A 144,179-nucleotide genomic window follows, 5' to 3' on the forward strand; every position below is an offset into this window, starting at 1 on the left:
CATCATTTCAACCAGAGCTCCGTGTTCTGAAGTTTTCGCGCGCTCCCCTCTCCTACGTTCTTTTAGTTTTTTTACCCGTATGCGAGGGTAAGTTCGTCCGATCGGACGAACTTGCACTCCGTATTGCTAGACCTCGGAAAACACGTAGCGAGTTCAAAGAACGCAAATTGCCGTTACGGCGCGCTAAGGCGATACCACCTAGAAGAAAACACTTGCGGCCCCCTTCCCTTCCCGTCGTCCCTAGTGGACAGAAGCAGCGCCACCTAGACAGCGTCACCATCTCCGCCAGCGTTAATGCCTCGACTTTAATGTTTGTCTTTTCAACACTCACTAAGGCGCAAGGAGTGTTGAAATACGGCCGCTGCTGACTGTCTACGCTTTTGATTTCCGCAGTCATGGGTATTGTTGGGTATCATTTGAACAGATTGCCTCATTAGTAAGTGAAAGGTTAGTTTTGATATCATAAACAAATTCTTTATATTTATGGTGTCACGTATGGTTACAGATGACTGTCGCCATTTGTCACATCCTTCCGTAGATACAGGGGGAGGGGGGTGATCGATGGCCGAGTGCGCTAGCCCACACCAGGGGCCATAAGCTGGACTTTTGCCGAAAACGTCGGCAAGAAATCTCGCAGCCGCGATTGGCCAACTCCACACTTGACCTTGGCGCCGGCCAATCAGAGCCGCTAGATTTCTCGCCGACTTTTTCGCCAATGTCCAGATTAGGGCCCCAGCACGGAGCACGTGGAGCGAAAGCTCACGACAGAACCCAGGAATCTTGGGCTCAATCCCTGCCCGTTTCAATCTAGATGAGCATTGTACCGGCGTGCGGTCGTGTATCACTAATGCGTGGTGTACGTTAAAGACCCAAGGCTAGCGGTTGTACCGCACTGCACTCTCAGAAAAAAAGGTGTATTATTACACCCCATGTCCCATATAATACACCCCAAAACTTCAACTCGACGTACAGCGCCCCATAATCGAACAGGCGTCCCGAAAGTTTACGATGGGCTTGATAGCCGTGTAGTACAACTTATTAAGATAGCTGATGTACGTATTATTGACTACAAAAAAGATTATCGGAGTTTTCTTGGCCGTACCGCAAAAGCTTTGTGTTTTCTTTCTTTGGTCTTTGATATGTACTTTAGCTAATTAATAAGTTATATCGCACCGTTATCAAGCCCCTGGTAAAATTTCGTGCCGTCTGTTCGACTATAGGGCGCTGTACGTCGAAATGAAGTTTTGGGGTCTATTATATGGGACGAAAGGGTGTATGGTGATACCCTTTTTTTTTAGAGTGTGGCTAAATTGCTCATCTACAGCAGAGAAAGAAGTACCCACTAACTTCCGGCTGTATAAACATACAGACAACAATTTGCTATTTGCTTTACGTAGATACACGCGACAAATTTCGTCATGTCCAGCCAAGTGCCACCTAGTTTTATTTGTTGTTTCTGAAAGCAACACTACCTCCCTTGTGAGTTTAGTTGAGGGGCCTTTTAGAGCACAGCTCTTAGGCGCCCGCTTCCGGCTTGAGCGAAGTCAGCGTCGCCGTTGCAGTCGCCGTCGGAGTAACCGCGCGGTGCATTATGAGTAAATTTCCCCGCTAAATTTAGCGAAAAATGTGCCCCGTTAAATTTAGCGGGAAAAATTTTCCCGCGAAATTTGGCGGAGAAATTTCTCCTATATTTAACGGAAAATTTTCCTCGGCAAATTTAGCAAAAAAAATTCCCTCTAAGTTTAGCGGAAAAATATCCTCGCTAAAGTAAGCGAAAAACCTTTCCCGCTAAATTTGGCGAAAACAATTTCCGGCTAAATTTAGCGGAAAATTTTTCCGCTAAAATTAGTGGGAAATTTTGCCCGCTAAATTTAACGAAAAAATGTTCCCGCTAAATATAGCGGAAAAATTACGTGCTAAATTTAGCGAGAGAAACTCTCCGCCAAATTTAGCAGAAAATTTCCCGTAAATGGGAGGCGAGCAGGAGAGGAGGAGGGGCATAGCCTCCTCTCCTTTCCTTCCCCTCCTCCTCCTCAAGAGCTGCGCTCTAATTTGGCGCTACAGGGGATTGTAAACATCCTTCATTTTTCTAACTGTTAATGCAGCATTATATAGTTTTAGTATAGCGGCCAACGCATTTCGCTGCATACGGGAGCATCTACCTTCCCTTCAAAACAAAGTTCTGCACGCAGCCGCAGGGCCCGCTATCCGCATCGTACGCTATACGAATACTCACCATTGCAAAGTTGATGGAACGATTTAAATTCGATATGGTACAAGGAAGAAATACAATTTAGTAGTAATTATATTTGTGGAGAAGAAGCAATATATTTGGGTCTTAATCGTGGAAAATGTATAAAACATTTTCAAAATTACTTAGAAACAAATTTTGTGTTTTTTCTTGGCAAAAGTGGGAGTAGTTTTCGCATTCCACAGGAATTCCCGAGTTCGCTGTTTACGTGGTTTATATGAGAACGGCCAGAACGGCAGTCTATGAATAAAAATTCTTTATTGTTCCCTCTCAGCCCTCAGGGTTCTTGACCATGTCGTTAGCAAAAATATGTTCGCTCGAGTACTTCTACCGTTTTGATGTCTTATTCGTTCCGAAAAGGTCCGCCTCAGCCTGGCAGTCAGAGTATGAGTGAACCGCACAGTCGAAGCAGCAAACTTTCTTCACTAAATGTGCGCACAAGAAAGAGGAAAACAAGTAAGGTAGAGAAAGAGAGAGTGGTTCCAGGTCGTGAGTTTAATATTCAAGCATTTGTTTTCTGTTTATCAGAAAGCCCCATGCAGAAATGACTGAACAAATATACGTACGCCTTTGTGAACCCTGCCCAGACTCGTGAGTTGTCAGGGGCAGCGGCTGAAGTTTCGCAAACGAACTATCGAACGCAGGCCGTGACGTTCTTTTTTTTGTTTGTTTTCTCCTGGAGCCCGCCAACAAATATAAAACCTGCCAAGAGGTTCATGAAAGAGGCGTTGTTTTCGTTGAAAGGTCCTCCGGGACCAGTTCAATATCCCGGTCGGGACGGTGCGTTGGCTCTTCGCTGCTCTTCGTTTTATGAGCCTCAAGCGTGCGCTAAGGGATTTCGAGTGAGGAAGCAGTCTCTGCGGACGCGCAAGCCTGACGCTAGATTCTGAATCGCCTGTTATTTATTGTTGGCGTAGCTATAGGCATGGTACGATTTTTGAGAGCACCCTTCAAAGAATACGTTAAGGATCAACACGTGACTGGGTAGCTGTAGTCCCGTCAGTATCAACGATCATACGTGAGAGCTGTTAAGTGCTAAGCAGTGAGAACGCGAGAAAATCAGCTTTGAGCCCATGAAAGGATTGAACCGTTTTAAGACTGCGTGGACGCTACGTTACGTGTCGACCAACTTTTGCCCGAAATTTGGAAGAGGAACTTGATTGAAAAAAAGAAAGCGTTTGCTAGACTATAATTTGCTTGAGTCTTGATGTTTCTTGGAAAATAACGGAGAAAGCGATTGTATTCTTTTTAATGCATGTAATGACAGGATTACGAAGTGGTGCTTCAGGTAGGTGGCTTTCGTATTTTGTGTGAGAGCTACTCCAGTACAATAAGAAAAAAAAAGGAATTAAATTGTTATGTTAACAACTGCTGACTGGTGCTAACACAACGTTTGTATTTAAAAAAAGAAAAAAAAACTAGACATGTGTTAAGGTTGTAGAAATTAAGTTTACTTTCTCATCTCATGCGAGGTTTGGGAGCCCGATATTCACCTTGTAGAGCACTTTGGGAAGCGTGCTGGTCCAGTTTGGCTTGCGAGGGAACGGCCGCCGTTTTCTCTGTTTAAGTGCAATATCCTCAGGCGCCTATATAATGTTTAACTCAGTAATAAATTATGAGTTCGCCACATTGTCGGAACGTTTTGCTTGGGTTGCCTTCTTTTTGTCGCTCGTTGTAAATGAAGCATTTTCTGCCTCACACGAGAAAACGAGCCCGAGTCGCTAAAACTATACGTGTCACTAGATATACACACCACTGAAGCTTGCAGTTTCCTTGTTCCGAGTTTTTCGAGCGTAGCGATGCATCTATCCATAAAAGCTGTGGCAGGAAGCGGTTGACTGCACTTTCGTACTGCGTCAAAGTTGGAGGATGCAAACATCTATACATGCCAGCAAAAAAAGCAAAGGGTATATATGTTTGCCAAGTCTGCCAACATAAGAGAGAAGACACAATTTGGATCTGATCGAAACAAAATACGCCGAGCTGTGACAGAATTGTGTAACGTTCTTGGAGCGTGGTCGTTCATAGAGGCGTATCTTCGTTGAAATAAAAGTGGAAACACAAATTTCTCAATTGTATCAAAAACAATCATGTGAACACAAGGGCATTGCCATGTGAATGGGATAGCAGTGCAAACAATGGATGATTCAAGACAGGAATGAATTCGAATATTTTGCGTTGGTTATGATAATGACATTAAAACAAGAGGGAAAATATGTCATGCGTGTCTTCAATTTTCACTGTGTGATGCCTCAGTCATTTTGGGAAGTGGAACCGACTCCTAGAAGGAATTTAGTAACGCGTTTTGGTCACACGCCTATGGTACTCAGTAAAAAAAAGAAAAGAAAAGAGATTGTTTTTAAGCTTTACTGATTTTTTTAAGTGGATGATTGTTACTCAGGGTTACCGTTTAACTGATGCAAATAAAATTTACGATAAGTTAACTAGCTAGCAAAGATTTGGTAATTAACTTTTACATAATGGTCTTGATGAAATGGCAGTGTGGGAGCCAATCACTATTAGAGGCCAGACAAATATGTAATGTTTGCACAAAGGGAACGTGCTCTGAGATATCTATCACTCATATTGCGGATTTTTTTCACCCAATTTTTAAATCGGATTCAGAGAGAGAGCGGGCAGTCCTGTTCACATTGATGTTTAGAAATGTGACGTAGTACTTACTCATCAATGGTAAGTCGTCGTTATACCGGCAAACTGTCTTTAGCGTTCCCACCGAGGACACGCTACCGAGATAAGAGAGAGTTTTAGAATTGCGAATGCAAGCGAACGCAAGAACTGCGCGCTTGAGCTATCGTTAGATATATCAAGGTGGGGTGGAGCGATGGCGTTATATAATGACTGAATCCGAGAGAGAGGTGAGGCGTTGCACAGTGAGTGGCCATAGGAGCAAACAAAATGTCTGGTTAGACGTGAAGGAACATGAAATTTCACCCTTTCAAGCAGTTGCGGAGAATCAAATGCACCATTAGCAACCTTGTGCAGAAAGACAACGTCTCGAACAGACCTCCTTGTAGACGGAAGTGAAAGTCAAAACATTTGAAGTGTATATTCATAATCAAAGTAAAAGCGCCTCTCAAATTATCTTTCGTAAACAATTCGGATAACCTTTTTCTGAACATTTTCGATTGTTAAAATCTGTGTCTTCTATATTGAGTTCCATATGACTGAAGCAAACTTGAGTCGTGACCTCACTAGGGAACTAAGGAGGTAGATCAATGAAAGGGGTTGTTTAAAATTACGCGTCAAGTGTGATATTGTTCCTAAAACTTTATAAGCATTTCCGACGAGTAAAGACATGATTTTTGAAAGTTAAAGCACAGTCAACACACACGCCAAGGTCCTTTACGGGAGGTACACGTTGTATTGGCGATCCCTCAAGATAATAAGTAAAGTCATCAACAGCATGCCGCCCGAACAAGGAAAGCACTTTTGATTTTGCGGGTTTAAGCGACAATTGCTTTTTTTACACCATTAAAGAATGTTTGACACGTCATTTTGTAAGTTGTCGCAATCTTGAAGTGTATGAAGGCTTTGAACAACTTAATGTCATCAGCGAAAAGTAATAGCTGAAACATATCTACGCAAGAGACAATATTATTCATAAAAAACAGGAACAACAAAGGGCCCAGGACTGATCTCTGAGGAACACCGGAAGCTGTAAAAAAGAGTTCGGAGAAACGGTCATCAACGTGAACAGTGTTAGAGCGCACCGAAAGATAGCTGTCAAACCATTCACACAGCTCATTACACACTTCATATGAAAGCAGCTTGTGTAATAGTAACGGATGACTGATTTTGTCAAACGCTTTAGTCATATTGTTGTATATTGAATCAACTTGTCCTCTGTTTTTAACAATCCACGCAGAAAATTCTAAAAACGAACACAAATTAGTCTCGACAGACCGACCACTCATGAAACCTTGCTACAAAGGGGTTATTTTCTGGTGAAAATAAAAAAGTATTCGCGTACGAATGACTAGCTCGAAAAGCTTTGAAAAACCACAAAGCAAGAAAATTTGGCGGTAATTTGAGGAAAGAGATGCATCACCGCCTTTTAAAATAGAAACAATCACTGATTTCTTCCAAAATGTCGGAAAGGTACTAGAACTGAGTGAAATATTAAATATATGTTTCAGAATCGGACTGAAGAGTTCACTGCAACCTTTGAAAATAAAACTGGGTATGTCATCGGCACCACTCGAAAACTTAGGTTTCATATTTCTAATCGCTTCAGCGATTTCACCGAAATCAACACGCACGGAACATAAGTAGTCATGACGGTATCTCAGTTCGTTGCCACGTTGAAAAGATTGCTGGCCGACAGTAAAACATTTGCTAAAATAATCAGCGAAAATATTTGCAACATCAGCAAGTGAAGACTGATAAGTAGGATCATTATCTGTCCCAACACGCAAACAGATGCTACGTTAATTCGGTCTCATGCGTGGGCTGTTTCACGAAGTTCCAAAATATTTTTCGGTCGACGGTTCAAGCTGTTTTCTATACTCTCCTTGTGGAGAGTCTTATCACGCTTAAACAGTTTCTGTTTACTAGGGAACGGAATATGTTGAATTTTGCATATAAAAGAAAACAACCGGACTTCTTAAAAAGTCGGTGAAATATTTTTTTTTATGTAGGCTGAGTCGTAACTCCTTGAAAAACCAAGTAGGAAATATCGACGACTTATTGCAGCATTTAAGAACACATCTTTCAATAGCACTTTTTACAACTTTTACGATAGGTCGCTCCTGAAATATCCGGCTCTCGCATTGTCTTCTCGGTGCGTTACGGCAATCCGTCGTGCACGTGTTGTAAAGTATCTCGCAGAAATACAAAAAGTTCATGTTCATCCATATAGCGTCGGATTTCAAGCGAATGAGTGACTTGAACACTCTACCCATAAAATTATTATTTAAATGAATGGGAACGTTTCTTAGGCAGTATACATGTATATATATACCGCGTGTTTTTTTTAAGCTTAACAGATTTGTTTAAAAAATTCCTTGAAAGTTACATTTATGCCGCTTGTGGAGGTGAGTTATACGGCCAGGAAGACATATTGCAGGGGGCTAATCCTAACGATCAGTCGTCTAATTAATTAAAATTCGTTAATTAACTTTTTAATTAATAAAAATAGACATATGGTTCCAATTAGAAACTTGCTGAGCGTCATCGAGAACCACTAAATCAGTCATTTTCAGAAAGACCTTTGGCGCGTGAGAAGCGTAGTATTGTAAGAAAGTTATTACTCGTGGAGCAGGTACAAGGCTGGGGCAAGATAAGAGACAAAAAAATCGTGCGGGCGCCTTATCGCAACCGCTAGCTTTGTACCTGCTCCACGAGTGGGAACTTTAGTGCACTACTACGCTTCTCACGCGCTCAATGTCTTTCTGAAAATTACTGATTTATTATTATTTGTTTTTATTTATTTTACAAACACCCTTAGACGCCTTTGATTTGTACATTTTCCGTCATACACTAGAAGATATTTCCGGCGGACAAACTGCACCACCACCACCAGACTCCAGTGGTTCAACCGTACTGATACATCCATTGGGTAAACCGATCCGTTCCGTTCAGAAGCCTACTATGTTCTGTTTTAGTATATTTTGGCAAAGGGCGAATGAGTGGTCCGACAAAAAAACCTTTTTAATAGGCTCTGTCATCAAATATTTCTTTGGGCGGAACGAATATGCGTTGCACGCAAAGGAATGCTCACACACACACACACACACACAAAACAAAAGAAGAACGTGGACAATCTCTTAAATCACGTATTCGAAACCATCCAGCTATCTAGATAAAGTACGAACTACTTCGTAAAAATCAAAATTGTGTATTTGTTTGGTTGTTGTAGTACACGAGTACAACTAAAACTTCTGCATTTTCTTAGAAGGCTCCGATTTTCGTCCGTAAGTGTTTTGGTACTAACGGCTCTAAAATATAAACTTGAAAGAGAACCACAATGTTGACAATAGTTACCACCCGGTAGTAACCTACACCAAACAAATCGAGTCGTGAAAAAACTCTTCTAGGTTCTTCTGCTTGTGCCTATTTTGCACCCTAAAAAGTTAATATTTTATGCACCCCTCAAAGGGTACTTTGTGAAGTACCTAAAATGGGCACTTGTCAGCTCCTTTTTTGATGCAAAAAACTTCTTCATCGCCCAGTTGCCTTTCTAGTGCGCCAGGTGGCGATAGCGCCTGGGGCCAAACCCTGTTTCTCAGGCTGAAAGAGTTCTTGGTATACAATTTTTTTTGTTTTTGTGTACTCTAAAAAAAATTGTGTTTTAAAGGTTCTTCGACGCTCCAAGAACTCTTTCAGCTCGTGAAAAACGGTTTCGTTTCAAGCACTATTGCCTTCTGGCGCACTAGAAAGGCAACTGGTCGATGAAACGTCTTTCGCATAAAAGAGGAGCATTAAAGAAGCCATTATTTCGTTTTCACGATGACCCTCTTTTAGGGGTGCTTAAAATAACTTTTTAGGGTGCCAAATATGAACAAGCAGAAGAACCATTAATGGTTCTTCTACGACCAGATATCTTTATAGTATACGCTAGGGTTTATTCAGTTAGGACACTTTGCTTAATATGAAAACGAGCACGAAGCAATAAAGATGATTTTAGTACACAGCTTACGTGGACAACAAATTAAAAATTGAGTTTCTCGTTGTGCTGCGAGCAATGTTTTTATATCTCTTGCGTTGACATAGAAATGAAAGAAGATGTTGTTGACTTATACCCCAGCGATAGCCTGAGGAATAGCTTAGACAACCTAGAGTTCTCTGATAATTCACTGAAGACTTCACCACTGGAAAATTATTAGATAGCGGGCACCCCCAGTGATTTGAGCACGCTGCCAAAGTGGCGGATTATTTTTTTATTAAAAATTGCTGAGATGGTCACAAGGGCTTTGGATACGTTTTCATTATCGTTTTATGAAAGCCCTCGTTCATAACCCATCTGTTTTTCGCAGTGACTTTGTCGGTAAGATCAGCTACGCTGTGTTCTTCATTTAGGTAATTATTTCAGGATTCTCAGTGAGGCACGGTCAATGTTGAAAGGTCTTCCACTGGATATCATTCATTTCTTAAGTAGGCTATACGTTGCTCGTACAATGTAACCCGTGTACCTTTTTTTTTAAATGTGATGTAGCGACCAATTTACGAGAACCAGTATTTTAGAACTTACCACAGCAGGCATTTCGGTTGTTTCTTGATTTCGATGATGGTAGTTGAGCACCACCACTGTCATGACCAGAGAGAACGCTACCATGATCATCATGCAGGCGAAATGCGGAGGGCAAGTTCGTCTGCTTTTTGCGCAGGGGGTAGCGGTGACGTCAGAACGCCGAGGCCTGATTGGCTGATCGCGCCCCCCTATCTGAGCGTTGTCTGCTCCTTTGCAACGTCGTCTGCTCGCAACGTCGTCTGCGTCTGTCTTACCTTTCCTGTGACTTTCGAAAGTGCAGAGGCTAGATTCACAAAACGATCTTACGCCAAAAATGGGCGTACGGCAAAACTTAAGTACAAATTCGTATTCACGAAACAAAATGTTCGTAAGTTTTCCGCAGGTTACGACGAAATCCTGCGACAGCTCCGAAGCTGTCTTACGCACCTCTTACGATCAAATCATCATGGCCGACACCGTCGCGGTCGCGACGACCCACGGACGTTTATTTTTCTAGGTGCGCTTCTCACGCGTCCCGACTCCAAGCAGCAAGAAAAAAGTAAAAAGTACTTGAAACAGATCAGGACGAACAAGAACGCTGGATCCCTAAACACCCCGGAAAAGCTCCAACGTCCATGATTCCACCGGACGCGACGTAGCGAGCTTTGCAGTTAGGCCTAGTAGGCACTCCGCGACTCGGCGACCGTCTGCCCACGACCGGCTGGCGTGCTGAATGGAATATGCCCGCGCAACCCTTGTGAACCCTTCCCGTATTATACTTTGATCGCTGACCTCAGTTTTAGATTAAGAGGTCAATTTCTTCCTCTTGTTATCTCCTTGTTTTCCGAGGCAACGGTGACTCTCGCCGGTGAAGAAGCAGTGAATCTCCGGCAGACGCAGGAAAGGTAAAGCAGCCATCGCTTTGACTAGCAGACGTAAAGCAGACGACGTTAACTGCGCCAACCCGCCGACGCCGTTAAAGAATGAGAGGTCCCGCCGCACAGGAAAGGAGGGAAAAAGTATTTGGGAGGGAACCTACGGACACTAACACGCTCACCTCTCGGTTCTTAGCAAACAAACCTCGGCGCCTCGGGATACCTCGCCAGTGAGTCCTTTGACTTCCCTCCTTGATGCGCGTCTGCTAGTTGCTAGACAAAAACAACGTACCGCTCGAGTTATTTCGTCTGCCCCCTCTGAAAGGCGAAGTCGAGCTCGCTCGTAACGACCTGCACTTCCGAAAGTCGCAGGAAAGGTAAGGCAGACGCAGACGATGCTGCGAGCAGACGACGTTGCAAAGGAGCACACGACGCTGAGATAGGGGGTCGCGATCAACCAATCAGGGCTCGGCGTTCTGACGTCACCGTTACTTCATTTTCCATGCGCAAAAGACGAAAATGAGCCCACTTGCGAGGCGTATAAGTTCCTGTAAGCAAGCGAATAAAACCCACTGTAAGGTTATCTTTTGCACTTATCCGCACAAAACGCCTACAGTCATATACGCCCATACTCCGTAGTATATGCTTACAGGTCCCTCGGACACATCGCGAACTTTATGGTGACAACAGAGTTGGAACCGCACTTCGCCCAAGACAACTGCACTGCCGTATGGTTACAATCGTTGTCCAGTTTTAGCGAAATTGTTGAGTACGTAAGTTGCCTTATATTGTCCCACGAGACGTAACGTTTGCGCCTTAAAACGAGGCTTCTTCCTCCTAGCGGTATCAGAGATGAAAATTCTAGCTGTACGGTTTTCTCAGCGACAACTCTAGCCACAGATTGTGGTTAACTGTGACGCAGCGTAATGTTTTTTTTGCGAATGTCGCCTCGGCGTTCATATTAGTGTACGAGAGTGGGTTTAATCCCATGTGTTAAGACGGAAGGAACGCTGCTCTTATATATGCATATAAAATTTAAAAGAAATTAAGGACGCTGTTACTTTTCGGCAATATTTTTTACCGACCCACACGTTTGTTGTGTGCCAGCGACACTGGAATGTTCTAGAATGTGTGAATCAGCTGATCATAAAACACAGATGTAAAGTAGGCTACCCTTCACTCTATGAACTCGGGTGACTCTACTCCCCCTTCAAGCACTGGGAGAGCCAATCGCTGGTAATCTACGGAGGGAACTCGGAAAATGACAGGGCTAAAAACATGTTTAACCCCCTTTCTCCACCCCCCCTCAAAAAAATAAAAAAAAACTCTGCACATTCAGCATTACGTACTCAAGTGAAACTCGGTGTCTCATAGTAGACCGCTTTTCTTCTTTTTTTTTTTTTTTAGATCTAGACACAATTTATTTTCGTAATTCGGCGCGCCCCCTGCGTGAATTGCGCCAATGTGCTCTTCGAAGTGCTTTGCTGGTGAGCAGACCCTCCAGAGTTCTCAGAGTGCTCTACAAGGAGTACCTGACTTTTGACAACTTGGTTCCAGTTTGCGGGCAATAGTTCAACGGAATTTAGTATTAATCAAATGTTAGGATGCAGCCATATACCACAAAGCTGTTGCCACTTGATGGGGATGAATTTGAAGTGCCAACCACTAATTAAGCATTATTGTATGTACATTGTACGGTACAAAGATACTTAATTAATGGCTGGCATTTCAAAGTCATTCAGAGTAAAAGAAACCTAAAATGAAACCAAAAACAACATCTTGAGCGTTTTATAACATATCTGCACACACTATGCACCCTATTTGTTTTGTATTTTATTACAGTTTTTTTTGTGTTCATTACAATCCTCAATTTTTCCATGCAGACGAAAAAAAAAAACACTAGCCGTTTGAAACCGAACTTTGCATTGAATGGTAATTGCGATGTGGACAGCATATTATAGCTGGCCGCCAGTATACGGCTATGCTTTTTACATCCTTCAAATTTCCCGTGCGTCTATTTTCTCGCATATACACTCGAAAATGTCCGCTGTCGTCTATTCTTTTTACGTTTTTATCTAGAGTGACAGTGAGTAAGTGACTATCGCCTTCTACCGAGAAGTTGGGCAAATAACAAGGACATATATATATATATATATATATATATATATATATATATGTATATGTTGAGACCGAAACATTAAGTCTGCGTAAGCATAGCGCGTCGGCGTTTCACGCCCATACGGCATACTTAGCGTCAGCACGCAAAGTTCATTTCTAGGTCTGAACATGTTTCTTGCCATTTCATTGACAAAGCTCTTTCTTTTCAGTCTCGTAATTTGCTGAACTGTATTATTGAAAAGTAGTGGACAAAAACACCGCTGTAATAATGCAGACGTTTACATTCGTTTCTTATCCAAATTCAGCTATCGGCATTAACAAGCATGAACCAACGAGCTCTACAAAAGCACGTAGCGCAGATGTATTAGTAACTCGCAGCGATTCGCTTATCGAATGATATGAGGGAAAATTGGCGCACGGGACGTTTATCGATATGCTACCATTTATGCACGGGACAAATATAATTATGCACTTCATTGCAGATCTATATAAAACTTGTATACTTCGTCTCACCCTACGATGGACTAAAGGCAAAAGCTAAGGACCGCCAGATCCAATCACAAGCCACTTAGAAATTGTGCGGTATTTAGCCTCGATGCACGTATCGGTGCCCGAGTCTCGGATCACTGATGAGGGGACGGGTGGACAGTGGTTCGAATCAAAGAGCACTGAGTGACTCAACAGTTTTACATCGCAAAGAAAGTCACGAGATGTAGGCTCTTTGCAGCGTCGAGCAATAGAAATGATGCGGCGCTTTTGGATATGAGCACCATTCGTCCACCCCTAATCAATGTAAAGCGCGTCATAGTATAGCGTGGAACATGATTGGACCTGGAGGACCGTGGCTTTGGCGTTTAGTCCATCGTAGGATGAGACAGAGTATAGTGCACTTGCCGGCCCGTAATAAATTAAGTCATCATCAAATATTGTCAAAGCCGGTCATAGACATGCAGTACAAATGTATAATCAAACGATGTCTATAAGTGAGGCGTATACAGTGATTTTTTTTTTTTAAATTTTACACACTTGTGTACCTCAAACAAAAAACTACACGAAACTGCATTATTGCGGTTTGCGCAGGTGAGTTATAGGGCCTGGTAGACAATATATATGGGAATATTCGCCACGTTAAGTCGTTTATTTAATTAATTTTCGTTAATTAACCTCCGAATTAATTGAGACAAATATATGATTCTGATTAAATCTTTCTAAGCGTCATCGAACACGACTAGAGTATATTTTAGCAAGATTTGGAGCAGGTGGGAAGCGTGTTGGTGCCCCGAAAGTCACCACACGTGCAACAGGTGCAACGCTAGTGGTGCGAAAGGGCGCCGGCACGGTTTACCCGTTTCTCGATCATCTTCCACGTTTACTCACCACAAGCATCGCGACAGTTACCCGAATGGTAACGTTGGCGCACCGCTGAACCTCCCACGCACCTTGCATTTTTCTCAAGTTTACCGATTTAGTGATTTTCGATGATACTCAGGGAGTTTTTATTCGGAATCGTACATTTATTTGCCTTGATAGAATTTTTTTTAAGTATATATAATTTACCTATCTTAAGTATTCTCTCTCTATATTATGTCTCCTTAGTCGTATAACGCCCCTGCGCAAATCACATTACTGCATCTTTCACAGCTCTTTTAAAACAGTTTTGTAAAGTAAAGGAAAACACCCTATATACACTTTAAAAACACGGGGCCGGTAACTGTGAAACTCTAGCAACTATAACCCCGTAACTCTGTAAATTGAGGTCGTTACTCACGTTAACATCGAACACTTCTTATACACTTTTGGCAGCACAAGGACAGAACAAACACAAGGAAACACACGCATGCCATAATGGAGAGGGAAACAGAGGGAAAAGCGCATTACAGCAACAGTAGGCGTGCAACAAAAGCACATGCAGAAACGCCAGCGAACCTTCTGCGGCGGGAGAGCAGTGCGTAGCGTTTTCTTTAGGTACACTATTTAGAGCTTCGTTTAGATGACCAAAAGTCGATACTTATATGCAAAGTTACAAAAAGCGAGTCACATCAAGCTCCTACACTGAGTTTAGTGAGCGGTACGCTTATGTACTTTTGCATCCGGGAAAAATAGCGACTACAAGGGTCAAATTGACCCGACTTCGCAGGATTTGACGAGATGATCATGATAACATTATTAAACACGCGAGCTGGTTTAAGCTAAAACGAGTTAAAAATAAGAACCATTTGAGTCATTTCCTCTTTTATCTATTTATGAGAAAGTAATTGTGGCTAATTCCCAGCGTTGCTTAGCTTGCCAGCAATGGCTCTTGCTTTTTAATATTTTGTATTGCGATTCTTTCATGTTATGAGCAGGGATTCATAATATGAATGGCAAGTGGGACGGAAGTTGCACTAACGAGCAGGAGTTTGAATGGAGCTTAAGAAAGCAAAACAAAAACCATTTCTTTCATTTGTTGATTGTCTTCGTGCTATATGGTTTGGAAAAAGGAGGACCCTTTATGGTTATTTGTGACAAATAGTATTCGATTAGTATTTTTATCGTTTGTATCAAAGTACCAGTAGAGTGTCGCCAAACTCGAAATCGCAAGACAAATAGATACCTTGAACACAATACGTGAATTGTAATAAAACAAAAATAACGAATTTGGCTTTAAAACAAACGAAAACAAATGCGTATTTTTAAGGTTGCTCCGAGTGAATTATCTATTGAAAATCATTACTGTTTGGAAGTCATAACACGTGCTTATAGAACAAATGTTTTAAATGGGGGCTGATCCAGCCATGAAATATGTTTTAAACTCTTCGTTTTTGTCTTTCACTCTAACAAATTTAAATTATATTAATGTTTTCCAATATAAGTGTGCATTTTTAGATTCGCTGAGTAATGTAATACGAATACCTTTATATTGCATAACTTCTTCTTCGAGAGGCTACGTTAATTTTGAGTATACACCGACTTCGTACCTAAGTTTATATACATATCTCCGGGAAAGAAAAATATTTACATGATAAATTTGATAAATTCCATAAGCATGAACTTTATCCCGAGTGTAAAGTTTAAGAAACCGGAAGGGGCTTAAAAATGTTAAAACTCTTGACGCAACGCAAGAACTTGAAGTAACCTATATTGATAGTTCTCGTGCCAAAAAACAAACAAACAGTGCAGATAAAAAAAAGCGTTACCGATCGTTGTTTAATTACGCACTTTGGTGGAACTCAAGTTTTATGGATCATATTTCCTTGTTTACAGCGGAAGTTTGGGCACGGAAGCAAGCGCAAGAGTTACTAGAGGCGTACATGTAGCAAATATCGACTCTAAGGCCTTTTGGGTGCCTAACACTTCGACCGATTCAGCTGAAGAATAAGAAAAAAATTCTCAAAGAAGTTTTGTTGGATTAGGTCGTCGAAGTTTAGACAGGTTTAAAGCAGGAACTTACAAGTGAGCGAAACACGTCACAAAAGTGTGGTTTACATTAAATGAACCTCTCCATGCGTGAATTCTTAAAACCAAGGGCTTTAACTCGATAGGTTGGTAGTTTTTCTCATTAAGTCAGTCAAATATATTATATTTACGTAACCATGTTCATTTAATGCTAACGCCTCGGTTATATTAAATAATGGAGAACATTTATTAGTCGGCCTCAATCGTCAATTTCAGTGCAGTGGATGGGGATTGGTCAAAGAGCGACATGGAGCCACGTGTTTTAAAGTATTGAGCTTATGCTCTGTGCACATTTTGAGACTTGCATATTATTTTCTTAAATTCTTCCAATGCAGAGTGATATACCAAAAATTGCGTGGTAGGCAACAATAGATATTTAACCTCGCGCTTTACCTTTTGCTATGAATACCCGTGGTCTTTTTTCTACCGTGTAAAGTGGCATAGTTTTCATTATTAAATATGAAACAAATTGTTGCACTTTTCAACCGAGCGCCAAATTAATTGAATGAAAATAACATAAGGTAATTAAATCGAACTGGTACGTACTTAGGAGCTCTTGGCATTAATTCATATGTTCTATCTTATCCCCTCAAAAATGGCATGAATGGCTTGGTGTATGGCGTTCTAATAAAAACCAGTAAGCAAAAAGAAATTCTTTAGAAAACTGTTTTTCATTTTAGGTAACTAGCCGAATATGGCTATTTACTGCCATTGTTTGTATACCCTTTCTTTGGAAACTACGGGAAAGATTTCATGTTACGGTTAGGAGCACGCACTTTAGCAAACGTTTACGTCTATACAGAAGATGAAAGGACGGGCCCGAAAAGCACACTACGTGTCACCGCAAACTATGTACGACTGCGAGCGTAAATAAATATCTGCACTAAAAATAACCGGCCCATTAAATTTTTTTTAACTCATAGATTAGGAGCAAAAAGAGATCAAGTAAATAGGGGCTATTACAACACAGTCATGAACGCTACCTCGGCACATAAACAGTAATTGCATAAACAGTGTTAAAATTTAAATTATAAGCACAACTCTTCAAAATTAGTCATAATTGAAAGTACAAATGTTTAAGTTTTTGGAGCTCGTACTATTTAGAATTATAGTTTATAATAGTTAGTACACACGCGAATTTATCGTAATTAAGCTTTAAAGTGCACGTAGGGAAAGGAAGGACGCAGGCAGGAGTATCACAAGCAAAAAATATCTCAAGAAAATAAAAATAATACAGCGAGCGAACACTCGGCTCGAAATACGTGATACGATCTGCACAGTGCATACACTCAAAACTTCGCTTCAGAACAAAAAAAAAAAAGAGAGAAAAAGTTAAACGCGTAAGCTCACAGGACGACACTGACTCGCACCTAAGAGCGCCAGGACGTCTGATGTGACTGGCGTTTTGTCGCGTATGATCAGCACGAAGACCATCAACGACAGAAGAATGGTGACCCCTGCAAAAGCGGGTAACGGCTTTCCGTCAAATCACATGACTGCTCGTGCAACTTCGGAAAAAAAAAAGCGCTCGTCGTCTTTGTGGTTTGCTATGACGGGTCAAACGAGTCACGAACAGTGAACGCGCCGTGGTCCTTAGCTTTCTTTTGACTAGTTTAGCCGGTCGCAAGCACTAATTCCTGATTAGTTTAGCCGGTCGCAATCACTAATTTCTGGTTGGTTCAGCCGGTCGCAAGCACTAATTCGTGATTGGCTTAGCAGGTCGCAAATACTAATTCCTGCTTGGTTTAGCTGGTCGCAGGCACACAAAAATGACAAGCGCCGTGACGGAGCATTTTCGACTCTGCTCGATCGGTTGCATCTGTTCGTATACCTTCGGCTGCTCTCGATTAGCTTGAAACGGAGTATAGACAGTAATTACTGTGGCAGTACATAATGTAGTAGAACATTCTGCAGGATTAGAGGGACTGTCTCAATCGGCTGCAGTCAAGTTAACTTCGTGTACGAAGTGTGCATGTTTAAAACAAGTTTCCTAACCCACTTTGCAAATTTAGGAACGGTCAAGTGTCTAGAAAACCGCACCGTGGCACAAAAGTATTCCTAAAGCGGAATTTCATTTCCCTTTGAGCCTAACCATAAACGGAACGTTTCCGCGGGAATTTTCTGGAGGTAGAATAGTCGTTCGCGTTGCACCTGCGCAACCTCTCACGGGAATCGAAGGGCCTCTCGGTGCCCCGCACGAAAGGGTTGCTTCGTCTGAATTCGGCGTTTGCTTGCGTGTGTGTGGTACTGAACGAGATTTTGACATTGAACGATCTCCGTGGGAATGCTCTGACCTCAGAACAGCTATTTCTTGTTTCGCAATAGTTCACCGTGTCAGGAACGTTATGATTATTTGTGTTGCAGCGTGGCATTTTGTAAATTTCTCGGCGTTCGAAACTCTCTCTCTCTCCATAAATATATATATATATATATATATATATATATATATATATATATATATTGGAGTTCAAAATACGACGTGTCTAATGTAATATTCGCATTTTTCCGCTGTGCCTATTGAGCTGCGCGATACCTTGAACATGTTTCAAGAGGAAACGAGTTGAAGTCTCGAGCGACGTATTTTTAAATCGCCCAAAGTAAACCTTGACCTTTTAATACTGCTGAACGAGAAATCAAGACTAGAGTGTTTCCCCCGAAAAACCTGCCTTTCTTATACTTTTCATTAACATACTATCTAAATAAATTCTACGTCTATTTGTATGGGATTTCCAAATTCCAGATCCGTTGGGTTCCTGTCGATCACAAAGAAGGCTTGAGACGGACAATTAGCATATACCACTTGAAATGACTCTTCTATCGTTTTGTCCTGCTCATGATTATATATGTACCCTTTATCTCAAATAGAGCTGAATTTCGCATCGGAAGTATCGCTTGTTCATTGCCTCTGTTTACTCTAAGGAAGTTAGGTTTTTGACACCCGTGTACTCTTCAGTGAAGTGCGCACTCGGGAACCTTTAAAAAACTTACTGAATACAGCCAACTCAGTATTCTAGGCGTTTGACAAAGATAAAAATAAGAACACAATGCATTTCTAGGGGCAGAGCATACACAGCTACGCAGACATAAAATGGGCTTGTACAACGAAACGCTTCAAACATGAAGAACAAACACACACCGCCAACATCAAAACTCAAATGAGCCATGAAACAATCATGTCAAAAGTGAAGGCAGCCGGGTAGCATGGTGAGAGGACGAGCAGCGAACCCCGAGGAATGGTGGACGAGTCAGTCGGCGCACCTATAATGAACACGGCGTCCGATGTGGGAGGCATGGTCTCGGCAAGCTGCAGCGTGAACACCGTCAAGGACAGCAGGATGGTTACACCTGTGCGCGGGTTTGCGGGAGGACACCTCGGGTGAGGACCGATGTCTATGATACGTACCTCACTATCATCACCACAGAAAGTAATGTCGTGTTAGCACGCACAAAAAGCATAAACCTCACAGTTCACGACTGAGGAAAGAGTAGTGGAACCACTACCGTAAAATCCCGAATAAGCGCCCACCCATGGTGAAAAAAAAAAGGGAAAAAGTGTGAGGCAGGGAAGATTTCAGAAATGGGCGTTCGTTTGGGACCTTAAGCTACTTCAACGATAACTATACGTTGAAATGCCATCTTTTCTCCCATCTGCATTTTAATTGCTTATTGTATAGACCAGGGGGTGGCCAAACCGCGGCTTGCGAGCCGCATGCGGCTCTTCGCTGGTCCAAGTGCGGCTCGCAGATCCCTCGTAAGGGGACCCCTCCCCCCACCCCTTTCGCCCTTTCCTCGTTTCCCAAGGATTTCAGAATAAAGAACAGCTTGCGGTTTGGACGCCTTGCGCCGCGTTACGTACAGTCGAACCGCTTTTCACTCGTATGTTTCCACAGATCCTGTTTCTTTCATTGTACGAGGGAGTTGGCCGGACCCTAGAGGGAAAGGCACAAAGGACAGGGACTGTCAAACCATGCATGCACTTTGGCTTGAGGACGAGGAAATGTTCAGTCTCGCTGCCTTTGTCACTCGCCGGTGATACTTGTTCCCTTTAGATAATGGATGCTTCCTATCGTTTCTTGTTGAAGGTCGTGGAAGCCCGAGTTGACATCATTCATAGCCTTAACCCCTTCCCCCGCGGCTCTTACAAGTTTCTTGGTTTTGTTTACGGCTCATAAGCCGGGTCAGCCTGGCCACCCCTGTTATAGACGGAAGTTAGTACCTTCAGCAAGGAGCTTTACCGTAAGTTTGCAAATCAGCGAAAAAAACTATATATGTCGTAAATGCGAATCATGTAGCCTTTAAATTAGTTTGGGGCAAACGGAAGCCTACCAATATTTTTGTTCCATACAATGTAAGCCTCTTTTGAGCACCTTTTTGCCAGAGGCCATGGCACTCAGATGTTATACCGGGTGTTTAACCGAACATCGGTCAAATTATTGTTTGGGTGAAAACTACACATTGCACAGGAATAAGATACGTGCCGTGAGGGTCAATGTCAATAGGGCTGTTTATTGAGGTGCAAAGTGCTTACGATAACTAAGGTTGTAATCATATTTGAATGATTACCGTATTTTTGTTACCGAAAATTAACATATTGGTTGAATTAGAAACTTAGAAGAATCGTCGAAAGCTAAGAAATCGGTCAATTTAGCAAGATTTGTAGCACCTGCCCTGTGTTTCTAGTTCTTGAAAATGCATTCAATTTCGACGCCTTAACATGAATTTTTTGTTTCTCATCACCGGCAAGTTCGCTTCGCCACCCTTGATCCTGCAGCACACACTGCAATTTTCGCTCACCATCACACCTTTCTCGCGCCTCAAGTATTTTTTAAATTGACAGATTAAGTCGTTACCAGTGACACTAAGCAAGTTTTTAATTCGAGCCATAGGTTGATACTTACTAACAACAAAAATAAGGATAAGTATACAGTGATAATTAAAAATTTCATTTGTCTGAAACTCTATGCACCAAACTAAACACTGACTAATAAAGCACCAATCGTTTTTCTCTTCTCAGGGTAGTTTTCGCAGGAAAAGTATGACCGATGGTCGCTGAAACATACGGCAAAAAAAAGGTGAAAAAAATACAATGTAACTTTTCTCAGAACTATTTTTCCTTCTCAGCGTGCCATTAAATATATTTACATGGAAAGTGTTAAACCCTAAGGTTTATCTCTAACAAGCTCCCACTGATGATGTCAAAGTGCTCTTCGGTGTCTCCGTGCGCCGCTGTTAATTTCTCTGGGGAAGCTTTTCAAATTTCGATGGTATGTTATACACTTGATTAAAAAAAGTTATCACATAATTTTTTTATTTTTTTTTTAATTTTAATCTAGCGTGAGTTGACTGTAATGGTTATTACGGCATTTAGACATCGCTCGTGCCAACCCTGTCAATATTTTTCTTGGGGATCTTGAGATTTTGAGGAAGTAGAACTAAAAAATCCGTACAGCTAGTGCTTTTTGGGGCTACTTTTTTTTCAAATAAACATGGGCGTTCTGCGGTTTGACGCCTATAATACGCGGTGTTTGAGACTATCGCGACAATGGCATCACCACGGGAACGCCGAAATTTTGTTTTCACCCGCTTTTAATTTCGTCTATTCCGAATATTACTCATTAAAATTTTAGCTCATCACGGATTTTATATCTTGCAGACCAGGGAACGAAAGTTAGTAATAGGAGCGGCGTGAAAATATGCGACGACATACGAGATTTAAGTTAGGGATTAAAGGTCCCCGAAACGCAATACGTGCGCCTGAAGGCCATTAAATTAACAAAAGCTGCGCTTTACGACCGCGCCCATTACCCGATTTTTTTAAAAATCATGTATCAATGGCTTTCCTTAGCCTCCTTTGTAAAAAAAAAAAAAAAAACCTTATGACGCAACCGAATCTTGGATATCCGCCCTCAATGATTGCTTTTTAAACGGCTCATCAGTATATTTATAGATTTGATGCACGAAAAAAAAAAAAAAAACAGAATAGAACATGACATTTTCATGGAAGAGACAGAACGCGTCGATATTATAGCCCGTAGTACATCTCGTCCACACACTCTAAAAAAAAGTCTGTGCGTCTACTTTCACGCACAACACTCGGAGAGCCAATCAGCGGAACTTACGGCGGCAGCTCAGCGAATGACAATGCCGAAACATATTTTTGGACCAAAAAACGCAGTCTGAGTTGTGACATTAAGCAATGCAAAACGTCACGCTGGCATTGCTTAATGTCACAACTCAGTCTCTGACAGCTTATAAAAAAAGGAGGGAGCGGCTTCTTATGTTAATCACGCTTCTTGCTTTGTGATTAGTCCGTCGGCGTTCGTATTGGGTATAATGCTGCAATCCCATTGGCTGCGAGGTGATAATGAGATGCATGTGGCTCGTTACTCTTTGTTTTTGTGAGTTTGCTATCCCAGATCAAATCAATCACGTGCAGTAAAAACCGCATGACCCCACAAGTTTCTTTCTTTGAGCGTGATTGGTAGGCCGACGTCGCCGAATAGCGCACTTTTGGCGCTACTTGATTAGCTCTATCGGATGCTACACTCTAAAGAAACGTCTGTGCGTCTACTTTCACGCACAACACTTGGAGAGCCAATCAACTCAACTTACGAAGGCAGCTCAGCGAATGACGATGCCGAAACATATGTTTAGACCAAAAAAAGCAGTCTCAGTTGTTACATTAAGCAATGCAAGCGTGACGTTTTGCATTGCTTAATGTGACAACTCGGACTGCTTTTTTTGGTCTAAACAGATGTTTCAGCATTGTCATTCGCTGAGCTGCCTCCGTCAATGGAGCTGATTGGCTCTCCGAATGTTGTGCGTGAAAGTAGACGCACAGACTTTTTTTAGAGTGTAGCATTTGGCTGGCGGCCGGTCTCTTAGTTGAAACGGAATATAAAAACTATAGATATACCTTCGCAAGCATCTTGATCTAGAATCCTACTCTGTTCTTTTTGTTCGGACCCTCATTGTTGGCAGTTTAGCTGCGTGACTTCCGACTCGTTGGTCAGTTTACACGAAATTGCGGAGGAACTCTCTTTTTTTTTTTTTGTGGCAGCAAGAAAACGCTTTGGGCAGTTTATACTCGCCCCCCGAAATCCACGAGTCAGGTGAACGAGAGAGTGGTCGATAAACGGAGCTCTGCCAGATCACCTCTCTGCCTTCTTTGTGTGATCCTGGGTTCATTTAGCTTTATAGAGGAAGCCAGGTCTTTTTGTTGCCTCCTCCACTCCTTTTTTACGACTTCTCCCAGTTCGGACCGACCAGCTGTTGCTACGCTTTTGGGATCGGCCGACAGATTTGGAGACTTGGTCAAGACTTGATGGCCTTTCGATGTTTGCCGTCAAGCCTTTGTCCGTTTCTGTATTCTTCTAAGTTTTGTTTTTATTGTTTAGTTTCGGACCTAGGCTTTGTTAGGGTGACTTTGCGATTGCTCAGGCGTGCTGTTGCCCAGATAGATGAATGTTTGGAGTCATCGACATTGGTATTGAAGTCTGATAAAAAGAAAGAAAAGGTTTTAAGGTATTTCGTGGGTTATAATCTCACGCTTGAAATTTAATACTGGCTCGTTTGAGTTGTAGCTTGTGGCTGACAGACTTCTCCACGTTACATTTAATATGTTAATTAAAAATAATAATAAACTAATAGAAATCATTGTTGGTCAACCGCAATCGCAGAACACACAGTGTGCTGTTTGACAACAAAGTGGCGAAATGAAAGCGTTGTTTATTTGGAGAACCCGAGGTCGGTCTGCGCATGTGTGACGACAATGGTCCACGCTGCAGGAGATACAATTAGCCAGTGCAGTACGACTCCTAGTCTGGCGTCTTGGGCGTGTACTCATGCATTAGTGATCGGAGGACCGCACGCCGGAACGATTCTCATTAAGATTTAAACGGACAGGGCTGGTGATTGAGCTCAAGAAGCCTTGGTCCTGCAGCGTGGGTTTTCGCTCCAAGTACAGCAATCTGCGGTGCGAATACGTTCAGGAACTAAGCTCCCAGATACTATTTTTTTACGGTGCTCAAATATTTTATTAGGCGAAAATACAACAATTGCGCACAAGAGAATTGCACAACACTACAATCTAAAGAAAAAAAAGAGTACATGTAACAAAAAGCTTCAAATTGTTAAGTCGCCAAAGTCACAACGCCAAGGTGCTGTTAAGAATGGAACCTTCGGCGACCTTCTTCCGAGTTTCAACGCTGCCGAAACGAGTCAAGACGAGTCCGGGACCGTCACCCGCTTGTCGGGACCGTCGCCCGCTTGTCGGGGCCTGTGCGAAACGAGTCCCGACGAGTCCGGGACCGTCGCCTGCGTGACGGGGCCTGCGGCAACAAGTCTCAACGCGCCCGTGACGTTAGCGGGACGTGTGTGTGTGCGTGGTGGTTGGTGCGCTCGGGAAAGGGAGAGAGGCATGGCCTAACTGCGGAGAACTTTGGCTACGTCGCACTTGACGGCGGGTTGCTGCATCGCACTGGCTGCCCTGGCGGGGAGTGAGGGAGAAACGGACCCTATATAAGGCGGAGCGCGAGGCTGCTCCGGTGTTCTCTCGAATTTGACGACTGTATCGCTACCATGTAATTAAACCGTTCGTTACGTTACCAAGTCTCCCCCCTCCACTGAACCCCTGGGTTCTTCACTTCGGGGATTGGACGTCGTCACGAGACAGGAAGCCTCCGGACGTGCGGCCTAAACCCCGCCTCGAACAGTGGCTGTAGATACTTGTTCCTCTGACCGTACCGTTCTGTCGTGTACCGTGACGTCGCGTTATCAATTATATCATTATCTCTTTATAATTTGTTTCGTATTCGCAGTCCTTCGAGTACCACATTTTAACGTAATAATCTAGGTCTTTGGATGTTCCCCTGGGAAGGCTTGGAATCCGGATAGAGCTACGGTTCTCTTCTAGACTAAGTTGCAAGCCTCGTCTTTTATTGTAATCATTTGTTTTCCTGCGTTCAGGTGTATCGAACTGCCTCGAGATTTCTATGTTTTTTGTGGGCTGAGGTTTCGACGTTATTTTCTTTGCACATCGCGAAACACTAAAGTCGCAAAGTCAGGACACGAAAAATTAATAAAAAAACACCCCTTTTGAAAAAAAAGGTGAATACGCAACGCGCGTTGTTTCTACACCAGTTCAAGTCAACTCTAAGCACAAGATATCGAACGCGTTGGTGAGGATCCCCCGAGCGCGGAATGTATTCAGGAAATTGAAAATGCATCTTTACTCGCCCGGCGCTTTTTCGCTTAACTTCGTTACACTTCACGTCTCGTTCGAGCGTTCGTATTGAAGATTTGGAAGTTACGCGCTTGTCTTTACTTTTATGCTGCACATTGTGACCTAAAGGGGGCGCTGACGGGGGCTGGGGTGGAGCGCTTGGTTTTAACGGATCCTGACTTGCTTTGTATGCACGCGGAACTGTGTTGTTTTAAGCTATATGTATTTGCTGCGCTCGTTGACTATCGATGCTTTAAAAGGTTCAGCTTTGGTCGTGGATTGGCGAGAGGCTTTCTGGAGCAAGAAAGTTTTTTGAGCGCGCGTGGTTTTGATGTGAGCACAAAAGCGCCTTCTCTTTCTTTTACTTAAAAGTCCCCTCCTCGTTTGTTTTTTTTTGTGTTTTTTTCTCAGCCCGAGGTTTCGCGGTTTTATTTTCTCCTTACTAAGAAAGAAACATTTGCTCTTTTTTATTTTTTATGTGGGATATTGTTTTTATTTAAAACACGTTGAAATCACAAACGGTTCTTGAGGAAAAAAAGTCATAATAATGTGGCCTGAAAGTATTGCAGTCCTGTAGCTTCATTTGGTCGCTCGTTTCTCTAAGCATATCTGATTTTATTAGGCACGTAGGATTCATACGTTTTCAATTTGAGTTCCTTCAATCGCTGGCTGAACTTCGTTTTAAAAAGCAGTAAAAGACATATGAAGAGCAGTTAAATTTACTCGAAAGACATATACTCCCAAGGCATATTGCTTGGCAGAAAAATGTGAAATTTTATGTGAGCAGTATGAGCCTAATTTACATTTTCATATCTTACATTGGGAGGTTGTAACAAAAGGCCCAGACCGATGGCCGTTCTGGAAATAATCAATTTTTCTGATGAAATGTGGTCATTATTGTTAGTTGATCATATGTAAGTGCCAGTCCATACACACACATCAAGGATGACTTCACATTAGCAATTTCGTATAAAAGAGAGCTTCGGCCCAGGAAACGAAAGCCTTCAAAATGATTGCGCTCCTTTGATCTCCCAGATAAGAGCTCCGGTATGCACAATGCATTGCCGATATACTATACGCAAATCTGTGCAGTATGGCAACCTAACATCACTGTGTGAAGTGGTGGCGTCACGTGAAGTTACGTTACGTAACCTGACGTAACGCACCCTTGTAGCGTGACGTGACGTCACTCCATGGCTTCGCAGCCCACGGTTATTGCATGTAATAACCCCGTTGACAATGCGACCTCTTGTGATATTCCTTGGAGGGTGCAGATTAGCCGCTGCTGTTTCTCTAAGGAATCTAGAGCTAGAGAAACGTTGACTGCCAGAACCAGATATCCGAATGCTTTTTTTTACCAACCCTTTTACACTAATTAACTGAAATCCTTTTTTTACAAGGTTTTTATTATTGCGTTTTTGTCAAGGAGGCATTAATCCAGTACCCATTTATATTTTACCTTCCGTATATTTTGTTGTTTATGATTATAAGCACAGTTGCCTTTGCGAGAATCTGGGGAGCTTAAGCGTCAGTGAACCGGGAAACCAGTCGACAACGACGAATTTCCGCTCCCACCAAAAGTAGGGGAGCAAGGCAAAGTGGGATCTTACCCAGGGTGAGCCTCTCTCCAGTGTCGGGAGGCAGGGTGAACCCGAGGAGGGTCATGGAGGAGATGAGCACGCAGGGGATGATGAGATTGAAGCCGTAGTACAGAGTCCGCCTCCGGATGTGTATCGTGTACGTGATGTCGATGTACGGCTCCGGACAGCAGGCATAATCTTTCTCACTACGGATACCCGGCACGGCTGCGGCGTCAAGCCGAGGGCCCCCAGGGTGCAGTCGCCAGGGGAGGGGAAGAAAGGGAAGAGGCGAAGAGTAGGGAAAAAAAAGGAAGAGAAACGCAATCAGGAACACGAGCCCAGAGGCTCTTCAAAGGGGAGCGCAATTGGCAGGATGTTCTCATTGACTCAAGTCGCAGTTCGTTAGTGCCGGAACAGAGTGAGATGGGGGCACCTCTTTATGCTTCTTCTTTATAGCTCGGGTTGAGAAATGGTATGCTCGTCAGCAGGTGTTCGGTTAGGTAGGAAATACATGGGCACCCCTTCCTTTTTGCTCAATAAAAAATGCAGAAACTTTTATCAGGTTGTAATCAACGGTGTCGTACACAGTAACAAGAACACTTTGGGTCAGTAATATTAATTTGGGTGTGATTGTGACTTTGCCCTTATGTTTTTGTATCCAGCCCTTTGGGGGGGGGGGGGGGGGGGGGGCGGGGGGGGGGTGCAGAGTCTCGTCAAAAAGTATATAGCTTAAATGCAAAACCTCTAATATCTTAAAACGCCTTCCAGTCGCTGACTGTGATAAGCCTATTCAGACTTTTAGCCAATGTTGGGAAGTACGTGAAGTACGTTGCACTTAAAGTAATATTTTAAGTACGCTTAGAAAAAGAAAACTTGTACTTTCCTTAAAGTCCAACTTCCGAGTATGCGCTTGTACTTCAATTTAAATATGTTTACGGTGCTTTTTTTAGGAAAATACAGCTACCCGCTTGAAAGTATGTTCCCAAACTTTTGTATTGTTTTTGAATCACAATAGGATGCTTTGTGAGCAGGTAAGGACCTTACAAGTTTATTGAGTCCAACTGTTCGTCAACGAGAGTAAAACATCTACACTGTGGCAACTGGATATTATCTAATATTCGCCATTTCCGAAAATAACTGGTGCACCCCCGATTAACAGACGTAGCAATGCATACCCGTTTAAAAACAATGCACAATAAAATGAACGGGCACCATAAAATAATAGTGATAACGAGCTTAATGTTTTAAGTATTCATTTAGTGGGAAAAAATAGGAAGAGAACTAAACGCAGATTGTGACAAATATACTTGTAGTTTGCTTTGAAAACACATTGCATATATAGTACTTCACCTAAAGTACATTGTGCCCGGTGTACTTACTACCATTACTTGATATACAAAACTTCACATTAACTTTGTACTTTAATTCAAGTACTTTTTAGGTACTTTTCCGAACACTAATTTTAGCGAAACGTCGGATGCTTATATGGTGCTTAGAGGAGATATTGTTTGAATAGAGTGAGCTGAGATATAACTAGATGTACATGTTTTGGGACAAATCTGAAAAAAAAAATGAAAAACTTTGGCCGGTAACTTTTCTGTCAGGTCGAATTTACCCAAAACGCTCCGAATTTTGAGGTCACAAGAATAAAAAAGCAAAAACAAAAAGACAATATTTTATAAACACACTTCATAAGAGCACCGGGTCACAGGTCCTGAGGTCATGCCACTTAAGTTTTCTTTGAAATCTATAACTATTAGCAAAAGGGCTTTGCCTGCTAGCACGTCAGGACAACGGGTCATGGTACCCGGATTTTATTTTTTTATTTTAAATATAACAACACAGTAAAATAAACTACTAATTTTAAATAATCGGAAGTCTAGCGAAAATCAGCTTACACCTTTCAAATTTCACGACAAATGAAGTCCGAAAACACGGAATCCTAAATTCACCCCCCTTATGTTGGCTCATCGTCAAATACGATGGAAAAAGTATCTGAACGCTTTCAATTATACAGGGAGATAAAAGAAAATGAAAGAAAGCTTTCTTTCACAACTTGTCTGGGGGTTTTTTTTTTCGGATATTCTAGTATTTGTTAGACTGATATTTTTTTGTAATTTGTCACACTACATGTAACAAACTTCGGGTAGCTGCCACCTTGCGCGAAGTGCTTCTCTTAGCTCGCGTCGTCCTGCTCTTTCCCAGGCAAAATTTAGCATGAGATAAAACCTATAAATAATGTCAACATTTGAAGCGCCCAGTGTTCTTCTTTTAATTCTTAGACGTATTTTGTTAGTGGCAGGAGCGCACGAGCTTCAGCCGCATCACCAGGGCCAGCTTGCTAGAACAGCGTCTCAGCTAAGACTGGGTGAAAAATGCACTGCAAAGGATGGGGTGCGCCAGCGTCTTGAGACGCGTTTTGAGTCCCGCTCAACCCTTGCGCTGGCTTTGGCAGTGCTTTCTTTCCCCGCGTCTCAGCTGAGACGCTGTTTCTAGCAAACTGGCACAGGTAAAACAAAACATTTTTTTTAAATCTATGTTTGTAGTTTTCATTTAAACACGTTTCTGCATTTCCCCTCGAATTTTTTCAGTTAAGACTTGCTAACTAAAAATGGCAATATATGTTTCCCGCCTGTCAGTAAAATTCGCGTGGAACCTTTATTTAATGATATTAGTGACATTACTCACTAGAACCAACCATATTCGCACACTTATTCTAAAAGAAATTCGGCTTGTCCGTTATCTTGCAACGTAATGACCCAGGAGCACACCGTGGCCAGGAGATATGTCGATGTCATCATTCGTCAAATGTGTTGTTAACAATTGTTACAATCAGATAATGACGTGGCCCTGTCGGATGGCAGGCTTTTTACATTGATGTGCCTAGTCGTGCATGCATTCTAATAAAAACTAATGAAACAATATCAAAACCGGTGTGTTAAACGGCCTGACTCCCTAAAGGTATTGTTAGTGTTTTTTCTTTTTTATTTGCTACGGCGATACTCGGTATCACAAAATTGGTTAAAAAGAAAAAAAAAAAAAAACTAGCACAGGAGGAGAGCGCGTTAGAAACATGTTTCTTGCTCTAAAATTTCGTCAACAATGGCGGATGATTGGCTCACGATGACTGCATCTAATTGTCCCGAGAACCAATACTGAAACAATTTCTTGCACAAAATGTCGAAATACGCTTCCCTAATTTTGGGCCTTCCGAGGCAAGGCAATTTTAAACGGTCCAAAACGTCGTCCTAAATGGCCTAATCTGGTCACAATTACGATTTGGAAAGTAATACGGCGAGCAAGTTTCACTCCCTCTTGCTCAGGGTTAAGCGGAGAAAAAGTTCTTCTGCTTCTTTTGCAGGGGTTGTGGTGACGTCAGAACACCAAGCTCTTTTTGGCTCTGATTGAAGGATAGTGGGTAGACCTCAAAGCAAGGTGCCTTGAAGTTTACCCACTATCCTTCAATCGTCGACGTACTGACGTCACCACAAACCCTTCAAAAAAGCAGACGAACGTGCGCTCCGCATAGTAATGTCATGGCACCGAGCTTCAATTGGAGAAAATCGGTGGGTCGATAGAAAGGCTTTCTCCTGTGTCCACGCATTGTATCCTCTAATCTGAGCGCAAAAAAAGTATTTTCTCCTTGTGCAGAGAGTACAGTGGCGAGTTCCGTAGTCAACTGCTGAATCACTGCCAGTTAAAAAAAAAACAAAAAAAAACGCATGGGATACCGAGTTTTTTGCCTTTTATAATCGCTCCAAATTCAGTAAGCTCGCTAGCTTATAAAAATCGCGAACATAACAAGTCCCTCCTTGAGTTTCTTAAGTTCTCAGTGACTATAGTTGTATAAATGGCTTTTTTGACTTTTTTGTGGCTTTCAGAAACCCGCCGTATTTTTTTTCGTTTTTTTGTGTTTTTTTTTTACTGACCAGGACTTGACTTTTGAGAGAGGGGAGTTGAAGATAGTTCAAAGCGTACATTGTTATTGCCAACTAACAAGTAACATAGGCGCTGCGACGAGGGAAAGAAAAACCTCGGCCGCAGCGTTATTGAGTATCATTCAATAAAAAAGATTATGTCTTTCCAGGTGGAACTTCGTCGTCGCCCACGTGATCCGTCCTTCTCATCTTTTAGCGACGCAATATCTTTGGTGTGCGGACAGACACCTGGCATTTTTCTACTCCCATTGTCCTGCGCAAAGGAACACGTCTTAATTGACCTTCTCGATTATTCATGAAATCGGAAATAGGAGGCTCTTAAGCAAACCTTCAAACATTTAAAAAGAAGGAAAGCAACCTTAATAATCTTTTTGGTTGCGTGAATCCTCTGAATTGACTTAAGCTTTTCTACTTGCCACGAGTGGCGAATCATGACTGTAAAGAAAATATTTCACAACCTCAATACCAAGGGTACATAATTATCGTACAAATAAAAAAAGCGATACGACAGAGTTGATGGGATGAGTTTTATAATTCGCCAAATTAGAAAATAAACAACCCTACTGAAAAAAAAAACATTTGGCGCCTATATGAAAGTAAACGGGTCCACACCGGTGACAGTTTAGCCATACCGGTCACCAGTTTGTCAAAAGGGTCGCCCGTGTGGCTCAAGGGGGTCCCCCGTATGAGCCATAACGTTCACTTATTTGGACAAACAGGTCACTCCATTGGCAAGCGGTCGCTCGTCTGGGCCAATGGGCTACTTGTTTAGGTAAAGCTGTCGCACGTTTGCTCAAACCGGTGAACATGCATGTTGCACAGACGGGTGACCGGTGACCGGCAAACTGTACCGGTTTAATCAAATGGCTCTCCGGAGCCCGTTTGATATTGAACATAAGATCGGCGGCATGGGCACGCCTGTTTCAGCCGTGGCAGCCAATGTTTCTGGAAGGCTGGGAGCGCCGGTTCATCAATTTCAGATCGTCCGTGTGATGCAAGTAATTATATTTATATTAATTGCGCTGATGTTCGCTTATACTGCAACGAAAACTGACACATTTTTTTTTTGCGTAAGCGCAGTTGGTGAGCCGATATTTTTGTCAGAACTTGAAAACTTTGTCGTCTTTTGTTGCCTCAGTTTACTTACTCAGCTCGAATTTCTCCCGCAGAAGACGCGACCGCGTGAATGAATGTACGTCTAGACTCCGTTTCACTTCAACTCAAGACGTAGCGAAGGTAGCGCACGAACACGCGGCTGCAAAAACATCGAGCCTTGCGAAAGCACGCCCGCCGTTCCAGCAGTCAGACTACGAGCTCGCGCTGAGTACTTTCTTCGCTCGGGCGCAAGTCAAGCTCCTGGCCGGCGCCATTTCCAGCGTTCGAGCGTGCTGATATGAGCGCGCCTGCTTTCCGAGGCTAGAAAGATGTCTTACTGGAATGACTGGGGAGAGGGTACGAAGCAGTCCCGGTATCCTGCGCCTTCACCGCGCCTTCTCCCTCCTCTCTTGTCACCTCTGTCACGTTACCCGCAGCAGCGCGCGAGCTACACGCTGATAAACATCGAGATCCAGAAGGGCGCGCCTGGCAGCCATTTTTTTTCTTTGTGTGCTTGTTTTCAGTTGCACCTTGAACTTCGCTTGTCCTACCTTCTTCGATCTGTCGCCTAACCCTGCGGTCTCATTAGGATGTCTCTTGACAACGTATTCGATGTGCACCACAGCTATCAGTGTTCGAAAAGTCCTACACCTTTATCGGCAACAAGCAATTCTTCAAAGAAGTCAGGAATTCTTGCAGTTTGGTTGGGTTCGGCAAATCACAGCTTGTGCGCCGCATCGTTTTTAAACTTCCAAGGAGCCGTTCCCTCTCGTTTTGGTGATTGTGTTGTTGTCCTGCTTTGACCATGTCAACATATATCACGGATTATATCCTTCAAGTCCGCTATTATTATGGTAAGTGCACTGCAACCTACTTGTTGGCAACGATGGACCGTTCTCCTACGCGTACTCTTCCAGATTATGTATAGAATTATGCAGCGCCTTTTTCTCGCGGAAGCCGGGAGAATAATTTCCCCAAAAGTCTACCTTTATAGTCTACAATTACCTCGGTTCTTGTTTGCTTTGAAATCTTCTCAGTTGTATAAAACCTTAGAGTGCCTCTCACATTTCACAGATCGCTTGCACGCTTGTACTTGTCTACAGAAGAGGTTGTAATAAACTTCGAGGAGAATTGAAAACAATCTTATGTGTCTGTGTTCCTGTCCATTTGCAAGCACCTACGCGAGCACATTTGTTCTACGTGTTTCCTCTATGTTATAAATAAGTTTATGAGTTTCTGGACGTCTTAAATAAGTTTAAGATAACCAACCTTCCAGACGATACCCATTTAGGGCTAGCGCATAATTTGCCCATCCGAATGGCGCGTTCAAACGTGCGGTCACCTGCCAGGTCGAACGGGCACCTGTATCAAACGGTTACCGTTTGAAACGGGTACCGTGTCAAACGGGTACTGTTTCAAAAGGGTACCCGTATCCCATAATCACGTTTGATCCAAACGGATCGAAAAGTTTGCCACCTATTTGATTCAAACGGATCGACCAGTTTGCCACCCATTTGAATCTCAAACGTTTTTTTTATTAGGGAATAACTTGTTTTTGGGGTACGCCAATTATATCATATCAATTTCATTTCGCGCTATATAAATGCATACCCAAGTGACACACTAATTGCGCGGTCTAACGTATAATGAAGAAGACACGCTGCAAGCGTCCATTCTTTTTTCATATAAATGTACACATGCCCTGCTCCCTAAGAAATACCTTTATTATTTACATATAGATGTAACCGCAAACAAAATGTTGAAAACTATTTAGTAATACATGACCCAAAGGCATGGTGACCTGATATGCACTTCCCATAAATAAAGCACGAGATTCAGGTTAATTAAGATGTGAACAAAGAGACGAAAATGCAGGAAAACATGCTCAAAGCAGAATCTCGATGGCGATCCTCCTAAGTATATAGAGATCGGATTATATATATTTATATACATATACCCATCTTAGCTAACCAAGGTCTTAGTTTTGGTTTTTTTTATGGTGGTCATGGCAATTATGTGCTGGAACTTTTCAGAGTTACTAAATTATAAGCAGTGTTGTGCTGTCTAACGGGAGCTGTTCGAAATTCAAACTTCAAAGTCATCAATCACGCTTTTTGTTCCTCATCGAGTGATTGTAAATTTCTAGATTCGGCGAGCACTTGAAGGAGATGTGGCATTAAAAGGGGTGCAAAAACAGTGATAAATAATTGCCGTGCTGTCGTATGCGAATAAAAACTTTTCTTACGAATGCACGACGGCGCATTAGCGATCGATCTTGAGACGGCTGGTCACAGCATGCATGGAAGGAAACTCCAATGAGATAACCCACACGCTCAAAGAAAATGTCAAATCCATTTTTTTTAAGTTTAACCCTACGACCAGGCCATGCATAATTTCTGAAAGGTCTCTATGTAAAAGTTCCTTTGTTATACTCACCTTTTGGCGACGCTTTTTCTATACTAACCACAGGTGTAGCTTCATGTGTTTTGTTATTATTTTAACGAGAACTCTGCATAAAAATGACCCACTACACGCCTACTTTACCGCGAATTTTAAAGATATCCAATTTCTGTAACCTACAAAAAACGTCTTGCAAAAAAAAAAAAAGGAAAAAAAAAAGCTTAAGATGTAGTGTGTTTATACGGGTAATCGGAGTCAGATTCTGGGCACGTGAAACTTCGGAATTAGTCTCATAGCGCAGTAAGCTCATCTTTGGAAAAGAAATTGTTACCGCCACTTCGTAATTAAAGGTGCAGCACAAATATTTTCAGAATTTGACCCATTTTTTTTTGTAGGAAGCCTTATAGTATCATTGTAAAATAAAGAAGTGCAGTCTTCTGAACATCGGACATATATCAAAGGGTAATTCCTTATCGGTCACGAGAATTCTCACTTTTGTAATACAAATATTTGAAGTTTACTTTAATTTTTTTTAACGTGACTAAATTTTTTGTTGAGCCGTGATGTAGTAGCTGCCTTCTTATTAAAAAGATATGCGTCATTGGAAGCTGAGTCTTCGTGAGTACTCAGCTCCTCTAAAACATTTTATGTCTACAAATTAAAGATAAAATTTTTCTTGCCGCGGCTCAGAGTAATGTGTCATAAACTGAATATAAACATATTTTATTTCTCACTTCAATATTTTATACATCCTTTTTAACGGATGATGTTTGAACTCTGGACGGGCTGGTGTAAACAAATCAAATGTTTAATCCTCACCATTCGCAGTTTTCTCAATTTCGCACCGACGAAAATCCTTGTTCCTCCTCCGCTGCGAAAAGAACACCTATGTAGCTAATCTTTTTTCTTGCACTCGAAACTGCAGGACCGCTTTCTTACGCCGAAAAAAATACTCACAACCATAAGTGTTAGGAAAAACAAGTCTAGAAGAAACGTGAAAACCCTGTAATCTTGGAGTAAGAGAAAACGGTGGGTGAACTGGGAAGCGCAGATTGGGTTTCTAGCGGACTGACAGCTGTATTTGTAATTGCATCGATGAATACCACGCGCTGAGCTGGGGGGCAAATAAAGGAGCACCTATACAATTGTTGGATAGGAAACGAGGAACAGTTCAAACGACCTGCGGCCCTTTTCTTCGGCTTTCACCGCAGCTGGAGCCTCTTTGCTATCACAAGCTCGGTGTGCGATCTTCTCTCTTCGCGCCTCGGAGCGCATTCCTGGTACGGCAGGATTTGGGGCCCTATCCTGGTTCAAATCTTGCATATTGAAATGATCAACGAGGAGGGGCACGAATTTCATTCAGCGTTTGATAAGCCACTCGAATGTTAACGTGTTGTAGTGAGATTGTCGCCAACTGCAAGGTTATCGCTACTTCCCATCAGTTTCTGTGAAATTGTTGCACACCAACCGAATACATTTGTGCTTAAAAATTTAGACTGGTTATATTTGGACGCGTCTGTCAGCCCCAATTTAAAAAAAAGAAAAAAAAAACTGAATACGGGAGTTTGTAGGGGTATGTTTTTTATGTCCTCATTCGTGCTTCTGTGTGTGCGCGCGCGTGTTTTTGTGAAGTTTTGTTGGAGTCTTATTTTACGTAATCGCGTGTTTGTGCGTAACATTTTAAGCAATAATATGCGCCAGAATTGTATATCTGCATATGTTTGCTTAAGATAGAAGACAAATACTTTTTTCCTAACTGTATTAACGTGTTTATACAGAATGCGACTTTTTACATTCTGTTCCAAATAAGATTGCATTACACTCAACCTACGTAGCCGGATTTGATCTCAGTGTATAAACTGATGTGGGGCTTAAATAAAAATTGACATAATCCGGGCTATCCTGAAAAATTAAATTATTTGCTCTTTATCAACATCACCTGCCCGCTTTTTACGAGAACTTTTTTTGAATATAAAAAAGGTAATTTAGAGGCGTGATTTAAAAAAAAAACAATACCATCCGACTTACAGGGATTCGCTTATTTATATTAAGAATGGCTTCAAGAGGCCAGGTTTCTTGCTTTTTAATTATAATATTGGAGCATTTGTTAATTTAATGTCTGTTTTAGATGTTAAACAATTACGTTATCATTTCCCATAAGTCCTCCTAAAATGCGTTATCGTAACGTTATCTCCTACAATTCAGACACTACGCATTTAGCGTAACAATATGTTGATGGTATCTGACAGTACCATTGTGATACATGTCGATCTTGCTCCAATAGTTCAGCTATTAACTGCATCGCTGCCTCCTTTCAACTATACCTTCTTGTATTCAATCGTCAAGGTCTTTATCTTCAAACAGAATATAATCAAAGCAGACTTTTAGCGCCAGAAATGTTATATCCGCTGTTTGATGTAAATTTGCAGCCAAGGCTTATTACACCTTACGATAGTAAAATAGAAGGTACCTGTCTGAGTTGTTTGTTTGTTTCATTACATTTTCAAAAGAAAAATATTGTTTTCAATGTGAAAATATAGTTGCTCTTTTACTATCCTATTTATTGGCAATGCCTCTGCTAGATTAATATTAAGCACTTGTGAAATTGAATTAGTAATTACTCTGAAAATACTAGGTGTGGTATTCTACGAGCACATGTTATGGGACGCTAATATTCAAAACCTTACTATGTCACTTTCGATAATCGTAGGTGTTCTTTTCAAATAGCGGTATAGGTTGGCCACCCAATGTAAAACTCTGAATTTTATATCATTATTCAATATTCATTTATCTTATAGTCACATAGTCTGGAGAGCTACAACTTTTACAAACATAAATAAATAGCTTTTCTGGCATGCAATATGCGACCGGTGTAGTTCGACCCCTACATCGCCACCTTAAGCCAGTGAAACCGTCGAGCTAATCCCCGATACTTCCATTAACACCCAGTCCTCAGCGCATCTCGCGACCCTGCGCAACCTGCTCTGGGAGTGCCCGGCAAGGCGAAAGGAGAGGGACATAGCACTCGCGCAGCTCGGTCCACCACCACAAGTGACGTTCGAGGCCTGGACGGCACCGACAGGCCCCACAGACGTCAAGAGGCGGGTCTTCAACTCACTCTTGGCTTACGTGAGGACGACCGGTCTGGCCGGCCTTCTGTAAGCCCTCTCCCTCTCCCGCCCCCCCCTCGCACCCCCTCTCCCATTCCTGCATCCTCATACCCTTCCCCTTCACGACAAGGCATAAAACCGGTCGCGTCGTACCCCTTCTAAATATGAATAAAACGTATCCAACAACAACTTTTCTGGCAAAAAAGGCCATTCGCGGCGCAGAAAATGCGTCACGTTACTCGCGCATTGAACCATTTTTACATACAAATGCAGTAATAAAAATTGAAAAAAAAATCTTCTATTATAAAGTGGCTACAACGTATGCGGAAGTTCTTGAAATTACAAATTATGAGCAGCAAAAATCAGCAAATTTTACTTTAAATTAAATATTGCATACGGAGTGCGCAGCGCTGGGTCCTGGAGAGTGGTACGTCCTTGAACAAGCTACGGCCTACAGATGCTTCAGTACGCACTACCCACTTTATCAAACGATTTAGGCGAGCGAGGCGTTCTCATTGAATTCGCTAACTGAATGGCATTGTGCAAATGCTTTTCCCTATGACTCTGTATTATTTTTGCCTATATTTGTTAATTCCTGTTTAAATATTTTGTTTGTCATGTTTTCTGCCTACCAACCTGACAAGTGAAGAAGGTAATGACCTATCAAGCTGCATTATTGCAGCGTTTTCCCCTGTCGCCTCCCCCCGCCTTCTTTCTGCACTTAGTGTAAAACAACTTGAATTGAATTGCTTATGTGTACGCTGTAAAAAACTTGAGGCTTATGCCGCAGTCTCTATTCCGCTAAGGGGAACTTCTAAGGCTTCAGACTTCTTGTAGAATATTTCGTGGAGTAGCAAACATAGGTTAAATACCCGTGTTTTTAAGAGTAAAACGCCCGTAATAACGACTAGCCGCTCCGCAGCACTGTTTCAGTATTAAATGGGAGATGTAATACAATTTGTATTTTCAGTAAATATCGCTTAAAAATATTCCTAAACGTTCATACATAAAAAACACGACTTGAATGTAATCTACACGCAATACAAGTCCCAGAAAAATCTACGGAAGGACAAACAACGTTCGCACTCTCAGTTTGTCACCATAACAATCTGCCACGTGATCAGGCGCCTATTATATGAAATCAATGTTCAGCATAGCCACGCGCTGAGGATGGAAAAGCACAAGGCACGTATCGAGTTCCAGAGGTTCCTGACATAGCAGGGATTGAACACGATCCACCAATACCCGAATGCGCATCGAGGCGTTGATTGTCACACGCCCAAATGGAGTGCTCGCACAGTGCTCCTGTCCCGTCTATAAGCCGCATTTGAATATCGTCACTATGAAATGACTTTCGTGACTGTGTGAACACTGTAGTCCATGTGACTATGCCATCATGTTTTGCAAGGGAGAGAACGAAAAAAAGAAAAGTCCTTGAATTTACACCGCGAGAACTGAATTTTTGGTCACGGGCGTTGCCTACTAGTATACCTTGGTTGCTCTAGTGGTTGTAAGCGCGAGTAAAGCGCGAAACATTACAATCCAATAGATTTGCGTGCCCCTTTATGGTTTACAAGTACTGTAAAAAAATATGACGTATATAAAAACTGTACATCCCTGCTTTTACATTTTGATTTTATAAATACAAGCCCATCAATACTGCATGTCAAGATTAGTATAATACCCTGTACGCATAGTCACATTTATTTCTTTGTAAACAAAAGTTATTGAGGTATTTTATATAGCGATCGATTTTCGTGTTAAAATAGGCTGTTTTTATTCTAGGCTCGACAATAATAAATAAATAAATATATATATATATATATATATATATATATATATATATATATATATATATATATATGGGTGGTTTCATCTCAAATCGTGCAGGCAAAAAGGGTCGAATTTTTAATTTCGATGAAAAAAATATATGTTATGCCGCCGTTTCTAAAACCGCAGTCGACACAAACCGCAAGTTCGTCAGATTTTTTCTTCTCGACTTATGCATTTTTAAAGAGGCCGCGACGAAAACCAGTGTTTTTCACACCCGTCGTGGGTCGGATGTTTCGCTTGATCTCCCGTCATGGATTTTCAGTCCACATTATATTATCTTTTTCGAAGCACTCTGTGGACACATTTAAAAGGCTCCAATACCATGAAATAATTTTAGGCCTTTTGCTTTTTTTCTGTAAAAATGTCAAAAGCGCCTCCTCAGTCAATTGTTGACGAACTTTGACAATTAATTACTAGCGATCTACTTGGGTTACACCGATATTTTTATGTCCACGGAGAGCCCAAAACACGCTCTTTTTATTTATTATAAAATGACTTGGCTGTATAAAATATCCTCTGCGGTACGTTTACGTTAATATTATGCAAAAACCAAAAAGTACCATTTTTGAAATTGATTTTCTCAAAAAACCCATTTTTTATTTTTTTTATTTTTTGTTCAAATGTAGATATGATAGTTCTCTACACGAAAATCAAGCCTAGAAAGTGTATATTTTGTTTGGATGTTCTACATTTAAGCATCAATATCGTACAAAAACGTGTTTTTACGGCTCGAAATGGACTTGCGAATTGCGCGTCTTCACAAGCTTGGAAATAGTTTTTTTTCTTTTTTTCAACGTTCCCACATAAAACTGAAATACAATATTTCCCCCCTGATATATTTATTGATTATTTAAATTTTATTATAGGCGGCAAGCTACATCGGAGGAGTTCCAAAAAGAGAAAGCAACACTTCTTAACAGACCAGCAGGTGTCGTAAATTTTTAACGTGTAGGAGTCGGTAGACGTCTTATTGATTCGGGGCCCTCATTGGCCTGCATGAACGTCCCGCCCTTTCGGAGCCAGCAGATGACCACGACCTTTCGCTCTCGTTGTGTTAGATGGGACGGCCCGTGACAGTAAAGCGAGCAGCGCACCCTGTGTCACGAGGAGTGAAATGGTAGGATTGTTTCGTTGACGCGGCGAACAGTGACAGCCACCCAGGAGGAGTCTGTCAGAGTATTGCACAAGGGAAAGCAAAGGAATCGTTGCCTGAAAGGATGAGGACACCACGGCCTTACAATGTCGACGGTCAACAACTGTTGTGCCAGCCAAAACAACGCCGCGTGCGCGCTAAAACCGGCGGCGCGGGACAGAAATCCCGCAGACGCACACACGAAGATGGGCCGGTTTCTTTAGGGATGTGGGGAAATTTGAAACCAGCCATCCGTGCATGCGTGAAACGATACCGCCTGTTTGCCCTTGCTTCGAGCGCCCTATCCTTACCTTGAAACGGCCGTGGTCTCTCTCTCTCTCCGGGGAGATCCGATAGCACCGAAGGGTTATCTATTAAACTTGAGGAAGAAAACGAGAAGGGAGTGTTTAAGTTTAATTATCTCCACCAACCCGCTCGTTCTGTCCTTATAAAGGGTTATCTCTTTTGGAAACAGCAAAGCCCGGAGACTGATATTAAAACGAGCGTGTTGGTAAATATGCTTGTGTTTGTATTCTGCCCGGAGACTAGTTGGGTCGAAGTCAGCCTCCTTGTCAAGTATAACCGTTTGTGAAGAGGCTTCTCCCGAGATGAAACGTTAGCGCCGGCTGACGTGTTCTTTTGAAAAAGGGAAGGGGAAAGAGAAAGTTTGAGTAACTGCAGAAACTACCTCGAAAGCTCCTCTCCCGATGTGAAGCTTGAAGCATAGTCTCGGTTACCTTCTCGCGCATCGCCTGCTGGAATCTATTCTTCACTTTCTTTCGTACAGCCACTGTTCCGCACAGCCGTCGTGGATGTGCGTAATAGAGGGAGGAACAGATTCGAGCATCATGTGGACGCCGTCATCCTGTCAGACTGCAATGTCGTGGGACCGACTCGTGTGTGTTTCTTCACCCCGCTGAACTTTGTTTCTCGGGTGCGATTTTTTCTGAACGTTTTTTTTTTTTCAATGTTTTCTTACTAACTGTTTGTTAGCACTGTTCAGTTGTTGGGTTTATTTCATCATGGCGTAGCGGCCTGGCGGTGATGTAGAGAGCGTGTTCGCACACATTTGGTTGCGTCCCGTTTAGGGAATGCCCGGAGGAGCTGGCTTTTGTTCTTGCCATGTGCGGCTGAGTCTTTATTAAATTATTGATTTTTTTTTTGTTTTACCTTTACGTGCCGTCGACGTCTTTGTCTGGCTCTCCACCAGGCGTGGACCTATCGCCTTGCCACCGCTCGAACCTAAATACTTTATTTTTTTTTTAACGCAATTTTCGTTAAGATCGGAGTTGGGCAATTTAATTCCTATTTATTTATTTTTATTTCCTACCCCTCTCCATGGCACACTCTCTGTGTGTTTCGGACCGTTTCTGTGTCACCACTTTTGTGTATTACGGAAGTGAAAGGACATTCCCTGGTGACCTGTGCGATGTGCGGTGAACAAGCCCCAGTGTTTGGTTTCGTAAAGAATTGTATATAATATATCGACGATGTGGTGACTTTCTTTGTCTTAGTAATATGACAGCTAATAGCTAGTCGTGCTAGTTTACTTTGAAAGGTTTATAAATCGAAACAATACAACGTCTGTGCCTTTTGGTTATTCAGAGTCTACCAGGCCTGCTGATTTGGTTAGATATGTATCTCATGGTTCCCGCTCTTATCAAAACATAAATAAATATTCAATATCACAAAATCCGTTTATAATTGATTACAAAATGTAGAAGAAAATTCAAGAAAACTTTTTCACAATTCATAGAGACGCATGGGTCGCTAAGTCTGATTTAGGTCTTGCAAAACAAAGACGTCTTTTTCCGATATTGAGGCCTAAATATAAAACATGCAAACAAAATATACACTTTCTAGGCTTGATTTTCGTGTAGAGAACTATCATATCTACATTTGAACAAAAAATAAAAAAAATAAAAATGGGTTTTTTGAGAAAATCAATTTCAAAAATGGTACTTTTTGGTTTTTGCATAATATTAACGTAAACGTACCGCAAAAGATATTTTATACAGCCAAGGCATTTTATAATAAATAGAAAGAGCGTGTTTTGGGCTCTCCGTGGACATAAAAAATATCGGTGTAACCCAAGTAGATCGCCAGTAATTAATTGTCAAAGTTCGTCAACAATTGACCGAGGAGGCGTTTTTGACATTTTTACAGAAAAAAAGCAAAAGGCCTAAAATTATTTCATGGTATTGGAGCCTTTTAAATGTGTCCACAGAGTGCTTCAAAGAAGATAATATAATGTGGACTGAAAATCCATGGCGGGAGATCAAGCGAAACATCCGACCCACGACGGGTGTGAAAAACACTGCTTTTCGCCGCGGCCTCTTTAAAAATTCATAAGTCGAAAAGAAAAAATCCGAGGAACTTGCGGTTTGTGTCGACTGCGGTTTTAGAAACGGCGGCATAACATATATTTTTTTCATCGAAATTAAAAATTCGACCCTTTTTGCCTGCACGATTTGAGATGAAACCACCCATATATATATATATATATATATATATATATATATATATATATATATATATATATATATATATATATATATATATATGTCGCGATGCAAGCCCAGCGTTTGCCTTCCGAGAAGCATTTTCGAAGAAAAAATGCGTAGATGGTTTCAGCAAAATTATTTGGAGCTGGCTCCTACTCATTCGTTAAAATAAACAAAAAGGTATATATTATATCTCTGAATATATAAATATATCCGAATAATACTCATTTGAAATGCCCTCCTATGAAGAGAAAAAAATGTTCCCTTTGTTTGTGTTGCATATAGAGGTGAATTGGGCCTAAAAGAACTCCAAAAATTTGCGTGGTAGTCCGAAAAAGTAAAAAAGACAAAATATTTCATTAGTTTCAGCCCGTAAAGTATATAATGCAAATACTTATTTATTTTTTTTAGGGGAGGGGGGATATGCTTGGCTTAGTCGAAAAAGCTTTTTATATCGCTCTGCAACAGTGGTGGGCCCATACAACATCATAAGCAAGTAAACACAACCACCATATCAACCCGCTTCCACGGTTTCTCATTACTGCGGTCCAGTCATCCGAAAGATTTTGTTCTAAAAGCAAATATGTTTTTCGAGCGCAAACATTTGAAACCTGCAGCAATATGAGAAATTGAATGAAAAAAATAACTCTGAATGCAGGGTGAATATCCATAACAATGTGATTGACGACCAAATTCTCCCTTAAATCTGAAATCATCTCAGGAATGTTTATAAATGCGCCGCCAAGATTTCATTCATGTGTAATAAGAATTGTGTGTTTGTGGATAAAATAAAAGAGGCAATGATAGGAGATACGATGCAATTTGCAAGGGGGATCAAAAACGTGGATAGGGCGTATAGCATCTCTGAATAATGTATTTTCTTTGATCGTCGCTCTTCATGGTGGTCTTTGTAATACTAGAGCAAATTGATTTATCTTTTATTATAAGCATGATATAATCTTGGCTCGGAGAAGGGCAGGTTGACACATAGCGCATAAAAAATAACAGAGCCCTCAATATTCATGTTCACTCAATCCTAAAAATAATGTAAGAGACAAATTACAAGGTCTATTTACTGCAGAAATAAATTACGCATCGTTGAATTGCTCATTTTACGCCCAAATGTAGCGCTAGCGGTTCAAAATAGGTGCCAAAGTGTCAGAACGAACCGTCATCTTGTTAAAAAATGACGAGACATTTTCTGCATTTTTCAGTGGGGAAATGTTGATCGCCAGTGCCCTCAAACACATTGACCTGAATTGCCCCAGTTACAGAAAACGGACGAAAACTGGCCCAATTTTCTCATTGAAACTTTCAAAAATTTCACTTCTAACTTCTTAGTGAAATAACGGCTTTTCATAACATTTTTGGCATCTGGACCAGATCTTTAGCGCTACATGTGGGTGGAAAATGAGCGTTTGGCAATGCATGGTTCATTTTTACGGAGAAATAATCTGTGTACTTTTTGTTTTAAGCCACCCGGTACATTCATCTTTGTTTTGCACCTCGCATTGGAGGTGGAGGATCAATAGATACCATAATCACTGAAAGCATAAGAAATGCGGTGCGTGGTGAGTCCCGCGACTCTTAATTATTATCGCTTCAAATTTAATGAGATTGCTCGCCTAATCAGCTGATAAAAGCTTCAAAAGACGAATCAGCACGAACGTAAAAAGCCATGCCTCGCGTTTCTTAAGTCGTCATGACTATAGAACAATCTGCCTACCTCATCACTTGCTTAGAAAACAATATTATGGAGATTACCCACCACATTTTTAATGTTCCTCTATCTACTGAAATAGCTCCGCGCTGGATCACACAAGGTGCGATGTTAGTTTTTGAGTTAATCCTCTTGTTTTTTTCTCTCCAGCTATATTTACTTATCAAATGTAGTTCTGCAGTGTAAGTTTGGTATTTCAGCGTATGAGAAATTCATTTGATTTTAGACGAAAGTTTGTAGACGTTACAGCCAATGATATTTTTCTAACACAGCGACAAAAACAACAACTATGTTTTGGTAAGTCGCGGATACGCAGCGATATTTTTGGATTCTTAAAATAATTTTTATGAAAAGATTGCACTTTCACATTCCTGGTTTGTGGCATCTAAAGTCATCATTAAAAAAAAAAATACATATCGATATTGCGTTCCTCAGTGGTATAAAAAACCCGAGAAGCTTGTGCTCAGTAGCAAGTGTATGCGCAAGCAAAAACAATTAAAAATGGTTCGCTTTTTTATTTATTGTTAAGTCACGGTGTTTGAAAAGTGAAGTCGAAGTCCCTTTCAGACTAGAGTTTCAAGCTTTTTCTTTAGATATAAAACAGCGTTATGTTGACAACTTGAATGCCATGAACATGCGTAAGAATCTACTGTCCTGTAAAGTACCCGGGAAGCGTTGAGTTTATGCTTTCCGTTCGCTGCACGAAGCACCCTAAAATCCGAACAAAACCGCACAAGATAGCTTCAACTCAGGGAATGGTATGCACGATTCCATAGCGACGCTACATTTGTAACTCGATTTTTTGCCTTTAATAATCGTACTGTGGCAAACACTGTAGTGCACATCCACACACCTGCACGCATGTGTTACGGATAGCCGAATGATATTCGCAATATACTCACTAGATATATATATATATATATATATATATATATATATATATCAGGGGTGGCCAAGCTGCGGCTCTTCGCGTGTTAAAGTGCGGCTCGTGGCTCCCTCCCCTCCACCCCCGCTCCCACTTTTCCGCCTCCCTCCCTGTCACACGAGCCCTTCCCCAAAGAGAGAAATGGTACGCGTTTTAATTCGAAAGACAGGTTGCGGGTCGGTAGTCTTGTGCCACTACTACCTTACGTACAGATTGACTGCTTTTGGCTCGGATAGATTGAAAGTAGTTCGAGTGTCGTTTAGTGGTCTGGACAAAAGTTTGCCCCCCTTCCCCCCCCCCCCCCCCGGCTCTTGGAAGTTTCGTGCTTTCGTTTGTGGCTCTTAGGAGGGGTCAGCCTGGCCACCACTGATATATATATATATATATATATATATATATATATATATATATATATATATATATATATATATCGCTTTCCGACAAAAATGTATTTATTTTGTGTCAAGCAGTTGTCTAATAAATCCATCAGACAGGATTAACGCGATAACTTCGTTATGTGTCAGCCCGTATGTGACCGACGAGGGGCAGCAAGGCTCAACTATTTTGAACGAGTGCATTTTTTGCCTGCCATTGAAGGTTTTATGTCTAAAATTGTCATTCAGTCTGCAAAATTGTTGGGCCATTCTGTTGCAATCCAAAAAAGATAGATTGAAACCGTTTTGAACGTGCTAAGTTGTGAAATTCCGAGGGGCTATCATCGCCTGTCAAAGCAAAACTCTCGTGCATTGTGGAATGAACGTCATGCGCTCGGATTTAGCCTATCTTTGAAATGTCACTGAATGCCTCCCTGTAAAATTTTAATTTAACACTCTACCTCGCCCACCCTGCCTTTCACTTGATTGCGTTAGCGCTTAAACATTTTAGGGATAGTGTCGAGCTAAATATCTAATTTATCTTTCGGAAAGATTAACCAAGCTAGACAGGTTCTTCCGCTCGAGGTATGTTATGAAGTGACAGTCACATTCAACCCCAAAGAACAAGCTAGCAACACATAAATTAGATTTAGTACATACACTACACAAGGTTTTTTTCTAGATCCGAGCTGACTATACTCCTAGAATTAAAAAAAATATTAATTTAGAGGGTTTCTATGCTTGATTGAAGAACAGCATCTGGCTCGCCCGATTGAAAGACGGAGAATTAATGTTGATAACCCGGAGAGATGCATCACTCTATAGAATGTGCTTGTGTTAATTTATTTTATATATGGTGTTTTCTGCATTCTATAAGCACTTGCTTAACCTAAAAATTTGTTGATTTTTCTCTTTTTTAATTGTTTTAAATAATAGTGACTGTCTGATTAATATTTTATTAAAATGAGCCCAGACTAGCCAAACGACTATGAGCCCAGACGGTTGCCATTAATTTGTAGCATGCATTTATTTAAATAGAACCATCGATTGATCGATTAATCTTTTGACGTGCAATCAAAACTTTCAGTTATATGGTGATCCCGCCCGAATCACCCTTCCATCAAATGGTTGTGGCCTCGAGCGAGATTCGAATTCGTCGACTGGAACCCGTTGATCAACACTTGTGGAAGTCGGGCATAATAACTAAACTAAGCGGTGTCCAAAACGGGTAAGAAAGACAAAGGAAAAGCTCGTCTAAAATAACTAAAAGATTATGCACGTTTTGAGGCAAGTGTTTATCAAATTGTCTGAAATCATTCTTAAAGACATTGTTTGTTTTGTCTCTTTTAAGAAATGGAATCGTGTAGGCAGTTTTTATGGAGTAAACCGAATATTGCATTTGTCTGCCATTCTTACAATTTGAAACACACATTTTTTTTGAAAAATGAGGTATTTTTGAAAAAGCTTCAATTTAGATAAGATGAGGACACATTTTAGGCCTGTCAGCTGAAAGTCTTCTTATTGGTGTAAGCTTTGTGTGTCCCGTTACCTCTTCATGCTTTACTCGATAAAAAAATTTGAGATATTTTTTTAGCTAAAAAAATTGGCTATTTGGAGTACCTCTAAAGGGGGCGCGCAGTGACAGCGTCCACGTTACACCGCATAGAGAAGCACTGCCTGCTTCGTCCTCTTCTAATACGCGCAACGTCTTCTCCCCCCCCCCCCCCCTCCCGGCCCCCCCCCCCCCCCCCCGCGCCCCCCCCCCCCCCCGGCCATTTTTCTCCATATCGCTACGGAGTAAAAACTGTTAACACCTTGACGTTCAAAACCTATACCCACGTCCAGCGTTGCTCTTGGTATGTTTTTTGTCATTCGACCGGCAGGAGTTGCTCCTAGCTCGGGTTTGATCGTGTGTCCTGCAGTGGTGAGCGGCAACATACACCGCCACGGTGTTTTCGTTTATCTTCCCTGGAAGGTGCTCCTACGAAGCGTTTGTTCGCTTGACGGCTCTGAAATCACTCTACGGGGACAACACTCACCATTGCCGGTAATTGATAAAATAAACATGACACGTACTTTTCGTTCCTCTTATTAAGGGATTGCTCTTCGCTCGCTGGCGGATCGAGTAGACGTGTACTGGGATTGAGACGATTGTGGCGCTTTTTACCGGCGCATAAAGGGTATCTGTGTTCTCAATCTACAGGCCTCGCGTAAAAAAAAAAAAATAGTGCTAACTGTGTTTTTGAACGTTTGTATGGCGCTGTGCTAAGGCAAAAGTTCAAATTGACTAGAAACTGAGGCTGGCTGCTACACATGATATCCTTGCCAGTCCAGCCGTGGTCTATACGAAGTGATTCTGCTAGGAGCCGCCCTGTGACGCCACTGATTTGTCGCATGCTTCCAGTCCAAAGCGCAGGTTTGTCTGCTTCTGGTACAGGGGTTCCGATAATGTCAGAACGCCAAGCTCTTATTGACTGATTGAAATAAATAGTTGGTAGACCTCAAGGCGTTTTGCATTTAGGTATATTCACTATCCTTCCAATCAGAGCCAATCAGAACTTGACGTTGTTCTGACGTCACCGCAACCCCTGCGCAAGTCGCCTTGAGCAGGGGTTGCGACTATGCGGTGAGGTTCTGACCTCACCGCATAGTCGCCATTAGCTTATGAAACGCAGAGCACGGCCAGTTCCGAGCGTCTAATTATAGCCGAGCAATCAACAAGATTATGGCTTCGCCGATAAGAACACAGGATGATGAATCATAAAGTAATACGCGCGAACGTAATAACCTGCGCCAACCGAAATGCGCCTGGCCGTGTTTTAAAATTTACTCGAGCTTACTCCAGGGTGAGGGTTTGGTACCTTTGCGTTCGAAAACCTACCCGCGTCCAGCGTTGTTCTTTCTGTGATATCGCGTGACATGACACACCGGAGTAACTCGGATCTATTCGGGTAAGATTCGGAACACAGTCTCTTTTGGCGGATGGGAGAGGGAGTGATGATGTGTGCGGTGAACGCAACCAATCGCCGCCCCCGTAGCTGTTCGGTCTTTGGTAGTGATGGCGGTTGAGAGCAGACGACATCTATAGTCCTTGATTTCCTCGTTCGCTGGAGCGCGTCTTATAGTCATTCTTGAACAAAACACAACAAAACACTCGAGGTATTTCCACTCCCTTGCTCGAAGGCTAAGTCCTAATTCATGAAAACCAATGGATTTCCGAAAGCCGTATAGGAAAGGTAAACAGCCCTTGCTACGACTAGCAGACGAGCGGTGGCCCTGACGCCACTGCTGCCTTTGAGCGAGGAGCACACGACACCATTCCCCGCTCTTGCCGGAGGAATATTGTGGGTAGAAACAAAAATAGCTAGTCTTTCTGTCTAACCATCATCCTTCTAATAGCAATTGGGAGATCTGACGTCACTGCACTCGCTTCGCAGAAAGCAGGTGGACTTTGCACACCGCATAGGTCACCGTTACTAGATCAACTCAGTTATGAAACTTCCCATAGACGCTGTACATTGAACGGGGTCCGAAACCGTGTCCGATTTTTTTTGCAGCTAGGTGGCGCTGCCAGCGCATTAATTCGCGCATTTTCGTCTGCTACGGCTCCGGGGCTGCCAACCGCTGCAACTGTTTGCGAGTCCCGACCCGGCTCCTCGGCGACCAGCATGGTTTACGATTTGTTTTCGCCCTATCGCGAGTAAAAATACAACTTCAGCATGATAAGCGGTAGAACCATGATGGCATACGCTTTGTATTATTTCAAAACGCCGCCGCCTTAGCTGTGCTGACAGCGCGAAGCGTTTCGAACAACCCAAATTCGTTGGCGCCACAATCCGGTGGCTACAATCAGGGCAAGTTTGTACAAACAAGTATCGGAATTTCTCATATGTGACTACCAGCTGCAGCAGAAACAGTTTGAAAGTCATTTGCTACTGTCAGAAAAAACGCCACGAACATCCGTAAGCTCAGTAGGCAAGATGCAACGGCCACAAGCGCGCCGTCAATGATGATGATAGCGAGTATTAATGCGGAGCGCGCGCCTTCTAACAGGCGCCACGCAAAGGGACCCCCCTCCGGAGCGGAGTTCCAGAACTGAGTTGGTTCTAATAACGTTGGCATGTGTATCTTAAAGCGCATGAATAGACCCTTTTCAAAATTCATCAAGCAACATTGGTAATAGCCATTTTTTGGGCACGAAGCGTGTGATTGGATCCGAGTCTTCGGCGAATGATGAAGCAGCGCTCGCGTCCAATGCACGCGCAGAGTACGTGCCCAAACAATGGCGGACAGGCGATGGCGCCCACTTTGGAAAGAGAGTGTATTGCGGATTCTGAGTGGACGCAGCAGAGGCAGAGTGACTCACCAATGAGGTCCCATTCGCCGTTGGAGATGTAGGAGGATAGGTCTCCTCCCTCGTTGCTTTTGACTCGCAGGTCCAACTGGTAGCCGTTGTATGTCCACGAACCGAATTTGAGGTCGCACTTCTGGTCGTCAAAGGGGAACCAAGTGATGTCGATCTTGCACGTGCTTTTAAATATACCCGGCGGGATGTAGTTACAGCTGCCGTTGTGGCGGACAACAACGTTTGTCGGATCCGTCCCGTCGAATTTTTCGTCCGCGCTGTGCGAAGAAGAATCAAAAATGAGCGGGAGAACAAAAATAGACACAATCAAAAAGACACACACAGAGGGTGTAAGAAAGTGCTACACACGACGTTTAAAAGTATAAGCTCGCAACATGTTTTTTTTTCCTTTTATCGCAGCTATAATTTGTTTAAATTTTGGTTTCTCTCTTATCTTGTGGCGGTCGTGTCAGAAACAGATCGGTCATTTAGTCTGCAATTCCCTAATTACCTCCTTTGATCCTTGGTTTATAATCCAAAGTATACGAAGTTTTACAACAAAATAATATTCAGTAGGCAAGCACACAAACTGTCTTGAAGCTTTTTGTTTTATATCTTAGGTCGAATTGTCACGCGAGGCTCATAATGCCACCTTCAAAAAGGGGGGAATGAACAAACTTAAAACGACGACCGACGTTTCTCATCTACGTAATAGAGATAACTCTCTATACTAGTTGAGCCGCCCAGCGAAATCTCGTTTCTAAGCTTAGGTTAAAGGGACCCTGAAACGATTTTGAAATCCAATTTCATCCACCGCACGTCGTAAAAGGTCTGAAAAGACAGCCAAAGCACAAAAATCGAGAATAAAAAAAAAGTTTTTCTATAGAACTTCCAAAAGAAAAACGGGTACCCTTTTTCCTTCGAAAGCTCTCTGCCTTTTCACTGCGATGCGTCCGCGGTGCCACGGCGCATCAGTTAAATCCACATCGCCTATTGGATCAGAGCCTACCTCACCAGCACCGTGATCATAAACAATAAACCGCCGGAGAATGTTTCTTGAGAGGGGTGTTAAAAATTGTTCTAGTCCCCATTCTGTTGAAAAATCAGCGATGTGACGGAAATTGCCGAATTTTTTAATACTCGGGCTATACGCCATCTATCGTGTGGTAAATGAAGCAAGAGAAATATCAGACTGCGCCTGCGCATAGTCGCTTGCTGCTGAAAAACATGGCGTCGGTGGTGATGATAGACGTGGTCGGCTTGGTGGAAGCTCATCGTTCCGCGTAGATGCTATCCTTGCCTGAATTCTCGTCGCGAGTCTCGGTGATAACCCAGCACGTCCTAAAAGGAACGACCATCTACTCCTGCAGTGATGTTGTGGCGGCACCTTCCAGACAGCACAAACGCTCGTGCCGTCGTCTTTGTTTACTTCGTGTATACAGTGGTGCTTTCTTAGCTTTTGTGTCCACGATCATCGCCCGGCTTTCTTATTTTGCGCATTCGATGCGTGTGATCAGGTTCGAGATATTAACCGTGCGTACTGTATTTAAAGACGTGTATGAAGGATGCGAATTTCGACGCGTTTTCATCACCTGAGAAAAGTGATTAGTGTTAATATTCCTAAACGATCGCAACGTCTATGTGATCACGAAATCACATTTCTACATGGCTATATTTTTGCTAAGCTTACATTGTTTTTTGCACTCGTAGAAGAGGCGTGTGACGTTATTTGTACTATGAGTAAAGTTGTGCTATAAGTCGTGATCGTCCAAGACGGCATACTGCATTCTTTTCTTTTCTTTTTTTAACCACTCTCTCCTGCGAGCTTATCCAGACAGAATAAAAGTTAATTAAGCTTGAGCCCATAGAAGACTCTGTGCATTTTCTGCTACGCCAGTGAGTGACAGCGCGTCCCCTACTTTTTAGAGACATAGAGGAAATGGCTGACGGCGGCGGAAAAGCGGCTGTCGAGCTGACGACCTCCTGCGCTTCGTATGGCGTATGGGACCAATCCCATTCTGTCGCTGTAGCGCAACATATCTAATTGAATTTCGCTCAGCTGCGATGTGTCCACGGCTATCGCGGTGAGGAGAGGCGCCGATTCAGAAATTATGTCGGTGGCATCGTTGCCACAGTGCAGTAAAACCTACCGGCACGCCGCTAGCTCACAGCTAACGCTCCCATTCTCCTACTGCCGAGAGAATTTCCGTTTCCGGTGACAGGGCACGTCATGACCGTCAAAATTACGCTGCGACTTGTTTTGCGGTGAGTAGGAGAAGAAGAAAAACTCAATATTTCAATAATTGTTCGTGTACAAGTTAATAACTCGAAACCAAAACGGATCCCTGTGCGACATTTTGTGAACATTGAAGGTTTAATGTCAAAGTTGTTTGTCAAATGTAAAATGGTCACTTCATGGTCCCTTTAATTCCAGATTTATTGCTTCTACTAGCAAAAACTACTAATCCGAAGACAAATTTAGTGGCTTAGTTATCTCTCTCTCTCTATATATATATACATATATATCAGGGATGGGCGGTATTTCAAATACAAGTATTTGAAATACGTATTACAAATACTTTCTGTTTTTTGCATTTGTATTTAATTACAAATTGGGTAATGTATTTGACGTGGGTATTTCAAATACAATTGTAATTCAATACAATTTTCTGGGCGAAAATTCATCCCTAAAATTTATTGTCACGACTCATTTTGCTCATCCTAAGACGTGTCCAGAGCAGGAAGACAACTACGTTCTGTACCGAATGCAGTGTCTCTATATCAAGCACACGCGTTTAGTGACTTTGTGATTACGGTGCTTGTCCAGGGCAAGAAGAGTGACGAAATCGACGTTCACAAGCAGACTGGCTAAATAAGTGCCTGCGACAACTTGTGATACTTTCCAGCCTGATTTCTATCCACATTTTTGCCTGGAACATTCTAAATGTGCCGGTCGTCCAGATGTTCGTAACTGGCGCGAGTTGCAACAATAAAAAAAATCTCTAGCTAGTGCAGCGCGTCTTGGTCGTCTCGGTTCTTTGTTGGTCTATACCAAAATGTAATCGACAAAAAAGCTGCTTGAAGCTCTGTACTTTTTTCACCTATTACGTCCAAGCTGATTACATTTTTTTGTGATTATATTTCTATTACGTTACTAGAGCCTCGCACACTAACTGCCCAGTGTGCGATGCAAAATTAAAATGAGATACCCAGAAACCCGTTGCAGGTGCCCTGAAGTCGCTGACGCCAATTTTGAGGAATGTATTTGGAAAAGTATTTGGAGGAGACCAAATACATTTGGTTGTATTTGTATCTTGTACTTAAATGCTTTTTTTGGAAATGTAGTTAGATTTGTAATTAAATACAGTTTTGACGAAGTATTTTGTATTTGTATTTCGATACATATTGGCAAGTATTTTGCCCATCCCTGATATATAAATTGTTTTTTTCCTTTAATTTGCCCTTTCTACAAGTGCCGTTACAGATACGAGTGTGTTATACCAAAACAAGCTTTAAAAAAAACGCATAGCAGCGATACTTATGGTAAAAGAAAAAAAAAAGGTACAATTAAAGCAATACAGTTAATTCGCGTCATTTCTGAAATGATCGCAAAACAATTGGTTGCATGTCCGGGAAGATGATTGCAACTCAAAGGGGACAAAATACTGGCAATGTGCCTATGATCAATGGCCGTCGAAATGAATCGAGGTCTGTACTCATCGACAACTTCAGAAGCACAGGGCGCATCGCAGACGATTACACTGTTGCATTAGCCTATAAGAACGCAGCAGAACGAATCACAAAGAGCGAGCTTAATAAACCGTCAGCTGCATTTCTTAAGCTGTGACTAACTATGGTAATAACTAACTGATTGGAATACGAGTTACATTGCTATGCGGAGCGCAAGTTTGTCTGCTTGTTGCGCAGGGGTTGCAGTGACGTAAAAACGCCGAGCGCTGATTGGCTCTAATCGAAAGGGTAGCGGCTAGACTTCAGTGCTAGCTGCCTTGAGATCTACCCACTATCCTGCCAATCGTAGCCAATCAGAGCTTGGCGTTCTTCTGACGTCACCGCAACCTCTCCGCACGAATCAGTCGAACTTGTCAACAGCATAGGTTTTTGGAAAGGCGCAACCAAAGATTAGTAAAGGGTAAGTTGGTTTTTATTCCCATAACGCTGAAGGTGCGGTGGCAGATGGTATGAAGCCTGAATAACAATTAGAAACAGCTTTGGATTTTGAAATGGACAGGTCAAGACCAGCGTTTCGGGTAGGTCGTGTGTATGCTCTAGAATTCCGACATCATTAATACGTTTTTTTTTTTCTGTAACGATGCGTATGCCCGGGTGTTGGTGCTTCTGACAGCTCTGTTCCATAGCCTTATATTTGGATGTATGTGCCTTCGCGAAATATTTTTTATCTCACTCTTAATTACTTTTGAAATCCGATGAATGTTTCATGCCTTTAAACGTTGACAGGTGTCGCAAAAGTCAAATCAGATCTTTAATTTAGTTTTCTTCTTATAACCTTCGCTGAATAGCAAAATAGTCATTTTAACTGCGCTCGAGATATAAAGTTTACGAAAAATATATACACAGTCAAAAAAGTAAAAAACCTAATACAAACAAATTATCCTCTTTTTTTTCTTTTTAAACGCCAGTTTTCGTCAGATATTTTGGTTATTATTAATTACAGATTTGAAATAGGGACGTCGACAACTTGTCAAATGTGTGGCACAGCCTGCTTTTGAACGCCGCCAATAACTGTTGCTCAGTAATTATAATTATTTTCACCTTTCTTTCTTTTTAATTATAGCGGAGACAAAGTACGCTTTCTCACTTTAAAGATTATGAGTTTGCAATTATACGCTTGGAAATCGGGCTCAATAAGTGTCCGCCAATCAAAGTGTGCAAAAAATTGTCATTAAGTTTCTGAAGACTCATTTTGCTAGAACTCTGTTTTTTTTTTTTTTTTGTTTTCTGACGAACACTCGAATTCGAATCAATAACATTTATTAACTTTTTTTTTTTAACTTCGAAAAAGCGTAGTGAAGCGTTATTGGAACAAATGCAAAATGTTAGGGGAGCAGACAAACGATGCCTTTCAAATACGTGGCCAGAAGTTAGCGAACAACGCTTGAAAGAATGAATCTGCTTTAAACTATGCTTCAAATTTTTAAACGATAAAAATGCATGTATCCTTAAGCTTCTACAGATTTTGAGCCGTCTTTTTGCGAGTTTCTGAGATTGCGTTATCCATTCGTTATAACTTCCTAAATCTTTCCCCAATATGTGGACTTCCGAAAATATGGTCGCTCAGCAAAACCCTCGCAAAGATTGCATCAATATTAAAGCTAACTCTAAACCAACATGTGTATCGTCTTCTTCCCTTTGTTCTGAAAAATGCACGAAAACATGCTACGGAAACGTCTTTACATTTCGTAATATGACCGACAAAGTGTTAGCAGAGTTTCCGACTTAAAGAGGTCTCCTTTTACGGCAACTGCTTAAGAATGCGTTGTACGCTAGGATCAGTGAGTTAGCAATACAAAACAGCTTACACTTTTGTGTTGTAATAATACGAACGTGTGGCGCGATGGCTATACGGGTTCTTTACGTTTCTATATCAAAATAGGCGAAATATGCAGATGAATGACCGTACAATTGATTTTGAATAAAAGTTACAAAGCTGCCGAAGGGCAAAGTTCGGTGCAGCCTAGATCTGAACTCCCGATCAGCGTGATTACTTGCGAGGTATACTACATATATCCACACGCGTCGTGTGGATATATGTGGTATATATCCTTCGCGTGATGTACGAACCATTTAGGTTGCCTCTGTTCACACACAAACACCCGGACAGCGGCTACAGAAATATGGGAAAAAGGGTGTTGTGGATGATATGAATCAAAAGTTGACCACAACTTTGGCAGATGGTAGTTGAAATCTCGGGGTGGCGTGTGGTACTAAATAGCACCTTTTCTTTCATCATGTTCTTTGCCGCGGTATAACCATTTACATACACTTTTTTTCTATAAGACAATACAGTAAAGACAGATCCGTCTTCGTAGAGCAAACGTTATGGCACCACGGATTGCACACATTTCTATTTACTCGGAAGTGACGTGAATAAAGTTGGTGCATCTCACCTGTTGTACATCAGCACGTCGGGTTTCCAAATTTTGCTCAACGGGATCCGCACTTCCTGCACTCCGCCGTAGAGCTTTGGATCCTAGCGGAGGTTCACGTCAATCCAATCCTTTCGTCGACGAACAGTCGAGGAACACATTTTCAGTGAATAAGGGCGCCCGGGGAAGTGAAGGGAAAGAAAGAAAGAAGAGGAAAAAACGAAGAGTGGAAGAGAGAAAACAGGTATGAGGGAAGAGAGATAATGAGAGAAAGAGAAAGAAAGATAGAGACAATATAAAAAAGAAACAAAAAAGATGAAAAAAAAAGAGAGAACGAAATAAAGGAAAAATAGAAATAAGGAAGAAAGCAAGAAGGAAAGGGGGAAAGGAAGAAAAAGGAGAAAGAGCGAGGCTATGAAAAAATGTCAGGGAAGAGAGTGCCGCCACCACGCGAGGATTATAGAACGTTCAGAAAGTAACGAGAAAGGGAGACAGAAAGCGAAGTAAGGAGGAATTGAGAGAGGGAAGATAAAATCATTGACAAAAGATAAACAAACAAAAAAGTGAAATTCGGTATTAATTACAGTCAACTGTCCGAGCGATTCTGCTGAAACAATGAATGGGATACCGAGAAACACCGACATGCACGCCAGTTCTGAGAGTGTAATGAAGGAAGCGAAATGTGGCAGCCAATTTGACGAGAGTATGGATTAATGACAATGAAGGAAAAGGTGCGAGCCGGAACGGAGGGAATCTGAACAACAGCAAACAAATAAGAAACAACGGCAAACAAATAAGTGTTGGTATCAAAGGAGATTCAGAAGAAAACAAACAAAAGAAGTTTTCGCCTTCCATTTGATTGCGCTAAATCTCAGTGTGAAGCATTCATTACTCTTGCTTTACAGAGAGTCTGTTCTGCTTATAAGGAGGGCCGCTTTCAGCAAGCCACTTCACAGGGGCGATGCTTGAACCAGATGCTAATAGTTTTTTTTTTTTAATTTTAAATGCACCAGTAAAACTGCGGCCCTGTGATGAAGAAATTTTGTTGTTAATTGTGATTCTGCCGCTCTGAACTAATAAACTAAAAACAAAGGGGGTGGAAGTTTCAAGTTCCCTTCCAGCAAGCAAGCTGTCTTCTCTAATGGTCCAACAGTGCTATCCCGTTTCAGTCTTGCGTAAAGTTAAGTCGCCGTCTCGGCACTGCAGAAGCTAGTGACCTCGTACTCTGTGGTCAGGACGGCCAAAAACGCCTCCCAGGCGTTCTTTCCAGTTAATGACTATAGATAGCTAATTATGAATTCTTTAAATAAAGCAGTAATTGTCGGTAATCGCTTAAGACTGAGCTTTTCTTTTATAAAAACTAAAACAAAAATTGGTATTTTAATTTATTTTCAGAAATTGGAGCTAGCGGAAAGAATTGCTAAAATCTCGTTCTATTTTTTTATGTTCGTTGTCTAAATTACTTAAGAAATCCTTTAAATGGTCGACACCTGCGCATTGGTATATATTGTACGATTTGGTTTAAATTTACCTTTAATCACGGAGTGTTTATGTAAAGAAATAATGTCCTTAAAACAAATATGTTCTTTTAAAAACACTGTGCTTCTCCCATTTTACATTATTGCTAACTTGCAAATTCAACGCCGACGACTTGTTAGTTTGAGAAACAATGAAAATAAAACTTTAATTTTTGTACCTTAAAGAAAAGCTTCAGTTTCCTTAAGAAAAACTTTTCTCGCCAGGCCTGTTTCAATAGTCGTCAAATTATTTGTACGTGAAGGTGTAAAATTAATTTTTAAGATAGATCGTCCACAAACAGAGGCAAAGACGACACGTTTGTTAGCAGCGCTCAATGACGCTTTCAGAATTGTGTTTGAGGCCCACGACACTCAAATGGAAGGCGCTACTCCAGATACGACTCTTGGAGCTGCCTCAGAATATGTATGCCAGTATATTATCATATTTTGTGAGCTGCATTGTGCGGTGAATGAATATGCAACAGGAAATTTCTTAACGCTTCGACCCGGCTGTATATGCACAGGATTTTAAATATCCTAAACCTAACCAAAAACACCTCAATCTTTTTCAATGCGCCATAATGTTCGCTGATAAAAACATAAATATCGAATTATTTTCGACCGTCTAAAGGCTGTCTAGGAAAGTAACTACAATGAACATAAAAATGTGGGGCATTGACTGCCTCGCTCAAGCTTTCTACCCGCGGAACTTGGTGCTTTATTAATTGCGCCGTTATCTGCAGACATAGATGGATGGATGGAAATAACTTTACTTATTTATAGAGGTGAAGGCGGTTATGTCCGCCCTCATTCGGCAGTTAGTTACACTTGGTGGCCGGGAGCCCCTGTGCCTCGGCGGCCTCGGCATCCCTACGGACCACATGTAATTCGGTGGTCAGGTCTGAGCCGCGTAGCGCAGCGTCCCACCGCTCCTTTGATGGGAAGGGAGAGGGAGGGACAGGAATAAATTGGGAGTTAATTGCTCACGGAGACTTATTTTAGGAAAGTCTTGCTTGTAGGAACCTCAGTTTGCTATGTAAGACTGCAAAACCGAACTCGAATTTTTTTTTAATGTAATCTACGTAAAGCTACGTTATCGTGCCACTCTTGTACAATATACCGATATTCTTTTACACCTAGAACTTTGCTGGAGACAAATTATACTAAAAGGAAACCTAACTTATACAGATATAAATAGATTTTCCATGAGACGCCAAAGCAAAGCTAAATTCAATCTAAGCAAAACAAATATTATATATATATATATTTATATATATTTTTTTTTGCAATGAAAGAACATCCGTTACGTGTGAAAGCAGAAGTGAGTTTCCATCGCCTGTGATTAGAATACACTAAATAGTTTATCGCAATGCAATGGCTACGGCGCAATCACAGATGCTGAATGGCTGCTTACAGAAACAAAACGGCTGCCTCGCTCTCTGAAAGTATTTGATATTTTTATTTTTGTTTTTACTTTCCCTCTTTGAGTACGAAATAGCAGGCTGAACACAAAGTAAAGATCGAATGACCCTTTGGTAACAGATAAAATCTAACGCCATTCTCCCCAGAAGTTTGCCTCTTACCATCGGAGGATTGAGGGGAACAATAACCTGCCCCTAAACTTTCCTTGTGGTGCTTTCTCCGGTCGCTTTCATTATGTTCTTTGCTTTATACACGGCATTGTGGGCCTTTTAAGTTTAGTAATGATGGCAGCCTCATGGGGCTGTAGCGCGTGTGATATAATGCCGAATAGACCGCGGTTCCCAGTGCCAATTAATCCATGCTAATGAGACTGGCACGTGGTCCTAGCTTCTTTTTGAAATAAGAATGCCAAGATCCAGGTAATTCGTAATTGCTGTCGTGTTTTTCGATGTGCGATAATGTGTTCCTCTGCACAGAAGAGATAAGTAAAACATTCTTCTGACATACGTGGCCTGCCTTTTTCGGCACAATTTGCCTTTATTTTGTTTAAGATGCATTGTATCCTAGGAGACCGACTGCGGGGATACCGTACTCCAACGTTTTATTTTTGTTTTTTTAAAGGTTATTTAAGAAGTAAGGAAAGTTTAGTACCTTAATACCTTCTTATTTTACACGAGTTAGGCGATTAATATCAGCTGAAAATTGCAAAATATGTTTGAAGAACACAAGTTGATTTTAGAGGCCATACAGTAGAGCGCACATATTGCTACAAATGCAAGTGTTTTTTGCGCAGCGATTGAGTCGCCCACTCTTGATTTCGACTGAAGACCATGTGTGACGTCCACTGGGATTGTTTTTAATTTTCTAGGGTCCTGGCACGAGCCAAATGTCGAACAAGACATTGTTCCCGCGTCAGTTTTTATGGGGAACGCTACTAGACCTCGTTCATTGCTCCAGAAAATTACACTTTCTTCGCGTGTTTCTCTCTCTTGCGTAGTGTGCGCCGTGGCACCATGCCTGCGCCCTATGCGGTGAACCTGCGGAACAGATCAAGAACAAAATGCCCTCTCGCTTTACAGTTTGTTCGCGCAGAAGTTTATGTTAATTTGCGCAAACTCGCTAACCCATCTTTAAATTACTTTTGACCTGAACCATCGTAATTAATCAATTTCAAACTTTTGGAAAATTGACGAGGAAAGCTCTGTCAAAGGGTGGTCAGTCGCTTAATGTTTTTTGTCACTCTTAATGATATATTAGAAAACATGTTTTATGGCGGCGTAGATTTTATTGGTGTCAAAGTGTGCGGTATATATTTTTTTAGTTTAGAATACGGGCACTGAAAATAAAAGGCATTGGAATGCCGAGATTCACAAAAAAAAAATACGGGGTTTGGGAAGATTGAAGTTGAAGGCATCCACTGCTGAACGCTCACAACGAAACTACGAATAGAGTTCAAGTTCGGCGTGAACTAACGCGCTTTGATGACTTGACAATCCGGGACACCGATGGGTAGATTGGTCAGCGAAGGTTGGTCATTAGCATGAAGCACAAAGAGCGCATACGAAGGAACATCGTGAAGGAGGAATTGGTCTTCTAATTTGATGGGGCTTCGGCAGAAGTAGCTGCCACTTCAGTCACTCCAGAAACAATCATCTCACTGCGGCAGGCGCCGTCGCTGACGTTGACACGAAGAAGCTCACTCCTGATAAGATGCTTCTAAGTTAACATTAGGTGAAATGCCAGGAAGGTCCTTCAAACACCATTTCTACAAATCCTCCTTCTTTATACGGTTTACTTGACGTCCCGGTCAGATTACACCTGCAAGTCCGGCGTCATCTGGTTGCGTGTTGTCGCCGTCTTCCTTAATTCCCTGCGCGTACCTCTTGCCCGCCGTTATAGTTTCATAAACGACGAAGTTTCTATTCGGAAATTGTAATCTTGATAAGAGCTTAGATGAAGTCGGCGACGGGCTGTACAATATTATCCTCTTATGAACAATGGGACGAAAATTCCGCATGGCACTCTAATATATCTCAAGAAATCGAACAGCAGCTGTCATCCTATTATTTGAAGCATACTAGCAATAGCTCTACAATAGGATGGCAACGGTCTATTATATTTGAAAGTACTTTGTAATATTGTTTATTTTCACGTACACAGTTGAATACGCGATGTCCCAGCCCATTTACACCGACTAATTAAAATGCGTTTAGAATAGTCCAGGAATCCAGTGACTACTATCGCGAGCAACATGAGAACCAATAAAGCAACAGTAATTTGGGTGCTTCACTGAATAGCCAGCATCTTTTGTAAGAATATTGACACGTTATTGTCGATACATGATCCTAACAAGGCTTGGCTTCATGCTGAGTGGCTGCTACAGATTTCTTCGCCTTATCGAGGCTTTGAAGTTGTATGAATATATTGCTGAATGTGGCACGGTTATTAAGTTCAGTCTTTTATAGGAAAATATGAAAATATTCTATCTGACAATGACAACAATTAAAATATTCTATCTTGCTCGGAATGTGGCGATTCTTTTCACTTGGGCGACTGTTCTGGTGTAGCTGAAACGACCTTTAAGTCAAAAGGCGAGAGTTACAAAAAGGCCTGGCGGTGCCCTGCCTGCAAACCGGGGAGGTCAGAGGGGAGCCAGCCAGTCAAACTTGACGTAGCAAGCTTGCTTGCGGATATCAACCGCAAACTAGACAGCCTAATACCCCTAAAGGCGACCGTAGACAGCATTGAAAAAAAAATTCAAGAAGTCTCTGACAAGTACGATGACGTACTAAAAAACCAGGCTCAGCATGATCAAGAATTCATAGAACTGAGTAAGCGTCTGGAAGCTGTGGAAAAAGTGAGTGAGGCTAACGAAATCGACCGATTGAGGCAAGAAATGAACAATCTTGAGCGGCAAAGCAGGAAGTTAAATCTGGAGGTTCACGGCATCGCTACAGCGGAGAACGAGAACTTGCTTGACAAGATAAATCAGGTAGCCTCCAGGCTGCAACTTCCACCACTATCGGAGAGTGATATCGTTGCCCTTCACAGATTACCCGCGAAGCCCGAAAATGTGCCTGGTGTAATTGTCCGGTTCACCAGGCAAGCCACGAGGGAGCAGTGGTTGAATAACAGGAAAAAATTGTTGGGAACAGAGCCTAAAGTTTTTATCGTGGAAAACATGACGAAGCAAAACAGAGCGCTCTTTTTGGCGGCAAAATAGTGGGCCAAAAGGACTGGTTTTCGTTATGTCTGGCATCGAAACGGAAGCGTTCTAGTACGAAAACAAGATCGCGAACGTGGTGTTGTCGTAAGAAGCGAAGACGATCTGTTGAGGCTAGAATAAGTAGTGCTGTCTTTCTTTTCCAATTGTTTGTAAACTTGTTTCCTTTTTGTTTTTATGAAAACTGCAACTCCATTACTTCCGAATGAACTAAAACGCAAACTTGACCTAGAATGCAATTCTCATTTAAAGTGCTTCTATTTAAATACGCAGTCAGCAGTGAATAAAACGACTGACCTTGAATTACTTTTCGATCAGTTCGGTGCTCTTTTTGATATAGTCAAGTTTACTGAGGCCTGGTATACTGATAGTTCAGATGTTTTCCGCTTACCGTCATATGACACGTATGTTTTAAATCGCACTTCAAAACGCGGGGGAGGATTGGCTGTACTGGTTAAAGACTATCGATTGTAATCTTTTGAGTGACTATTAATTTATCACGAAAGATGTCGAGGTATTGTGCCTACGAAATAATCGGAATATTTTTGCTCTTTTCTACCGCCCAACAGATGGTAATGTTTCTGCCTTTTTTGAATTTTAGAGCGCAGCTCTTAGGGGCCCGTTCCCGGCTTGAGCGGCGTCGCCGTCGGCGTCGGCGTCGGCGTCGGCGTCGGCGTAACCGCAACCCTCGTAACCCTCGTGAGGGTTACGAGGGTTACGAGGGTTAATCTCATGAGGGTTACCCTCACGAGGATCACGAGGGCCACGAGGGTTACTTACCCTCGTAACCCTCACGAGGGTTACGAGGGTTAGTTACCCTCAAAAGGGTTACCTTCACGAGGGTTACCCTCACGAGGGTTACTTACCCTTGTAACCCTCACGAGGGTTACGAGGGTTAGTAACCCTCGTGAGGGTAACCCTCGTGAAGGTAACCCTTTTGAGGGTTACGAGGGTTAGTAACCCTCGTGAGGGTAACCTTCACGAGGGTTACCCTCACGAGGGTCACGAGGGTTATGAGAGTTACCCTCACGAGGGCTACTCACCCTCGTAACCCTCACGAGGGTTACGAGGGTTAGTTACCCTCACGAGGGTCACGAGGGTTATGAGAGTTACCCTTACGAGGGTCACGAGAGTTACCCTCACGAGGGTCACGAGTGTTGCCCTCACAAGGGTTACTAGGGTTACCCTCACGAGGGTCACGATGGTTACCCAGGTCGTGACCCCCCTGGGGTCACGTGACCTGGGGATACCCCCCGAGGTCACGTGACCCCCCGTTGACGTCATAGGCACTGATGACGTCGTCAGTGACGTCACTGATGACGTCACCGGCATCCGCATCGTCATCGTCATCATCACTGATGACGTCATTAGTGACGTCACTGATGACGTCACCGGCATCCGCATCGTCATCATCATCACTGATGGCGTCATCAGTGACGCTACTGATGACGTCATCGGTATCGTCACGTGGCCCCAGGTCACGTGACCCCCCGACGTCACGTGACGCCCCAAGGTCACGTGACTCCCACAAGGTCACGTGACCCACAAGGTCACGTGACCCACAAGGTCACGTGACCCCCAAGGTCACGTGACCCCCCGCCCCCCGAGGTCACTTGACCCACCCCCCAGTACCCTTCCCTCCTCCTCCTCAAGAGCTGCGCTCTAATTCGGCGTTACAGGGAGTTGTAAACGGCTTTCATTTTTTTGAAATATTTTTAGAGTTTGTAAATGAAAATCAATATAACGTTAATTGCGGCGGTGATTTCAATATCGACATGTTTTCGGATAGTGTCTCGCAGAGAGAAATGGAGAGTCTTATTAGTATGAGTGCATGTGTCATTACAATTACAAACCCCACAAGAGTCACTTTACACTCCACAACTGTTTTAGACTTGTTTATTATAAACTTTCCTATAGATCAAATTAAGAGCGGAATACTTAGCTGTAGACTGAGTGACCATCTTCCAATATTTTTATGTGTTAAAGTTAATGTGTCTCGAAATACGGTATAAAATAAACCAATTGTTTTCCAAAATATAGACATAAACAGCCTCGAGGCCTTTATACGGGATATCGCGTGTACCATTTGGAATACAATCCTTTTCGAAGATACTGCCGATGGTGCTTATAACGTATTTTTTGAGCAAATTCTTAAGCTATATAAGCATCACTTCACATATAAAATTAAGAATATATCAAAAAAGATCCGTAAACCGTGGGTCACCTTCGATTTAGTTCGTAAAATTCATAAGAAAGACTCACCTTATAAACGCTTCTTTAAAACACGTGACCCCGATGCACTTAAAACATACAAAACCTATCGAAACTGCTTAACTAAAGAGCTAAGAAATGCAAAAAAAGGTTACTACTGCTCTCTTTTTTCTTCCGCGAATGGACGCACTGATGTAATGTGGAAACACATAGGTTCTTTGGTGAAAGGTGCTCCTTCGTCAACTGCCATTGAAAGGCTAGTGGATAACGGAGTTACATTAACCGGTGAACAGCCTTCCAATCTGTTTAACGACCATTTTGTAAATATAGCCGTCCATACCGATGGTACCGACGCTTGCAGATACATGTGCCGTAAAAACTGTAGCACAATTTTTTTAGAACCAACTACTGCCTCAGAAATAGTTAACGTGATTATGCACTTAAAAAAATAGTGGTAGCTGCTACGCTGATGGTATGCAGATACGTCAAATTAAGTATGTTGTTAATATAATTGCTCCCGTTTTAGATCATATTTTTAATCTCTCCTTAGCGTCTGGCGTATTGCCAAGAAGGATGCAAGTAGCGAAAGTAACCGTTCTGTACAAACATGTGATAAGAATGTGTTGGGGAACTACAGGCCCATTTCTATACTGCCCGTTTTTTCTAAAGCGTTAGAAAAAATAATTCATCGCCGTTTGGTAGACTTTTCAAATAAAAATGACCTTGTTACTTCCTCGCAGTTTGGTTTTATAAGTAATTGCTCAACTGAAACAGCCTTAATTAGTCAAAAAGAATTTATATTAACAAACTTTGAAAATAAAAACTTGGTTCTCGGGGTGTTTTTAGACTTTACCAAGGCGTTCGATTGTATTAGTCATAAGGTCCTATTTAAAAAAGCTTGAAGTTTACGGTATCCGTGGGCAGGCGCTATTACTTCTGCAATCTTATCTAGAGCATCGACAGCAATATGTATCCATCAATGGTAATTCCTCCACTATTAAGCCTATTACGCCTGGCGTTCCACAGGGTAGTGTACAAGGGCCATTCCTTTTCAACATGTACATAAATGATATAATTAACGTCAATAAGGAGGCAAAAGTTTTAATGTATGCTGATGATACAAGCATATTTTTTCCTCCGAAACCGCTGATGAGCTAATCGATATGGCTAACTTAACTTTGTCTAGAATTAAGTCTTCGGGTGATAGTAACTCGTTGACAGTAAACAGTAGTAAAACAAAAGCTGTTATTTTTCGTCAAAAAAATAAACCTGTGGTGGTGTCTAAGCTTCTCCGTTTTAATTCGTCTCGAATTGAAATAGTCAGTTGTTTTAAAACTCTCGGAGTATCTTTTAGTGAAAATACGTCCTGGAATAACCATGTCAACTATATTATTCCAAAACTAGCTCGCGTGGTAGGGACTGTGAATCGCTACCGTTACATATTGCCAAAAAATGTGAAACTCTTAATCTATACCTCCTTGTTTTTCTCCCACTTAGCCTACTGCTACCTCGTTTGGGGTACATCAACGTTAACTAATATTTATGAACTATTCATACTGCAACAGAAAATACTCAGAGGTATAGGTAATGTACCTTGTGATTTTCACACTGTTGAATTATTTAAAACCTACAGGATAACTGATGTTCACAAATTGTATTCATATCGACTTTGTACCAGTTTTAAGAGTGAAATAATAAAGAGCACACGTTTCTTACAAAATCTTGCATTGTTGGAGGAAAATTCACCAGTATATTCTACTCGTCACGCGGAGAAGTGGAAGACGGTTACTCAGCGAACCAACTATGGCTCTCAGATGCTCCAATTTACTCTTCCAAATTTGCTAAATAGTTTGTGCAGTAGTAATGTTTCCCTTGAAAACTTGTCTTTCAAAGACTTGCGTGAATATTTTTGTACGTGATGCACTATTTTCATAAAACTTTGTTTGTTTTGTTTTCTTTTTCTGTTAACAATACCTTCAGCTGCTACTGAATGTGATTTTCACCTTTGTTTCTCGATGCTTGCCGTTGACCACCGTAAGGGGACCAAGGACCAGTCAAGCTGCATATCGCAGATTTTTTCCTTGGGCTGCCCCATCAAGATTGATGGAAATAAAGATATTATTATTATTATTATTATTATATTCCGAACTAAACATCACTCTGAAATACGGCGCCAGGACAAAATTATGGAGGAGATGGTTTGACTCAAGATGAGAAATGTCGTTGAAGCCCATTGAATTACCACTGCGGTTACTGAACTGATAGTGTGAAGCACCCTAGCGCTAATTATACTTGTAAAATCTATCTATTGATGGAAATACGATTCGAACATTATCAGTCTGTTCAATTGTGTGATGCTCTCCTCTAGTCAGCTGTAAAGGCAGCCTCCAATGAAGCAAATCACACTGAGAGTTCGGAAATGGTTCTAACCTTCCACACCTCAATATCCAGTCAACTCGAAGAGAGCGCAAAATGGCTGCGTCAGGTCTCTGATATCTTGAGGAGAGGTGCCATCACATGCTTCGGCATCGATAACACAAGGAAGCTGACAGGTTGGTGTACCGTCGGTTGTCAAAATCGGAAGCCCTTATTGCCAAGTGATCGGTCTATCCAACAGTAGAGTAAACTGTTCTGCATTAAAACGCTCATTCGGGCAAATTTTTTTACTGCGATATTACATTCCACGCATGGCTGATTTTTCGCCCATGTCGAGGTGAGATTCTGCAGCGGAGTTGTTTGGTCAAACGAGCAGTAAAATAATAAGATGAAATCCTACTAAACACTGGAGGCAAAAATATTTGGGTTCATTAAATTTAATATTTCCATATTACTAGAGGAGAGTCCTGTTACGATCAAATTGTTGATCTCGAGAACAATGAATTCTAGAACCCACACTGCCGGAATAAATATGTCTATTTGTTCTCCCTTTTATTGAAACAAAATGTCTATTGGTATTTTTATTTCTCCTCTACAAGCGCTTCTCAAAATGAAGGGCAAAGTGTGGCAAAGACAAAATATGATAAATTGTTTGTACAGATTCAAAGTTGATATTCTTTCGTGAATGTGTATCAAAAACACTTATATTAATAACTAGAGAAACAAAGTATACCTTACAAAATCAACAAAAATATGTAATCACCCACAGCCTAAGTATGCAGCATTATAGCATATTGTTAACCAAACATTTGTTTGTTAGTGAGTTAGTGACTCAAAAATATTGCAGCTTTTGCCACAAGATATATTGCGCGACAGCTAGAATATCTATAAAATTGAAATATGCGCGAATATTTTTTACTGGCATCAATATTTTGAGGCATATCCTGAAGACTTGCGTGCAGTTTTGGTAAAGCATAGAAAACATTCACAAGCAGAATCGCAACATCGAAAAAGCGTGGGAGGGCAGAAAATGTTACTGTGTTCTGGTTGAGTTTATTTTCGTTTCCATTATTATTTCACAGTTATTATCAAAATTGTGTTTTGAGTTTGTAGTGATTCCTCAAATACTTTTTGTTTCAAAAATAACCATCAAGCTTTAACGCAGAAATCTCTTCGATTACTTTCATATTTTGAACTGTTCTTTCAGTTTTACACTAAGAACCCTCTTTGCGCATTCTTTAAGAGTATTTTTATAACGAAGTGAAAAAAAGACTCAGATTATTAGTGTAAAAAAAAAAGCTTTACAGCTGCAGAATCAAATTAACCTGACATACTAGAAATCTAATAAAAATACAACTTTTCGTTAATATTTATTCAACCGCGGCATTCATTATATTAAAAGGTTAGTTCGGGTTTAGAAATTACCCTTTGACCAGGTCGCTGTGCTTTTCTTTATAAGTATCCAAGATGGCGAGTACTGCTCCTTTGTCCTATGATTTTGGTAAGATGACGACGATAGTTCTTAAGTGCATTGTTTATTAAGTTAATCCAAATAATATTTCACTCTCGTGTCCTTAAATTTTCGCACAGTTACCTTCATCGAAGAGCAGTTTGCAGCGACCTTCATTTTTGTTGACTCTGAGAGGATGAGGCTTTGTTTGTACTAACGATAACGGGTTTAACTTCAACGTGGTATTTATTTTAATTATACCTTGCATTAGATTTTGCATTAAAACCCAAAAGTATCTCTAAAACAAACGCAGGCACCCACGGATATTGTCTTAAAATATAATTTAACCCAAATTTTACTAGAAAGAACAAAACTATTTTAATTTCCAAAATAAAGTGTGGACGAAAAGTAAAACTCACTAAAGAACCACTTTACACGTGGTAATAATATATTGCAAATTCTTGGTTAATCATTTTGTACTCTTGTCGCAAAGATTAAAGCAATATGTACGAGTCTCAAAAAGCAAACTCGCTGGTAACATGTTCAGGAAAACCACGTCATGATTCCTCTCTAACATTTTCAAAAAATTCAAACATGCACTCACGCTTGCAGTGCCACTGAAGTTGTCTATATGCCTTGTATTTGCTACTCGAACATGATTCTAATGCATTTGAATAGTTACTAGTCAACGTGCACCATCCCATAATTTTTAAGACCCTTACTCTCGCCAAAAGGGTCATGCATTAATCGGGAATGTGCAAGCCGACGAAGCTATCCTATTTTTCGTCTACAAAAATAAAAGGAAACTTTAAACAGGCGTGAGGGTGCGGAGAAGTGCAGTCTGCATGCACTGGTGGGCCTAACAATGTAGAGTGTTAGCTGCGGCAAGTGACTTCAAAGCTTCAACAACCTGAACATTTTATTTATTCTATATCTGTCGATCATGCCGTTAGAGTTAGTTCAAGTGACAACGTATGGGACTCTTCCTATTCATATTGCTCTTCAAATTAGAGATAGCGTCTTCTTCCATGAGCTCTGTTTACTCTGTACTTCTTAGGCTTAATAAAAGTTTACAAAGCAACTATTAATTATTTGAACTATGATGATTGACAGTGTGCTCAGGTTATCTTTTAAAAAGGCAGACACAAAGAACAGCTTCTTAGAGGATAAATTCGGTTGAAGGAAATCACCTTCTCAGATTTCTATTTAGAAATCGGTTTAGTGAGTACTCTTTTTTTTATGGCACGAACGCCTATCAATATGAGCGCACAAGTAAATTTGTGTTAGCTCCCTTCAATGGTGACAAACGTTTTTATATCAAATTTAATGTTTTCCAAAAGTTTTAAAGCAAAAAATAAAAAAAAAATCTTATGTCTCGAATTAAGCGATTCTTTTCATCTTCTCTGTCGATTTTGCATAAGATAGACCGGTTTAGTTTTCTGGTTTGTTCCATTGTACCCACGCGTCACTGATACTCCCGGCATATTTTTAGGTTTTAGAGTTTCCTCATTTTATTGAAGTATTGGCCAATTTGAATGAGCAATCACTCGGCGAGAAAGACCCCTTGAACCTCCTTCATCCTCTAACATGAAACAAATTATTTCTATTCTGCTTAAATGGCAATGATCAGACTGGCCTTGGTTATAAAATTGTTAAGGCGTAAATTTAAAATTAAAAACTGACCTAACTCCTAAAAAAATTACGGCACGGGGTACTAGATCGGCGAACTTACCAAGGTTAACCAGATATTTGTAATAATTAGTTGATTCTGTTCATCCCATAAAAGAGTAGAAGTGAAGAGAAGGCAGGCGTCAGTATCGCGAGCTATACTGGCGCCTCCTAGAACACGAGGAATCGGTGCAACAGACTGTGACATCACATGGTAGCTGATTCGTGAGGCAGGACCTGCGCAATACAGCATGATGGAGGATTCACAACAAGGAATATCAATTAGTTAGAGCCTTTCGTAAGCTTTGCTTGCTTTGCTTTGCATGATTTGCGACACCACGGCATTAAGCACTCAGGCCTTCTATTCAAGCAGGCGCGACGTTTCACATCTTCAGCGAAGGTTTTGCTTAGTTACTGCATAGTGATGAAGCAGAAGGCATTCTCTATAAACTTAGCGAAGATGGAATAAAATATTCACCAGTAAGAATGCCTAAAAATGTTTTAAAATATTATATCTTAATTATAAGCCGCATAGCCAATGGCTACATTCGGTACGCGGGAGCTCCAATCGGCACCCAAGACTGACAATATTTATGACAATCCGTGCGGTAGAAGGCCGAACACGGACTGCCTCAACTTTCTTGGAATAGGAATGGAGCACACTTTTCACCCTATTAAGTTGCTGAACTGAAGAGAATCATTTCTAAGTTGGGGTGAACGGCTAAGTTGATCATAAGTGATCGAATAATGACTGTTTCACGGTCAAAATGGCACGCCCATAGGTATTGTTAGAGCGTACGCAGTAAGGTTTGAGTGCATCAGGAAGGATAGAGGGAGTTGAGAGAAAAGTGCTGCCTTTCCTAAGAGCATGAGCAAGGTAGCGGGAGAGCGAAAGAGCTGTCTTAACTTCCTGTGCCTAAGTTAATTCCGTCCATTTAGGCGTTGTTCATAGAGAACTTGTTTTTCTAGTAACTATTTTCACCTGTCTCCACACAATATGTTTTGTTCCAAATGTTTGCCTGCTTGCATATTGTGCATGTGTGTGTGTGTGTGTGCGCGTGTTTCGCGGGGAATAAAAAAGGGAACCCTGCGTAACAAGACGTTCTCCACACTGCACATCACGTAGGCACTTGGAGCCATTTACCAGGTTTAACCACACGTTTGTTGTTATTATCTGATTTTTTTCGTTCTACGGGGAGAAACAGAGTTCCACACGCTTTAGCGCACGAACCCTTTTTGTTAAACTTTCGAGGTCTACTGCATTGATTATACAGCTTGATGTGTTTCTGGATTACCTGCAGTGTTTCGTTTCTGAAACGATACTATTTGCTTGCACTGTAAAGACAAAATCGGTATTAGGTTTTTTGTTTCTTTTTCGTATCCGTGTTTAGAAGTCCACGATGAATATATAAGGCTCTTCAGTATTTGGGGTTTTACAGTTTATATTTCCGCCAGCATGTAATTTTGTGCTGGTCGTCTTAAGCTACTATCGTCGTCTTAAGCGTACATCTGGAAATGCAATTCTTACTTTTAGAAAATATTTGTTGAAATGATTCCTCTTAGGACCTTAGCTTAGCCACCAGGAAAAATTGCAAATGCTCGCTAAATCTATACGCAAATATTATGGCTCATGAAAACAACAGTCGTTTCTAGACCGGTACTTGCTTTTTTCAGATATGTAGAAAGCAATAAAAAACTTTCCCATTCGTCTGGCAATCAAAAAAGTAACAGTGACGCAGATCACAGTTAGTTCTGTATGCTATCACGAATTTGACGGTTTGTGTATGTGTGCATGTGAATATGCGCCGGATATATGTTTGCGAATATTTTGGCTTAAATCATAAGGCATTTTTCCTTAGTGAAACTAAGCTGTTTGATGTGTTACTTTCTGTTTAAGGGTTTTATTGCTAAAACAGGCACCATATTCACCGAGTGGGTAAAGTGAGTAAAGGGGTTTTCATCGATAGGTAGAAAAATATTGTGCTCTGAAATGAAGACAAAATAGGGTGCATAAAAGACTAATCTTCGAAGGAATTTTAAGAGCTCTGTCAAATATTCAAAAATCACACGCTCTGAAAAAAAGGTTCACATACAACACTCACAAGCAGTATTTATACAATGATACTTTTCAACTGCTGGCCACTTTTATATACCTAAAATTTTGAATAAATTTGTGGTTAACCATACCATACGTCCTGTAATTGTCTTAGATTTGGTTCAATTTGTAGTTCATCAATGTGTGGCGTGCGAAAAGATATTTTATGATGTGAGACAATTTTAATATGAATATCATGTTGGTTAATTAGAACGATTTTACCTTAAGTAATTAAGTTACAATACATTGTCTACTTCACGTGTCTCACAATATTGTGACGGAACAGAATACAACAATTTTATAATTTCAAGTTCAAATCTTACATCAAACTGCATCCGTCAGTATCTTTATCGCAGTGAGTAGTAAAATTCTTAAACCAGTAATTGTCTTAGATTTGTTTTAAATTGTTTTAAAGAAATGAAGAACAAAATTTAAAATAAATTGTTCCTTTAGAGGAAAAGTGTTCTGCGTAACTTCGGAAGATACAGAAAGTTGAAATATTCCTTTGATTTTGTTTTAACAGAATATCGGAGTTATGCGATCCTCACCGTATTTTGCCACTTTAGTTCAACTTAACGCTAGACGTCCCACAATGCCACCGCTTTGTAAGTTGGCGACTGATATTATACTAGTATTCACTGACCTCATGAGAACATCTGGAAAAAGTCTGTACACCTGTTAAGCTGACACGTCCCACTGGGTATTACTTGTTATGGTGGCGATTTTTTGCTAACTAAAACGAGAAACTGCCAGCCGCTGCTCATGTAAAATAACCTTATATTTCTAGCCACAGGTTTCTCCCTCAGCTTGTTAATGCTCCCTGAAGCTCGCAGCTGCCGTTGTATCGCCAACGTTCCACAAGCAACAACCAGTGTTTTCTCCTAGATAGACTTGCAAAGAGAGAGGTCTGTATAAAATAACATTGTTTATTTTCACGTTGTAGCTTTTCGATTAGGTTATACTAATGTTTTCAATAGATTTGTAGTTGATTATACCAAAACCTTTCATTGAATTATGCTGCAAAAACACCTTTTAATACTCACTAAAACGAAAATAACCATAACTCAAATGGCATATTGTCATACGGTAGTGCATGCGAAGAACATGTGGTGTGTTGTTTTTTTTTTTGTTTGCTAGCGGTACACCCTGAGGTGTTTTTACTGTTTTTGTGCAGAGTGAGACAATAGACAATGGTTGACGCTGATGGGGTCTATGTAACGATAAATCTTGAAGCTTTCGGTGGCAGGTACGATGTACCTTGGATAGGGATGCGTAATTTTTTTTTGTAAGTCTTGAGCTTCCTGTTTGTGCACGAAGAAATTCTACGAAACTATCCGCCATCAACAAATTAGTTTGCAACGATGCAATGGGAACGGTCACGGAGCTCGTTACTGCAATCTACTAAGTTGATTTTACATGAAGATGATTCGTCTTGCAGATTAACATAGTGGCTTTGGCAGGACACACATTTCCAGACTGTTAGGTTGTGTTGAGCAAGAATTCATTTTTGTGTGCGATTCTTGAATACTGAAAACACAATACGATGTAAAGATTCGTACACTTTGCGATTGCAGTTATTCGCATTGCTTTTGCACGTAAAAAATGTGGGAAGCATCTGTCAACAATTTTATGGTTAACTATTAGAAAAAGCCGTATAGTAAAAGCTATATATTTATGTTTTGAGTGGAGGAGGCTTAAGGAGTCGCAATAGGATACAGACTGATAAACGTCTTCACAGCTACGAGAACTTGCTGTACGCTTTGGATAAGGTCAATGTCGGGAAGCTTTGAACACTAAGAATTTTCAAACCGGGAGAAGCATTTTGTCCGACGGGATTCTGGAAAGTTCACAGTACACCAGAACACAGAGCACTACAGCATATACTATACCACAATCCAATACTCATGACAAGCCCTAAGTTAATCAAGTGTCAATGAAATAAGGACTCATTACGTATAAAAAACATTAATGCTATTCTTACACAAAATATAAATAGTTTGTTTGTTCTAATAATCTAGATTGCTCAACTTATTATTGTATGTACTCGTATGTTCAAGCAATACCACTGGAGCAATTATTAAAAATAGTGTAACCCGAGAAAGCAAGAGATGATTCACGATGAAAAAAGCATAATCTTACATATTAGTTTTTTTTTTTTTAACCTGCGACCACATTATTAATACTACATTTTTATAAGTCTATCAGTTTTAGTATGCCATTTCGTTCAAAACACAAGTTTTTTTTGTTGTTTTATTGCAATCGTTTTGTTTTAAATAATAAGCGGGACGAAAAAAGTCAGTTTAAAGTGGGAAATATAAGACGTGACATTTGGTTCCTAAAAATATGGCAACTTTATTTTTAACCCAAGTAATACGAAATGTTTCAGATGATTTTTTTTCGATTTTAAATGCAGATCGGCGACGGGGAGTGGGGAAGGGTCGCCGCAGGAGAAGTCGGGTTCATTCTGGTCGGGTCAGGCAGCCTGACCTCCCCCGATGAGGTGGAAGTAAAGACATGCGAATGATGCGTTCTTTAGTGGACTTCCATTGTAACTCGTCGCGAGAGCTAGGGGTCAATGAGATCATAGAACGAAGCAGCAGAAGCTTGGAACTTAGAGTCACCGCGCGTCAGCATTGCGCTCGTTTTATAAGACGGAGCCAAGGCGTCTAGACTGCGGCTGAGGCTATGTGGACGCACGCTACAGACAATTATAATAACCATCTATTGTGCACCGCCACCTTTGTTCACTGAGCAGTGGAACGCGTTCTGAGCACACGCGGTTGCACTCCTCTCTGGAATAACAGACGCCGCGCATACGTCCGCAGTGTCTACGTACACAGGGCATTTCTCACTTGGGTGATAAGCTCTTCAAAAGAGTACAGGGCGGTTTCAAGAGGAGCTTTAATTCGCTTTTCTTCTATCCATTTCTATTCGTTTGCAAACGAAGTGATTCCTCATTTGCGTAAAGTTTGGCGCTGGTAAAATGCAGAAGCATGATGAGTGGCTCCACTGACGACAGAATTTCAAGATACACGATTGGGGAGATCTTTGGCAGCGTTCTATTGCTTCCTCAAGTATGTCCGAGCCATTCTCGCGGGCATTGCCGGATAGGAGACAAATAAAGTCGGACAATTAAAGTAGTTTGTGTTATTACATCAAAGCGTCGACCTCGGACAAAAAGATACGTCATCCTTGGGAGGGGCGCTGGAGGACGCAGGTACGCTCTTAAAGGCTCTGTTATACTCCGACGTTGAGAGCAGCGAACGTAGCGTAGCGCTGACCGCGAGCATTCGATTGGCCGGCGAGCAGGAACTCGATATCTGCGGCCTATCAGTATCGGCGTGCGCTGCGCTACACCGCGTGTACTACGCTCGACGACGGAGTAGAACAGAGCCTTCATAAAGTTAGAGCGACTGCTCTCCCGCAAACACTTTGGAAGGTCAAACACTGCAATTTATCGAACTTGGTGAATGACGAGACAGAAAATACCTCATGCTTCCTCATGCTTAGTGCATGAGGAAGCATGCACTAAGCATGAGAAAAACCTCATGCTTAGTGCTACAGCGAAGAAAGTTTTTATAAAGGTCTAAACATAGCTTCAGCCTTATCACTCGCCGATTTCCCTCCATAGATTGCAGCGATTGACGATTCTAAGTACTTTTCGAGGAAGTAGTTAGTCTGAACTTCATGGGGGGTAGCTTTTTGAACGCCAAAGTACAGAAACTTTACTCTTGAGCGAGATGGAGTAAATATAGGAACGCGACCTACCCCCTACCCCCCCCCTTACCTCCCCCCCCCCCGGCACTTCGGCGTCGTCCCCGGCGGTATCTGCTGGCGCCATTTTTGTCACCGTCGAGTTCACTTCGCGGGCGCGGGCTCGTCTTAATTTCAAATAAAGACCGCAGGTATGCTAAGTGCCAGACGATTCTCCTTTAGGTCACGCATTAGTGCGGCAAGTGCAATTCATCACAATCCAACAATATATCACGAAGAAAAAAAAGAAGGAAAAAGAAAGCTTTCCTCAATTTATAGAAGTTTGTAGGACAAAAGTTCTCTGGTTTCATTTCCGCCATACTTTGATGCGGAAGTAGTAGGTCATGCACGAAACCGCCCTAACTATGCACCGTAATGGAACCCGCGGTTTCATTTCCGGTGCATAGTTTTCAAACACTGTCGTCAACAAGTTTAGTCATTTGCTCTATTTGATTGCATGTATGCAATTATTTACCAGGGTCGTCTTTTCTGTTTGTAAATCTCAGAAGTATGGCGAGTGGCCTAACAACAACGGACTTCAAGAAGTACGCTCGGGAACATATTTCGGTGGGAGGAACTGATGCTTAGTTATTCTTTTATTTTCCCGAGTTCATCCCGGCGCATTCGCTGGAACCATTTCAGCCGCCGACGAGCCATCATTTGGAGCGCAGGCCTGTCTACCTAGGAATCACCGTGGGCACGTTTGAAAATTGAGTTAGAGCCAATGCTCCTTTTTATTTGGATTTCTCTGGTTGATGCCGTTAATCATAAGACAAATAAACTCGAGTGAACGGTAAAAACATTTTTTTTTCACATATTAAAAGACTTAGGGGGTAACTTCTTCAGTCACTGGATGTGTTTTATTACATCTTTTAATACAGACAACATATGATGAACACTGCTAATTTGGCGGTATGTGCCGATTTTGAAAAACAACCTGGGAGGTAACAATTTTTGTGTCTGTCGTAAGCACGCCTAAATCAAACAATAAAAATACGCCGTAGTCCTGTTCGCACTAAAATTGGCGCACGGTGTACGCAACGTGAAACCATCCTATAGACGACGCAGCGAAATTTTATTAGAGATAACCTTAGAGGAGGAACGACACAGACATTGTCTTCTAAAAAGTATGGGCAAAAATGATTAAAATATCGAATATTCCGTCCTTCACACAAACTTGCTAGTTGGGATTACGGCACGCGTTCAGGAGCTTACGCTCAAGTTGTCAAGGAAATTCATCCCTTTGCAATAGTTTCGCATTTTTAATGTTTGGTGGCTTTTTGCCTAGGGATTATTAATATTTCGTTTTTTCCCAACTACATTGATGGCGGAGGTCGTGGAAAAAAGTTTTGAAATACAGCTTGACAAGACCCTTGACCCCCTACATAGTCACAACAGCAGAGGTACAGGAAAAAATGCTGCTTCATGAGAAAGAACAAAAGAGGTAGAAAATATGGGGGTACAACACACATATCAAAGATGATTGAATGATTCTGAAAATACTAAACAAACCCCCAGATCACAGGTATTTTAGCTATTTTGGTTTACAAAATATTCTCTAAGTTGCTTAAATGTCATTTTAATCAGATCCAACTCACTAAAATCAAACTGGTTGAGCAATTTAGGCAGCGTATGTCTAATAATCTGAGAGCTGTAATTTGTCTTCTGCGCTGCCATCTCCCACTGTTCTGCGTGACAAGTGGGCTCAACCGGTTCCTCCACAAATTGATGTGCGAAATTCGTAAAAAAACTCTTGTTTATGTGGATTTCCAATTTGAATGTATCGTTAAGTCTATAGTTGTATAAATTGTATATATTAATAACGCGGAGTGCCGTGAACAGACCAGCTGTATCAGAGTCAATCAATCAATCAATCAATCGAGTTTATTGTCATGAGTTGCATCGTACAATTTATTGAGAACCATCTGGGCCCATAGCCTTTTGGCTAGTTTGGGCCCATTTTAATAATAACATATTAGGAAGGCAGCACTCTTACGAAATATTACTGGAAATACAATAAAAGGAAAAAAAAAAGAAAGACAATAGAAAATAAACGTTGAAAGTGACTTGTTCAACTATATCCGGTAATTTATACATTATATAATGAAAACACGAGGAGCACGAGTGTATTCAAATTGAAATGAATTTTTATGAATTGAATAACAGAATATGCGATTGAGTTTCAGGATGGTGGGAGACATGTTCTATTTAAAAAAATATAGTATTTCAAAGCGCTGTTAAAGTTGCCTGACTGGGTGACTGAAGATGGTAAAGTGTTCCAGATTTTAGTTCCACATGATTGCATCAGTCGCTCGCCGTATACGTTATGAGACCGTGGTATGTTAAAGTGACCAGATGTGTTCGCCCTTGTTAATCGGGTACCCTTAATTAAGATGTTCGCTGGTAGTGGAATGTTTGATTTTAAAATATTATTTATTAAGCAAGCAATCTTATATTGTTTAATTTCAGAAATGTGAAAATGTGAAGTTGATGGAATATGATATGAGACGGTTGGGAATAGTGGGAGTATGTCAAGATTCTGAGGGCTCTCTTCTGTAATTTAATCAACGGCAAAAGGTAAGTGTCATAAGTTACGCCCCAGGCCTCAATATATTATGTTAAATGACTATGAAATATAGCAAAATATATAAGTTTCATCGTGGGAGTGTCAAAGCATTGTCTCGCCTTCAGTAAGACATAACAAGCGTAAGTTAACTTTTTACATGTATTTATAATGTGCTGTTGCCAATGAAGATGAGAATCTAATGTTACTCCCAGATATTGAAATGAACTAACTTCTTCCGGATTGAATTTCCGATGCAAATTCGGAAGCTGTCGGTATTAACATCTTTTTTATTGGAACAAAAAACTATATACTTAGTTTTATTTATATTTAAAGTCAATTTGTTAGAATTATACCACTCCTGGAGAACTGTAAGTTCTTGATTGATTGTGTTTTGTAAGTTATGCAATGAATTGTCGGTGTAAATTAAAACGGTATCATCAGCGTACATTATTATGTCAGAGTTTAAAGCCATGTTAGGTAAGTCATTAACTTACAATGAAAGAAGTATCGGTCCCAGTACAGAACCCTGGGGAATTCCGGTGTTTATTTGTCTCATCGAGGATTTATGATCTAACAAAGAAACGAATTGCGAACGAGATGACAAATAACTCGTAAAGAAATTTAAAGAGTGACCTCTGAAACCATATCGTTGTAATTTATTAAGAAGAATTTTATGGTCTACGGTATCAAATGCCTTTTTAATATCTAAGAATACACCGATACTAATGTTATTGTCATTTAAGGACTCATTTATTTTCTGAGAGAGAGAGAGATAACAGCACTAGCAGTTGACTTATTTGGACGGAATCCATGTTGATGTGGGGTGATAATATTGTATTTTTCTAAAAATGAGTTAATGCGTCGTACAATTAATCTTTTGAATAGTGTATTAATCGTGCTTAAAACTGATATAGGCCTATAATTTACAGGTTCATTAACGTTCCCACATTTATGTATTGGGCAGACTTTAGCGATTTTTAGTGAATCTGGATATACACCTTCTGTTATAGAATGGTTAAAGATATGTTCCAATGGCGAGCTAAGTTCATCAATATTGCATTTTAAGACCTTAAGTGAGATGCCATCAGAACCTGCAGATTTTTTATTAGACATTGAATTAACTAGATTTATAATTTCAATAGTCGTAATTTCTTCAAAAATAAAAGTTTTTGGAAGGAAGTCAGGTAGAGAAACGGAATGTGCACTGCCACTGGCAATGTTGTTAGCTAGGTGGTCTCCAATATTAGTGAAGAAAGAGTTGAATGCGTCTGCAGTCTCATCCGTGACTATAGCAGGAATTGTTTGCTTTTGCGATCTTGGCTTAATTAATCACATTCCACGTTTTCTTGAAGTCCCCATGACTTTCGGATATAAGATTAGGGTGATATCCTTTTTTCCGCGTTCTTATCAGTGATAGAGATAGGTTGCGATGCATTTTGTATTGTGTCAAGTAGTAAGAATTATGTTTATGACGTTTCAGTTTCTGCTGCCACATGTTCTTCTCTTGAAGTGGGCATAAAATTTGACGAGTCATCCAGGGGCAGATCGGTTCTGAATAATGTGGTTTTCATAATTCACTCGACGAATCAGCGATTGCAGTTTTTAATACTGTGATAAAATTTCCAAATTCGATGTTGATATCTGAATTGAATAGTAAATCAAAGTTAAATGCCGATAATTTTCTATGCAGAAGTTCGTAATTAATGCGATACCTTAAATGGGGTGTACTAAGGTGAGGTGTTTCTTCAGCGTTTATAGGTAGAAATATGAATATTGGAAAGTGGTCGGCAATGTTTGTCTCATATACACCAGCACCGTCGTGTGCGTCTTGATTACATAAGATGTGGTCAATGAGCGTGGATGAATCGGGTGTCACTCTTGTTGGCTCTGTTATTACATTCGTAAAGTTAAATGACTGTGTTAGAAGTAGATATTCTGAGGGCACAGTTTTACACAAATCGATGTTGAAGTCACCACAAATGACAGATTTCTTACTGCTTTGTGAAATAAATGTAAGAATATCTTCCATTTTATTTAGGAAGAAAGGCATAGATGAATCCGGCGGTCTACATACAACAGCCACCACGACACCATAACAAAGTTCCAAAAAAGAGCTTCTATATCATTAGTTGAACATGTTAGATGAGGGAGCGCTTTAAATAATATAGACGATTTTATATACAGTGCAACACCACCGCCTCTATGAATTGCATTTCTAGGTAGCGAAACCACAACATACCCAGGAATATCAAAATGATCGTCACTTTTTAGCCACGTCTCGGTTATGCCTATTATATCATAAGTAAACGAGTGTTGGGATAGAAAAGCAAGAAGGACGTCTCCATTTTTGTGTATACTTCTGACGTTGCAGTGTAGCACGGAAAGACAAGCTTTCTTTGAGTATAACGTATTCACCGAGGTGACAGAAAGCATTTTAGTTCAAGGTCTCAATTTATTGTATAGAAGCAGAGGGGGGGAGGGCATTACACAATTTGTACGAGGTCGTCATCACAGGTAATTTGAGTCACCTTTGAGTTTTCTGCTTTTCTCATCAGAATCCTACCTCGTGAAGTCCATGTGTATTTCCAGCTTTTCTCACGCTTCAGTTGCAGGGCTTTCCCAAGCAAGATCTTATTTTCCACTCATAGGTGCTCATTGATGTATATTGGTTCATTTGTTGAGAAGCCGAGAGCCGCGGCATTTAGGCGCTGTTTCTTCGCCGCTTGTAGCACACCGTCCCGAACAGAGTGTGCGAAGAATCGAACAATAATGTTTGATTTAGTTTTATCTTTTTTCGGTACTCGGTGGATGGCATCTATGTCCTGACTTGCAATTTTCGTGCGAAGCTTCTCGCCGATGTTTACGATTATGTTATCGAGGGACTCGGTCGGAGACAAAGGGACTCCCTTTATCTCGATATTGCTCCGTCTGCTGTACTGTTTTAGCTCTATCAGTTCTTTCCTTGTTTCTGAAAGCTGACTGTATAGGTCAGTACAGTCTTTGCGGGTTCGCAGTTGTTCGCGCTTTAGCGTGGCTATCTCATTTTGCATTTCTTTGACCACCGTTTTAAATCCTTCAAAGTTGGCATTTATAAAAGACATCGAAGTTTGCACGCCTGCAATTTCATGCTGTATCGCTGCATTGGACGACTTTACGCCAGCCAGTTCGCTTTTTATTTCTGAGCTGTTAGCGTCTACTTTGCTACAGAGGTCAGCGAGAAGTTTAGCAACTTCTTTAATAGTGGATGGTTGTTTGTCTCCCATTTCAACGCAAAATAACGCTTGCACGCACAGAAAAGCAGGGCAGAATTGTCACTTGAGCGATCCAGGTGCGGCTTACAGAATATGGTACCGTGTGTAAATGCAACGTGCCTGTAACGTTTGGAAGGTATTAGAAGATAGTCGACCTGTGGCTGCCTGGATCGCTCAAGAAGTGGGCTACTGGTGGCAGCACGGTTATTTGTAGGTGGTAGCAGGAAGTCAGTAGGGTCAGTCCAAGTGTCCGGAAGTGGGATGACCAGAGGGGGGAGGTGTCCGTGTCCGATGACGGTCAGGTGTCAGCAGCTATCTCGATGACATGAAATCGCCCGGCTCAGCTCGACGTGAAATCTGCGGATCCAATCTTGCACTTGATGCGCCGACTCACGGTATGCCTGTAACGTTTGGAAGGTATTAGAAGATAGTCGACCTGTGGCTGCCTGGATCGCTCAAGAAGTGGGCTACTGGTGGCATCACGGTTATTTGTAGGTGGTAGCAGGAAGTCAGTAGGGTCAGTCCAAGTGTCCGGAAGTGGGATGACCAGAGGGGGAGGTGTCCGTGTCCGATGACGGTCAGGTGTCAGCAGCTATCTCGATGACATGAAATCGCCTGGCTCAGCTCGACGTGAAATCTGCGGATCCAATCTTGCACTTGATGCGCCGACTCACGGTATGCCTGTAACGTTTGGAAGGTATTAGAAGATAGTCGACCTGTGGCTGCCTGGATCGCTCAAGAAGTCCAATGAGACACCACCCATAGACCTCAACACCCTTTGTTCTTGAAGCAAACTGATAGTTCGAGTGCTCCACCCTTCACACGGCATTTAAAAACAGAGTTTCGAGAACCGATAAGCTCAGATATTTTGCTGATTGAGAAGCAACTATGAATATCCGGCTGCGCATTTTTACCGAGCGTGCAAGGGGTTGCAAGAAAGCGCTCTTTTCTACGTTAGCTTCAAAGCTTAAATGTGTACGTTTTACGTGAGTGCTTCGCCTCTCCACGTGTGTACATTGTATGTAAGTATTCAAAGTGTCGGGTGACCAGGGCTTCAATACAAAATTATCCGCAACAGCTACTAGACGTTTCAATAAACCCAAGCATGGCGTAAGCTACAGGCTGTATCTTTTTAAGCTTAACATATTGTTAAAAAAAATCCGTGAAGGCTACACTAATGTGGTTTGTGCAGGTGATTTATACGGCCAGGGGGACAAAGTATATGGGCTAACGGTAACGATAAGTCGGCTAATTAACTAAAATATGTTAATTAACCTTTCAATTATTGAAAATAAACACATGCCTGGAAATGTAAACGTGCTTAGCGTCATTGAAGACCACTAAGCCGGTGAATATTAGAATAACTTGGAGAACGTGGGAAGCACGGTAAAGTGCTAAAGTTACCAATGGTGAAGCAGAAGCAAAGCTACCGGTGCGATAACGTTTCCGCGCGGTTTATCTGCCTCTTATCATCCGCGTTTTCTCACCCCAGCCTTGAGCCTGATGCACGACTGGTAACTTTAGCGCATTGCTGCGCTTCCCACGTGCTCAAAGTCTTTCGAGAAATCACTGATTTAATGATTTTCGATGATGCTCAGCAAGCCTAGAATGTGTATCATATGTATATATTCACTAATTAAAAGATAATCAATAAATTTTAGTTAATTATTTGACTTACTGTGATGACGGGCACCCTATATTATGTGGACTTGGCCATATAACCCACCGGTAAAAAGCGCATTAGTGTAGATTTAACGGCTTTCTTTCTTTCTTAAACAAAATTTTTAAGTTAAAAAAATTTAAAAAAAAACGCCCTGTATATACTTATAGGAGCATATGACGGGCACGTTTCATTATCTTACGTGATCGCCAAAGATGAAATATTTGAGAATATGCAAAACAAGGGACAGTTCTTGAATGAATGGAACGGGGGTCTCGAAGCCGCCGAAGGACCAAATGTTTTTTCGGAACCGGGATTCGAGCTCAGGTGTCCCAATATCCCGTGCGGTATGTGCAGTGAAGTGGCTAGCATACCCGACCGGATCTTGGTAGATCCGGAATTGGAATTCCGGCTCCGCCAAATATTCTGTGGTGGCTTCGTAACTATTGTTGTATTCAATCGAGTACGGTTTTTTATCTGCATTTTTTTTAATAGACGAGAGTGTTGACCTTTTTGTATGAAGTGACTCCTAATGTGCAATAGAGCTTGATTTGAGATATATTGCCAGAAGTAACTGTTTTGTCTCTTTGCAGTGCGGAGATGGTTGCGCGAGTGACTTCACAGAGCAGTAAAGCGTCTTCTTTAAACGAAAATGTTCAAAACACACACACACACACACACACACACACACACATACACACCAGACCGGCACACACATACACAGACACAGACGCCATTTCAGGTAGGTTGCTAATTCAGTCTCGTAGCTTTTTCTCTCTATCCTAGTTTAGACGAGACGTCTTACACTCGTTCTGGGTCGCCTCCCAAAAACGATTGTTCCGAAAAAAAAAAAAGAAACTTCTCGTGTGCACTGTTTCTGCGCACCAAGTCCCTGATGTGCGACTGTTGCCGCACGCACAGTGGACACCCCCTTTAACATTTGACTCAAACGGGAGCACTACGGTTCCGTTCTTCGCCCTTCTCTCTCTTTCGGTTTTCGAGAACCTCAAGCATGCCTAGGAACATCCTTTCCACAAAGCACGCGGAAGGTCTGACACCACCTGCAGCGAACCAACTTTCCATGGGCCTAATGACTTCTAGCTTTACGCGCCAATTAGCCCCGAGTAGGTTTCAGTCCAGAGTCGCTGCTCGTTAGACATGGGGTAAGTTGCCTGCCATCCCCGTGACGCCGTTCAAGAATTTGTAACTGGTGCACTTGCCAGTGGCGGTACATGCCTTTTTAAAGGAAAACTTGCTTCTAAAAAAACAGAAAAGGAAATCTCCCGCTCATAATTTTAAGTAAACAACAACAAATTGGTTTGAATTAATGACAGATTTTGATTTCATTTCATAATAAGATTTTTCAAGCCTCAACTTGTATGCAATTCAATTTGTTTTCTTATTGAAACAGTCGGGTATTCCGAAAGAACGTTATTAATTGTTATCGCGTGCTCATCAAATTTTAGACCAAATACATCTTGTAACAGTGATAGCATATAGTTTTTTTATAGTTGTACATGATACACCCGAGTTCACGACCTTCAATCGCAATTTATTCACATTCTTTTGAAATAAAAACTAAAGGCGTTTACTATTAATAAACAACTAGAATTTTACTTTAAGCATAGTTACTTAAGTAGAGTTATTTTAGTAGTGATTTTAAAAATAGTCACGTGAACAGTTTGTTCACGTGACCTGTACCGCCAAGGGAACATTGCATAGCGGGATAATTTTTACGAGCAGTGAACTAATTACGCAAAATGTGTTAATAAACTTTGTGAATACTGAAAATAGGTATATGCTTTTAAATATAAACTTTCTGGGCGTCATTAAAGATCGCTAAATCAGCCATTTTCAGAACGTCGTTGAGCACGTGAGAAGCACAGTAGTGCGCTGAAGTTACAACTCGAGAGCAGGAGAAAGGCTACCGGTACTGTAAGTCGCCCGGGCGACTTTTCGTCTCTTATCGCGGCCCCAGCCTTGTACCTGTTGAACTTGGGATAGCTTCAGCGCATTACTACGTTTACGAGGCGCTCAAAATATTTATAAATATTATTGATCTGGTTGTTTCGGATGACTACCAGCAATTTTATAATTGAAACCATATATCGATTTTCCCTATTTAAAAAGGTAATTAAATGTTTAAGCTTAATTAGCCGACTGATCGTTACGATTAGTTCCATATACTATTTCTTCTTGGTCGTATAAGTCACCTGCACAATCCGCAAAACGTAGCTTTTACGTTTCTTTTATGTGAAAACCTTAAAAATTACACCATATACTTCTATACAGTCAGCTTGAGCCTTATACGCGTACACCTCTTCCCCACGCGTGCACATTGTCTTACGTAAAAGCGACGACAGAAAGTAAGGCTTCGCCATTAGCGAGAAGTAGAAATCACTAATGATGTCTGGCTTGCGTGCTCCAACTGCAAACTTGGAATTTCCGTTAACCCGGACAACCCTAATGGAGTTCGCGTGACCGCCGCCGTCTCTGGTTATCCATCAGCCGCTTTTCGGAGCATGCATCGTGCTACGAAGGCAGCAGCGCTGTCAGTAACACTCCTAGCGTCTCGCAAGTAAACAGGGTGTGGCAAATTGACTTGACCCTGCGGCGTCGAGGCTGGGGCGACAGAAAAAGCCACGAGGGAAGCCCAAGATACATTGAGCTTTTAAGAAAGAGGTTGGAATGAACTGCAATTTTTTTCTATTGATGCAATGTGGCAGTCGCTTTTATAGCTTGGAACCCCGAAGCCACCCGATGCGGAATTTTACCTCTTTCAACTAGTACTAACCGCACATTTGTAATGGCTGCACATCTTATTGCCGTGAGGTTTCTACAAACCGTTGACTTCACTATCAAACTCAGACTTTTTTTTTTCTTTGCATGAGGTGAGGTTTACTTTAGCGCTTCCTATTCCTACTGTTGCACAGTGGTCAACTTAGTTAACCCGAAGTCTCGATTTTTTCCTTTTTTTTCTTTTCTAGGCGAGCGGGAACGCTGGTCACGCCTAAATTAGTGCAGTATATTCAGGGGGCGAGCGCTTACAAATTTTAGTTGTTAACTTTAATTGCAGGTCTAACTTGCACAAGAAGCATGGGAGAGCACAGCGTAACAAGTCTTGTTAAACTAAGTTTTTTGTTGTTTTTAATTTGGTCGCAGACTATATTATTATGTTGCAGAGTCTAATGGTAAGTCATTTCGGGTATAATTCCGACTACGGAAGTAGAAAGCTTCAGAAATAATGGGAAGTAAATTGAAAATGTTCTTTTTTAATACTCTTAGGCTTTTGAAACTAGAAATGTCTAGCCCCTTAGCAGATGAAATGAGGTTCTCCTAATGTCTTTTTTAAGAACTCCGAGCATCATTCCTAGTGAGTAGTGTGGCTCGACTACCATAGTATCAAGTTTAAAAAAAAACGAAAAAAAAAACAAAAAAACATTCTTGGCCAAGATAATGGAGTATCTGGACAGAAGCCCGCTACGTGTACACGAATAACTAAATAATTTCAGCGAAAGCACGCTTCTCGTTTTTTTTTTTTATTTACTTTATTGCAGTTTTTTTTTAATTTTCGGTGCAGCTTAAAATGCTTTTTACCGGAATTCAAACACTGTGGATTCCCAAAAAGACCACAAAATCAAAGGCAAAAAGGCAAAAGTGCCAACAAACAATTGTCCTCGTGTAAAAACTTAGAGAAGGTATACGAAACTCTTTGTGTATCCAACACGTCGAGAGAAGAAAGATCAGGAAGATGCAGTATTACAAAAATAAATAAAAAATAAAACGGCACACACAATTGTAGGTGTGATGCATCGAGTGCCTCGCCACCACCCGGTCTCGCAGAGAGTACACAGCGCTGCGTTTTTTCGTTTCTGTCAACGTTGCAGCTCGTTTTGTTTTTATCCTTCGGGGCCAGATTTCTTTCATTTATGGTGTTTCGTGTCGTCTTTCCACATTTCTCTTTTGTCTGGGCGTTGTACTTTGTGTGATTCGGCCGTATCTTGATAGAAGGCCCCGGTGTTAGTCTCGAACAAGCCGCCGAAGTGGTTCTTCCCTCTGTGCTACAGGCCGTTTGTTACCCGGCCCCGACTGCTCCTTCGCTCGGCAGGGGTTCGGTAGCAGAACGGTGTTTTGTCAATCTCCTCGCTTAGAACTTTATGTATCTGTATTTTGTGTCCCTTTTTTCTTCTTTGTTTTCTTTTGTGGTAATTTTCCTCTCTCTACACCAGCCATTTTTTGTTCTTTTTTTCTACACATGGTTAAATTGATGCCGCGAGCGTGCATTTGTGAGTGTCGTGGCGTCGCTTGGCTTGTTTCCCTCGATGGTGATAAACGGGATGGTGGCGAGGTGAACAGCAAGTTTCTTTGTGTGCACAGTCAATCACAAAAGAGGACAAACTTGGTTACGTTGTTGATGTTGTTTTTGCATTGACTCTAGTAACAGTCTATTTGAGGTGCGCAAGGTGGTTCGAACTACCCTGTCTGTTATTTACATCCGCTGCAGAAAAACTAGACGTGGCAAGTTTTGAGCTGCTCTTATTGGTATAAATAGGCGCGTATATTTTGTTTGTTTTAGGCTGCCCCTTTTTTTTGCTTTCTTTTTCTATGACGGTTTTATAGGACGTATGTTTCCAATTGAATGTTCCAGTAAGAGGGGTATGGTGTTTCGAGGATAGTTCTGCGTATAGAACAGCTCAAAACTTGGTCCTCCAACCAGTATTGTACTCATTTCCAAATAAAAAAAATATAAGTGCTCAATTAAGTTTTTTGATTAGATGAAGAGCAAAGTAAATTAACCTTACTTTAAAAACGAGTAGCCGTTACTTTTCTGATTACTTCAGAAACTCATCACAAGCAAAAAAAAAAAAGATTTAATGTAAGATTGATAGTACCTCGTAAAGTAATTCAATGTCCCACATACCATAAAGACGCGAACCGATAAACCTCAGCTCGATTTGCTTTTTCGAGTTAGAGTGCATAGCATTGTAACAGGACAGTTGTCCCTTAGGCTTACAAAGAAAACACTGAAATGTAAGGTTGCCATCGCCCCGCTTTTTAGAACGCAGCTCTTAGGCGCCCGTTTAAGCGCATAGCGGCGTCGCCGTCAACGTCATTGTAACCGCCCCGCTAAATTTAGCGGGAAATTGAATTGGGGTTGACGTCACGTGACATCAATTTTCCCGCTAAATCTAGCGGAGAAACTAAATTTGTTCATGGGTTACGTGAGACGAAATTATGTGACATCGTTTTCCCCGCTAAATTTAGCGGGGAAACTGAATTGGTGTTGGGGTCACGTGATGTCATTTTCCCAGCTAAATTAAGCGGGGAGGCTGAGTTTGTGTTGAGGTCAGGAGAAAGGGAGGATGAGGGGAGAAAAAAGAAAGGAGGAGGAAGAGAAGAGGAGAAGAGGAGGAGGAAAGAAGGGGAGGAGGAAAAGCAGATGAGATGGGGAGATGGACGGGAGGAAGAGAGGAGGAGGGGAGGGTATGGACGAGGAGGAGAGGCATGCACTCTTTTCAATACCCTCCACTCCTCCTCCTCAAAAGCTGAGCTCTAATTTCGCATCACAAATATTTGTAAACGTCTTTCATTTCTGAACCCAAACAAGCCTGTCAGCGTGGGCCACAGTGACACAGAGTCAAGACTCTTAGTTATAGCAGCAGCCATGTGTGTGCCACGGGAAGGGAACAGATCCGCGAGATTTATAGATGTTCCAGCTATTTAACCCGGAAAAACTCTATCCTTCCCAGATTAACAAATAATGGCGATCTATTTCTACACTCACACTCAACGGGTGTTACGAATATTCCGCTAATTATAGTATGACGGATACGCTTCGATTATACTGTGAAGTTGTGAACAAATTTACCCATGTAAAGCTAAAGATACAAATAAATGAAAGTGCAACATTTGTTCCAGGATGTCACACGCAAAAAAGAACATTTTTTTCCTGACTTTTGTAAATAATGCCCATCTGTAGAGTAGAATCACTGGGCTATTAATCTTAACTATTGTGTAAATCCAGCCACTTGGATGCCACAAAGAGCTCAGGTTTTTGACACACATTAGCATTTACATTATCTGGTTTTTGTTTTCTTGAGGGAACAAAACTGAAAGGTTGTTTGAACCTAATTTATACTTTCGTTTAAGAGAAAAGTGGAGGTCTGTTGAACAGCTAGTAAAAACGCAGGCGCTAAATTAATCGTCGAACTTTGGATACAAAGACTTTTGTAGAAAACCCGAACCTGACGGACCCACCTCGAAACACACAAAACCCGTCTGTAAACGGCCCCACACAAAGAGTCTTTCCTCCTCTCGTACATTTACAAATCTCGGTAACAATCCTTCCATTCTTTATGGTTCCGCATTTTTAAAATCTGATATAGTGACATATCGCAGCACTGGCTCGGAATGTGGTGACAAAGTAATCCTAAACACGGAAGTCGAGATGGAAGAGGGGGTTTGTAATGGTTACAGGTAATTTTATCTTTCAGAATCAACGAGGTGACTTTTGCAATTACTACATAATAAAACGTAATCAAACTATTATTAAAGTACTTCAACATGTGTTCGAATATTATTCGTTTGATTACGTGTAATAAAAACCATACAAGCCTACTTAGAGCAAGGGTGGTTAAAATCGCTTATGAAACCTTCCCTTGATGGGTCAGGTCTCCCTAATGTACTCTCATAAATGCCCGACTAGTCATAAGTATTTTTATACAGCGACTCTTGTTCTGTTTCTTTCTGCAAATCTCATGCAAAAAAAAAAAAGACAGAAATGTGGCCAAAATAGCTTAATTGGGTAGAGCGTTCACTTAGAACAGGGGGTGTTGCAGGTTTAATTCCAGCTGCTTTTTAAAAATAGCATGTCATCCTCTCGCTCAGATGCTTCCACTAGAAAGAAGCGATGACGCACACATTCTAGACCTTTTTGTGTACAAACGTTTTAAAAGCACGATCACATACGCCGCTCATATATTTAGGATGGGCAAGCCAAACTCAAATGGGTCATTAGTTATACGCCACGCAGTATTGACCGCACCCTTGACTTCGGTCAATTAACTTTTAAAGTTCGTAGATTGTTTTTGTTCTGAAAATTATATCTAAGAGTCTTCCGGCATGTTCAACCGCTTAACGAAAAAAAATTGACTCAAAGTATTTCATCTCATAATCCTAAAATGTCAAAGTCAATATTTATAGCATGGTTTGCAAGTCCTGATGACAGGTTCTGCACAAACTTTAATCCGTCTTGCTGAGATGATTGATTCGGTATACTTAATTACCTCTCAACTTGAGTGCACTTCGAAAGTTTATATAGGGGGATAATTATGCAGTTTGTTTGGTTTCAAGCTACGTTTAAACTCATTAGGATCTCGGACATAAAACGCATCAAAAGAAGACTACATATAAGCTTTTTTTGTATATTTTCGACTTAATTTGAACAAAGTTTGGAACTAAGCCACGTCGACGAGCTTCCACTAGTGCTAGGCATTCCCTGATTGCCTGGATTTTTAGAAAAATGTCTGATCTCAATCTTCGCTAAAAATATTAGTTTTTTTGTTGTTAATAGGTAGTGAGTGACGTATATCTTATTTTTTAGACGTTACTATTGAGCATATCTTTTTGCACTCTCGGGCATCACGCATTACTCTCCATCTTCTTTCTAACGCCAACGTATTTCCAATTTAATCGTTGAAACCTTTGTCTTTCACGGAGCTTCCTATAGAAATGACTCATCTAAACTAGTGTAATAATCGTGATGGATAGAGCTTTTTAATCACTTATCAGATCCTTAATCTATCAAAAAGTAGTAGTACCATCCTGAGGATCACAAACATTGAAATTGATGCACTTACTACATGCAGAAGTAATCGGCCAGACGAGTTTGAGTAAATTATCAAAGTAAGCGATTTCTAGTTCTCCAGAGTGTTAGCCTTCCAATGCGAAATACATTTTTGTTAGCTTAAATTTATACTTTTTTGCTCCAATGTTCAACTTCAAGCTGTTGCAAACAAAGGAGACGTGTAATTCGTGAGATCAATATCACTCAATCATCCTTTGCACCTGCTCCTACCCAAGGTTGCAGTCATGCTCCATGCAAGCAAAGAGAATAGGAATATTGGTTATGTGGGAAGAGATCCAACTCATACTTTCAGAAATTGAATCACTGTTTGAAAATCAGACGTGCATGTGATCTAAGCCTCAGATACTTTTGCCTCTGTATATGCGTTTGAGGATCCAATTTGCAAATCCTGGGCGTTCTATTCTAATTATATTAAAAGGAGCTATCGACTCTGTTCCATGCTACTTTTGGTTGTTGAATATTCTTTCAAAACAGAGGGAATTGCTCAAAACTTAAAACTCACTTGCCGCAAGAAAGGGCGGCATATTATTTGTTAATTCGAAATATGATATATTTGATCAGGATGTCTAGTTTTTTACACACACCTTTGTAAATAGTGAAGTACAAGTTAAAGCCAATACAAAAAGGAATAAAAAAAGCAAGAAACCAGAAAGAAACACACGTGCCCTCTACGACGCTGCTAACGCGATCGCAATGTCCAGCGCTATTTGGCACTTAACTACAAAAGGGCACTGGCTCGCATCAAACTTTACAAATTATGTTTTCCACAAGTGAGCACTCTTCCCCCCCCCCCCTCCCAAGTGGTAGTTTTGACGTCAGCCTTTCAATTTTACAAGCAAAAAAAAAATGCTGTCACTTGTTTGCCTTTACAGTGTCAGGCAGTGTAGGTCAACTTTTCTGACGCAATTAGGGTGTATTTTCTGAAATTCCTCCATTCTATGCTGGAGAACCCATCGAAAAATACTGAAAACCGCAACTAACAAAACGTCCCTCCAAGTCACGTGTCACACTTGTGCTGATAAGATTAAGAATGAGTTTCAAACCAAAGACATAAATCGCGAACGCGAACAAATTAACGAAGCAACATCTTATAAATATTTTACTGCACCCAATTCGCAAAAGAGTGAAAACAATCAGCACAAATGTCGTAAGTTGTCGCCTCAACATCGTTAAAGGCATACTGATCAACAATCACGGTGTTCCTTTCTTTATTTAACATAAATCTAAAACGAATCGTTGTCTCTACCAGTTAACGATAGTGACAAATTTAGAAAACATTAATTAGTATCTTGCATGTACTCAATAATTTCGTATTCTTTCTTATCAGTTTTCTTGTTTATGGTTCTTGATGGATTTGTCTGCCGATTCGGAGAAATGACTCTAGACGCCAATGCGACGAGAGACTGAGGGAGAGGAGGATACGGGAACGCGCGGGGCCGTCAGAACGTCGAGCTCTGGCTTCAATGAATAGGGGGTAGACTCAAAGCTGGCTACCTTCGTCTCGACACTCTCTTCGAAAGCGTTCGATTTCCGAACGCCTTCCAGTCAGAGCTGGTCCGACCAAGAAAACAAAAACCCGGCTTTTCGACCCCCATAAAACAAACTACGCATCGCGGAAAGCCGAAACTTCGTGATAATGTGACGTTAGTGGTGCTGATAAAATGAGAAACATTGAGTGCATGACGTTACTTGAATCGAAAGATACAAAAAGAAAAGCAGTCATTTATCTACGAGCCGACGTCCGCCTAAGCCTAATATTCATCAAACCGAAATTTGAGACTGTTAACAGCTATATCAATTATTTTGGTAAAAAAAAAATATTCTTGAAAATAAAGAAAACAATATCGCCTTTCTAACCGGAAAGTTTTTTTGTTTGTTTTTTTCACTGAAATAATGGCCACATGCGCCTGCAATCTCAAAGTTCAATTTAACGAATAAGGAAATTTTAAACGGACATCGAATCATAAAAAAAAAACATTCTTCTTTTTTACTTTTCAGTCCAAGTAGCCAAGTGCGGAAAGTTACGTATTTTATCACCACAGCCACCGTCACATTTTCACGGAGCTTTAGATTTCTGCAATTAGTAGTTCATGGCTTCTGGTCAGAGCAGTCCGGTTTGCTCGATGGAACCCAGTATATTGTAAACCAAGCTTTCCTGGAACTTTACCACCGCATTGCTCTGCGCTTTCCAAATTCTCCTGGTTACGGGGGAAAGGACCTATCTTACTCAATTTAATATATTTCAATAACCTCACTGCAACAGCGTAATTCGCACTGCAATAGTTTTGTTTTTAAAATATTGCATTAAAAGAATGGACACATGCGTTTTATTCTTGCCTCAACAACCTTTACTAGACCAATAGTATCTTCTTAGCCGAGACTGAATATATTCAAAATAATGCTCAGTATTACCGAAGAAGCGGTATGCGAAGTTTCAGCGTTTTCTTTTGCAATGTTTATGACACCCAGTGAGTCCTGCGTTCTAATCCCTTTCATGCCGTATTTTGACGAGGCTCTGAAAGTATTGCAAAAAGGAAGGAAATAAAGAAATATATATAAACGCATAAATAAATATGCGCAACTCACGTTACAAAAATGGCCTATTTTCATATGACAAGGTCCAGGCTAACTATCACCTCAATATTTCAGGGTGATCGTTCTGCGTAGAGAAGTTCAAGTATAATGTATCTTTGCACCATACTTCTAGCCTAAAGCAATGATTGCCAAAATGTGACTTTTAGGGAAAGTTTAAAGTAATATGTAACATTGCACATGTCCAATATTGAACCTGAACACTGTTTTGGAGCAGTGTTTTACATGCACCTGAAACATTTTGGAAAAAGTGCACCACGATTATGCTTTGTACATTTGCCTAAAAAAGTCCAAATTTCATAAATCACGAGAGAAGAAACACGGATAGTTTGTCGCCTAGAACATGTGTCCACGTTTCAGAAAAAAAAAACACGCACACACAGCTAAAATTTTACCTTCTGCATATACTGATAAAGGGAGGCGCTGCCAAAGCAGCTGTCGTTTATTTATTTATTTAGAGTGCCCTGATGGCAGTACACTAAAAAAGGGAATTAGCTTAAAAAAACTTTCAAAGTGCACTAAGAAAAGTCTTAAGCAAAACAGTATGGGTGATGTTAGCAGACAAAGCCGAATGGCGGTTCCAATCATTCGACGTCTGGGGTATACAAAATACCGAAGAGATGACGTTTGAAATTTAGGAATACCCACTCTTGTAAGTGTTACTTAAAAATAAGTAATCCATTTCAATTACAATTACTTTTGGTTAAAAAGTATTCAATTAGGGTACTTAATTACTCGATAAAAAAAGTAATATGTCGTTACTTTAAAAAAAGAAACCGTTACCTTTTTGATAACCTGAAACATTCAAATCGACGGATTTTTTTTTATTTTTTAGATTTGAAAACGGATTTTTTGTACTGTGCAATATTAGAGAGTTTTAGGGAACCGTTTTTGCACATCCGTTACGGTACGATGGGTGCTGCGGTGCGGACTGCGCATTCTCGAAAGCAGAACACTCGCACATGCGCAGTTGTTACCGGAGGGCTCATCTACAGTATAGTATGTGCCAAAAGCGGTTCCCCAAAACTCTCGAATATTGGATAAGAAGTACCCAACTAGGAAATGCCTATCTTGTTACTTCAACAATTTCGGAGGACCATTCTCCCGTCGGGGACATGGTTCCAGTACTCCGTGGTAGGAGACTTATACAGAGGGCCCCATTACGAAGGGGAGGTAATAATAGTAACCATTACAAGTAATTGTAATAGTACAAAATGTAATAAAATAATATCGTGATTACCTCCTGATAAAGGTATTCAAATGATTACAAATCACCCTAAAAAGTAATTGCTCACAAGGATTTGATGACTTGTGATGAGTGCACTATACAAGTCTGGAATTACCGGCGATCAATACGAGATGGGATGTGGTTTACGGTGTGCAAAGTGCAGTATGTTAACGGAAGATTTCATTAAAATGACACAAACAAATGAGTTTACGACGATTCACTAGAAATGCGAGCTACAAACGTTTTTCATGGTAGTAACACTGGCAGTGTACGGTGAGAGTTGATTAGGATGAAGCTTGTTGAGATATTTTGGACTGATTCGATTGGAGTGATTAGCGATGAATGACTGGACTCCCACACAGCAGCAGCAGCAGCATATTCTAATTTTGAACTCATAAGCGTTTTGTACGACGTTAGTTTCAAAAAAGACGGAACAAGAGGTAAGTCTGTTTTCAAGTCTCCTAAATACGGCTAGCACTCTTAACCACGTGTATGACATGAACCTTTCAAGGAAACTTTGTCGTCTAGGGAACACCAATATATTAATATACAAACACTGAAGCGAGATATACGTCGTTAAGATGATACGCATGGTGCAAAGATTGAACACTTGACACCTTCACAGATTTGCATTTGGTAGTGTTTCATTACGTACTGGTCGCACCAATAAAATAATCGATTAAGGTCAGATAGTAGCAAAATGACATCAGGTGTACCAGTAACTTTCCGATGAATGACGCAATCGTCGGCTACTTGGCTATTGTAACAATGTACTTTCCGCAGTGCACGCTTTTATTACGAATCAGTTGCATAACAAAAACATCGGACTCGACCGCTATAGTCCCATTCAATAAAATTCAGACAAGCACTACAGCTCAAGTCAATCAGGTTAACTCTGACCTGGCACAGCGGACGACAGCAGTCAACTACCGTACTTACTGTTGACTCGCATGCCCCCAGAACCGTACTGAACCAACTCAAAGGCATTCAAAGGCTACCGCTCGGATCAACTCAAACAAGAGCGCCGGCGACAAATTAAACCAAATCGGGTTAGGCGACTCTAATCTATACCAGTCGCTCCGAGTCATCGCAAACCGCAAACGCGACTAAAAATAAAAAAAATAAATAAAGCAAAAACGCTGTTGAGTTCTACAACTAATTTGTGATTTTCTTTCTTACGTTACGAGCTTTTTTCCTCTCCACGTGGAAGCGAGAAGTTATCAAAACAGCAGCCGCCTTCCGCCTGCTTCGCGCCAGAGGGGACAGCGTTAGCGAGAACATAGCACCGCCGCGACAGGTAGGGAGGTCCTACGCTCCGTTCGTCCCTAAGCTGACCGTGGGGTAGGAGCCACGCGTTCGCCAGACCAATAAACCGCCTCCCTTTCATCACATGACCCGCCTCTCTTTGCGCTGGTACGGTGGGGAAATAGAGAGAGAGCGTGATCACCTGACATAATACAGGCGTATGACTGGTCGCAACGAGCACGTAGCTTCCACCGCACTGTCAGCTTACGGGTGGGCGAACGGCCCATAGCCCCCGCTTCCCTTCGCCCCAAGACTCTGGTAGGCCGGAGGGGGTCCTACATCGATTTCTGAGCTGGTCTCCAGCGTCTGCTTTTCTTCCCTCTCCTTTCCCTTCCGAACATTTTCGTCTTCTTTCTCTTTTAGGGAGGCAACCGTAGCCGCAATACCAGAAGGGCGGATCCTAGAAAAATATCTTACTCACGTCTCTCTCAGCTCTTTTCTCTTGCCCTCTCTTCGCCTCCCTTTGTTCGCGGAAGAGGTGTGCTTTCCGTTACCCTGGTTACAACGACTATGCGTGCGTGCGTGCTCCTTGTTTGGAACCGTAATCTTTCCGGGCTCATTCCGGTGGCACCTCCAAGCCCCTGTTGACATTGTTTTTACTCTATACCGCCGACGGTGAGTGTTTCCAAAGCGCCCTCGCTTCGCAGGGGACTGGCGATTGTAAAGGGAGGAGAAGGTTGGGGGAGGAAAGGTTCCCAATTTTCGCCTATAATTTTTTTTTCTTCCATTCTTATTGGACGGCCCGTTTTCTCCGTTTTTTCGGAACATTTGAACAGGGATCGAAACTCATCTACAGGTTTGAGTAGCGTCCGGCTGCAACCATTGCTGCCTCCAGGAAGAGAAGGATATTGGTCCCTGAACACTGCGAGCGCCCTCCTCTGCTGCAATAAGGCTTTAATCCGGCAGGTGCCTCCTCCCCTCCCCTCACCTCCACCTCTCTCCCCCCCCCCCCCCCCGGTTTCGTTCTGTCGTGTTGTCTCCTTCCATTTTTGTTTAGCTGCATCGAGCTATTGACGCCCTTTATTTTCCACGTTGCCTGCTATGAAGAAAGCCGGATCGTTACAAACACCCGTGGAGCGCGACGATTTTTTTTTGCTAGTTTATTTGGTGGATATTTTTATCGCCTCATTATTTCGCAACTTTCAGCGATGTTGGGACCGCTGTGAGAATCGCGCTGCCTAGCTCCTGGGCCTCCGAATGAAGGTGCTAGCTTACCCCTTCTTAACGTGGGAGTATCAGGTGGAGCTCTTATATCCCTCCTTAAACGTCCAGCTACCCAGTTTTCCTGTTCAAACTACGTAGGGCCAGCGGAGCATGACACCGATCGCCTTTCTCGGAGGCTGGACGGTTTCAGAGAAGAAAACATTATTAGTGTTCTGAGTGCATTCCGGTGTAGAATACAATCAGAGAGTTCTGAGAATGTAGAAAGGAAGTGCTATACAGACAAAAAAAAAACCAGACAAGTAGGAGCTTGTTGGCGTTCCAGCGTTTCCACTGCTTCATACTAAGTTCGCAAACCCCGTGTCGAAACTAATATTCGAGCCCGTATTTACGCTATTTAGGGAGCTTTAAAATAGCCTAGCAAAACGCTTTGCGTACAGAGACAAACAACATCATCGGCACTCCACATGAGACGAGCCCAAACAAGGTGCGGGTTTTGGGTACGCACGCTATTTTTTAAATATAGCGTGGGTACCGAAACTCGCTTGAAAGCCTTTGGGCAATGCACCGCGAAACTGAGGGCGAGTAGAAGACGAAATACTTGAGGGTCGTCAGAACGCCAAGCTCTAGTTCGAACGATTCCTGGGCAGACCCATAGAGTGTTCATGCTGTACGTTAGAGGTTTAATTGGCGCTAGTGTGCTTTCCCAAATTGAAGCAGACAGCAACCTGTCGAATATCGACTTCCGGTAAGGCATTTTTATGAGGAAAAGTGAGTGCATTTTCTCCTTGCGCTCGAATAAAAGAGCAAATATCCCGAATAATTCGTACGTAATTGGTAGCTTGGAACATTTTTGAGTCAGGCAGACGAGATAATTGGTCAGTTGCGGCGTTTTTCTTTCAAGTTAATTGCATTAAAATAGTGCTAAAATGGCTTCGTACCTGCGTTTGTGTTCACTGTAGGAGACTTAGCGGGGACACGGCGTCAATGCCTTTTTAGCATAGGGGATATGCGTGCCAAACGAACGAAAGATATTTGGATAACCAAGAGAAACAGCAAGAACTACCCAGTAACATTGTATCAGTAACTCTCTGTGTAAGTAGGCGAGCAAACTTAATTGAAGGCCATGTAACACAGTTCGGTTTCAAATAAATAAGTACTGCTTTATTCTTTCGTCTCATGAATAAGTACGACGATGCTTGTTCTGCGTTCAAAACATCACCCGCACACTGGAAAATAAGGAGACACCAAAGAAAAAGTGCCCGATAAAAGCGGCCCGGCATAGGAAATAATAAAAAAAAAGGAACACTTTTATAACCCACGTACTTCATACCTTACGTTTTGAATGTTTTACCGCTCGTAAAAATACACGACGGGATCATTTTGATATGATGACCGGAAGAAATATTAGCAATATATGAGCTCCACCGGAATGCTGGCGAAACTTGAACACGCTCTGCATTTCTCTCGGTTGTTATTTTGCTTAGAAACGTCGCTCCTTTTTACGCAACTGATATGGAACACAGGTTTGGACTTTAAATATAGCGAAGTTTCAAATCGTTCACTGGTAAAGAAAAATAGTGTAACTAAACCAATTACACTTCTACGATTATAATAAAGGTACATACTATTCTGTACAGTCGGCACAGAAGCACTGGGAAAGTAGACTGGTTTCTGTCTGCTTCAGTTTGAATCCCGGAAGTCATATAGACACAAGCGCCAGTTTAACCTCTGGCGTACATTTTAATACCTGTGTGGTTAGACCTAAAGCTAGCTGACTTTTTCTCCACAGTTGAACTCATGAAACACCTGGGCTACAATATAACAAACCTTACTCCCATTCAATCATGAATCCCACCTAAGAGTCAACTACTCAGAATCAAAGTTGATCCAGTTAGTAAAAGTATGCGTAAAATAAGAGATATAAACGGAAAAATCGATCGAATAAAACACTTAGAGAAGGAAGCCGAACACTTAAACATTACAATCAATTATACGAACGCCACTTTTAAAACAGAGAAATGCACGCTAGCAATATATGAAGCCAAAAAGAAATCATGACACGGGAGTGCCAGCGATCGAGTTCCAAACCTCCTGAACGCTGATTCTAGCCATAGCCACGGCCTTTACCGAGTTCATCATACACTAAAAGGAAGAAGCCATAGTGAGAACGAAGAGCCAGCATGCCTGTCGAGTTTTTCTAGACAATGAACTACACTCATACATCTACAACATTCTGCGACGACACACGCACAAATATCTGCTGCTAAAATTAGGACCGAATGGGTCCCAGAACACCAGAGTTCTAATAAGGAAGAGCCGAGCTGATGAGCTCACCCGCGAACCGAATCTGAAACACCCTCTGGCATGACCGACAGTGAAAAATATGAAACGAAATCGACATAAATATACAACAAAAAAGTTCTTGGGGATAGACGGAAAGCCTCCCTTTTTTACCCCCACCCTCACACACTCATTCAAAAAAAGAAGCGTTGCTCATACGTAAAGCGCAAACACACTCTCTACTTACCCCGCACTATATCCATTGCATTAACAATGCTGCAGGTCAACCCGCCTGCTCCCACTGCAGTGTATACCCTGTAACCATCATACACACTGGACGGCTCTGCAGCCCACCAGAGATGCTATCAGTCGCTCTCCCATCTACCCCACCACCTTATCCCAAGCGGCTGGGAGGAATGGGCCTCCTTCCCTCGAGAGCTTCAAAAGCTGTGGTGGGTCCTTCTTCGCATTCAGAAAGTGGTGGACGACGAAGCTCCGAACACAGCTACCGAAGGCCCTGACCTGGGCTAAGAATCGAGGAGCACCTTCGATCTAAATAAAAGTTTTCTCTTTATTTATCTCTTTCCACTACACTCGTCGAACGGGCTCAAAAGCAAGAGCGAAACGACGGACGCCGGCGTTCCGCGTTCTAAAGCGTTCGACGGGTGCAGTGGAGACAAATACTACCTTTGGCTCTACTATGGTGGCTGTAACGCGTCCCCGACTGGTGCGCATACCGCGTCCAAAAAAGTGGTCCCTCGATTTCCGCCTTATGACGTCAGAGATGTTGTGGCATGCTGTCGCCAGTCGCGATCCTGGTGGTGTCCCAGCAGCTGTGGTGCACGTGGCAGGCTGCATGTCGCTCTCCAGCGTGGCAGTCCACGACATTCGACAGCAGGGCACTGCGACTTGAGTTACGTTGTTTGTAACCACTTCGGGACCACTTCTGATCTATGGGCGGGATAGGCTGCTAAACACACCAATGAGAGACGCCCTCCAGGCACCATGCCTCCTCTGCACTCGTCGAGCGGCTTCGAATGCGAAAGTCAAACGACGGACGTCGGCGTTCTGCGGTGTCCAACGCACAAACGCCCTTGTTTGCCTACTTTCTTGTTCCTACGTTTTTCTTTGCGCTTGCCTACGTGTTCCGCGTCCTAGCGCATTCGATGAGTGCAGTGAAGACAAAAACACCTAGTTCTAGGTCCACCCACTAATCATTGGAACCAGAGCTTGGCGTTGTGACATCCCCGCGCGCTCTCATCTCCTCCCCTTCCTCAGTTTTTCGGCGTAAACCACCTAGAAGAGTAGGCCTGCGGATGATGCAATCGTTAGGGATTCCCCGAAGCGGCAAACACGCAGAGGTTGGCTGAAGGGTAAGCCAAGCCAGAACAAGCTGCGTTCGAAAATAGTGGGTCCCAGCCTTCGTGAACGCGACCTCTGCAGCGTCCTCGCGACCGGCATTTTCAAAACGGAACGAAAATGCCTCCTCACGCCAGGTGCAGGACAAGAAGTGTTTCGAAGATCCAACAAATGGGCGGCAGTCGCCGGAATCTTAAAGGTCCAACCGCATGGTTGCGTTTTTCACGCGCTTCATCGGTGTCCGTGTTTCTCTACGTAGACACGCCCCTAGCACGAGAAAGGGCGAGCAACGCAATGGTGACCCGCACCAGCCCACGAATGTCGGGTGTTGCGCAGTGTTACTATAAAACGACCAGGCGTGAAACCTCAGAGAGCCGGCGACAACCCCCTGGTTACGGTGTATTGGTGCTCCACAAAAAGGTAATTTAAAAATCATAAATCTTTTGTTTTATTTTACGTTACAAGAAATCAACTACCAATTCCGAAACAGTCGCGTACCTTCCTACACCTGCTGCGCGGAGACTGACTCGGATGTTCCAGAGGGCGGGCTTGGCTACACTTTAGCCACGCGCGACTCAGGTTATTCTCTGCCTGGCAGGCCACTTCCGGAGTCGACGCCGAGATCTGTCCTAGAGAGACTATGGCGCCTCGCGCGCAACGCATTGTTGTGGGTTACCTCGTGCGACGCGCCCCGACGAAGAGGGACGCCGACGCGGAAGAGACGCGTGAAAAAACTCCTTATGTGGTTGGGGCTTACAGCTTCGGTTGGACAAAGACTTTTCTGCGAAGGCCAGTATGGGTCCGCCTCTTACCTAGGCGACGAGAGTGTTCGATCTGGCCCGACTGGTCGACCGCTCAGTCATTATTCTAATGTTTAAACGAATATACATTATACGTTTTCTCAAGACCAAAAAACTATTTATTTTCTTGAGTTAAATCATTTTGTGCGTGCAATGTTATTGCATCTTCCTGGCGCTACGCGCGAGAAATGCTTGGGTCTTCACTTCCGACGGAGAAACGCTTTTCTAAATCTCTCTTGCATAACATGCGCTAACGTTAGGGTTAGTTGTTCTAAAACTCTCTATTTACACCACCGACCATCGTCAGACTGGCTCGTTATGAAACTGACAGGTTTGATATTCTAAACACTTGACTCGAGTTAAGTCACCGCATGTTAGCCTGGTTTGCTGAAATGCAAACAGGCAACACATAATTAAGTTATCCTGGGCGTCTTTTATGTTAACTCGTCGAACGGCTCCCAAGTTACTCTAATTGGGTTGTTCTTTCCCCCACTTTTCTTGACGGGCCGGACACGTGTGAGCAAAACTTCATTAAACGTAAACGAGGGAGTCTCATTGACTGTCCCCGTCGTTCATGGGTTGTGATTACCGTGTTAGGCGTTCACTCACCGCCATCCTGTCGGAAGAAGAAGAACGCTCGAACACTTGATTTAACATGCCCGCGTTAAAACTTGGTCCGTGCGAGGTGCGAACTCCACCCGTTAATTGTGTTAATTAAGCCAATATAGCAAAAGCAGCACATTGCCCATCAAACTCATCAAATAGCTCCTATCTTTAGCCGAACCCGGAAGAAAGCTGCAATAAAAATCTTCGTCACTACTTTAATCTGAGTGTAAAACGAGGCTATCATTTGTTGTTCTTTGCTGCCAAAAATAACTTAGGTTTTAAGAATGCCATTTCCGAGAAGATACAATGCAAATCAAGTTCTTGTTAAATTCTCGTTAAATTTTCTTTAAAGCGGTTACCTCATTTAAGCTAGACACGCCCTCAGTGTCTAAACAATATTGAAAGGTAACTTAGATGAATTATATATTTACCTTAACCGATCTAAGTTACATACACGTCGCAATTTAATTAAGCCTGTAGAAGTGCTGAAAGGAGGGCCCTCCCGTTGGAAGTGATCTATTATGTATAAAAAGTACTCAGAATGCTAGAAGAGAAAAATTAAAACTTACAGCACAGACAAACACTTGTCTTTCCCGTGTGTTATTATTTTTGCCTAATGTTTTTATCTTTTTTTTCACGGTATTCGTACATAAATAATTATATATGTGTGGTCGCCTTGTGAATTCTGATGTGACCCGAGGTTGAGAAGCTTAATTATTCTTCTGCATTAAATTTACATTGGCGAGATCGGTCGGCCTTTATTTTACTTGACCCTGTGTAAAGTGTTTCCTATGTTTGAATTTAATTCCTTCCAACGTTATCCTAAAATTTTCAAAGATACTTTTATTAACGTATGATCTAAAACTGATCCTTATACATTAATGAATTATTTTTACTTCGGTTATCATCCCGTTCCGACAATTATTATTTTGACTAAAAAGCCTGTCTCGTCCAGGCAGTTAATATGTGAATACATAAACGTTAACCAGTGCATACGATAACGAACTGACCTTTCCCGAAAATTCCTACAACTACACGAGAGCATGGACAGTTACGGGCGTTCATATAGCTAAATTATGTTCGTTATTGTTAATATTATAATAATGTAATGTTCAACTAAGCGGCGTTTGAGAAGCTCACAAAATCTGGTGCACAATTTAGTGAGAAGCGCTCCAAATTAGAGTACCACCGAAGGTTATTTCTAATGCTGAGTCGTTGAGTGATGGAGACCAGGTTCTTAATTACACATTTTCGTCTGATCGCTCACATTAGTTTAACTATATAAACTGTTGGTAGTTTCACGTTTATTAACATTAAAATAACACTAAGTAAGATAATAACACATAAAATAACACTAAATTAGATAATAACACATAAAATAACACTAAATAACATAATAACACATAAAATAACACGCCTCTCACCCAATGCGCGCCTATGGACATTATTGCAAAACAGGTTAGAGGGATCATATAAAATGTATTCAAGTTTTACGAAATGATTCTAGTGCAGAGAGAAGTATAGACAAACGTAAACACCATATTCTAAAAAAGGATAATCTTTTTTTAAATTTTAAACTGAAAACGTTAGTTCCTACTTTATTACAATGCGTCCGCGGTTAACAAAAACTGGTACTTCCGATCCCAAGACACGATATTTGAACGCTGTTCAAGTGGCAAGCACGCCTAGTGTGTCATCGCTATGCTTCTGGTCAAGTTAGTTTAATGCATAAGCCGGTATCCGGCTTCAGGCACGGGGCTAATCAATGAAGCGACAAATATCACCGAACTTTAACACTGTCAAAAATACAACATGCACACAGTTCACTGCAAATCTATGCGCGTTGCTGGGATGAACATTGGAGGCGCGAATGGGAGACAGAACACGGAACAAGAGACTTACTCCTTGCGCGGGACACACGCATGAGAAGGTAGTTCTATTTTCTCGTTTTTTTTTATCAGCTGCTGCACAGAGGGAAATTATAACAGCGTATTACATAATATTTAAATAGAAAATTTAGCTACAAGGTATTTAGAAAAAGCGAAAAAATCTCAAATGGCAACAATTTTTACTCGCAGGTTTCCTGCCTTGTATGGAAAGGTGGCTTCTTCTCATAAAGACCCTTTATGCGGCAGAGCTTTTCTCTCAGGCCAGTGGAACCGACTGATGGTTGGCGGTTTCATTTCCATTCGTGTAGGACAAAAAAAGGTTCTCATCTCAAAAACGTTTTATTAGAATATACATGGTGTCACAAAAGAACATTTAAACGGTTTTTCTTACCGCAAAAATAAACTAGGCATCACCGAACGCTCATTCTACGCCCAAAGGTAGCGCTAAAGGTCACAACCAGATGCCAAAGTTTCAGCCAGATCCGATACCTTATTCAAAAGATATACGTGATTTTCTAAAACTTTCAATGTGAAAATTGCGGCCGACGGAATTGTGGAATACATGGGGCTTTATGGCACGAAAAACCGAAAACAGGCAAAAATGGGCTTCATTTTCCCATTGAAATTTTCAGAAAATCACTTAAAACTTTTGATTAAGTTATCAGATCTGGCTGAAATTTTGGCATCTGGTTGTGACCTCTAGAGCTTTCTTCGGATGAAGAATGAGCGTTCGGCAATGTCTAGTTTATTTTTACGGTAAAGACAACCTGTAAATTTTCTTTTCTGACACCCTGTAAATGCTGGACCAATCCTTCAATAGGAAAAATCTTTTAAGCCGTTTTTGCGTGATATGTTTGATTTTAGAGTGTTTTACTTCTAAAGGACCAAAGGCGAATTTCGGAATCAGGGTGATCATCACAGTATACGTTTTTGGGATCTTCTCCAGGCTCAAATACCTTCCTAAAAAAATGTGCTTTTTACATGGCTTTCTAAATTACGTTAGACTCGCAAGCTGTTGATAACCAAAAACTCGCGTTATTCATTTTTATAAGAACTTTAAAACTTGTCTTCTTTGATGATAATTTACCAGGTTTGGGTGATGATAACTTTTGTAGCTTTCAATATTATGACATAAATTATACATCAACTGCAACCTTAAATAAATACCTATTCAACAAGCGCAATGTTATATTATTTTATAAAAGTTAAACTACAAAAAAAAAGCCACTGAGTTCAAGAGGAAACCGTAAACATACAAACTTCATCAAGTTTCTCAGAAAATCGATCATCATTTTATTTTTCGTATGAAGAACCTTTGGTGTGGACTAAGATTCAATAAAAGACGTATATGTGGTTTGGGTACTCAAATAAGTACAATCGGAAATACGTTATTTTTTCATTTCTATCTTAAGATACTAAGTTGTGTCATAAATACTGTAAACGACTTATTTTTCGCGGGCTCTACATTTCGCGATTTTTCGTCAAAGCTAAAATTTTGAAATAATTCGTGGGCTCTAAAAATTGCGACGCGGTGGAATCTCAATATAAATTCTAATGATTTTACATTTTACCGGAATTGTTCGCGAGACCTAGTTTCCGCGAATTGCACGCGATCGCGATATTCGCGAAATTTAGGCCAGCGCGAAAATTAAGTTGTTTACAGTATGTGTTTTTCCAGTTTGTTAGTTATTTATTGGCACTTACTCATGTGTTGGTTGGCTTTAATTTACCAAAAAATAAGCTTGTTATGCCTAATATATGAAGGTTTGCATAAACATATCCGGCTGGTTTATTTAAAAAATAAACCAATTGACAGTAAAAAACATTTCCCTAGATTCAATAAGTAAAAGTTTATAAATACTACCTTATGAAAGTCCTATCCGGGATACTGTGGCACTAGAGACGAAAACAACACAACGTTATTACTGATGCACAGAGTATCCTAACACAAAAGTTCGCTTTTTTCAAGTTGGTGCCTCGCCAAGCAGATTAGGCCTAATAAGAAGCTGTGCACGTTTAGCCCCTTAATCTTCGCTTCTTCTTTTTAAAAAAAATAACAAACAAAAAACTCGCATTAACAATGTGGGATCACAGTGTTCTCCAAACGTAACACTGTCATGAGATGGTCCGGTTTGGGCACTTTTCATACTATTTCTGGATTATACCGGTCCAACTGCGTGGTGTCGTTTTGATTTCCGAACACAACCTAGCATGGTGAAAACATTCCAGCTTTTTCAGTGATCATTTTAGCTTCGAGTAGCCGGCAATATATTCATAATTGGGTAACTCACCGTAGGTGTTAAGTTTGAAGAGCACTGCAATACAATTACGTGATATCTGATGAACACAAGGACGTTTATTGCGAACATAAAGCGACGGTAAAATAGGTTAAAGGTTCACTATTCAGGCTTAGCATATCGTTCTAGCATAACATTTCGGGACAATCCAAATTTCGAGTTTTGGACCACGAGTCGCGTACCAAATGATTTATTCATAGGACTAAAAACCTTCTCCTTTTTTTTCCTTTTTTTTATGTCGCAGCAGTGGGCCAGTTTTGTTGCATCACATTTCGAAGGAATAATTCAAGGCTTCATGACCGACTATCTGGACCAAGTCATCAGTATGTCGCGTTGTTTCAAGTTCTGTAGATCGGCTGTAGTTCGAAGAGGCTTGATGCTTCAGTGGTCACCACACGCCGCGACACGCACCTGGCACTCCCCAAAAGCCGTCACAACACATAGCGCCCACTACCTCCACGCCAAGAAAAATAAACGTAATGCTGTAAGTCATGTCAAAAACATTCGGTCATGACACTTATGAACGAAATCTCAAAGCAAGAACCGATTTCTCAATGTTATGTTAAATAAATAGCTACGCATCGAAAGCAATGCTGTTATCCGCATTAACGACGCTTTCCGGTCACATTAAAAGTTCTCGTGAACTTGCGTTGCCATATATTTTATGTACTTGTGTGTAATTCACCGTGGCTTATGCAAGCTTTCTCTTTTTTAAATCAACGAGAAAAACGAATATCAGTAGGCTTACACAACCCTACCTTCCTACAAGGCTTTGTGTGCATGGAAAAGCGAGAGTTGGAAAAGGCTAACATTTCGTGCTAGGGCTGTCGATCGCCACATCGAAAATATTATGTTTCCCTCAGGGACTCCGTCATTCTGCAGAAAGCTTTTGAAGGTAAGTATCTTTTAGCTCCTTATTCTGATGATATGATCGAGAAAATTCATTTAATTGTTTTTTTTTTAATTCTTAAAGTTCAATGAAGTTGATATTCTAGGAAAACGAATATAATGAACATAACATTCCATCTACGCATCAGCTGTACTTTGCTTAATTGTAAGTTATTTTGAAACCAACGAATACTCTGTTGAGGTGCTAATAAAAATTAATTATAAAGGAAAACAAGACGATGACCAAGCTTCGATTCTTGAAATTTCGCATTTCGCTTTTTTAAATCGATACATTTCGCTTTTTTAAATTAAGGGATCCCTATGTACAACCATATATCACATATGATATAAATTTTAGTATTTTGACCAGTGGTTATCAAGCATGAGGGTGTCGGGGTCCCCTTGGGCACTTGACAAAGTGATGGCGGATTTCATGTCACTGGGGGACGAGACGGGGGAGAGTATAAAATAAGACAACTAATTACATTGTGAAAAAGGACATAATATACTGTTACAGACAGGAATAGTAAGAAGAATCAAGTGAAAGGGTAAATGGATGGATATGGTAAGGCTGTACCTTTTCTGAAAGGAGGCTGTACCCTTTATAAAGGAATGTGTTTCACATCACAATTGTGTTGCGATGTGAAACGTACTTGGTTTAGCGCTAATAACCTCCAGGCTTTTCTTCTTGAGCTGTGGCTCCAGGTCTCTCCTTTCCTCTTCATCCCATTGACTCCAGTCCCTCCTCTCCACCCCATTGACTTCTTGACAATTTGACTTTCCAGGTCGGGTTGGCCTCTGTCCACAGAGTATGGGGAATGACGGGTAGTGGCTAAATTAAATTGACGTGTAGCTCCCGTGACGTCAAAGTTTCCGCTAAATTTGACGTCACCGGACCGCTAAACTGAATTTGTGTATAGGTAACGTGACACGAAGTCATGCGACATAATTTTCCCAAGTAAATTTAGCTCGGAAACTGAATTTGTGTTCAGGTCACGTGGTCATGTCATGTGACGTCGATTTTTTCGCTAAATTTAGTGGGGAAGCTACTAACTTTGTGCATAGGTCGCGTAACATGGAGCCAAGTGACGTCCTTTTCCAGGCTAAATTGATCGGGGAAATTCGCGGTTACGCTTTGTGAGGCTTCACTTCACCTCAAAACATCGCCGATAAAGACTGCGCGTTAAAAGCAACTCTCTTTTTTTTTCAGGAAAAGAAGCAGGCAAGGGGGGGGGGGGGGGGGAGTTGAGAGTCCAGGCGAGGGCTTCGCAGGCCCCAAACGTACAACCCCCCCCCCCCCCCCGGCCCTGCGGTTCCGCGGCACCCCGTTTGCGAACCACTGATTTAAACCATACTGAGGGTTCTTCACGCGAAGAAAGCTAATTTATTAAAATTACGTTTTTTAGAAAATGGATGCTGAAATACGTAGAGTTCTCTCATATATTCAAAGGCGATTCTTGCCCAGATAGCTTTATTTGACGATAACGATATTCTGCATGTTGAATATGTATTTGTTTAAGCTTTCATTTTATATACATAAAACTTATGTGCTACAATTGAATGTTATGAATCTTATCATCATCCACACCTGATAAAGCATCGTATATGAAGTCAGGTTTTGAATTTTTAAAAAAAAAAAAAAAAACTCAACAGAATATTTTATGAAGGTTTCGCACTTTCAATGAGTTTAAAAAGCCACTTAAAAATATATATATATATATATATATATATATATATATATATATATATATATCCGTTGTTCGAAAGGCATGTGAGGCTGGCGAAGCTCCCCAAGTATGCGACCTACCACTATCTCCCGAATTCCCAAAAATCTATCTTTGGTTCTAGAGAAGTCAAAACATCAAAAAGTGACAATACGACGAAAAATGTTTAGAATTTTCGTCCTAGTGACGAATTTGCACAGCTAGATATACTGATTTTTTAAAGTTTCTGAGATGCGAGCCATTTGTTTTCCTGCATGATATGGCTAGAGTTCGGAGTTTTGGGTTTAAACCGATAAAAGTACGCCGAATTAATTTTCGGAAATTCGGTTTTAACCGAAAAAGGTCTGTTTGTTTGTAGGTTTGGCGTTTTCGGTTTAAACCTATAAAAACGAATAAAGTACGTCGAATTCATTTTCTAAAATTCGGTGTCAACCAAAAAAGACCCCTTTTACCTTCCAGTCGTACCGCAGAGCCGTCGCGAAAAAGCGAAATGGCAGTGTCAATTGAAACATTTCCGAATGTATGGGATACACGCATGCCATCACGACGTTATGGTTTAATGTGCACATAATAGATCGGAACGTTAAGTCCGAAATTCCCCATGACTTCGCCATCTATGAGCCTGTTTTCAAACTGGTTGTAAGGGAGACTGACTTGGTGCAAGCTCTGCAGCCAGAGTTTAGTGAGTACACGAAATATGTTGTGCTTCAAAACGTCGCACCGTGTCTTTTTTGGCGGTCAGATTTGGTTGCTTGGTCGATTTCGGCTAAGGCAGCGCTTCACATCCTCAGCCTGCCAGTGCCCACTGTTCTTCTAGAAGCTCAGGGTCATATTAAGAGCAAAGAAAGAGTGCGGATCAACAAGAACTTGGGAAAGTACGTGTGTGTTTACCATAATACGATCACGTAATCCTGATGTACAGAAGTTGAAGTTCCATGTTTTTTGGGGCATAGGCTCCATATCTGGCTTGTCTGTACTTCTGTGTGCTTTTCTTGTTTCTTTTACAGTTGCTACATTTGCCAAAAGTGTCCATTTCTTTTTCAATGTATCTGTGCCGTTATTCTTTGAGTGATCACAAATATCAGAGCTACGAGGATCATTTGATCCGGTGTCCGTTGGTGTTTATTTCATATTCGCCGAAAGAAGACGGTAAACGTTTTTGGGCATAAGTATACACCGAAAAAAAACGAAAAATGAATTTTACGAAAGCGCCGAAAAAAAGTACACCGAATTTAAAAAAAATAAAAACCGAAAACGCGGAACCCTAGCTATCGAATAGAATTCACCCTGGTATAGTTACACTCAAAGCTTGAAAAACGCGGGTTAAATTCGTAAACGCTAGTAATTTACTTAAGTAACTTTTTTTTATCCTTGACGTGGCCATAGCTCGCCGTTTGTTCCCGGAAATAGGTTTTGTTTTTTCTCAAACACACTATTTAGCAGGGTTTTTAAAAGCCTTCGTTAAAACACCCGGCGTAATCATAAAACATTTCCCCGGGGTAGCCCTATTTGAGCACTCCGAAACGCATCTTACGTAATAAACATTGCGAAAACTGGTTAACGCCGAAATATCGCGATAATGACAGTTCTCATCTGGCCTAAACAGTCAGTGTCATTTGTTTTGTTTACTTGTGTATATTTTTCCGATGGAACGCTACAACAACCAAGGGCATGTTCATAGCGTTGAGACGCTCGCCGCGAGTTCTTTGCAGTGATTCTCTGATAATCCACGAGGTAGCAATTAGGTCGCTGGAAATCGCTGCTAATCAGTCGAGTGGGAGCATGTCGTGCTCCGCCGCATCGATCAAATTGACTGGAAACTAGGGGAGAGCCGCGTTGCTTAGAGCATGGCGATGCACGCGTTCAAGCTAAGTCTACCAACGTCGAGCGATGCCGCATTATGAAAGGGCTGGCGTTTCGTAACAGGTCGGGATGAATTTACGGTGATATGAAGATAAAACGTCTGGCGGAGTCAAAAATAGAACAGGTTAGTCCAGAAGCTGTTTTTGAAAGGCTCACCTCTGCTTTTAATGAACTCCCAGGGTGGAAGAAGCGCCCGCTCTGGTTCTCGAAAATTAACCTGAATATAAAAAAGATCTTAATTGTCTTAGCATCAATTTCGTTTGCTTGTTTAGACATGGCTCTCAACAAGTATTTGCGCTGCATCTTATTAATTCATTTGCGTAGCGGGAGATGTAGTTCCGCTATAGGAGACTCTAATTTACCTCTTCTTTTAATGACACCCTATCGAAGGAATGTTTTCTCTATGGTAACTTTTTAGCGCAGCTTTTAGGCGCCCGTTTCCGGCTTAAGCGGCGTCGCCGTTGCCTTCGGCGTAACCGTTCGTTGCATTATGGGACCTTTCCCATAATGACACCACACGTGACGTCACGTGTGACGTCACGATGGTCACGAGAGACGTCACACGGTGTCTAGATTTGGCGGAAACGTTTTCCGCCAAATTTAGTGGGGAACTTTTCCCGCTAAATTTAGCGGAAAATTTTCCTACTATGTTTAGCCGGGAAATTGTTCCGCCACATTTAGTGGAAAAATTTTACCGTTAAATTTAGCGGAAAATTTTTCGCCAAACTTAGCGGGAAAAATCAGCGCCAAATTTAGCAAGAAAATTTACCTCTAAATTTAGCAGGAAAATTTTTCCGCTAAATGTCGCGGAAACATTGCCCGCTGAATTTGGCGGAAACATTTTTTTGCTAAATTGGGGGAGGGGGGGGGGGCGATTTCCCCGCTGAATTTGGCGGGACAAGTTCCCCGGGCGATTTTTCAACATATTTAGCAGAAACATTTTCCGCCAAATTAAGCGGGCAATATTTTTAACTAAATTTAGCGGGGAAAGTTTTTCTGACAGGTTTAGCGGGGAGAACTTACCGGGATATCGTCCCACAAATTTCCCGTGAATTCCCCTCCGTACCCTTTCCTCCTTCTCCTCAAGAGCTCAAACTCACTCAAACTCTTTTGTTTCTCTCCGTTTGGAGAGGGGAGACAGAGAAAAAAGGCAACTCAGTTGTTGAAGAATTTACGCAGCTGCGCTCTAATTTGGCATTACATAGAATTGTAAACGTCTTTCATTTTTTTAAGTTTTATTAGCCGTCCAACCCTAATTTGTTGCACGACCTGTAAGTGTAAGTCTGATAATATATCAATTTTAAAATAAGTAGCTCAAGCGTAGAACAAATCTATTGGAAAAATATATGAATGTAATTTTGAAGGATATTTTCATCTGATGCCCACGACTCTAGTCAGGAAACGTCGTCATATGTTTTGAATGTACGCACGCAAAAATTGCTCTCACCAAATCATTTGACCTCGAACAACGCTGGAGAAAGTGTTCATACATTATTGCTGCTACCCTTTTCATGTCTTGTGGCTATAAAAAAATTAAAAAAAGAGATTGTCTCCGACAGCTACTCTTGACAATTCACGCCACGATATATCGTGATATTTATGTAGGTTCGTGATTTGGGCCAGTTCATCATGTCGTGATATTTGTTTTCAGCTCATAAACAACATTCTGTAAACACACAAATACCTGACGCTTGTTATTTTTTGGTTAACAAACTGTCAGCAAAACGCAACCATTTCTTGATGGATGTGGTATAAGGTTTGAATTATGGTAGAAAATATGCTGTTGTGCATCTTTCGAACTATTGAATATAATAAATACATGTGGTACACTTTTGTGAACTTGTGTATATTGAGCGCTTGCACGTGTGTACGATCGAAACGCATTTCAAAGAGTCCTGAGCCAGTTTCATCTCCTGGATCGCTTTTTGGCGCTTAGTTCGTTTTTTTTTTATTTCACTACATTTGCTCTGCATTCATAGGTTAGTTCACGGAGGCAAAAATTAGGAAAGAGGGTGCAAACCGATAGGTGATATAACCAGTGGTTGGCGTATTATGACCTAGGATAGCAGTAACGCAGCATGTAATAAATAAAGATCTGCCACGTAAAACGAAAATAAAACAAAGATGGAGATTTCAGCTTAAGCTCTTCACTTCCTTTTTTTTAATCGGTTTATTTGTTGCCATATAAACGAGAGAAATCTAACTCACACCGAATGACTTAAAAATAAGTTAGTATCTTAACGTGACACTCCAACCTGGGTTACACGTTAATCGCCAAATCCGCCATAATCTTCCATCAAATTGAAACCCGTTTGGCGCATGTAGAATGCATTTTAATACACAAACAATGTATCGCATTAAAAACAGTTTAGAGTAGTAAAAAAAGTTATCTAAAATGTAGATATTAAGGTATGGCGCAAAAGACGTCTAATGTATGAAGTTTTTTTGTTTTTTTTTTTTTGTTTTTGCAAGTGAATAGTACTCAAGACAAAGCACAATCGCGGCTGTTTTTAGCGAATTTAGATTGCTAGCTAAACTTTGTTGAACATTCATCGTCACGCGCAACTCAGGCCACAAGTGCAACAAAACAGCTTTGCGAAAGTGTCGACTTAAACAATCACTCGATCAGCAAACGCACAACCCAGAGCTATATCTTTGCGAGACTGTCTTAGAAAACTATAAGCAAAAAATATGAAGCACTGGGAAGTTCTCAGTAAACTTCAGATAGCTTCGCACCACAGCCGCAAGCGATCACAGGAGACGTGCAGGATCGGGACTCCTTTTACAAAGACCGTGAGCTCCGGCTGAGGGCCGAGTACGAAGCCTCTCACGAGGAGGCAGCCTCTATATTCATCGCAACCAGCACGTTGGTTGTTCCACTTACTACGTCGATAATCTGCTGCAAGGTGAGACCGAAGCTGAGGATGAGCGGCTCGGACTCGTTGAAGACCGGGCGCTCGAGCGTGTTGTAGTTGGCCAGAAGATCGCCGAGGAGCCGGGGTTCGTGGGCACCTTGCTCCGTATCTATAAAACAAGAGAGAACAAACAGAGGGTCATACATATACATATCCAGAGTATGATGCAGATCAGCAAATTATAATCCAAACTGTAAAAAAAAAAACGGGGTTTGAGTTTTTTTTGTTTTTCTATTTTATTTCCCCTTCGTCCAACAATCGATATGGGGAAGTGGCTGGCCCGTCGCACATTTTTTCAGTTATACTTCGCTCGACATACCGACGAGATGCTATCAGAGGAAATATATGGTGTCACTTCGTTTTTGCATTTAATGCCTAAAACACGCTATAATCAATAGATAATACTGCATTAGTCTATCTTGTGTATGGGACAGTTTTGGTATTCAAAACATTATTATAATTTTTGATAGAAAACAAGCCATCTGGGAAAATTTGATCTATGTCATTTATAATTCCATCAACGGTTCATAATACTTGTATAGTGTTTTGACCTGTGCCATATAGAATTGTATGCATTCACATGGTGTTTATGTGTACTCATGTTGCTACGCGTCATATTTTTTGGTACTTTTTCAAAAAATGTTGCTGTCTGTATGCCCCCCCCCCCCCAGGCACTAACTGTGTTGGAAAATAAAATGGAATTGAATTTAATTGAATGATAGGAGATCTCCACTTGTTTTCGTTAATTCTGGTATACCACCGGGTTATGTACTGGGTCCATTAATGTTTCTTATATATATCAATGATTTGCCATATTCCATTTCTTTTTTGCATTAGTTTATTCGCTGATTATTGTCTTATTTACGGAGAAGTTGCTAACACTTTGGATACTCAGAATTTACACGAAGATATTAACGCATTCTCTAACTTGTGTGCCTAATAAGGGATAAAACTTAACACGACTAAATGCAAAGCCATCAGAGTATATGGTGTTAATCTAATATTCCTCCAACTTATTTCCGAGAAAGCATCACCTTACCTTCCGTGCATTTATAAAAATACTTGGGTGTTCAAATATCTGCAGATATCTCCTGGTAGATACATGTTTATAACACAGCACGATAACCGCATGCTGTGTTATTTTAAACAAAACTTATTTCTTGCTCCTTCTCTGGAGGTAACTCTGTATAAAACACTTGTTCGCTTTAAATTACAATACGCTTCTGCCATCTGGAAGCCTGATCATTAGAAACTAATTAATACTCTAGAATCAGCATAAAAGTGTTTTGCTTGTTTTATTCTTAACACATATCATCAAACCACCAGTATAAGGTCTATGAGTGCCACTCTATCAATGCCTAATCTTGCTTTACTCCCTAAAAATAGGTCGCTTGTGTTTCTTTCACAACATATGCCATACTAATCTATTACTTCAAGATCGATTGCTGAAACATCCGTTTTATATGTCTTCACGGTTGGATCATATATATTGGGTACGCATTCCAAAATGAAACACTAATAGATTTCAAGGGTCGCTCCTCCCAATAAGTTTTGTGGGCTAAAACCATCTTCGCACACCGATAGCGACAACTGCCGTAAATATTATAAACCGTTCCGACTGATTATCAAAGTGTACTGACCCCCACTCCGTTCTGTAATGTCGATGGCCCTGAGAGTATTTGAAATAAAATATAAATAAATTATATATACATATATATATATATATATATATATATATTAAAGATGGAAAACGAGTCAAACAACATAAAAAAGATTGCTTTAAAGGGTCACTTCGGTACATTTTCTCAATTTTAGGACTAAGAGTGTTTTCAGTGAAGGAAGTGTCCCAGAATTACAAGTTGCCTAATTTTGTATTATGCCTTGTGTAGTTCTATAGATATCTTATTTCAAAGTTTTGTTTTGAAAGTCTACGGCGAATGCGAAACTGTCGCCTCGGGCATGATGGTAGGCAGCCCTTGTGATCAGCTACATGGCCATCGCGTAATGTAAAGCTGGTGCCGCGGTACAGCAAAACGTACGACTGGCTTAGTCGGAAGAGCAGTTTTGATCAGTCAAGTAATATGCCATGATTGTTTTGCTGGTTTGCTTCGTATATATAAAACGTCTGTAACAAGTTATACACGTTCTTAAAGTTGCCGGCCAATGCAAGTTCAATGAACGCAGGCTCAGCGCAGGGTCAGAACAAGCCCAACTTACCGTCTGAAAAGAACTACGATCTTTGCGGTGTGCCATGCACGTTTCAAAAGCGTGGTCGAAAATAATCGCAAGCTCCCGCACGGCAGGAAGGGACTAAACTATGGCCGCCAGTAGATGCCACCTTCGGCACCATGGAGCTTGTGCGAGCGGGGAGTTAATAATCATTGTTCGCGATCGCTGAGGAGCACTTACAAACGGCGGCCCATAAAGCCGGGGTAACACTGCTTATGCATCATTCAAAGACATTTTGCATACACATTCGAACGCGAGTCACCACAAGATCCGTGCTTCGAATGCCGAATGGCAATGAGTTCAATGAGAAAACGTGTCACCACGCGGCATTCGAGCCATGGATATAGCGGTGAGTCGTGTTTGCAGACTGTCTTTTGTAGGATGGGGGGGGGGGGGGGGGGGAGGGGGTATGAACAGTGTGACCCCGACTTACGGCATAACTTAACAAGCGGAAATCTTTTGATGGGACAGCTGAAAACGCAGCAGAAATACACCGCAAAAGAAATGGCAGTACAACCACATAACCTCCATCAGTGCGAACACGACATCGGGCCACAAGGTTGCTTGGTAAAGAGTTAACCCGCTGAGTGCTCGCTGAGAAGCTAGTGGTAGCATTTATAACATCGGTTTTAGAGTGGGTCGCGACTTCCGATTAGCGTAGTATTTTGGCAGTGCTCGTATTTAGATTCTGTAAGTCGATATTCTTCATTTAGTTTAGTTCGACTTTTGATCATTGTTACCCTTTGAAGAGAAGGCGAGAAGGTTATTGAAGAAACCGAGTTAGAGGTGAATTCTAGAGTATTTTTGTCCCGTGAATAAGAATATCACGCTCGTTTTTACCGAAGATGTACCTAAACCCGTGAAAACACGAAAAACCTTTCCCCAATCCTGGATATCTTGGCCGCCAAGCGCGTGTCGTTTAGGTGGGCAACACGTGCAATATACCTTTTGCTGAATAACCTTCAAAAAGAATGTCGGGAATGTAGGTACACGCGCTGCATATGCTGGCGTCTTCACCTCCAACTGATCGAAAGCAAAAATCTAAAACAACTGGCACTTCGCACGCGTGTTCCACGGACACTTAATTTTGGTGATTTACTTGCTTTTTTGTTTTTCTTGTATAGGGTAGGAGAGCACGTGCAGCGCGTGTACCTACTTTCCGAACATTCTCCTGGATGCTTGGGTAATATAGCGAAAGGTCTATTGCAAGCTCGTCAGGTATATTCCACACACAAACACCAGTCGTGACGTCTTTTTTTACATTTTTAAAAAGAGTAGGAGCGCGCATGCATAGCTTTGATACGCACTGAAGGTACGCGAAAGCGGAGATTTCGAAAACTCCTTTTACGACGTAACGCTCCGGGAACATGGGGCTTCAGTGGTATATTGAAAATGATTTTCTGCTACTTCCGTGCTGAATATTGAAAAAAGAAATCTCAATATTCGTGAGCCTGGAGGCCAAATGAATTCCATTTAATTGTTTTTACTCAAATAGAAAACCGCTTCAGTTTACCTTTAGGTAAGAGTGAAGAAAGCGTTGTAATTGCCCACAATAGGTAAGGAGAGGAAAAAATTCAGAAGCTCAAAGCGTGTTCATGAGATTTTATCATCATCATCATCATCATCATTTATTTTTCCTTGAAGGCCCAGGGGGAATTACACAAGGGAGTGAACACTTAAAAAACAAACAAGTAACAGAACAATTTATCTACAAAAACACTCTGTAATCTAGTTATGGGTTAGAAAAAATAAGCTAATGGCTGCAGAAAATTTCTTAGTATCAGCTAAGGTAACAATTACGTCAGGCAGTGAGTTCCAGTCGTCAATGGCCAATGGTAGAGTAGACATTTGGTGAGTGACGGTTGACGATGAAATCGGACGGAGTTTACAAGAATGGTCGAGACGAGGGAAAATGCGGTAAGGAGGTGATAACAAACTTTGTCTGAGATGACTGTTGTAATAAAAGATCCGATGGAGAAGAGAAAGACGAGACACCCTGCGGCGGTCAGAAAGAGTGTCAAGGTTAGCTGATTGTCGAAGTCCTGATATGCTTGCGTATGGGGAATAGTCGGAATAAATAAAACGGAGGGCCCTGCTTTGAACGGATTCCAGGTTGTTAGTTAGGTATGCCTGCCACGGTGACTATATGGAAGAAGCGAATTCTAGTTTAGTTCTGACCAAGGTAGTATAAGCTAGTTGTTTTACGGGGGATGTAGCTTGTCTGAGGTTACGGCGAAGAAATCCGAGAGTGCGGTTAGCATCGGCGATGACAGTTGTTATATGACTGGTCCATGACAGGTCAGATGTCAGATGAATTCCTAGATATTTATACGATGAACAAGCAGTTACTGGGATGCCAGAAAAGTGGTAAGAGGAGGATAGAACATGTGAACTGCGGGAAAAAGATAGCGATTTACATTTATTATAGTTTAAAGCCATTTGCCATTTATGACACCCCTGAATTATAAGTTGGAGATCGTTTTGCAAGGTTAGCTGATCGTGGCGTGAATGAATGGGTCTATATATGACACAGTCATCGGCGAACAAACGTACTTCAGAAGTGATGCAATGATGGAGATCATTAATGTAGATTAAAAAAAGAAGGGGGCCAAGAACGCTTCCCTGAGGGACGCCAGACGTTACTGCGCTTGTGGTAGATTTTATATTGTTAATAGAAGTGTACTGTGTGCGATTAGTAAGGAATTCAGAAATCCAATTGACTACTGAGGGGTGAAGATTAATATTTCTTAGCTTCATTAAAAGACGTTGATGGGGGACCCTGTCAAATGCTTTGGAGAAGTCAATAAAGATGGCGTCAGTTTGAACATTGGAATCGAAATTTGAGTAAACGTCAGTTAGAAATGCTGTTAGCTGAGTTTCGCATGAGTAGGACTTGCGAAATCCGTGCTGGTGCTTAAAAAGGAGGTTATGAGAGTCTAGGAAATTTATTATGTTAGAATAGAGAATGTGCTCGAAGAGTTTGCATGAAACGCTGGTGAGCGAGATGGGACGATAGTTGCTGATTAGTTGGCGATCGCCTGTTTTATGAACGGGTATGACGTTAGCAACTTTCCAGTCTGATGGTACTTCAGAGAGTTTAAGAGATTGAGAGAATATGTTGCAGAGGAAAGTGGAAGAAATGTGTTTAGTGTTTATTAATACCTTAGAGTTAATTTGGTCATCTCCGGAGCTGGAGGACACCTTTAGTTGATCTATAGCCTTAAGTACTCCAGTACGGTCAATTACGATAGGATCCATGAGAGGGTGAGTGGATTGGCACGAGTCGGGAATATTTAGTAAGTCCTCGTTAGTAAAGATGAAGCAGAAGAAATTGTTAATAGCAAGAGCGCCGTGTTTATCAGAAAGCGGAAGTCCGTCGTCATCTACAAATTGCAAAGGAAGTGAAAGTGCCGGATTGATTATTTTCCAAAACTTCTTCGGTTTCGTGGTTAGTATGTTGGGGAGGTCGATACTATAGAATTTGGTTTTGGCGTGATTTATTGCTGATTTATAAGCCCTAGCGCATTCGTAGTAGGCGTTCCAAGAAGCCGTAGTGTTGACAGCCTTAGTCCGCTTATAGAGTCTTTTTTTCCTATTGGATTGACTATGAATTGTTTTATTGTACCAAGGGTTAGTGTTGTCAGATATAATACGGGTCAGTGGAATAAAGCGTTCGATTAGGTAGATCATTTTATCTTTGAATAGAGTCCAGTTTTCATTAACCGTTCTTTCCCAGCAGTTAACTGAGAAAGTATGATAAAAATCTTCGAGGTTCGAGTTGATTGATGCGTAATCAGCTTTCGCGTAATTGCGAATGAATTTGCAGTAATGTGATCTACGAGGAGCAGAGAGAGAGAGAGTTAAATCGATGACGAGATGGTCACTAATGCCGGGTAAGTATGTGATGTTACTGAAGAGTGAGGGGTCTTGGCTTAAGCACAAGTCGAGTATATTGCTACAATGATTAGTAATCCTAGTAGGCTGAGTGATAACATTCGTAAAGTTGAAATCTAAACAAAAGTCTATAAATTCTTGAGACAATGCGCAACTAGAAGAGAGGGCAGACCAGTCAACGTTCGGGTAATTGAAATCACCAAAGAGAGTAACAAAGGCGTTAGGGTATTTAGTGGTGATTTCAGAAATACACTTATATAGCTTGTTAACAAATTCTTTATCACTATCTGGCGGTCTATAGCACACAGCCACTATTACGGGGGGCGTCGTAGCGACGTACACAAATACAACTTCTAAGTCAGTAAGAATTGGTATAACCCGGGACGGAATGTGATTATTTATAGCTAAAAGCACACCACCCCCCCTCCTAGCGGATCTATCACACCTATACACACGAAGGTTTGGACACAAAGGAAAAAGTTCAGTATCGGATATATCGGGGCTTAGCCAAAGCACAAGGAAATCTGCGTTGCAAGCCTCAACCAAGGAAATTACATCATCTCTTTTTGGTATCAAGCTTCTAATATTAGTAAATAAAATAGAATGATAAGAAGGTTTGTTACAGATATCACGGCGTTTTGCAGGTTGATTGGGTGACGAAAAACGAAATGAACGCTGGCATTGCTATGCACTTTTTTCCTTCACGGCACCAAGAGCGGCGTCATATACATAACACTTATTATCTAAAAACAGCTTATCGTGACGCAGCTTGTAAGTCGTGCCTTTAGGCTTGGCAAAATCAAGAAGGTGACGGCGCGCAAGTCGGACAGAAATGGGAAAATCTTCACTGATGGCTACACGTGTTCCTTTGAGCTTAAATGCCGACGAAAGAATGCCCTCTTTATCCTTAAATGATGAAAACTTCACAATTATAGGGCGACATTTCTGTGGATTGAACGCTCCCAAGCGGTGCGCTCTTTCAATTTTGCTTGATTCGATATTTACGCCTAGGTTACTGGAACGCAGGCCGGTTACCAAGCCCTCGGACTGGGCCCACGTTTCCCTATCGGTGTCAGTTACGCCAAAAAATAGAAGGTTGTTACGACGGGATCTGCCCTCCGCGTCGTCACAACGAGTTTTCAGCTGCGAAAGTTCGTTTAGAGCTGTAGTAAGCTGAGGTTCGGTAGGTGTGACGTTACCGATTTCCTTCTGCTTTAGTAAGTCGAGTTCAGTTGTTAGGTTGATAACGCGTTCTTCTAGAGCGGAAGCAGATTTTTCGCTTTCTATGTTTTTCTGTGTTAGTAGGTTTACCTCTTGTTGCAGAAGAGCAAGGCTACTCTGAAGTTTCGCGACCGTCTGCACAAGCGCAAGGAATTCATCCTCTTGTTGCTTGCTCATAGGGCCTGGGTTCGTCTCTACATCCCCAGACAACAAAAGCAACAAAGCGCTGAAAGATTCAATACACGCTCTAAAAGATTCAATAAAAGCTCCGGGGCATGGAAGCACAACTAGGCAAACATAATTCGACCTAAAACAGTGGCAAGGTTTACGACTACTAACCTGCGGCAAGACGAAAAACATAAGCCACCTCATCGCTGCAAAGCTTCCATGCCCACTGGCGCGCTGTAGCCGGGGGGGTCCCTTTGTAGGCGCTTCCGTTGATGTCGCTGTTGATGGCACAGCACGAGCGAGGTCCTCTGTGATCTTGATCCCAGCGGGCAACACTGTGGTCGACGAGCGCGTGGCGGATGGTAGCTCGCGGCCCGTAAACCGGAGCAAAGCTGCGCCGTCATCGTGTCGCCGGCTGGAAGGGGACGCACGCGCTGACACGGACAGGAGCTGCGGCAAGACGAAAAACATAAGCCACCTCATCGCTGCAAAGCTTCCATGCCCACTCACCAAATCAAAGCTCAAAAGCATTTTCCGAAGTCGCTTGAGAACTTTAGATATTGTACATATGCAAACAACGAAAGACGAAAATGCTCCTTTCGAACGCCATCGTCGCCGTTTATTTTTTTTTTCTTGGGTTTTTGCTTTTTTGGTTGTTGACAGACATTTTTTTATTTACACGCTGATGTAATACAAAACTTTCAACTGTAAGGTGACAAACCTTGTGTAAGAAAGCAGTGACGCCAGACAATGACAATTTGTTTTAATAGTACTTCATTTATTAAACAACTTACTAGGCTTATAAAACAACTATGTGTGTTATTACAACGGGCTTTCTCATATTGTAATTTTCAATGCATAACTTAGTAGGAGATATGTTTGTTTCGGTCGTCGGAAAATATATAAACTGAACTGAAACTGTGTCGCGCGATGCACTTATCAAAATTACTATCGCTGGTGCTTCCTTGTCGTTCTCGCCATCAATAATTAACACAAGTGACCACAAAATTGTCCTGTTTAATGATTTGCGATCTCACTAAAACGATGTGTACCCCTAAAAAATTATTTTTGACTTTTTATTGAAAACGTGTTGACTTCTTGTTGACTCTGATTACTTCCTTTTGACTTGGACTTTCTGTTGACAGGGTCAGCAGAAAGTTTCTTGACTTTGTGTTGAAACTTTTCTGATGATTTTCTTGAGCCTGAGTCAAAAGAAAAGCTGTTGACTTTCTATTAACTTTATGTTGACTTTTTTTCTGCTGACATTCTGTTGACAGTGTCATCAAAATGACTGCAGACGTTTTGTTTACTTCGCGTTGAAAATTTTCTGTTGACTCTGTAGCCAGTGTCATAAGAAAAGCTACAGACTTTCTGTTGACATTTTATTGAAAATTGTACACCTCGACTTGAAGTCAAAAGTTGCTGCGTTTTTCAATAGTCTCTGACAAGGTGAGAACGGGATGCAACTTCAGTTGTTCCGCCTCCAGCGCGAGCCTACTACCCTTGACAACGCTTCGGCGTTCCCGCACCTGGAGCCCGCGCGTGCAGTCAAAGCACGACGGAAGGCATGGGGCCTTCCTTCATGGAGGCCAGGAGCTCGAAAGGCATGCCCTGCCGTTCTGACTGTGTAAGTGACCTAGTGACTTTAATGACCATATTGAATAGTCAACTAGCAAAGAAAAGCAATATAACTATTTGAAAGCGTAAAAACTGCCTTGGCTCGCTTCGTCCTGAAGGGTGCTATGCAGAGAAGCCATAATATTTCTTATAGGAGCCTTTGTTGTGGATGTTGTTTTAGCGACTGCGCCAAATTAGTATTAGTAGTACCAATGCTTTTTAGTAAGAGATATCGTCCAGGAACTTCGAAAGACTGTTTTCCCTTTGAGAGACTCCTGAGGAGGAGTTTAAATACTTGGAACCTTAATAAGTCCTGAGGGGGCCACCGGCCAAATGATTACCTTCAATATGCAGGCTATATAAGGCTCTGGGGCAGTCAAGGGGTCTGTGATTCAGGTGTTCAGTGCAAATAAAGAAAATTAATTCATGTGTTCAGGGCTTTGTGTTCGTTCCTAATGTCTTTGTGTTTGTGATGTTTCTGTTCGTTCCTAATGTGTAGTTGTGGGGTGACGTCGTAGTGACTTCAAATACCACAGGGACACCATTTACTAAAAAAATATATTAAAAAAAACAAAATTGGCTTTTTTTTACTTTATTTTGCTGCAGCTAGTTTGGAGGATTGGAAAGCCATAGTAGGCTTCCAAAACATTGTCGAATGAATAGCTAAGAGGCAAACCATTTTTTTTCTTTTTAATTTTCTGTAGCTTCTCAGTTGAGAAGCTGCAGAAAAAGCATCTTGGAGGCGACAGAAAGTCTGTTGACTTTCTTATTACAAGGTGGGCCAATATTCAAAAGGAAGTCAACAGAAAAGCTAGAGAAAGTCAGATGAAACCCTGTTGACATTTTATATCCTCTCATGACATTTTTCAACAGCTTTTCAACAGAAAAGGATCATGGGAAGTCTGTCGACTTTCATTAGAAAAGTGTTCCAATATTCAAAGAAACTAAACAGAAAAGCTGTTGACATTCTATATCCTCTATTGACTTTTTTCAACAGCTTTTCTACAGAAAAGCATAACAATGTTTGTAAGGGTACAGCGTGAGTCAAACCATGAAAACATGCTCATGCGTGTTTGAAAAACGTGTCTTGCGTATATCCTTAATCAACCATGTCTAGAGCAAAGTGAATAACATCGACTCTCTCATCCGCCAAACACACACACACAGCACACAAATAAAAGTAAAAACAAAAGCGTGTCGGACGAACGAATAATTCTAGCAGTAATGATTACCCCTCACGCTTGCGAGCACTTGGTGGTCTCAGGTCGCTGTCTCTTTTCCGCGCTTTGCGCTACAAGCCTACATACAAGCTCGCATACTATCCGTAAACAAGACACAAATGTAGGGCTTTATGTCCCTGAGCCTCACGTAGACACGCTTCTTATTTTACCTCCCCAACGGGCTGGCCGTTGCCAGCCTCTCCAAGCAGCGCGGCCTCCGCCAGAGTTGTTCCGCACGACCGCTCAGTTGCCCCGGAGAATCTTACCTTCTCTTTGTTGGACGCCATCAGACCTATCCACCGATTTTATCCCCCTGGTTCACGAAATACACATCCTCCCACCCCGAACAGCTGATTCTACCGTTTTGCTTGTCTTTCCTTTCCCTCCTCGTTTTTATTTCTCAATATTATTATTATCCGCTCATTGTCTGACCTCCGTCACGCCCGAATCCTTTGCGCCAGTAAGCTTTCCAAAGCTTCTCGGGCATTTGCTGGCACGCTTCATCATGCCGGGCCGACTTGCTTCTTTTCCTCCTCACTCATCCGCTTACGCCTTTTCCTATACTCCGTTCGTCCCTCAGGTGACACTGTGGTCGAAGCTACGTGCTCGTTGAGCAGGCGTCCATCTTTGGCCACGCGAACTCGCTCCGGCTCATACCCGTGGGCGGAAAGGACGGGCTCAGGTAATGAAAGGGAGGCGGTCGATTGTTTCGACGAGCGCCTAGCTTCCACCGCACTGTCTGCTTAGGGTTGAAAAGAGCATATTCATTCTTTCTCCTCCTCTCCCGAAGGAAGAAGAGACCTTTGAGCACGAGCGATCGCACGTTCGAGCTTTTGCATGAATGAAGAACGCTGCAGCTTTTATGGGAGACGGGGGACGAGCGGGGAGAACTGTTCGAATGCGATTTTGACTGATTTTACGGTCTCGCTAGCGCTCCTTCCCCGCCGGGTTTTGAATAGGAAGTTCTTTTATTCCAGTCATCCATCTTGATCGCAAAACAGGAATAAAAAGCGTGTGTGTTGGCGGTGGGGGTTGGAGGGGTGGCATTGGCATGGATATTGTAAGCGTACGTACGGTCCAGCGTATTTATTGTATACTATTAATTTATACTGTTTATTATATTTCTTCTTTTATTGAGGCGGATGTGATTACTTTTATTTAGGTAATTTTGTTGTTGAAAATTACGCAATTAGTGTGGAGATAATTAGCCGATCTGTGGGCGTGATCAAGAGCTTCGACGAATAAAACACATCAAAATTAAACTGCGGTACGTGACTCGGACGCTCAGCATTATTTAATTGTCGTGAAGTTTCGCAACATTATAACACTTTCAATATTACAACTGCCTCAATCAGCACTCCTTGTTGTACTAGGTCGATTTGTACATTCCCTCATGTCGTGACTCAACGGATTACGTGATTTCTATCTTAGTGATTTCAAACTCCTAAAACGTTCTATCGACACTCACACTCAATATTGAGAGAACCTTCCAATATTGGATCGCGTGGGCCCGCGCTCATACGGTCAATCTAGCGATTACTAGATTAACCAAAAGGGTGGAGTCATGTGGTGAATCTAGGCTTGTGTAAATGTATATGCTAGCTGCACACGTTAGAGTAACTGTATGCGGTCCTCAAGCCAATCATGCCGACTTACTCTAGCGAGGCCGTGCGCTGCACTGGTCCGTTTCGTTTTGTTGAGCACTGTACGTTTGACGAGGCAAGTTCAGAGACTGGGTCGCGTTCATCACCCGATATATCTCTGCCTTACGAAACAAATGACCAGTCGCGAATGTCGCGCTAAAGTCATTTTAAATTAATTATTGTGACGACTCCTACTTTTGATGGAAAGAGCTTTTTAGAGAAAGAAAGTTGAACAATATTAACAGACTATTAAAAATTAAACTTCTCTAACACGTTAACAAGTCGACGTGGTCGTTGCTGTTTGGTAAAGCATGCCACACATAATTGGTGAGACGAGATCTTGCGAGAATAATTTAGCTTGAAGTTCTGGCTCAATGCCATCGTGGCTCTTTCTGTTCTCTTAGCTCAGAGAAAGAAAGAGAGAGAAAGAAAAAAAAAGTTCTTATTGTTCCTCCCTCTGGCAACGCTGGATATTGGCTTTAATCGCAGAAAAGCCTAGTCAGTAAGCGTACCGAATGGAAAAAGTATATAATAGAGTCGGCACGTGTACCTCTGAATCACGAACATTTCAAATGGCATTTATGCCAAATGCCTTTAGACCAGAAGTGACACGACCCGCAATCAAGACTCTATGCGTCACTGTTTCTGCAATTCTTCAAAGATTTTAACTATAAATGTCATTTTTAATGCCCATGAGGCGCGAAATTTATATACCTGCTTTACGGTGGGCATCCCAAAGGCCAATTGAACGAAGAGATCCATAGAATCTGGAAACCATCTTGCGGTTTTTACTCTCCGCGTACCCCTAGGCTGTTCGCTAATTCTGTGAAAGCGTTAGGCGAGAAAGACGATTGAAAAGCCTCTGAAACAGGGGTGTTAGTGTACAAATTACACTAAAGTAGTTGAGGTAGAAACTAATTTTACAAGCAAGCTATGTTTTTTTTTTTTTTTTTGTGTGTAGAAGTCGACATGAAAGTACTTTTTCTTCGATTTTAATTCAAAATTACTTTGTGATCTCTTTGACTAACGTAGAGACGTAAATGTTTCGAATGAAAAGATAAAAAAGAGGTCGTCATTTTCTCTTATTTGTTTATTTTGTTTTAAATAATTTACCCGTTTTTTTTTAGTTTTTATTGCTCTGTGGTTTTATATGTGTCTGGTAATCATTCAAAACAAAGTTTAAACGCAGCGTGCACAGACTGGAACACCTGCTTTGTTTCAATACCAATGAAATTTAAACAGCTCTGGGTTTTTTTTCTCGATCGGCAGCGAAGCGTTTATTGTATCTCCTGTCTTCACAAAATTGTACGAACACTACGAACGTGCGCCGAAGCCGGATTTTCAGGAAACTTCTTTGCCTGTAGCAAAACTTCGACAAAGGTCTGCAAAATTGTATTCCTTTTGACATTTTGTTTTGTTGTTGTTTTGCTGGCCACGAAAAAGAGAGACCGAGATATTTCACCAGCGCTGGTGCTCAGCCCGCCAGATACACGGAAATAGTGTCTTGTTCGCAATAAAGAGGGGTCAACAAAGACTGCTGATTTGAGTCAACAGCTCGGCGATAACGCTTTTTGAGTGGAGAAAGAGTAGAAAAAGTAACAGGGAAGAGCCCGAGAGAAAGAGGCTTTCGGTTTCCGGAATTTAGAGCGGCCTCGAATAGAGGCATCACAGGTACGGCATCTTCGCGAGGGGAAACTTTCTTATTTGTTCAGAGTGAAAGTATTAAGAGGCTTCGCAAATTCAGTCCGACTGATTTTAAAGGTTCTAGATTCGAGCCAAGAGGTTTAGCTCTTTTTAAAGCGAGGCCGCAGAACAAGTTGATGCCAGGTTAATAGGGATACCTTCAATTTGCATACCCCGCTGTATACCGTATTTGCTCGAGTCATAGCCGCACTATTTATGAACAAGCCCCTTGCGTCTGCTTTCTCGCAAAGCACATATACTGCCAATCATCGCGCTGCGCATAAGTAACATAGCAAATAACTAGATCGAAAACACGATTCTTCATAGAAATGCAATCTTCACCGATGGTATCTTCACGCGAAGACGTTATCTCTGAACTGTAAATCGCTGGAATCATGCTGCTGATCGCGGTGATTGGCAATCCTCGCGCTCCGAGGAAAAGCGATCCCTCTGGTTTTTGTATAAACGGTACTGCTATTACTAAAATAAATATGGTACACAATATTCTCAGGAATGAACTTAACAAATGCATAAATTTCGACCTCGGTTAAAAAAAAAATAAGGCTTTCAATATGAGCTTTTTTTTTAGTTTTTAATCTTTTTTTTTTATGTGGAGGGAGTGTCTATATTAACGAGACGCCACCGCAATGTCCGTGTATTATCAATGTAAGCCAAAACAAAACTCTTGATCGTCAAGAATTCATACTTTTTCACAATGCAACGACGACGATTCAATATTTTATATAAATTACATTGGAGAAGCGCATTAAAAAACTGGTAATACATTTTTACGCGTGACTTTTGATTTTATGTACATTCCGTTTTCAACGTGGGCGTGGTCTCCACACGATCGCGCTGTTGAGCGATGACTGGCAACGTGAATGATCATCGTCCTTAAGATATTTGTAGCACTGCAAATGACGACAGCGACTGTGGAATGGAGTTACCTAAATGTAAAGAGAATGGCGTCATATGTGTGACATCGCAATCATGAGGAGCGTCTTGATAGGCTGGACCCAACGTCATTTACATTGCACCTTTAGAGTGGACCTTTGGTAAACTAATAGAAGAACACTGATTTCTATAAAAATTTCGCCCCCGTGAAAAACCTCTATAAATATGCTGCAAAAATGCTTCTTTTCACTGTATTGTTAAACAGAAAATGCAATGAGCAGTCCATTCAAGACGGTAACCGACAGCGTTGATTTCCAGTCATCACCTTTTCTTCAAACATGAAACAATTACAGTAAAATCCAATATTTTCTTCCCCCCGAACAGCAGCAAGGTTGCTCTTGTATCGAAAGTGATGACAAGAAGCGTGACCACGAGCTAAAGTCAGCAACACCAAATATAAGTAGGAAATACAAAGCATCACATTGGTGGTGTTGTTTTTATTTTGGTTTACCTTCTAGGTCATTTGTCTCTCAAGTAGATAATGTGACAATCACCTAATGCACAATTATAAACATATATGTTGGCTTTTCCACTGCATTCGCGATGCACTAGGGGAATTTTGTGAAGATTAGAGCTTGGAGTGGTACGCATGAATCGAAAAACAACAAGATGTTGATTTTACATTTTTGATAACTCAGAACGCAAAGAGGGACAGGAAAAACTTTCAGCCTTTCCACTCTGGTGAAGAAGGGAGAGCAGCGGAGCTGTAGCTTCTGTTCTCGGCAGTGCCTTTCCAGGTGAGCGATCTGCTCTTGTTTCGGAAGGAAATCTGAAGCGCTCGGTGCAGTGGAACTTTAGGCGATAGTGGCCTCGCGGCGGTTGCGGAACCATTCCCGCTGCTGCGCACATCGCCGCTGGTTCCGTTCCTTCTCTTCTTTCTCTGAAGAAATGTTGCCGCGATCTACGAGCGACGGCGGCAAGCAGACAACCGGCAAACAAAACACTCGGGACAGCTACCGCCATCTATGAGCGACGGCGGCCACCAGAGTGTTGTGACCACCACGGGCGTCGATATTTGTTGTTGTACCTATACGATCTTGGGCAAACTAGCGCTTAACAGCACCAGTGTAAAAATAGTGCCCGTGTAGAATCTCAATAGGCTTTTAGAGCGCAGCTCTTAGGCACCCATTTCCGGATTGAGCGGCGTCGCCGTTCCGTCGTCGTCGGCGTAACCGCGCGTGTAATAATGGGAAACGTCTCATAATAAAACAGGCGGGTCTCCCTCGTGACCGGCGCGTTGCATTATGGGATGTTCCCACAAAGGACATCACGAGGGTCACGAGGGTTTCGCGCGTTTCATTAAGGAAAACGCCCCATGATGCAACGCGCTGGTTGGCGACGGCTGCGCCGTCGGCGTAACCGCGCGTTGCATTATGGGATGTTTCCCATAATGACGTCACACGTGACGTCACGAGGGTCCCGCGCGTTGGATCATGGGACGTTTTCCATAATGACGTCGCACGTGACGTCACGAAGGTCACTCGTGAAGATAACGACGAAGCTCACGACCTTCACAGTGAAGGTCATGTGAAGGTCACGACAGTCACAGTGACAGTCACAAACTTTACTAGGCCTTTACGAGTAAGGTCTTGAGGGTCACTTGTCACGAGTAACGTCACGAGGGAGGAGGGAGGAGGGAGAGGGGAGGAGGAAGGGAGGAGAATGATGGGAGGAAAAGGCAGGAGGATTCAGGAGGGGAGGGGAGAAGGAGAAAAAGAAAAGTTGGGAGGGGGATTAAAAGAGGAGAAGGGAAGGAGGAGGGGCATACCCTCCTCGCCGCACCATCCCCTCCTCTTTCTCAAGAGCTGCGCTCTGATTCGGCATTACAGGGAGTTGTAAACGTCTTTCATTTTTTAAGCTAATAGCTCTCGAACACTATCTTCTTTTTTTTTTTTTACAGTAAGACTGCAAGTAGAGTACAAGAATGGGCACTGAAAATAACAAAATAACAAAAAAGGGAGAAAAGGTCTAAGATGCATTGGCAACGCTAGTCAAAACGCAGCCGTAATCTCAGAACCCAGACAATGTTTACAAAAAACGGCGAGTGAAAAAAATGTACGCCAAATTTTTCGGCAATTGTGTTGCATGCGTGAAGGGTTCTAGCTACACAAACGTTTGTAACATCGTCTAGTAGCACGTCTAAGTTGTTCAACCAGACGATTTCGTTCACGGCTCTCTTTATCAGATAGTTAAATGCGTGGCATGAAAACACTTGAAATGATAAACGGAATGATCTACAGGAACCTTCTACCCCACTCCACCTCTCCTCCTCACCCCAGACCCGGTCACATTGCCTCCCTTTTACCAATCACCGTCGAGCACCTCACTCCTTCTTTCCCACCCGTTCGACCAGTCAGTGTCAAGCCTCGCGGCCACGTTTTTATCCAGGCTTCACGTTTGTGCTTCACGAAATGCCGAACACCTAGCGAAATAACGTTTCACGTTAAAACGTGTAAAGTGGAGACAGTGGAGGGCAGTCGCACGAAATGCTGGGAGAGGCGGGTAAGCCGTAGGTGGAAAAGGAACCGCAGAAAACCGAAGAAGAAAGTTTCTAAGGATCGCCGATATCCGCTATCTGGCACTGGCCACCTGCATCACTACTTCCCTCTCTCTCCAAGGACAAGCGACCGGTTTCGGCATGCACCTCCTTTGATGGTGAGGCAGCAGTGATGCCTTTTCTGTGTCACGCCTACAATAGACCAGTGAGGGGCACAGATTGAACAGGAACACTGGTCCCAGCCGAACGTTAGCGTGGTACTCCAGCGCAAATGTAAAATATCCAGTGCTTCGACCGTGCTATGTAGGAGGAGCGGTTCAGTCACATCAATGTCAGTGTACACCAACTCGGCTCTTTGATGTCACATCAATGTCGCGGCGCTGCGGTCGATACTGCGCATGCGCAAACACTTTCGCGCACGCGATTCTGTTTTTTTGCCCCCGCACAATACCCACACCTGCTCTCGGCAAACTAGGACGTGTTTTGTAAAGAGTGTGTTTATGTATAGAGGAAACTATGTCAGAATAACAATGATGGATGGTGTCACAGAACATACGGAGCGTCGGAGCAGGCCCGAACGTTCATCTCCCCCCCCCCCCCCCCCCCTTTCCACTTAAAAAAAAAGAAGAAAAAGTTCGAGCAGCATTTTCGAGAACAAAAAGAACCTCACAGGCAGCTTGAGAATGTATCTTCGTGTGTGGAACAAAGAATATAATAACTAAAAAAAAGACACGCGAACACTACGCACTCATACACGCGCGGGTCATAAACAAAAGGAGGGCTTGCGTGAAGTTCAGGCGTAAACAAAAAGTCAGTGATAACGACACACTCAGGTCCAGTGACGTGCGTTAACATCTCTGTTCTCCCGTTTGCTCAGAGCGGAGTCACCAACGGGGGAGTTATTTGGCGGGAGAGTAGAAAAGGAAGGGCGGGGGAAATAAGAAAGGGTGAAAGACAGTGGGGAAGGGGTCGTTTTGATTTCCCCGGACGTAAAAACCCGGGACCCAGAGCGGAAGTCGGAAATGCTCCTGGACCTGAGACGGAAATAGAAGGCTGCCAGGAGAGGTGGCTGGGCTGTTAGGGCGTGGAGTCTGCGGTGGTTGATCTGATTAACAGCTGATTAGGAACAGCCAGGCTGGAACCTGGAATGCCAGTGCGCCCGAGTTGACTGCGGGCGGTCTCGGTTCAGTAGTCGACCGGGTAGTCAGCCGAACCTGCCTCGGTTGTTATTGGAAGGACCATTGTTTATGTGAGGCCGCTGGGCCACAGCGGCTCGGGGCGTAAAGCTCATAACCCTAAGGGTAATAGTTTCTCAGCCGTTCTTGCTTTTGTTTTTAGGTTTGTTTCTGAGCTCGTATGGCGGGCGGTTTTGCGGTGGACGTGTCTGAAGGCAATGTTTAGGAAAGCCACCTAATGAAACAACGTAAAGTCTGCCAAACTGGCGCCGCTTGCGCCTTATACCTTAAATGTCGAATGAACGCCCACACCCGAAATATCGCCCACCCAATATTTGCGATTATTGATATCTTCTTTGTGGGTAAGAGTTTTTTCGGGATTTTTCGAAGGGTAGGTTTCAGAGCTTTTGGCGCTTATTTTATTTTTTTTTTTCAAAATTGGGGGTGTGCTTCTTTCTTTTTTTTTACCTCGGGATTAATTTCTTTTTGCAGGTTTGATATTTCCCGGTGTCAATTTTCGGCGACAGACGAAGCAAAATCTGGATTTATCGGGGCTTGCTCGTATTGAAGAAAACAGGACACGGATGATGGGTTCCCCAACCTCCTGGAACAATTGCGTGATTTGCATACTTGAAAATCGTCCCAATACAAATAGAATTAAGGTAACAAGAAAGCAACAGACCTGCTGGAATTTCGGTGCACTATTTGCGCCCTGCAGATTAATATGATATAAAGCTGTACTTAAAGAATTATTTCTAGTCCACCTCGTCCTTTTTTTTTTTTTTTCTTAAAGGCTGACGAACACACTGAAAGGAGGAAACTATCACTCAACGCGTCCTTTCCATTCGAGAAACAAGGAAACCCTTCTGCTTCCTGCGGGAAGTATAGCTCAGAGATCCGCTCATGTAGGTATAGGAGAGGGAGAGATAAAACTGAGAGAGGGAAACTGAATACCGTATTTCTGCCCGGCATAATACGATTCTGTAGGTCGGCCTTTAAGGACAACTCCAATTTGAAAGAGTTTTATTTTTGAGGTTTTTCGTTTCTGATTCTGCTAAAACTGGCTCGTAAGTAAGTTTTCGGCGTTAATCGGTATTAACCGAAAGCACGGAACCCTACTTGTGGCCCAACACGCTGTTTACATAACAAGTTCCCGTTTTCCCCCACTAGGTGTGGGCAGTGCGCATGCGCAGAAATCAGTTCCGCGTGAGGTGAAGCGTTTCTGCGCATCTGCCTCGCCTACAGCGACCCCAGCACCGAGCAGTGTGACGTCTGCAGGGGCGGATTTAGAGGGGGGTCCGGATGCCCTGACCCCCCTCTTGATTTCTGCATGTGTAAAATTTAGGGCGTGAAACGATGGAGAGGGGGAGGGGGTTTCTAAACAAATGGGACGCTGACCAACACCTGACCGCCCCCTCAGGAAAATTCCTGCATCCGTCCCTGCGTCTGAGTCGCCGCTTTATTGTGTAAGAGGGACACACGCAAAGGAAGCTCTTGCTTCGAAACTTGTATCTTTTCCAATGGTTCGTTGGGATATCACAAAAAAAAAAGAAATTCTACAAAACGTTAGGTAAAAAATTATATAAATTTAAACGCATCACATATTCCACTCAACTCTTTATCCACAATCATTCGTACCGCAAATATTAATTGACTGGGATAGCCCAAGAGTACACATTGCTACCAAAAATAATCTAACACAACTTCATAAACGCGATCGCGTGCATTGTTATTAACATCTAGTATTTTCTTTTTTACTAATTTGTTTTTACTTATATTTTTATTATCAATCGTTTTACCTCGTTTTGTATATTTTGTATTTTTGTAAATTCTTGTTCTTTAGTTTCGTTTTTGTATTTTGCCCATTCCCTATGTAACACTCTCCCTTTGCGGATCTTTAGGTGTATTCTTGATAAATAAATTCAAATTTCATACGTTTCTCGCTTTTAGCTCGATTCGTGCATGTTTAAGAATCCCATTCCAAACATTCTCAAAGTGAAAAAAAAAGGCTTTTTTGTTTCTTTTTTTATATATTTTTATTGAGAGTGCTGTTTTCTATGCAGGGCGTGGGGCTGTACGTGACCGCGCTCCTTCTCGCTAAGCGATCTATTCGTCTTGGAGGTCATTTGCATTCGGATCACGTCCGCGACAAGTTGTTACCACCGAAGCCCGGGAACGAACCGGTTCCGCGTTTTCTAATCACGTGCTTCCACACGCCCGAGCTGCTTGCATAAGCGGGATTAAGCAAGGATTCTTTCTCTCAAGATCCCTCGATCTTGATGGCCGAGAAACAAAAAAGGGCAGACAGATAAGCCGAGGAATCGCGCTATTATGTTATATTCTCTCGCTGTTTGTATTAGTAGTCATTCCAGTCTAAAGAAGGGGGTGACAGTAAGGACATTATTGAATCAACCGGGCTCTAACAAGTATATCTGCTTCGGTCATCTGAGACGTGGGAAATGAGGTTAAGGAGAAAAAATAAGCTGAGTAATTAAATAAATTATTCCTCGAATATTTGTTTTCGAATATTTCTTTGATCTTAAATACTTAAACATAAGTCAAAGTTCTGACGGTGACTGAAAGTCAGTGAATGTAGTAGAAGTTCGTAGAAGTTCACGGCTAGTAACTATGGAATACGTTTTCGCGTGAAAGTCCTTTTTTAACTTTTAATTGACCTGCCTTATGACACAGCTAAGGTTTAACTTAAAAGGACGAAGGCGAAGTATAATTGTCACTAGCTCAATTCACTTTAATATAATTCTGTATATTATAATAGGGCGAGCTAGTTGGTCAGTTATAATACACCGAAATAGCGCGAAAGAAAGAAAAGGTTGGCTCAATTATTATTGCCTGTCAATTAATTATTACTTAATCGTCAGCATAGCGCTTGTCCCGTTTTCGTGTCCCTGTCCTTGCCTGTTCTTCGCGTTTAACATGCTGCCTGAACTTCAGATTGGCGTAGCGATACTAAGGGATTTGAAAACCTACAGTAGGACATACTCACCCTTGAAGGAGAATGCCTAAAAAGCAGACGGGCTGGTGTACCTTGAACCGGGTGTTAAACCCCGAGAGTGTCCTCCCGTCACAGGTTTTAACGTCATGTGAATATAAACCATCACGTCGGCAGATTATCCTCGTTAAAAACTTAATCGCACTCATATGGGTAATATTTCGCTAATTCGTAGGAGCTCAAAGGTTTTGTAATTAAAGAAATCGTTATATCCGGGTAGAAAACATTGACAACTTTTGATCCCATCAGCGAGACATAATTTGCCTCTACCTCCGAGCTCCAGCAAGGCCGAACACTGCGTGGGAAGTCCCTTTCGAAGCAGCAACGGCAAAGTACTTTCCTTCCTTGAGCTACGGCTTTCTTCGCCCCCCCCCTTCCCCCCCCCCCCTTCCCTCCCCCTCCCCCCCCCCCCCTCCACGTCGCTCCATCCTTAACGAGGGGAAACCTTACGTTCTCCCCGACGTCGTAAAAGCGCGCGAAGAATCTATACAGGATCGACTTCAAAGAGCGTATACATCGCCGTGGCGCAACAAAAGGTGCCTTTGTGCACAGAAAACGACTTCGTGGGGAAGCTGCTGCTACATCAAAAGCATATTAAAGAAAAAAAGGAAGAGAAGTGGGGCGAGAGAAATGTGGAGTTGCTCGCAGTTTTCATTTTTGACCCTCCCCCTCTTCCTGACTCCCGCTCGGCTCTCCCGACCTCGCTATTACGACGAGGAGGAGGCGGGCACGACGGGTCCTTTGTGTCGGGCGCGGGGCTCGGGAATTTGTTGCCGCACTCGCGTACTTTCTCTCCTTCCCTTTCTTAATGCACCCTTTGGATCATATGTGTTGCTCAGGGCTACTGCACTGTTTCTCGACCCCCCCCCCCCTTTTTTTTTATTTTTTTTAATCTCGCACCTTTCATTTAGTTCGTGTATTGCTTCGATTAATTTCTTGCTTCTCTTTCTTTAGCTGCGATCATTTTAAAACTCAAATTGAGACAGTTTATTTATTTTTGAATTCGAGATTTAGGCACATACTTTCGTCGTGGCGATGCTTGCTGATAGTGCGGCTGTATTCTACTTCTTGTTATTTTGTGATTCATATAGTCTCATATCTTTGCGCATGAAGCACACGGCGGAGACGCCTTTCAAAGGCAATATTTCATGCCTAGTGTTTTTGTGTGTGTGTGCGTTGTTGAAGGAATGAATGAAACAGTTTGTAGATTATCACGAGCAGCATTCAAATTACAGAAAGAAGACGTATCCGAGCGTGCGAATTAAATTACAATATACCAAAAAATTCCCTTTGTTTTAAATTTTTTTTTCAAATGATGTTAGGCATGATTGTTGCGTGATAGCTTCGTGCTTGCTACACTCCGTTTCACATTAAGTCTCACCGCAGAGGACATTAGGATCCGGTGAAGCCAATCAAGCATTCCCAAAATAGCGGTTAAACCGGCGCGTTTGCTTTCACCGGTTTAACTAATCACGCATAAAAGAAATAAAGCGCAGAATCAAGGGGCATTTATTATGCGTGATCGGTCTGGCCGGGAATACCCAACGCAGGAAGACGACGACTGCCATGGCGATGCACTTTTTTGTTATGTTTGATTGGCTCCATTCGGATTGTGGCATCGGCTGCGGTAAAGGCTTATGGAGCGAAACATATGATATAAGCCTTTTCTTCTCCCACCTTCTTTTTCTTTTTTTTCTCCTGATGTCATACAACGGCCTCGTTTTTTTTCGTTCTTTTTTTTTTGTTTTTTTAATTCAAAAAACGTAATTTTTTGTATACACGGTTACACAGATTAGTTTGACCCAAAGGGCGGTGTCTCCGGTGTAAATAGAAAATTCGGCCGGTGCGGTACTATACGGCTGGTCTGGTGTGTTTAAGGTACGGTAACTATATTGGAACTCTTTCCGGTACGGTGCTTGTTCAGATAGAAACGTGTAGGGTAGAAAATCGAACCCAGAATTTCTATGTTTTCCATCTCCAATGTCACAGTTGTTCAATATTTGCAGGAAAACGTCGAGGTATTTGTTAGGTTGAAGTAACTTAGCAAATGACTGTCAAATGTGAGCTGAGGAACAGTGGCCCATGGGCGGTAACGACTTGTAGCCTTACGGCTTCTTTAACTACTAAAACTAAAAATGCGCGTCGTAGTTCATTAATAAAATGCTATAAGTACTAAAGCTGCCATCAAATGTTTGAAGGAATATGAAAAAACGAATATTATATATATATATATATTTATATGCAAATTGCGTATTAAAAGTATCGAAACATTGTCGGAAGTCATTGTAGTTAACAATTTTGAGCGCTAAAATGCTCGATACTGGTATATAGTACCCTAGTTGATACGCTTAACGTTTGACGCTGAAGTAATAGGCCAGGGGAAGAACCGAACCATGCATTAGTAGGTCCGAAAACAACATATGCCTCCACCCTTATGTTTTTACTGTAGAATGCGAATAGCAATCAACAAGAATAGAAAATTCTCCTTCCAGAAAATATTGCGGATAATCCCTTCTCAACCCGATGCTATGTGCGACCACTGAACTCGTTCGCCACTCAGCTGACAATACGGTAGAAGCCAATTTCTCGTTTCGACCAGTTAACTGTACGTCGATCTTTTGCCATGTTATCACTCTCCCGCCCACACCTACGCTCAGGGAGCGGGGTCATGTGAGACGATTTTACAGCTTTCTGGAAAAAAGCACAACTTGGAGGGGTTTTTAAGCTTCGGTTTGCACACGTAGCGCTCCTGGGCATCGACGGCACCGCGCCCACCCGTAGAGAAACAGTGCAATCAACATCTGCTTCACTGTCCTCGCGCAATGCAGCAGAGCAGGCACGTAGCCAGAAAGGCGGGGGGGGGGGGGGGCTCATGGAGCTTGCCCCCCCCCCCCCCCCCAACCCTAAATCTTCTATTCTGCTGGGACCTCTTCCCCCCCCCCCCCCCCCCCCCCCCGGAACAAAGCCCTGGCTACGCGCCTGCTGCAGGGGCAGGTTGCACTATTCCTCCATGTCGCACGGTGCCGTCGGTGCCGAGAAGCGCACCGATTGCAAACCGAAACTTAAAAACCCGTCCAAGTTGATAAATTTTTAACAAAGCTGTAAAATGCAGCGGGTGCCTTCTATCGTACTCCATTTTTTTTATTTAGTGTTTTTCATGACGTTCAGCAAGTTTCAAAATGGCCCCATTCCTTTCAACTCAATATTTAAGGAAATTAATTGGGGTAAAATATTTTAAAACTTAGTTATCCCGAACTTTAATCATTTTCCTAAATAGGCCCCTGGCGTAGGACCGAAACGACTCAAGCTTTTCTTTGGCGCGGTACGTAGTTTTCGCAATATCAAATTTGTCCACCTTTCCTGTAAGACCCTGTATAATTTTGTAACTTTGTGTGGAATTGTGCATTTTTTTTATAGAAAAGAAGCACTTCCCATTTTAGAAAGAAACTTCCGCAAATCAAAAATTACGCATGTTTTATAGAAATACTTAATGCCAGACCTTTTTCGAGTATGAAGAAAAGCGGCAGCTGAGAAAGGGACATATCAAAAATCTGTTTAAAAAAATCCGGACCGAGGCAATTTAAAACCATTTTCCCCGGGAAACCGATGTCTGTTTCGAAGGTAATCGTAAAGCTGCGCAGATATTCTAGATCATTTCGCAAACTGGAAGATATTTCGGCAAGATTATTATGGTGGAGACATTTCGTGGAATTTTACATGCACCAGCACTGCGATGCTAGGCCTGTGACCCTTGCAGGCTGTTCCATAAAAAAAGATTTGGGAAAGTTGCGCTCTACTTGTCTTAACCGCTCGATCTCTTTTGATGGACACTCCAGCGCTCGCCCTCTTGCGGACAAACGAAGAACCAGAGGAGCGGGGACAGCGGAGTAGACGTTGGCAGGGAATATCGGTCTTGGTGGAACTGTTACCGCGTAGTTCTGGTCAGCGCGTTTGTGCATCACGCAGTTTTTACGGGAAAAGCGAGTGCGTTAAAATATAAATTGCTGCATTCTGCTGCTTTGCAAATTTTACACCTCAAAACATGCTAATTTTCTTAAGGCATGTCAACGTGTCCGTGATATGCTGCTGCCCAGATCGCCTCGTACTTGTAGCATAGAAGTGAAAAAATAATTTAAGCACACTTTCTAGTGCCGGCAAGCAGGCGCAAGGGAAATCTTGAAGAATCTACCCAGTCTATTCGACCATCTTGGAACCACCGCCCTACAATCTACTGTACTTTGACCTACAGTAAAACCAAACGTATTGATACCTGCTAACTTCCGGTGCACCTAAGCTGCCATGGAAATTCCAACTACGGTGATTCGAAAGCGTCTTGGACTCGTGTGTTTAGCGTCCTATTGTATCCATAGGTCGAAGGCGGTCTCGAAGTGGAAAGAAATGACGTCGCAAAAGCCGGCGTGTAATGTTGTCCGATGTCTCAATCCTGGCGGTTGGTGCCAGGAGTTCCGATAAACAATATGACCGAACGCCAGTCTTGGTGTCGTCGTATCGTCCCAACTCCTGGCTCCCTAAGCTTTGTGGACTGCCAAAGTGGAGAGCGACCTGCTAAAAAACAAGCGCCTGCGACATCCACCACCGCTGCCATGACACCGCCAGAATCGCGGCCGCGGCGGCAACATAAAACTTTTATGACGTCGTGAGCCGGAAATCCAGAAACCCCTTTTTAATTCGAAAGCATTAACTCTCTCGTGGAGAGAGCTGACGTGATCAGTTTGAAGCGCGAAAACGACTCCTAGTTTCCGTGATGACCTTAAGTTCCATTGGCTGGCGGGTGTCAACGGGGCTTCCATTGGCCCCTGCGCCATGGCCTCGGAGGTCCCGAAGCGCGCGCGCGCTAGTACGCAGCAGAGGACAAAGGGAGCGGACGCGCAGACAACAAAGGGAGCGGACGAGCGGTTTGCATGCTTTCGCATTCACAACCCATAAGAAATGCTTAGGTGTACCTCAAGCTTTTTTTCTTCTTTTTTTTTAGGACACAGATCAGTTAGAGACGCGTTCCAGGTAGGGTGCCTTCATGTGCGCTTCGCATAGAGTGATGCCAACTGCCTGTTTCCCTTTCCATTTACCCTCTTCCACTGCCATTTTGTTCCTCTCATTGTTTCCCCGTGCGCCAGAAAGTGGCCTTTGTGTCCATCGGCCCTCTCATCCGAGGAGGAAAATAATAATGCTCCCTCCGTAGGTTCCACAACTGTGCTCCGAACTTGTGAAGGTGCTTGCTTCCTAGAGGGTTATAAGCCCCACGGATTATCGCCGAGAATTGAAATGGCTGCTGCTTTGTCGGCGAGCGGTATTACAAAGTGGGGCATCACCTTAGCAAAGCGCACATAAAGGCGCCCTAGTTTCAGGCATCATAATGCCACCCTAACAAAAACGAAACAAAACGTTAGGAAAGAAATCTTCGGCGTTTGCTGAACGCGGAGAGAAATGCATTTTTTTCTTGATCTGCCAGCAAGCAACGCGTCTAAACCTCCAGGGCTCATTAACAATCGTTTCACCTTTAGAGGACGAAACTCGTTCCGTCTCAACGAAGCCCGTACAGGGATCATGGGGGCTTCAGAAAAATATATCCCCGCTTCCCCTACTAGACTTGTTCAACAGACAAATGTTTTCTGCCAGCGCTGATCCTTTTCCCAATCGCGGCCGGCGGTGCGGTAAATTAAGTGCTAAGCGGGCGGGAAACGAGGTAGCGCCTTGAAGTGGAAAACGACGCGGCCCCTTGCAAATGACGAGAAAATTACGAAGCTCAATCAACTCCGCTCCTCGACGACGAAGTATAGATTATTTTCTTCCTCTCTATCTCTCTCTTAGAGCTCCTCGCATATCTTCAAGTGGCCCCAACTCCTTTACCGTTGTCTTCTTTTCCCACTTGGTACAACTCGCTTCGAGGACAATGAACAATTTGTCTGGGGCAGTCCGTCAAAGGCAACGAAGGTGCCACTTGATGGGGTTTTTAGACAGCAGCACTCGCTATCGGAATCATATATTCATTGTGACATGTGGTGGAAGAATTTTGAATGTATAAAGGACTTCTTCTCCATTTTTGCACTTCTTCCTTGGGGGGCAGTGCATTATTTTAACTGAAATGTCTCCGCGCATACGACCTGAACGTAGATTGCTTCTGCACCTGCTGTACTCCATTCATCCTTAAAGGCGGACCAGCTGAAATATTCTTCCGCCTGGCGGAAAGTCCTCCTCGCCCTCTTTCTTTCTTGTATTGTAGCACGGCGAGGCGAGGGGAAATGTCCCCTTTTGCGCCGGCTTCTTCTGAGAGGATAAGCCGAGAAAATCCCCATTCTGAGCGACGGGCGATGGGTGCGGCAGCAGCGACCTCGTGACTTAGAGGTAGCTTCAAATCCTATCGCGTAATCTGCCCCATTTTTTGGCGCTCACCAAGCCTAGCTTCTCGGGTGTAGGTTTTACGGAGCTGCAATCACCGAATTTCAGCTGTCGAAGGTCTTTGGTTTAGCCTGTGGCAAAATAAACACATACTTGAGTGCTGCGATGCATCCCCGCACCCATTGAAGGAACGTGTCATGGATATTTTTGGTTCATCAAGGAGCTCAAAAGACATGCGCGAGAAGTGGTGACTTTAATATGTAAGGATGACTTACATCTTCACAAAACATTCCATCTTTAAAAAAACGGCTTATCACGCTCAAACCTGCCTCAAATTGGAATCGATGGAAAAGAAAACGATGCACCAGGCGCGGGAATCTTCTAGAAGTTCTCTGTTTTCTAGCAGCGGGCACAAATTATTGGAGAACTTCAGCAGACTATGTTTTCAGGCCACATATATTTAGCGGAAGCTCGCGCTGCCACTTCGATGCATTCTCTGAAGCACGCGCCTGAAGTGGCAGCGGGCCTTTGAAAACGATTTACTAAAATTCCCTGTTGTGTGCCTAACTCGCGGAACATGATGGCCAGCAAAATGTATGAAATTCATATTTACACATTCCCAACAACCACCTGAGGTGAGAGGGCATCAAGGGTGGATGTCAATTTTAGAAAGTTTTAGTGGGTCACTTTTAGCCACTTAGATAACCGTACGGTCCGCACCCCAGAACGAAATGTAAGCTAGATTCGCTCTTTACATTCTTTATCGAGCGCGGCTATGGAGCGGAAAAGACAATATTAAAACCCTTTTTGGCGAGTCCAACGGGTCGTGTTATGGTTGAACGTTGCTTGTATCGGTACCATAGCACGGGCCGTCACTTCGAAGTATTTGTGTGTCTCAAAGAAACTAAAGCAAAAGCAGACAATTTTTTTTAACGTGACACAGAATTGTATTTAGCATTGTAAAAAACTTTTAGGTGCCCTACGCCACGCAGTTAGCACAAACAAACAATCGCCGGTGTTCCCCACTTTTTTTTTTCTTGTTAGAACTGAATGATGTTTAGGAAACTGTTAATGCGAGTATCCCAGCTAAGCGGTAGAGTTTAGTGCGAGTCGATACATTGCTGGGGAAAATAGCAAAAAGCGCCGATGTCGTGTTTGCGCTAAAAGTGTCGCGTAATGTACGCATACCGCTGCACAATCAATGCTAACGGAGTGAATCAGTAAATTTAGTGGCCCTCAAAGAAGTGGTGTTATTTTGTTTTATTTTTATAATTGAAAAGTTGTTATTTTTAAACAAGCAATTCGGTAAAAAGAGTGCTTCCGTTGGGCACCAACTTACGAGGCATCAATTTGTTCTACACTAAATTCTGCATGGCCCTTGCGTAAAAATGTCAATATTGTGTTCGTGCTAGCTGTCTCACGCACAGTAAGAAGACCAGTTCATTGCTCGAACATTTAAACAAGGCCTTTCTTACGTTTTCTTACGCCAAATAGACGTTTTGCTAGTACGCTCCATTACTGGTGGTTCATAAAATAATCTACGTTGTTTATTTAGAGGAAGGAAGTAGTGGTGAGGGGGGGGGGCGGATTGAATACAAAAGACGACTCAGGGAACCTCGAACTTTGTAAATATTTCGCTCGACCTATAATTCTGAGCTAATTAAATCACTTTTGCTTTGACTGTTTTAGAACTTGTTAACAGTCGCGCTAAAGGCCAAGATGAGCGAAAAGTCAGATTTCAATGTTTATTTGAGCAAGAAGCTTATATATGCGAGATAGAACTGAAAAAGCGTGCGAGTGTAACCGTAGCTATCTCCGACCAAGCCTGAACCTCACTTTTTCGCCATTTTATAGAAAGTCGTTTTATCGAATGAACGGACATTTCATCGAACGCCGTTTCATCGAATCGCTAAGGGCCGTTTCATCGAATTTTTCTGTTATGGCTCTGTACCGAGTTTTGGGGCATAACAGTGCTTTATAGATGTTTCACCTTGCATTTGTTAAGACTAAGGTAGTCACTTGTGAAATTGTTTTGAAGGTGGTGTCAAATTACTAAAGATAAAAGCAATTGGCATAAAAAGAAATAAAAACAATTGGGTATGCGACTTACTGAAAATCTTTACTCATATACATATATGACTGAAACCACGACGCTGCAAATAAAGGACAGACACTTAGAACACTTCTAAGTGTCCGTGCTTTCTGTTTTTGCCTCATTTTTAATTGTTTGATGTGACATGGAGAGGGGTCATTGTTTCATGGAGGCTTCTTCTCGAAGCAGGAAACGTTCACGATGGAACTTATCTCGTCACTGCACCCAGTGATATAAAAACAGAAACAAAAGAAAAAAAAGGAGAGAATTAGATGAAG

At 41.9% G+C, this 144,179-nt stretch overlaps 1 protein-coding gene and 1 pseudogene across 1 annotated transcript; both read right to left on the bottom strand.

Moving 5' to 3' along the window:
- Positions 1-9,321: 9,321 nt before the first annotated feature.
- On the bottom strand, positions 9,322-114,293 carry LOC120840913 (annotated as a pseudogene).
- A 6,597-nt stretch (positions 114,294-120,890) lies between these two features.
- Positions 120,891-122,263, bottom strand: LOC120840813. Its single transcript, XM_040211539.3, has 2 exons — positions 122,259-122,263; positions 120,891-122,116 (listed from the first exon to the last, which is right to left on the bottom strand). Exons 1-2 carry the CDS (start codon positions 122,261-122,263, stop codon positions 120,949-120,951), a joined length of 1,173 nt encoding a protein of 390 aa, XP_040067473.3. The 3' UTR covers positions 120,891-120,948.
- Between the last annotated feature and the right edge of the window lie 21,916 nt (positions 122,264-144,179).

This window comes from Ixodes scapularis, unplaced genomic scaffold, assembly GCF_016920785.2.
Source record: "Ixodes scapularis isolate PalLabHiFi unplaced genomic scaffold, ASM1692078v2 PGA_scaffold1__304_contigs__length_218370807, whole genome shotgun sequence".
Classification (NCBI taxonomy): Eukaryota; Metazoa; Arthropoda; class Arachnida; order Ixodida; family Ixodidae; genus Ixodes; species Ixodes scapularis.